General features: G+C 38.0%; 2 protein-coding genes and 1 non-coding gene across 8 annotated transcripts; 1 reads left to right on the top strand and 2 right to left on the bottom strand.

Annotated features, from left to right (window-relative positions):
* Window positions 1-27,847: 27,847 nt before the first annotated feature.
* Window positions 27,848-27,954, bottom strand: LOC114235723 (U6 spliceosomal RNA). The gene has a single exon (XR_003621832.2). It is a non-coding gene; the product is annotated as a U6 spliceosomal RNA (small nuclear RNA).
* Window positions 27,955-57,910: 29,956 nt separating this feature from the next.
* PEG10 (paternally expressed 10) lies at window positions 57,911-70,760 on the bottom strand. Of its 2 annotated transcripts, none has more exon segments than NM_001291374.1 (2): window positions 57,911-64,252; window positions 70,508-70,760. In NM_001291374.1, coding segments are annotated over 1 exon segment (2,232 nt in total). In that variant the 5' UTR covers window positions 64,132-64,252; window positions 70,508-70,760; the 3' UTR covers window positions 57,911-61,900.
* Window positions 70,761-70,929: 169 nt separating this feature from the next.
* SGCE (sarcoglycan epsilon) lies at window positions 70,930-139,473 on the top strand. 5 transcript variants are annotated; one of them, XM_007195748.2, is made up of 13 exons: window positions 70,931-71,115; window positions 87,652-87,759; window positions 97,503-97,625; window positions 99,261-99,418; window positions 105,763-105,835; window positions 110,183-110,381; window positions 121,705-121,867; window positions 124,260-124,471; window positions 125,419-125,445; window positions 126,184-126,372; window positions 136,325-136,368; window positions 137,246-137,280; window positions 139,179-139,473. In XM_007195748.2, exons 1-13 carry the CDS (start codon window positions 71,007-71,009, stop codon window positions 139,227-139,229), a joined length of 1,491 nt encoding a protein of 496 aa, XP_007195810.2. In that variant the 5' UTR covers window positions 70,931-71,006; the 3' UTR covers window positions 139,230-139,473. The 5 variants fall into 5 exon arrangements, with proteins under 5 accessions (XP_007195811.2, XP_007195810.2, XP_007195812.2 ...); XM_007195749.2 differs by lacking the exon at window positions 125,419-125,445 and having other exon boundaries at window positions 70,930-71,115; XM_007195750.2 differs by lacking the exon at window positions 137,246-137,280.
* The last annotated feature ends 4,706 nt before the right edge of the window (window positions 139,474-144,179 follow it).

The raw sequence follows: 144,179 nt of genomic DNA, 5'->3' as shown, positions 1-144,179 counted from the left end.
ACGAAAAGGAAAAATATGTGACATAAATCGATAATTTTTTAAAGCTTGGTAAAATTCATTAGCCTTTCCTAATTAAAACTCTAAGCAAAAAGGAACAGAAATTCCTTAAAGGCAGAAAAAACTTTTGTTAGAAACTACCATCAACAACAAAAATAATACAAAAACAAAAAATACTAAAGGCATTAACATTAAAACCAGAAAAAAAGATAGGAATATTGCCTATCACCACTATTATTCATTTTTTTCTGAAGATTCTAGCTAATACAAAAAGTACAAGAAATAAGTACAATTATTGAAAAAAGAAAATTATTATTTATAGTTATTATGAATCTATACCAAGAAAATCCAAGAGGCTCAACTTTGAAAACTATGACAGCTAGTTCAAAATTTAATAAACAGCTAATAATAAATGTATAAAAATTAATAATTTTTATATTAGAAATCACCAGATAGAAATCAAAATGGAAAAATTCCTGCATCCATAATAATGAAAAAATTACATGACATGTAGGAATGAATTTAACAAGAAAAATAAGATTTTGTGAAAAGAACTTTTGAAAATTATTAAGTACTGGAGACCTTCAAGATGGCAGAGGAGTAAGACCTGGAGATAAACTTCCTCCCCACAAATACATCAGAAATACATCTACATGTGGAACAACTCCTACAGAACACCTACTCAACGCTGGCAGAAGACCTCAGACTTCCCAAAAGGGTCTTGGTGCTCTGGCTGGGTGTCAGGCCTGTGCCTCTGAGATGGGAGAGCCGAGTTCAGGACACTGATCCACCAGAGACCTCCCAGCTCCACATTATATCAAACGGCGAAAACTCTCCCAGAGATCTCCATCTCAACACTAAGACCCAGCTCCACTCAACAACCAGCAAGCTACAGTGCTGGACACCCTATGCCAAACAACTAGCAAGACAGGAACACAACCCCACCCATTAGCAGAGAGGCTGCCTAAAATCATAATAAGATCACAAACACCACAAAACACACCACCGGACGCGGTCCTGCCCACCAGAAAGACAAGATCCAACCTCATCTACCAGGAAACAGGCACTAGTCCCCTCCACCAGCAAGCCTACACAACCCGATGAAACAACCATAGCCACTGGGGGCAGACACCAAAAACAACAGGAATTATGAACCGGCAGCCGGAGAAAAGGAGACCCCAAACGTAGTAAGTTAAGCAAAATGAGAAGACAGAGAAATACACAGCAGATGAAAGAGCAAGGTAAAAACCCACCAGACCAAACAAATGAAGAGGAAATAGGCAGTCGACCTGAAAAAGAATTCAGAGTAATGATAGTAAAGATGATCCCAAATTGTGGAAATAGAATGGAGAAAATACAAGAAACGTTTAACAAGAACCCAGAAGAACTAAACAGTAGGCAAACAATGATGAACAACACAATAAATGAAATTAAAAATTCTCTAGAAGGAATCAACAGCAGAATAACTGAGGCAGAAGAACGGATAAGTGACCTGGAAGATAAAATAGTGGAAATAACTACTGCAGAGCAGAATAAAGAAAAAAGAATGAAAAGAATTGAGGACAGTCTCAGAGACCTCTGGGACAACATTAAACACACCAACATTCGAATTATAGGGGTCCCAGAAGAAGAAGAGAAAAAGAAAGGGACTGAGAAAATATTTGAAGAGATTATAGTTGAAAACTTCCCTAATATGGGAAAGGAAATAGTCAATCAAGTCCAGGAAGTGCAGAGACTCCCATACAGGATAAGTACGAGGATAAACACGCCAAGACACGTATTAATCAAAGAATCAAAAATTAAACAAAAATTAAAAATATTAAAAGCAGCAAGGGAAAAGCAACAAATAACAGACATGGGAATCCCCATAAGGTTAACAGCTGATCATTCAGCGGAAACTCTGCAAGCCAGAAGGGAGTGGCAGGACATATTTAAAGTGATGAAAGGGAAAAACCTGCAACGACGATTACTCTACCCAGCAAGGATCTCATTCAGATTCGACAGAGAAATTAAAACCTTTACAGACAAGCAAAAGCTAAGAGAATTCAGCACCACCAAACCAGCTTCACAACAAATGCTATAGGGACTTCTCTAGGCAGGAAACACAAGAGACGGGAAAGACCTACAATAACAAACCCAAAACAATTAAGAAAATGGTAATAGGAACATACATATCAATAATTACCTTAAATATAAATGGATTAAATGCTCCCACCAAAAGACATAGATTGGCTGAATGGATACAAAAACAAGACCTGTATATATGCTGTCTACAAGAGACCCGCGTCAGACCTAGGGACACATACAGCCTGAAAGTGAGGGAATGGAAAAAGATATTCCATGCAAATGGAAATCAAAAGAAAGCTGGAGTAGCAATTCTCATATCAGACAAAATAGACTTTAAAATAAAGACTATTACAAGAGACAAAGAAGGACACTACATAATGATCAAGGGATCAATCCAAGAAGAAGATATAACAATTGTAAATATTTATGCCCCCAACATAGCAGCACCTCAATACATAAGGCAAATACTAACAGCCATAAAAGGGGAAACTGACAGTAACACAATCATAGTAGGGGACTTTAACACCCCACTTTCACCAATGGACTGATCATCCAAAATGAAAATAAATAAGGAAACAAAAGCTTTAAATGATACATTAAACAAGATGGACTTAATTGATATTTATAGGACATTCCATCCAAAAACAACAGAATGGACTTTCTTCTCAAGTGCTCATGGAACACTCTCCTCGATAGATCATATCTTGGGTCACAAATCAAGCCTTGGTAAATTTAAGAAAATTGAAATCATATCAAGTATCTTTTCTGACCACAACGCTATGAGACTAGATATCAATTACAGGAAAAAATCTGTAAAAAATACAAACACATGGAAGCTAAACAACACACTACTTAATAACCAAGAGATCACTGAGGAAATCAGAGGAAATCAAAAAATACCTAGAAACAAATGACAATGAAAACATGACGACCCAAAACCTATGGGATGCAGCAACAGCAGTTCTAACAGGGAAGTTTATAGCAGTATAATCCTACCTCAAGAAGCAAGAAACATCTCAAATAAACAACCTAACTTTACACCTAAAGCAATTAGAGAAAGAAGAAGAAAAAAGCCCAAAGTTAGCAGAAGGAAAGAAATCATAAAGATCAGATCAGAAATAAGCGAAAAAGAAATGAAGGAAACAATAGCAAAGATCAATTAAACTAAAAGCTAGTCCTTTGAGAAGATAAACAAAATTGATAAACCATTAGCCAGACTCATCAAGAAAAAAAAGGTGAAGCCTCAAATCAATAGAATTAGAAATGAAAAAGGAGAACTAACAACTGACACTGCAGAAATACAAAGGATCATGAGAGATTACTACAAGCAAGTATATGCCAAAAAAGTGGACAACCTGGAAGAAATGGACAAATTCTTAGAAAAGCACAACCTTCCGAGACTGAACCAGGAAGAAGCAGAAAATATACCAGAACAGTCACAAGCACTGAAATTGAAACTGTGGTTAAAAATCTTCTAACAAACAAAAGCCCAGGACCAGATGGCTTCACAGGTGAATTCTATCAAACATTTAGAGAAGAGCTAACACATATCCTTCTCAAACTCTTCCAAAATATAGCAGAGGGAGGAATACTCCCAAACTCGTTCTAGGAGGCCACCATCACCCTGATACCAAAACCAGACATAGATGTCACAAAGAAAGAAAACTACAGGCCAGTATCACTGATGAATGTAGATGCAAAAATCCTCAACAAAATACTAGCAAACAGAATCCAACAGCACATTAAAAGGATCATACACCATAATCAAGTGGGGTTTATCCCAGGAAGGCAAGGATTCCTCAATGTACACAAATCAGTCAGTGTCATGCACCATATTAAAAATTGACAGAGAAAAACCATATGATCATCTTAATAGATGCAGAAAAACCTTTCCACAAAATTCAACACCCATCTATGATAAAAACCCTGGAGAAAGTAGACGTAGAGGGAACTTACCTCAACATAATAAAGACCATATATGTCAAACCCACAGCCAACATCTTTCTCAATGGTGAAAAACTGAAACCATTTCCTCTAAGATCAGGAACATGACAAGGTTGCCCACTCTCACCACTGTTATTCAACATAGTTTTGGAAATTTTAGCCACAGCAATCAGAGAAGAAAAAGAAATAAAAGGAATCCAAATCAGAAAAGAAGAAGTAAAGCTGTCACTGTTTGCAGATGACATGATACTATACATAGAGAATCCTAAAGATGCTACCAGAAAACTACTAGAGCTAATCACTGAATTTGGTAAAGTAGCAGGATACAAAATTAATGCACAAAAATATCTTGCATTCCTATACACTAATGATGAAAAATTTGAAAGAGAAATTAAGGAAACACTCCCATTTACCATTGCAACATAAAGAATCAAATACCTAAGAATAAACCTATCTAAGGAGACAAAAGACCTGTATGCAGAAAACCATAAGACACTGAGGAAAGAAATTAAAGATGATACAAACAGATGAAGAGATATACCATGTTCTTGGATTGGAAGAATCAACATTGTGAAAATGACTGTACTACCCAAAGCAAGCTACAGATTCAGTGCAATCCTTATCAAACTACCAATGGCATTTTTCACAGAACTGGAACAAAAAATTTCACAATTTGTATGGAAACACAAAAGACCCCAAATAGCCAAAGCAATCTTGAGAAAGAAAAACGGAGCTGGAGGAATCAGACTCCCTGACTTCAGACTATAGTACAAAGCTACAGTAATCAAGACACTATGGTACTGTCAGAAAAACAGAAATATAGATCAGTGGAACAGGACAGAAAGCCCAGAGATAAACCCACGCACATATGGTCACCTTATATTTGATAAAGGAGACAAGAGTATACAATGGAGTAAAAACAGCCTCTTCAATAAGTGGAGCTGGGAAAACTGGACAGCTACATGTAAAAGAATGAAATTAGAACACTCCCTAACACCATACACAAAAATAAACTCCAAATGGATTAAAGACCTAAATGTAAGGCCAGACACTATAAAACTCTTAGAGGAAAACATAGGCAGAACACTCTATGACATACATCACAGCAAGATCCTTTTTGACCCACCTCCTAGAGAAATGGAAATAAAAACAAAAATAAAAAAATGGGACCTAATGAAACTTAAAATCTTTTGCACAGCAAAGAAACCGTAAACAAGATGAAAAGACAGCCCTCATAATGGGAGAAAATATTTGCAAATGAAGCAACTGACAAGGGATTAATCTCCAAAATTTACAAGCAGCTCATGCAGCTCAATATCAAAAACACAAACAACCCAATCCAAAAATGGGCAGAAGACCTAAATAGACATTTCTCCAAAGAAGATATACAGATTGCCAACAAACACATGAAAGAATGCTCAACATCACTAATCATTAGAGAAATGCAAATCAAAACTACAAGGAAGAGTCTTTCATGCAGAGTGAAGTAAGTCAGAAAGAGAAAAACAAATACTGTATGCTAACACATACATATGGAATCTAAAAAAAAAAAAATGGTTATGAAGAACCTAGGGGCAGGACATGAATAAAGATGCAGACATAGAGAATGGACTTGAGGACATGGGGAGGAGGCAGGGTAAGCTGGGACGAAGTGAGAGAGTGGCATGGACTTTTATATACTACCAAATGTAAAATACATAGCTAGTTGGAAGCAGCCTTATAGCACAGGGAGATCAGCTCAGTGCTTTATGTCCACCTAGAAGGGTTGGATAGGGAGGGTGGTAGGGAGAGACAAGAGGGAGGAGATATGGGGATATATGTATATGTATAGCTGATTCACTTTGTTATAAAGCAGAAACTAACACACCATTGTAAAGCAATTATCCTCCAATGAAGATGTTAAAAAAACAAAAATTACAAGGAAGTATCACCTCACACCAGTCAGAATGGCCATCATCAAAAAATCTACAAACAATAAATGCTGGAGAGTGTGTGGAGAAAAGGGAACCCTCTTGCTCTGTTGGTGGGAACGTAAATTGATACAGCCACTATTGAGAACAGTATGCAGGTTCCTTAAAAAACTAAAAATAGAACTACCATATGACCCAGCAATCCCACTACTGGTCATATACCCTGTGAAAACCATAATTCAGAAAGAGTCATGTACCACAAGCTCTATTTACAATAGCCAGGACATGGAAGCAACCTAAGTGTCCATTGACAGATGAATGGATAAAGAAGAGGTGGCACATGTATACAATGGAATATTACTCAGCGATAAAAAGAAATGAAATTGAGTTACTTGTAGTGAGGTGGATGGACCTAGAGACTGTCATACCGAGTGAAGTAAGTCAGAAAGAGAAAAACAAATACCGTATGCTAACACATATATATGGAATCTAAAAAAAAAAAGGTTATAAAGAACCTAGGGGCAGGACAGGAATAAAGATGCAGACATAGAGCATGGACTTGAGGACGTGGGGAGGAGGCAGGGTAAGCTGGGACGAAGTGAGAGAGTGGCATGGACAAATATACACTACCAAATGTAAAACAGATAGCTAATGTAAAACGCAGACATAGAGAATGGACTTGAGGACGTGGGGAGGGGGATGGGTAAGCTGGGTAGAAGTGAGAGAGTGGCATGGACAAATATACACTACCAAATGTAAAACAGATAGCTAGTGGGAAGCAGCTGCATAGCACAAGGAGATGAGCTCAGTGCTTTGTGACCACCTAGAGGGGTGAGATAGGGAGGGTGGGAGGGAGACACAAGAGGTAGGAGATATGGGGATATATGTGTATGTATAGCTGATTCACTTTGTTATAAAGCAGAAACTAACACACCATTGCAAAGAATTTATACTCCAATAAAGATGTTAAAAAGGAAAAAAAAGAAAATTATTAAGTACTATAAACCAAAATCTGATTAAATAGAAAGACATCATTTTCCAGGATGAGAAGAATTCATATCCATCCTTCCCAGAGTAATATATAAATCTAATTCCAATCAGAATTCCAAAGGTATTTAAACTTGATACAGTAAAATAATTCTCAAGTTCAAGTAAAAGAATAAGCACCTGAAACTTGCCAAGAAGTTTGTGAAAAAGAATAGTATTGAAGTGGTATTGAATAGTATTGAATAGTACTGAAGAGTAGTATTGTGCTATTAGATACGAAAATTTTCTTGAAGTTGCTTGATGAAAATGGTAGGATATTGGTATAGAAACAGGCAGATTAAAAGAGTCTATAGACTCTCCCATGTATATATTAAATCCTAAAGGGTAAGGGATAGAGTTATGCAGCATTAGAAGTTAGTCGGGTAAAAGAATATATTATTCAATAATTGTGTCAGTGCAAGTGGTTAAACATTTGGAAGAAAAGGTTTTAGGTCCCCCAGTCTCTCACATATAATATGTAAATTGCAGATGGAAGAAAGTTTTAAATGTTAAAAATTAAACTATAGAAATATTAGAAGCAAGTGTAACAGAATAATCATATAGTCTTGAAGTGGATGAAGTACTATTAAGCAATGCAGGAAACCCAGACTATAAGGAAACAAAAAGAACAGAACTGCTAATATAAAAATTAAATCATCTGTCAATAAGACAATATAAAGAAAGCCATAGACATGGATGAAATATATACAACATATTAGAAAAATGAGAAAATGAGAAAAAATGAACAGGTGGTTAACAGAAAACACAAGTGACTATTAAAACTATAAAAAGTTGTTCAGTCTCAGAGTATGTTGAGCTTCTTGAATGTATAGATTCGTGTTTTTTAAATTGGGAAATTTTTAGCCACTATTTCTTGACATATTGAGTAACCTTCAACTATACTTCTACCCCTTTCTCTCCTCTTCTGGGGTTTTCATTATGCAATTGTTAACATACTTGATGGTGTCCCACAATTCTCTTAAGCTCTGTTTATTTTTCTTCATCCTTTTTCTTTCTATTCCTCAGACTGCATAATTTCATTTGACATATCTTTAAATTCTCTGATTCTTTCTTTTGCCTCCTCAAATCTGCTAGTGAGTCCCTCCAGTGAATTTTTCATTTTGGCTATTGTATTTTTCAGCTCCAACTATCCTATTTGGTCCCTGTTTATAATTTTTTTAATCTCCTTGCTGTTATTGTCTAATTATTGAAATATCATTTTCCTGATTTCCTTTATTTCTTTGTCCATGGATTTCTTTAGCTCCTTGAGCACACGTAAGCCCATTTATTAAGACCTTCATCTTACCTAAGTACAATGTTTGTGTTTCCTCAGGGGCAGTCTGTGTTCATTTCTTTTTTTTTTTTTTTTTTCTGTGAAAGAGCCATATTTTTTTCTTTCTTTGTATACCTCATAATTTTTTTTGTTGTTTTTGAAAACTAGACCTTCTGAATATAATGATGTGGTAAGTTTGGAAATTAAAATTTCCCTCTCCAGGATTTGTTTTTGTTTGCTGTGGGTTGTAGTTGTTTGTTTTAGTGACTTGTCTATAGTATTTTTGTAAAGACTGTATTCTTTGTCACATGTGTCTTTGAAGTCTCTGTTCCATTAGTTTAGCTGTTTTAGTAAGTTTTAGTTAAAGATTTTCTTAAACTCCTGCAGAAGGAAGGAAGGGAGGGAGGGAGGGAGGGAGGGAGGGAGGAAGGAAGGAAGGAAGGAAGGAAGGAAGGAAGGAAGAGAAAGAAAAAAGAAAAGAAAAGAGGGGAGGGGGGAAGGGAAGGAAGGAAGAGAAGGAAAGAAAGAAGGGAAGGAAGGAGGGAGGGAGGGAGGGAGGAGAGGGGAGGGGACAATACCCCCCACGTCTTTGAAGACCAGCACTATGTTGAGGCACTCCTTCATTAATTAGCCAGTCTGTTTAACTCCCACTTAGACTTCACTTCCGGCTTTCACTGAACCTAAAGAATAGCCAGAAGTGAAAGGTTATGGTCGTCTCAGGTCTTTTCTGAGCAGGCATCCTGCTCTGGCCACGTATGTGGTTTTCTAGGTTCCCCATTACAGGCAAGAGCTTTTCAGAGCCCATATTCCCCAAAGAGTCTCACTCTCCAAATATTTATTCCTGGCTTTCTGTGTGTCTATCCTTTGTCCCAACTGATAAATATATTTTTTGCTCCACCTGGCAGAAGCCCATTCTTCTGACTTTCAATGTTTAGAGAAACATCCTTCATGTAGCTGCTTCTCACCTTGAGAGGGTTCCAAGTTAGGTGAAACAAAGGCAGGCCCCTAGCATCAGTCCTCAGGGAACCCAAGAACAGGCCAAAAGAAAAATAACACCATTTCCAGGAACAAAGTCTGCTTGGCTCACTCTGGAACCATGTTTCCACATCAGGAACACAGGTTACTATCCTCAAGACTGCGATTGTACTGCGGAGAGGGGCAATGCAAGGCTAAGTTAACTGTCACAAAATTCTCTTACCTTTTTCTGTGGCCTTTCCTCTGGTTGCTGCAAATCTTTTTCTATCTTCCGGTCTTCATAAAAGGCTAATTCTGAAAGTTTTTGCCAGATTTTTTTATGTTTCTTGGGAGAGCCAGGCACCTGGAGGTTCTTAGTCCACCATTTTCACTGATGTCCATGTGTCTTGAAATTCTTCTTTAATGCAAGGGTTGGAGAAACTTTTTTTTTCCCTTTACAATATCAAAATGCAATAAAATTGCAGAAAAAATGGTAACTTACAGACCAATTTTATCAATGATTATGTCAAAAAAATTTTTGTGTTTCCATGGAGACTGTGCATCATCTGTATCATACCCTTCCAGGTTATCAGATTCTAGCCTTGTTCATTGTCTTTGAGCTATCTTGCATTTCTGTTTATGTTTGGGTAGCTTATAAATATGTAAATAATGCCTTGTCTGGTAATGATTTTGATTTCCTCTCCTCTTTGGAAAAAACATTTTTGCCCCCATTTTGCAATTCCTCTCAACATTCCTTTACTCCATATAACTTTCTGTTTTAACTTTTCCTGTGAACTAGTGATAACATCTGTTTGGTTTCCTCATATGATAGGAATAACATAAATTATTTAATATGTGTTTACTTTTATATTTGTATAAATAATTTCCCCCTTTGCTCTAAATTATTAGTAATTATAAATGCTATTATTCTCAACAGAAATATATGCAATTAGAATTTGGCACCACAATATCATATACACTACATCCCAGGAATGCAAGGTTGATTCAATATTAGCAGAGCTATTAGTGCATATTATCATATTACAATATTTAAGGGGAAAAAAATTATATGATACTTAAAAGCTCAAATTTTTAATGGTTAAAGTATAATTTTCAAAAAGTAAAATCATGTCTCGCAGGAAAATATCAAATGAACACATGTCAAAGATTTTATTCAACTTATCAATCAATGAGGGAACTGATAAGATGTTAAAACTAGTCCAAAGAGCATTTGAGGATCCAGGAATCTAAATTTTAATCTAACAAAAGAATATTACTATTAGATTTCTGAGGTATATACTAAGCTGTTTCGTATCTTACAGGACAATAAATGATACAGCATAGAAGTTATCTATATCTCTACTGAACAAAAATTCTGCACGTTAACCTCTGTCCCTTCAGAGTTATAAAATAGTGCAGGCAGTAGGAGTTAAAGCTGCAAGCACAGCACTGTGCTGAACGAATACCCAATACTTGCTTTTGCCGATTTCTGGTTTTTGGATAATTTTTCGATCACATTGATGGTGATAATATGTTATCTTTCCTGCAGGGCTGGATGGTATTTCACTGACTGTGTCTTTGGTAGAGTGAGACAAAATGGCATTTTCACTCAGATGTGTTGACTCTGCAATTGGGGATCAAGTAACATCATCTTTACCTTGGCTCTGGGTGTGATTGATGGTACTCAGGAACTTTGATAGCTGGAAACCAAAATTTTTCAAATGGGAAAATTCTGAGTGCTGCAAGATGTGGAGATAAACAAAGACAACCCAAGTGAGAATAAACAGAGGTTATTTATTCAGAGTTTGCTACAGCAAGGCAGTCAGTCTCCATCCCTTGCATTTGGCAGGGACTCAGGCACACAGGGGAATGCAAAAGGTTTATAGAGGAAACAAGGGGCTAACTAGAAATGGGGCATCCTATGCAATTAGTTTGGTAGAGATTACTTAGCTTCCTCTGTTTCCTCCTGAGTTGGAAGCTAGGGCAAAAATTAGGAAAGCTGGCAGTCATTGGCCAATTTTTGATCCTTCTGGGCCGATGGCAGCAGAGATTGTGGGTCAGAGTGGGATTGCATATATGATCTGGCCATTGTCCACTTGTGTATTTAGTCTCTCAGTCCCTTCCTCCCCACACTTTGGTCATTCTATCACTTGTGAGAGGTTGACCGATTTAGGGAAGGCTGGAGATCCAGATCTTCACCAATTGGGGATTGTTCAGTTACCTCCATAGTCAACTGTACTGCAAGATCTTCAATTCATAAAGAAGTGTTACAAACTCAAAAAGATTTGGCACCCAATATCTGCAATACACAGTTAAATTAGGAACTCTCTCAATTGTCATTTTATAAGGAGAGTAGGATAAGTTTGGATGTCTTTAGTCTAATTAAGAGAGAGTGTTTTTCTCTTTTTATTAGGTCATGCCCTAAATAATGAGTGGTGTTTTGGAAAAATTGTAATATCTTTGGAAACTTGACGTCTTTTTTTCTGCTCTGACTGTAAATGGCATCTTTTTTACAGGCTTCCTTGTTCTCTGAACAAAGTATGACATCATCTATGTATTGTGTCAGAACTGAATCACAGGAGAAATTTAGCTCTTTTAAATCTTGATTGAGGAACTGTTCCTATAGTTTCATCTTTTTTTCTGTTTGTATAATTCAATTACGGTCCAAACAATTTTTATTGGAAATGTTTCAGATAATGGCTTTTAGGATACCTTGGTCCCCCTTTTGAGCTTCTTTCTGACCCTTGGGTTTACTTTCAGAAGAGAGATCTGGTAGGTTCCTTTCTGAGGTGGTTCAATCAACTTTTGCCATCTAAGATTTAGCATCTGAAGTTCTGAACACCATGTGTACAAGTTGATCGAGGCCAGGTAGCCCTGGGTCATATGCATCCAAAAGAATTCTAAATTCATCTATGAATAGTTGTTGGTCTTGTCTGGGTTTAGGGAAATCCTTAATTACATCTTTTAATTCACCTCTGTTCAAAGGCTTAAATTCTATAGTTGTCTGCATACCTGGCTCATGGGAGGCATGGATTTTAGAAGCAAGTGGTATTTCAGGGTCTTTGGAGAGTCATTGTTAGGAGGAAGAGGATCTGGACCAGGGAAGAAGAAGGAGGGAGATCAGAGGATGGGTGGTGGGGGCTGGGAAGGGATATAAGGAGGCAACTAGAGAACCTACTAGGGAAATGAGACTAGTTTGCTTTTGTTTGAGTTCTTTAAATTCTCATTGTTTTCGGCCAAAGACTCTTAGTGAAGCAGTTTTTGATTCAGGATTTCATTTAGAGGTCTCTGCGTGCCAGTCAAAAACTGCTGCCCATTAGGCCCGAGAAATCATATACCTTTTCTTTTGTAAGGCACCTCTCAAGTGAACAATCTCATTCAAGTTAACTATTCCCCAGAGTGCCACTGAAGGCCCAGATCATCCCTGGTGAAGTTATGCCATTTAGAGGGAGAGGCTCAAGAATAAGGATTGTAATGAGAGTACACAGAGGAAAGAGTCTTTCCTGAGGAGAGGATTTAGGCTTCAGTGATGCCATGAGAGCTGGCAATGGTCAGTAGTAATGTGAGCCTTGTGTTCCTCACGTTTTGGGCCCCTAACCTGAAGGCTGGCTGGCTACCTCCAAATGCAGACCCAGTAATCTTCATCCCCACCCGCAACTCTTCACCCCACAGGCAGAAACCCAGAGTGAACCGTCTATCTGGATCAACGCCAAGCTCTCAAGATAAAAAGTCAAGGTGGAAGGAAAAACTCATCAGGTTTTTGGTGACCCTCAGCAGAATTCATCCAAATGGACGCCTGAGTAAGAAGAGCAAATCCACGGGTCTGTGAGGTAAGCTGGAACAGGCTTTTTGGGCCCAGACCTGTGTTTTAACCTGCAATTCTCTTATAACAAACAACACTTTTAGACAGCACAACACAAAACAGAAAGCACACAACCTTGCAAAAAAAGATGAAAAGGAATGACCTGATTCCACCAAGGATGCCAAACAAATGGGAACCAGTAGCAAAGCCTGCCTAATAAACTTGAGGATAAATAGCGGAGGAATTCTGCAAAGATAACAGAGTTCAGACCCGGTGCTGACTCACCACACCAGCGTGCCCTCCACAGGCCACAAGTAGCAAGACACCTGGGCCTCCCTCCGGGGGTCCTGCGTCTGGTCAAAGGCTGGGGTCTGGGGCCACAGGCAGAGCAGACAGTATCTGTGTTGGGTCTCCAGCAGAAGTTTGGAAATAAATGAGGACTACCCAAATTAGAATTTTAGAAGGCGATGTATTCAGAGCTTGCTACAGCTCTGAATTGCAGTCAGCCCCAATCACTTGCTTTTAGCAGAGACTCCAAGACAGGCAAGGAAGCTTGATAGTGAAGAAAAAAAAAATGGATAGGCCTCCAGTGTGCTCTGATTGGAGGCTGTCAGCATGGGGAAGCCAGAGTGAGCTAATGAGAAGTGGGTCGTCCTACACAACTGATTTGGGAATCTTATACGGCTTTCTCTGGTTGGTCCTGAGCAACAAGCTGGGGCCCAAAATGAGAGAAAGCTAGTAGTCGTTGACCGTGTCCTGATCATTCGGGCTGACTGCTGCAGAGGCATGGGGCCAAGCTGTACGTGATACATGTTCTGGCGTTATCCGTCTGTATTTTCAGCCTCTCCATGAAGTCAGTGGTTTGTTTTTTGTTTTTAATCTAAAAAGTCTTTGTTGAACTGATAGTTGGACCAAGTCCTGTGGTTAGTAAGAGGTATAATTTTGGATGGGTTTCTCCAGTCCCTGCTTGACATGTTCCATTAGACCACTGGTCTGAGGATTTCTTTGGAGGCAATTTCATTTTTATAGCCTACTTGTCCTCATTTCCTTTCCTCTCATCCTGCTGTGTGACTCAGAGCCCTGAAGCGACATATGGCTGCAGCATGTCGCCCTGGGCTTGCCTGCCCAGAAGTGTTCCATATTCCAAAAAGGCTGTTAGGAACTCTTTGAAGTCCAAGGCTTTTTCTTTTGTTATTCTTTTAAATTGTCAATAATACTAACACAGTCATCTACACACAGAGGGTGATCAATAAGTGATTCTGACTCATTTAAAAATGTGCCTCAGATTCACCAAAGCCCAGAGCTTCCTTAGAGAGAAACTGGCTCATTAAAATGGTATCACACCAGGTCATCCTTATTACCTTCCCCCCAAATTATTAAATGTACATGTTACTGAGCAGGGTGCTTTGCAGACTACTTAAAAAGAAAAGAAAATCTATTTTTGATTGTGAAAAAATCTTTGAGAACCTGAGACAAACTGCCTTTGCACCTGAGCAGAATTGTAAGTTACTCAGTCCCAGAGAGGAAGAGAGAATTAAGCTGCTCATTATCAAGGCTCCTGGTAGTCTTGGCGCCCCACAGGTTCAGGCCGACCCTGGAACTCACAAACTGCCTGCTGGTGAGGCAATTAATGAATAAAGAACTGAGGAAAGGCTCTGAGGTTAAAAATTATCAAGAAGGGTTCGATATAATTTAAATAGGAAAACGAATACCCTGCATCTCCATTTTTAGCCATGGTTCTCTGCAGTCGTTGAGTTTAGTTCTGTTTCTGTTCTACAGAATACCTGACTTGCTCACACTGTCAGTGGCAGTTTACAACTACTCAGTAGCTGCTGCAACCCAGCTCTCATTCTCTTCTTTACGTTCGGTATTACTGCCTGTGTGAAAGTGAGGGGTTTTTTTTGATGCCCTCAAGGACAGCTTTTATGTGTAGAAAAGACCATTTAGAGGTTTACTTAGGTTTCTTTTTAAATGAATATTTTATTTACTTGATTCTTTCTTAAGCTTTTAATGTACCTTTATAGTCTTTGAATTCTTTTTAAAAGTGTAGCAAATTTTTACAATTGCTTTTAAGGGAGATTTCAGAACCTTATTAAATTCCCTTAAACATCTTAGTTTATTAAATTTCCTTTTACGTTTAACATTTTACATTAAAATGTTCAATTTTCTTTTCAGCAAAACCATTGTCTAACTTAAATACAGTCTTCCTGGCTACTTAACTCTTCTTAATCTCATAAATTAAACTTATAAATACCTCAAGTTATCTTGAATTTTTAAAGAATGTACATAAATTTAGTAAGAATTGAATTTAATACCACACACCTAAATCAATTACACAAGTACACTTTAGAAAATGGAATTACAAGGGTATTAAGACAAATAAATAAGAAAATATAGTGGCAAATATGCAAGATTCCTTAATGCAAAATATTGACACTATGGATTTTATTATCTGAAGATTTTTATACATACTCCTAATTCTCCCTGGGCGAAAAGATGCTTTATCACTAAAGAGACATTTATGTCATACCAAAAATGTTTAGAAGTGCCTTCTGCATAAGGTGAGCTTCTAGAATGATTCTTTTTTTCCCCCTCCTTTTTTCTTTTTTACTGGTGTAAAAAATGCATAACATAAAATTTACCATCTTTACCATTTGTACCACAAGTATACATTTCAGTAATGTTGAGTATATTAACATTGTTGGGCAACCAATCTCCAGAACTTTTTCACCTGGAAAAAGTTGAAACTCTATATCCATTAAAAAACAACTCCCCATTTCTCCCTTCCCCACAGACCCTGGCAACCACCCTTCTACTTTTTCTTTCCATGAATTTGGCCACCCAAGATACGTCATATAAAGAACATCATACAGTGTTTGTCTTTTTGTGCCTGACTTATCTCACTTAGCCTAATGCTCTCAGGGTTCATCCTTGTTGTAGTGTGTCAGAGTTTCCTTCCTATTTAAGGCAAAATTCTAGAATGATTCTTAATGACAACAGTGAGGGAGCTCAAACTAAGTCTTAGTTATAACCACTATACCTTTCAAAAGGGGATGGAGAAGAGTTTCACTTAGTTCATGTCCACAAATTGAAGCCTCAAATAAGTCACAGTTTTTCTAATATAGGCATAAACTGCTGATTCTCTCCACAGTTATGGTTTTCCCACTAGGATGCCTCTTGGATCTGAATACTCCTAACTTCATAAAACATTTATCTCTCAAAACAATATTTTAGGCTGGGGCTTATATGGGAACAAATGTATATTTATATCCCCAAAGCTCAATGCAATTTTTTTTTTTTTATCAAAATGATGAGAGGGAAAAGTTTTGAGTTGTGATCCAAATACAACTGACAGAATAACAGAATCAGTGTAGAAGTCTTGACAAGCATACCATAACGTCAATAAAAACTCTTTTTATTGTGACTCTTCTGATGTCCATAGGGTAAAGAGAAGTATGGAAGCACTACTGCACACAATACAATATTTAATTACAGTAATTTCACATCCTAATGTTAGAGTCTGTTACATGCAATTGTTTTCTGTATTTTAAGAAATTGGTTGGAGGCATTGAGTTGATGGTTAACTTATTAAAAGTGTTCCTATTTAAAATAATTGGACATAGGCTTCTGTTAACAATTTTCTGCATACCTGCTGATTGTCAGGAATAGTTTACTGACATTAATCAGGAAATGCCTGCATTTGTCTTCTAAAAGGACTGTGTGGCCCCCACTAAGATTGTTGCCACTTGCTTCATCATCTCATTTGGCTTTTCACTTCGTGTCCTAAAATGCTTAAGCAGCTTCCTATCTTGAAAAACCTTTGGACTTGACCATACTTTGTGTTCTTTTCATCTTTCTGTCTTCTAGGATTCTAATTATTATACATATTAGAAGATATCTAATTAAATTCCAGACATCCCCATAGCTTTGTGGGTTTTTTTGCACTCTTGACTTTTAAAATCTTTCAACACTTGGACACACAATGTGATCATGTTCTTTATGTATCTGTATTGCCTGTAGGTGTCTGCCTCTTAATCTGGCTTGTCAAATTAAAAAGCTCTTTTGGATGGGTTATAGAAATGTTTCTAATATTTAGCAAGTCCAATTTAGGTTTTAATTCTTTGTTTTAATAAATGAAAGCAGTAAATATGTATTTCAGGCTCCCATTCAAGCTGCTTCACTTCGTTAAATGGACAAAAACATTTTTGCTCTAATCCAAATAATGAAAACAGTCACATGACAAAGTGACCAGAGTGATTTTGTCATCTGTAATCTTATTTTTTATTTTACCGGTCATGTTAGAATGAAAATGTCCAACTTGTTTGCTTTACAAAAGGGTCATAAGATCAAACTGTTAATTTTTCTCCACCTAGATTTTTATGACAATAACTGTAAAATATTAAAGTCAGAAGAAATTGTTACTAGCGTTAGAAGTTTCATGAGTTTTTGCTATCTATGAATGGGAGCAGATTAAAGAAGGATAGACCAGTGTATCCAGGAAGCTGGAAAGAATCTGAGATCCAAACCCTGGCAAAACCTCTTTTAACTCTAATCTGTTAACAGATTTGCAAGAAAAAAGAAACATTTCCAGACCAAAGAAAGGATAATACCATTCTAAAGAAAGGGTATGTTCTGAGGAAACAGAAGAAAATTATTCCTCTGAAAGATATTTACTAATTTTTACATGGGAAATCATCTGAAAGTAATGATACTTTTCAGGTATACCACTGGGCAAGCCATAGTAGACGTCACAGAACGGAAAGGTTCTGAGACCTCAGACCACCTGCGCCATCATGACACAACTGTTTGTTCTAGAGAACTGTGGCCCAAGGAGATAAGACTATAAATCAGGAAATTTAACTATTTGTTCAGGGAATTTCTACAAACCAATTTTGTCCAGGTAAATAATTTGCTCATTTGGATAAACAGTTCTCCTATTGAGACACTACTTGCTAGCTGGCTTGGGCAAACAGCTTCCTAATCCTTCAGCAGTTTACTCATCAAAACACCTTGCTGTCTCCACCAATCCCAAATTATTGTGTCAAAACTATCACAATAATAAACTGCCACGAAAGACTTGCTCTAAACCTTGTAAGTCCAGCTCCTTAAACCCTACAAATACTACTTCCTGAAATCTCCCTTCTGATATACTACGAAGACTATCATGGGGGTGCTCCCCCTTGTGACAGTAACTCTAATAAACTTAGCTTTGCTTGATCAGTAGGTTTCTCTGATGTTCTTTTTTGGAATTGACACTGACAACCCTGAAGACACAAGAAGATCTGATTGAGACCCTCTGGCTGACACAGCCCAAAGCCCTCAGCTCTGAAGCCACATGGACCCTTGAGGCTTCCTGAACCTCATGTTCAGGGACCTCTCCCACTGCAGTGGTCAAATAGGTCCTGCATTGGTGTTCAGACCCAATAGATTTATGTGAAGCTCACTAAAACTGAGTTTATTTTGTGTCCTGGGAATGAGAGGATTCCTCCTGGGAATCTTTGTCTATCTGGTCAGATTTGAAAACTCACATTTGGAGGGAAACGTAGCTTGTTATTCATAACACAATGTTTGGGTTCTTTTTCTGTCCTTGTCACTTTTTGTTGTGAGGCTCTAAGAGAAAATTCAGAGGGGAAAGGATTAGCATAGGTTCAATAGTTTGTTTCTCAATCCATCCTTGAGTACTGACAAGTTCAGAATGCCTCATCAGACTCACATTCTTATAGGACCAATTTTGCCTTGGGCCACCTATCCAAACCTAATAAAACTGTTCCTTTGTCTGGCCTGTGTTTCTTTGATAATCACTTAATTTTGTTTCTTTTGCTTGGAGCTGGAAGTCTGAAGCCTGTGAGACTTGCTGATTGGCCAGATTCTCACCAAGTGTTGCAGTTCTCATGAGGTCTTCTTTGACACTCTGGGGCACACATGTGCTGCCTTCACGCTTTCATTCATGTGAATATTTCTCTCATCAGCTTATTTCACCAAGGAGGTTTTAGAATTACTGTGGCCATTTCAGGGAATTTCTGACATGAACAAGATGCAAGTGGGAAGAAAACCTTGGGAGGAGATTCTCTGACTTGTGTGTCCAAACAAGAGGTTACTTTTTTAAAAAATTGAATTATAATTGTTTTACAATATTATATTAGTTTCAAATGTACAACATAGTGATTTGATAGTTTTATAGTTTATACTCCATTTAAAGTTATAAAATATTGGCTATATTCCCCCATGTACATCCTTGTATCTTATTTATTTTATACCTAGTCATTTGTACCTCTTAATTTCCTTCCTCTATCTTGCCTCTCCCCCCAACCCCTTTCCCCACTGGGAAACACTAGTTTGTTCTCAGTATCTTTGAGTCTGTTTCTGTTTTATTATATTCATTTGTTTGTTTTATTTTTTAGATTCCACATATAAGTGAAATATCAATACCCATGATATTTTTCACAGAACTAGAACAAATAATACTACCACAAATACTAGAACAAATATTAGAACAAATAATGCAACCACAAAAGACCTCAAATAACCAAAGCAATCTTGAGGAAAAAGAACAAAACCAGAGGTATCAATCTCCCTGACTTCAGAATACACTACAAAGCCACACTAATCAAAACAGCATGGTATTGGCACAAAAACAGACAAATAGATCAATGGAATGGAATAGAGATTCCAGAAATAAACCCACACACATATGGTCAATTCGTCTGTGACAAAGGAGGCAAGAATATACGATGGATAAAAGACAGTCTCTAAGTGGTTTGGGGAAAACTGGACAGCTACATGTGAAAGAGGTTACTTTTTAACTTAAGAGATCCACCCCTCAAGTTTTCCTACTTTGGTGATTAATGAGTACCAGCTTTTTAATCATAAGTTTTGATGGAATGGTTAAAGGTCCTAGTTATTGTTTAAATAAACTATAATGCTTTTTTCTCTTGTGTGTATATCTGTAAAAGTAGGGTTTCTTTCATCTGACCCCTTTCCCTTGCTTGCAGAGGTTAGATAATTAGCCTTTTATTGATAATTTTATATCTATCGTAAGCTGGTTTCCTCTTATTTCTTCTTTCCCTTTCTTTTTCCCTTCTCTTTGGAATTTTGGAAGTTAATTTGTTCATGAACATTGCTCTGTAATGATGTATAAATTCTAGAATATCTAGTGTAGATATAAAGTTTAAACTTTCCAAAATAAAAAAAAGGGACAGAGGAAATATTAGATTGTTTGTGCTTCTTTTGTAAGTTTTTCCTTGCCAAGAGTGAAACTCAGCAGAAAAGTTAGCTGTGATTTTAAGTAATGGATGTGGCTCCCAGCTAGAAAGAAAAACTCAACACTGAGAATTTTTGGCCAAATTTCACAGTCTTTAAATTCTTTTTTTTTTTTTCCGGAATTAAAAAAAAAAAAATCTTTATTTCAAATACAACAAAATAGCATAATAGTTAAGAGCACAAACTATGGTTCCAGAATCCCTGAGTTCAGACTCTGGCTCTGCAACCCATGGGCTATATGACCTTGGTGTAAACCTGCATTCCTCGGTAAAATTCTTGATATTATTATGGAGACTTATTTATATATGAAAAATCAGGAAGATATTCTTCTTAAATAGACAATTCTTTGGACAAATTAGGGTAATTTAACTGTAGCTTTTAAATCAACATAATGTCTTACTAATTTTATCAACGTGTAAAAATGTTTAGCAAAATATTTTAGTATGAGCTTAATTTTTCATGATTTAAATGTTTAAGATTTCCTACATCATTTCCATGGATCCAGTAAATTATCTTTGTTTCCACAAGTTTTTTTAGGATTAAAAAAATAATAAAGTGTGTTTAAATGAAAATGTAATGAGAGATGTCTTTTCAAAGAGTTTAATCTTTTAAATTCTTGTTACGTGGCCTAAAATGTCAACAGCGCCAAAGTGAAGAAACCTTGTTTTAAACCAAAATTATGAATCCAGTCTGAATTGTCCAAGATTTCACCTTGATAATGTAGATTTGGATTCTTATATAAAAATACTTCTGAAGTAAGTTTCTTTAGAAATGGGGTTTTTAAAAGACTAACATATAAAATATTAAAATTTAGTTTATTTAATTCCTAGAATTCTGGGAATATTACATTTATGTAATAACTTATTAACTTGTATAAAACCGTCAGAACAGAGCTTTTTTCTTTTGTAAGATGTTACAATCTAATTTATTAATACCCTTGGGAGGTAGGAAAATATTTGAAATCACCCTAAAGGAGCTAAAGACTTTCCTCAATCACAAAAACCACAGAGAGAGTTTGCAGTTTTAGTTCTACAGCCTCAGCCTCGGGTAAAAGTAAACACAGAGCACAAAAACTCCACAATTCTTTTTCCTTTCCAGTGGACACAAAAATATTTTCTTAGTTGATATCAGTTCACAAATAGTCAAAAAGGAAAACAAACTAGATTCGCTGTTGTCTCTTACCTGACAAAGAACAGATCTCCATCACCCTTACAGAGAGTACTAAATGTCAAGACCGTACCAAGAGATTATCAGAAATTGTAGTAATCAATCAGGAAACATTTATTAGCCATACACAAATCAAATTCATGTACACATCAGATGCTCAACTGACTATGCAATCAAGACGACCTACTAGACCATTTGTCCCTGTACTTGGCTGTAAAAAGCAACTTAGCCCAAACACCCAGTGAGACAAAACATAGACCAACTAACAAGCTTGACCAAGAACCAAGAAAGAAAACAAAAGTCAGGAGGGAAAAAGAAAGAAAGGAAAAAACTGAAGAAATAGTGAGTCAGCAAAGGTAAGTTTCCACAGTTGATTGGAAATCACTGCAGGGGTCAAGGAAAAACATGCCTCAGCTTAGCAGCACATTAAGTTCACTTCTTGGAGAATGCTGTTCTACTGAATCCAGCAGGCAAGGCCACTCTGGTATCTCAGTTGATGACCTATCAACATGTTGATGTATATTTTTCAAATAATTGAAACACAGCTCTCATACAAATATAGAATGAACACAGGTTCATATTCTGCCCAATTTTTAAAATAATGAAGAACCTATCAAGAACTATGAGGGGGTCTGAGATTTTACCCTAGTTGCGAGCTAAAAGGTTGCCTGCCATGGATTCATGGGTGCTAGCAAAGACACAAGATGCCTGGGTAAGAGGCAGAAAGAAATTTATTACAGCACAGCAAGCTGCATGAGCACAAGCATATTTGGTACCAGTTTTTCAAACCACAATTTCCACACAGTGCTATGAAGAAGGCCAGGTGACACCTGCACATGCAGTGGGTTGCATTCTAGGAGAGAAACTCTGAGCTTAGGTAGTACACACTAAGCATGCCTGACCCCCGTCCCACTCAGGAGGGAGACCTATCTCTATCTTCCAAGGCTCTAAGCAAACCTGCACTTTCCTCTGGAAGCAAATACTGTATCTTCCAAGGCTGTTGCTATACAAACATTCTTGAAAAGATAATTCAGAACAAAGGCAGTTAGTACCTCTGCTCACAAGACACACAGAAATGTGAGAGACCCAAGGAGAATTATCTCCTAACATTAGCAAGTAAGATGGTAAAGCTAATTCAACAATATTTTGAGGAACTACTTAAAGGCACTTGAATAAAGTAATATTAGAATAAGATTGCAAGGTGTGATACAAAACTTGTTACTTCACAGGAAAAAAACAAACAGAAAAACCCCGACTTAATTCTGGGAGTTAACTTTTCTTTCACACAGAAATCTACAAGATAACATGAATTTTACATTGTCTGGGCTCCAATCAAATAGTAAAGAGAATGGTAAAATATAGGTAGATGTGCCAGTTTAATTTTCTTAAAGAAAAATAATCCTCAGATGTTTTCATTAAATAATGATCCAGCATGACATTGAAAATGTATATTGTACTCTCTTGGCTTTATTTCTAAGTTTTGGATGATTTTTCATGAACTGTGAACATGATATATTTGTTCATAATTTAATGTCTTTGCATGCATACTTACCCTACCTTCACTGTTCGTATGGTGAACAGCATCCTTCAAAATCTTACCTAAATTCTTTGCTAACACTAAGTTTGCTAAGACTAATACCATAGTTTTCTTGGTAATATTCAGGGTAAAGAAAAAGGTATTATCTAGAACACTGAGATAACCAGTTTTCTTTGATCAATTTGCTCATGTCCTAGAAGAAAACAAACAATGTGTCTCCTATCCAGGGATTTATCAATTGCATTAATATTTTCAAAGAACAAACTTTTTGTATGGTTAATTTTTTCCATTATTGGCCATTTTCAGTTTCATTGATTTTTGCTCTGATTTTATTGTTTCTTTTGACTTACTTTGGATTTAACTTTCGTTTTTAGGTTCCTAAGGTAGAAATGCAGATCAGAGTTGTTAAATATTTCTTCATGTCTAATATAAGCATTTAGAACTATAGATGCCTCTCTAAACATTGCTCTAGTTGCATTCTGCATATTTTGATATGAAGTCTTTCATTATTATTCAACTCAAAATATTTTAGATTTTCATTGTGATTTCTTCTTTGACCCCTGTTATTTTGACCCCTGTTACATTATTTTATTTATTTATTTATAAATTTATTTATTTATTTATTTTTGGCTGTGTTGGGTCTTTGTTGCTGCACACGGGCTTTCTCTAGTTGCAGTGAGCGGGGGCTACTCTTTGTTGTGGTGCGTGGGCTTCTCATTGCTTTGGCTTCTCTTGTTGTGGAGCATGGGCTCTAGGCGTGCGGGCTTCAGGAGTTGTGGCATGTGGGCTCAGTAGTTGTGGCTCACGGGCTCTAGAGCACAGGCTCGGTAGTTGTGGCTCACCAGCTTAGTTGCTCTGTGGCGTGTGGGATCTTCTCGGACCAGGACTAGAACCCATGTCCCCTGCCCTGGCAGGTGGATGCTTAACCACTGGGCCACCAGGGAAGTTCCGACCCCTGGTTTATTTAGAAGTATATTAATTTCCAAATAATTGGAGAGTTTCTAGATATTTTTTGTTACTATATTCTGTCTTTAATCAACCTTGTTCAGGTGTTATTTTTGTACCAAAAACTGCACTCAATTCAAGTATACAATTTGATAAGTTTTAACAGATATATAACTCTTAAGATATCACTGCCAGTCCATAGACTGAATATTTCCATCAACCCCTGAATGTCTTCATGCTCCTTTGCAATTCATTACTTTCTCTGCAATAGTAGGTTAAAATGATTTAAAAGATATACCATATAAAAAATAATCAGGGCTTCCCTGGTGGCGCAGTGGTTGAGAATCTGCCTGCTAATGCAGGGGACACGGGTTCGAGCCCTGGTCTGGGAAGATCGCACATGCCGCGGAGCAGCTGGGCCCGTGAGCCACAATTGCTGAGCCTGCGCGTCTGGAGCCTGTGCCCCGCGACGGGAGGGGCCGCGATAGAGAAAGGCCCGCGCACCGCGATGAAGAGCGGTCCCCGCACCGCGATGAAGAGTGGCCCCCGCTTGCCGCAACTGGAGAAAGCCCTCGCACGAACCGAAGACCCAACACAGCCAAAAATAAATAAATAAATAAATAAATAAGAAAATCCTTTAAAAAAAAAAATCAAAAACTTGGAGTGGCTATATTAATATCATATAATGTAGCTATCAAAGCAAGGAAATATTACCCAGGATAAAGAGAGATTTATGATGATCATTCAAATGAACATGGAACATTCTCCAAATAGACCATACTGTGGGTCCTATAACAAATCTCGGCAATTTTTTAAGAATTGACTCATATGAAATAAGAGAAATACAAACTTTGACAATCAGGAGAGGTAGCCTGGCATTTTTTTTTCAAGGAAAAACAGAATAAATTTGTTCAGAGTAAAGTTCTGTTTGTTCTAGAATATTAAAGAACATAGTGAAGGATAAAACTTGAGTGTGTATAGCAAATTGTAGAAGATTTCAGGTAAGTGAATTTTATTTGCAATACTTCAGAATATCTGAATCTGAAAGAAAATAGACAAAATATTTTAAAATTTTGGCAAAGTTTTGCTTAATTTTTTTTTTTTTAATAAATTTATTTATTTATTTATTTATTTTTGGCTGTGTTGGGTCTTTGTTTCTGTGCGAGGGCTTTCTCTAGTTGCTGCGAGCGGGGGCCATTCTTCATCGCGGTGCGCGTGCCTCTCACTGTCGCGGCCTCTCGTTGCGGAGCACAGGCTCCAGACGCGCAGGCTCAGTAGTTGTGGCTCACGGGCTTAGCTGCTCCGCGGTATGTGGGATCTTCCCAGACCAGGGCTCGAACCCGTGTCCCCTGCATTGGCAGGCAGATTCTCAACCACTTCGCCACCAGGGAAGCCCAGTTTTGCTTAATTTTGATGAGTTTGTTTGTAAAGGTATGTTAATATCCTTTACTGCCAAAGACTAAGTTAATGCAGTACTGGAATTCTATTTTCTCCCTGTGAAAATATAAATCAATCTTGAAATATCTAGTCTGCTTTTTTTTTTTTTTTTTTTTAAAGGATTTTCTTATTTATTTATTTATTTATTTATTTATTTATTTTTGGCTGTGTTGGGTCTTCGGTTCGTGCGAGGGCTTTCTCCAGTTGCGGCAAGCGGGGGCCACTCTTCATCGCGGTGCGGGGACCGCTCTTCATCGCGGTGCGCGGGCCTTTCTCTATCGCGGCCCCTCCCGTCGCGGGGCACAGGCTCCAGACGCGCAGGCTCAGCAATTGTGGCTCACGGGCCCAGCTGCTCCGTGGCATGTGGGATCTTCCCAGACCAGGACTCGAACCCGTGTCCCCTGCATTAGCAGGCAGATTCTCAACCACTGCGCCACCAGGGAAGCCCTAGTCTGCTTTTTTAACAAGGGAAATAAGATTATTCTTTACCTTCTGCCTAATCTGCAAGTTTAGCAGAAATTCTGTATACCACTAGAATAAGTTCTTGTAATTTGTGCTGACTTTATTATGTTCTTGATTATCAAAAAAAAAAAGTTTGTCTCTTCAGAACAGCTAAAGTTCCTTACAATTTTGTTACCTTCTTCTATTTTTATTGTAAAATATAATTTTCACTTTGATTTATGTATAGTTAGCCTCTTACTCATCTCTGCTCACAGGTAATTGTGCTCCTGGCTAATCACATAACCAAATCTTTTTTTTTTTTTGGCCACATGGAGCTGCATGTGGGATCTTAGTTCCCCAACCAGGTATGGAACCTGGGCCCTTGGCAGTGAGAGCTCAGAGTCCTAACCATTGGATAGCCAGGGAATTCCCCAAATCTTTTTTGATAATTCTTTATTTTGCTTCCTCAAGATTAGGTCCTAATTCAAAAAAATAAAAATTTTAGGATGTCTTTTTCATTTTTTTTTTATTGTGGTAAAATATATGTAACATAAAGTTTACCATCTTAACCATTTATAACTGTACAGTTCTATAGCATCAGGTACAAAAAGTTACTTCACATTATTGTGCACCCATCACCACCATCCATTGCCAGAACTTTTTCATCTTTCCCAACTGAAACTCCATACCCATTAAACAATGTCTCCCCATTCCTCCTTCCCTCCAGCCCCTGGCAACCATCATTCTACTTTCTGTCTCTATGAATTTGACTACCCTAAGTAGTTAATGGAATCATATAGTAGTTGTCCTACTGTGACTGGTTTATCTCACTTAGAATATCTTCAAGTTTCACTGTGTTGTGTCATGTGTCAGAATTTTCTTCCTTTTTAAGGCTCAATAATATTCCAATGTATGTATATAATTTTGTTTATTCACTCATCCTTCAATGGACACTTGGATTGCTTTCACCTTTTGGCTATTGTGAATAATACTGCTATGAACATGGGTGTACAAATATCTCTCTGAGATCCTGCTTTTAAGTCTGTGGGGTATATACCCAGAAATGGAATTGCTGGATTAAATGGTAATTTTATGTTTAATTTTTTTCTAGGAACTGTTATACCAATTTCCATAGTGGCCACACTATTTTATATTCACGCCAGCAATGCCAAGGGTTCTAGTTTCTCCACATGCTTGTCAACACTTATTTTCTGTTTTTTTGATAATAGCTATCCCAATGGTTATGAAATATGTCACTGTGGTTTTGATTTGCATTTCTCTAATGATTAGTGATCTGAATATTTTTTTCATGTGCTTATTGGCCATTCGTATATCTTCTTTGGAGAACTGTCTATTCAATTCCTTTGTCCATGTTTAAATCTAGTTGTTTATTTATTTTGTTATCAAATAGTAGGAGTTCTTTATATATTCTAGATGTTAACCCCTAATTAGATACATGATTTGCAAGTATTTTCTCCCATTCCATGGGTTTCCCTTTCACTCTCTTGATAGTGTTATTTGAATACACAAATGTTTTAAATTTTGATGTAGTCCAATTTATCTATTTTTTTCTTCTTTTGCCTTTGCTTTTGGTGTTATATCCAAGAAATCATTGCCAAATCCAAACTCATGAAGCTTTTCCCATATGTTTTCTCCCAAATTTTTTTTTTTTTTTGGCTGCGTAGGGTCTTCGTTGCTGCACATGGGCTTTCTCTAGTTGCGGCGAGCAGGGGCTACTGTTCATTGCTGTGTGTGGGCTTCTCATTGTGGTGACTTCTTTTGTTGCGGAGCACGGGCTCTAGGCGCACAGGCTTCAGTAGTTGTGCGTGAGCTTCCGTAGTTGTGGTGCACGGGCTTAGTTGCTCCGTGGCATGTGGGATCTTCCTGGACCAGGGATTGAACCTGTGTCCCCACCTGCACTGGCAGGTGGATTCTCAACCACTGTGCCACCAGGGAAGTCCAGTATTAGCTCTTATGTTTAGGTCTTTGATTCACTTTAAGTTAATCTTTTGTATATGGTGTAAGGTAAGAGTTCAACTTCATTCTTTTGCATGTGAATATTCAGTTTTCCTGGCACCGTTTGCTGAAAAAATATGTAACACTTTACAAATTTCCATGTCATACTTGTGCAGGGGCCATGCTAATCTTCTCTATATCATTCCAGTTTTAGTTTATGTGTTGCCAAAATGAGCATTAGATGTCTTTCAAAATTAAAATTATATTTGGGATTTCTCAAGGAGCCCCTGGAAAATCACAGTGATTTACACATTTATCTTATAAAAAGAGATGCCAGAAATATTTTAGGTTACTTTGATATACTTTATACTCTTGAACTAGCTCATTACTATATAAGGAGTTCATGAGAATTATCAAATGAAAAGATAATTTTGTACAGATTAAATGTTATTCATATAAAATATTATGAGATTGTACATTGTGCACAATAAATTGACAGGGTCAAGAGATTTGTTGATGCCTTCGTTGTCCATGATGTAATCTAATCCAAGGAAATATATTAATAAAATTCTTATCTATTATACCATAATGGAAAAGTTTACTCTTTTCAGTTTTGATACTGTTAGTCACTGTAATAAGTCAATCTCATCAATTTAGTTATACTATGAAGCAGGCAGTTCTGCTTCCTCAGTGGTTATAATACAAAACTATTCTTAACCAAATCCAGGAGCTATAGCACTCAAATAGTTCTTCAAGAGAAGGACTTCAAAAACTTATGTTAAAATGAGAAAACATAATGTGTAAGCCATGTGTTGTAAAATTACTATAAACTACTATACCCCGAAGGCAATTATTTTATTTTGGAAAGATCTTCAGAAATAGCCTGAAAACACTGCTTTGGCTTTGTCAATTAAAAAAAAAAAAATAACAAATCAATTGAGTTTTTGAAGAGTATGTTAAAACTGCAAAGTCATTTTTTGCTCTTTTTGATGTATAACATTTAGTTATACATTAATATATTTTAAAACATATATTCAGTCCCAAATAAAGCCTATTTCATTTTAAATATTATTTTTGGCATAGTAGGCTTTGTCTTACATAATTCAAGGAAATTAAGCACCTTTGTTTTTTACTCTTTCCAATAGGAAAGAGTCTAAATTTATGCTTATATATTTAAAAAATGACCAAATATTAAAATTTTAAATATTTTTAAATATTAAAATTATTACTTTAAATGAATATTGTATTGTGTTCTTTGTTGATGTGCAAAATAAAATATTTATATAAATTATTAAATTTACTTTTTTATTGTATACCATACAAAAATGGATAAAATGTTTTTTTTAAAACTTGGGGAGTTCATAAGTAAAACATTAGAAAATGTTAGGCTATCTACTTTATAGAAAATTTTCGTAATAAAAACTAATAATACATCTATGTTAGTGAAAAAAGTTAACCCACAATTTTATAAAAAAACTCAATGAAAAGGGAAATGTTTCTAATCGATAATATACATAAATCCTAATTGTGTCTAGGCATTCATAAGATTTATATCAGTGGAAAGTACCATTTAAAAAATGTTGTAGCTGCTTGTATAGTGAAGCCACTCAAGATGGCTGTTGTTTGTTTTTTTGGCCACGCCGAAGGGCTTGCAGGATCTCAGTTCCCAGACCAGGGATTGAACCCGGGGCCACACAGTGTAACCATTACACTGGACCTCCAGGGAACTCCCACGATGGCTGTTCTCTTGCTCTCTGTACATCCCCTGCTCGACCAAGTGCCTGCTTCACCTATACCCTACTCACATGACTGACCTTCCTACGAACTTGCCCCAGGCCCCAGCTACTGATTTCTAGCTTTAATTAGAACTCTCCACTATGCTTTTCAGAGGGAAGGTCAGGGGTGTACCCCTCTGCTTGTTTCCCTGGTAACCTGTGAGCCCACCTGATGTCAATTCCCTCTGTGATGGGTAACCTCCCCCTGCCTCTGGGAGCGAAGACTGCCAGCATGTTCTCCTGCCTCACACGGTGGGGTGTTGCTCCAGGACCTTGCTTCAGACATGTAAGATCCCCTTGTCCGGTAAGTCATTGATGTTTCTGTTACTCTGTTTCTGTCCCTGCTCTGGGCTTATTCTTTGGTCCTGAGGCTGGGCAAGGCGTTGTAGGCCTGCGCGGTGCAGCCCAACAATTGGCGGAGCCTCCAGGTGACCCAGGAAACTCCCCGTGAACACTGAGATGTCCGGAAATAAGGATGGGGGATGGGAGGTTTCAGGGGCCGTCCACTGGCACGTAGTTGCAGGTGTGATCCCGGGGTGTCCGCCCACTAGTATGTGGGGCGCTCTGGTGACTGTCCTTGATGAATGGGAGCCGCCAGGAGAGTACTGAGAACTCACAGACACCCCAAGGCTGTTGCGGAGAAATTAGCTGCCATTCTGGTGGGGAAAAAAGAAGTTAGAGCCAATAAGGCGGTGGCCGCAGCTGTGGGCTGGCAGTTGCTTTTTGTATTAAGAAAGGCCGCAGAGGCTGAGCTACCAATTGAGGCGAAGGTTAACTTGAAAGGTGATTCCTGTTCCTCTGAAAGTGAGGCATGTGAATGTGAGTGAATGATATTGATATGTATTATTGTTTATTACTGTTATTTCTTTCAACTGAATTGGCTTATTTAGAAACTGGAAAAAAAATCACTGAAACTGGCCAAGATGGGAATCTTTTGACATTCTAAAACTGGTTTTTGCATACGCCATTAGAGGAAGTTAGCTTTCTAGAAGGAATTGGTATTTCTGTTCTTGTGCTTTTGAGATGTAAATGATCTACTTGGGTTCTCAGGAACTTTAACCATATGTGATCTTTAAGAGTGCAGGAAAAAAAAAGAGGCCTTTTAAAACTGTTTAGAAACAATTATGTTTTGGGAATGTCTATGTAAAACAGTCTCTCCAGATTTTGGTAACTTGCAACTGAACTAAGTTAAATGAAGAGAATTCATTGATTATCTGGATAGTCATTTCAAATAGGGTAAAATACTGGAACAGTAATTGCTGGGCGGGTCTAAGTTTACCTACTTTTGCCTTAGGAGAGGAAGACTAAAGCCTAAGTTTTCCTGCTGGTATGACAAACAGTTCACAATTACTTGCTTGTTGCTTTTTGCCAGAGATTAAGGGTTTAGTTGTTGTTGCTGTTGTTTTTCCAGCTTTACTGAGATATAATTGATATATAGTATTGTATACATTTAAGGTGAACGTGTTTATTTGATACATTTATATATTGAAAATGATTACCACCATAGCTAACACCCCCATCTTGTCACATAATTACCAATTTCTTTTTGTGGTGTGTACATTTAAGATCTACTCTCTTCGCAACTTTAGGTATATAATACGGTATTATTAACTATAATCACTGTGCTGTACACTGGATCCCAGAACTTACTAGTCTTACAACCGAAAGTTTGTAACTTTTAGTGGCTATATATTTTTAAAATTTTATTTTATTGAAGTATAGTTAATTGACAAGGTTGTGCTAATTTCTGCTGCAGAGCAAAGTGATTCAGTAATGCATATATACATTCTTTTTCATATTCTTTTCCATTATAGTTTTTTACAGGATATTGAATATAGTTCACTATGCTATACAGTAGGACCTTGTTGTTTATCCCTTCTAGCTGTAAGAGTTTGCATCTGCTAATCCCAAACTCCCAATCCTTCCCTCCCTGGATCCCCTCCCCTTTGGCAACCACAAGTCTGTTCTCTGTATCCGTGAGTCTGTTTCTGTTTCATGGACAGGTTCATCTGTGTCATATTTTAGATTCCACATAGAAGTGATATCATACAGTATTTGTCTTTCTCTTTCTGATTTACTTCACTTAGTATGATAATCTCTAGGTCCATCTGTGTTGCTGCAAATGGAATTATTTCATTCTTTTTTATGGCTGAGTAGTATTCCATTGTATATATATACCACATCTTTATCCATTCATCTGTCGATGGACATTTAGGTTGTTTCTGTGTCCTGGCTATTGTAAATAGTGCTGCTTTGAACATAGGGGTGCATGTATCATTTCAAATTATAATTTTGTCCGGATATGTGCCCAGGAGTGGGATTGCTGGTTCATATGGCAACTCCTTTTAGTTTTGTGAGGAACCTGCATACTGTTCTCCTTAGTGGCTGCACCAATTTACATTCCTACCAACAGTGTAGGGGGGTTCCTTTTTCTCCACACCCTCTCCATTGTTTGTTATTTGTAGACTTCTCAATGATGGCCATTCTGACCAGTATGAGGTGTTACCTCATTGTAGTTTTGATGTGCATTTCTCTAATAATTACCTATGTTGAGCTTATTTTCATGTGCCTTTTGCCCATCTGTATGTCTTCTTTGGAGAAGAATTTAGGTATTCTGCCCATTTTTCGATTGGGTTGTTTTTTTTTTTTTGTTATTGAGTTATATCAGCTGTTTGTATATTTTGGAAATTAATCCCTTGTCAGTCACATTATTTGCAAATATTTTCTCCCAGTACATAGGTTGTCTTTTCATTTTGTTTATGGTTTCCTTTGCTGTGCAAAAGCTTATAAGTTTGATTAGGTTCCATTTGTTTATTTTTGCTTTTATTTCTGTTGCCTTGGGAAACTGACCTGACCTAAGAAGACGTTGGTGCAATTTATGTCAGAGGATGTTTTGCCTATGTTCTCTTCTAGGAGTTTTATGGTGTCATGTCTTGTTTTTAAGTCTTTAAGCTATTTTCAGTTTATTTTTTTATATGATGTGAGGGTGTGTTCTAACTTCATTGATTTACATGTGGCTGTTCAAATTTCCCAACACCACTTGCTGAAGAGACTGTCTTTTCCCCATTGTTTATTCTTGCATGCTTTGTCAAAGATTAATTGACCTTAGGTGTGTGGGTTTATTTCTGTGCTCTCTATGCTGTTCCATTGATCCATATGTCTGTTTTTGTGCCAATACCATGCTGTTTTGATTACTGTAGCTTTGTGCTATTGTCTGAAGTCTGGGAGGGTTATGCCTCCAGCTTTGTTCTTTTTCCTCAAGATTTCTTTGGCAATTCTGGGTCTTTTATGGTTCCATATAAATTTTAGGATTATTTGTTCCAGTTCTGTGAAAAATGTCATGAGTAGTTTAAAGGAATAGCATTAAATCTGTAGATTGCTTTGGGTAGTATGGCCATTTTAACAATATTAATTCTTCCAATCAAAAAACATGGGGGGGCTTCCCTGGTGGCGCAGTGGTTGAGAGTCTGCCTGCCAATGCAGGGGACACGGGTTCGAGCCCTGGTCCAGGAAGATCCCACATGCCGCGGAGCAACTAGGCCCGTGAGCCACAACTACTGAGTCTGTGCGTCTGGAGCCTGTGCTCCGCAACAAGAGAGGCCACGACAGTGAAAGGCCCACGCACCGCGATGAAGAGTGGCCCCCGCTTGCTGCAACTAGAGAAAGTGCTCGCACAGAAACGAAGACCCAACACAGTCAAAAATAAATAAATAAATAAATAAAAATAAATAAAAATAAAGGAATTCCTTTAAAAAGAAAATAAATAAAAAAAGAAAAAAGAAAAAACACCTTTCAATTCAATTTAAAAAACAAAAACAAAAAAAAACATGGGATATCTTTCCATTTCTTTAAATCATCTTCATTTTCTTTATTAAAGTCTTATAGTTCTCAGCATATGTCTTTCACCTCCTTGGTCAGGTTTATTCCTAAATATTTTATTTTATTTTTGATGTGATTTTAAAAGGTAATTTTTTTTTTACATTCCCTTTCTGATATTTCATTGTTAGTGTAGAAAAATGCAACTAATTTCTGTATGTTAATCTTGTATCCTTCTACCTTGCTGAATTCATTTATCAGTTGTAGTAGTTTTTGTGTGGAGTATTTAGGGTTTTCTATATATAATATGATGCTATCTGCATATAATGACAATTTTACCCCTTCCCTTCCAATTTAGATACCTTTTCTTTCTTTCTTTCTTTTTTTTTTTCTTTTTTGTCTGATTGCTGTGGCTAGGACTTCCAATACTATGTTGAATAGAAGCGGTGAGAATGGTCATCCTTGTCTTATTCCAGATTTTAGCAGGAAGGCTTTCAGCTTTTCACTGTTGAGTATTATATTGGCTCTGGGTTTGTGAAAACCAGGGATGACCTTACCTTCCTTATAACACTGCTGCCATTAACTCCCTCTCCATTGATCCAGTATGCGCTTGGCTCCAAAATTTGCCCACATCCTGGCGAATGACTGGTTTTAGCATACTAGGTATCTTACTCTTGATACTTTGGCTGCTGGTGTCTGTATTACATGTGTGGTATCTTGTTTCAGTGTGCCCTACATACCTGACCCCAGGGATGTCATAGAAGAGCGGCAGACCAAGATTATAAGGATTGGGCAGGGTATGTAGGGGTGGAGTGTATGGTCAGGCCACTCAAGATGGCTGTTTTCTTGCTCTCTGTAGATCCCCTGCTTGACCAGTGCCTGCCTCACCTATATCATACCTAGATACCTGCCCTGGGCCCCAGCTACTGATTTCTAGCTTTATTTTATTTTATTTTATTTATGGCCTCACTGTGTAGCATGCAGGATTCCCCAACCAGGGATCGAACCCGTGTCCCCTGTAGTGGAAGCACAGAGTCTTAACCACTGGACTGCCAGGGAAGTCCCATGGTATCTAGCTTTAGATCAGAGCTCTCCACTATGCTTATCAAATGGGAGGTAAAGGGTGTGCCCCTTTGCTTGTTTCCCTGTACTGATTTTCATAACTGATGAACCTATAACTAATAACCTACCTCTACCCCATGTTCTGCCCGCCTTTGGCCACACACCATGGGGTGTCACTCCAGGACCTTGCTGCAGACATATAAGATCTCCCTGTCCATTAAGCCAGTGATGTCTCTGTCGCTGACTCTGGGCTCTTTCTTTGGACTTGAAGCTGGGCGAGTACAGGCCTTGTTAGCCTGCAGGGTGCAGACCAAAACTGCTGAATTTTTAAGTTTTACTGAACTTTAGAATTCTTTGTTTTAGAAGAGTATTTTGACATCTTATCCATTTAATAAGGCATCTAGATTAAATAGGGCTTCTTAGCAATGTTTACATAGTTAAGAGTTTGGTAGCTGAGAATAGAAATATACATAGCCTTTGTAGTTTCAACTTAAGGATAAATCCCCTTTCTTTTTTCTCCAGCCTCTGGTCCTCATAAGTTCAAATATTTTGCTAATGGCAAATTCACTATGCCTGGGACTTTCAAGAATGTTAAAGCCTCCTACTCTTCATGACACATAGGCAAGTACTGGGATGGCTTCTGAGCCTTTCAAAGAGTATTATTTTTATCGTTTTGTGTGTGTAAAGAAACTACAGGAAACAGGGTTGTTTGAGGATACTTTCAGTATCATCTTAGGTAATTGTTGAGCATCCCTCCAGCTTCAGAACTTATTTGTGGAAACCTCTTTATCTACCTGCCCCTACGTGTGACTTCTAGATTCCCAACCGTGTTTTGAGGTGCCATCCTGAGGGTCAAGGATTTACACAGAGTATTTTTTTAGCCTTAAGTTAGTATATTCAGATTACATGTGTGAATTCTGGGCTACAGTTTATGCTGTTTATGTTGCCACAAGAATATGAAAGAATGGACATTGAAGCAGCAATCAGAAGCAATACTTGGGGAAAAACAAGAACAACAACAGAACAATTTTGGGCAAAGGATATTTTTGAGGAGTATTTTTTAGAGGAAGAGGAGCTTAAAACATTTAATATTCTGAATAGAAAAGGAAATTTTACAGGTTGATTATTGCCCCTTCTCCATCCCCTGTGACCAGCAGTCAAATCCTTTTCTATTATCAAGCCTAAAAAAATAGGAAACAGCTGAATGGATTACTGTCAACTTGAATATCCAATAGTACAAGCTCTAGGTGATAAAATATATTGCAATTAAAGCCTTCAGTAGCCTCAGCTATGTTAAAAATTACTTAAGAAAAAATACTGGAAGAACATAAATCAATTACTTACTTAAAATTGAGTCAGGAGAACGAGTTAATGGGTTTTTTCACCTTTGTAACATTTTACTTTACTCTCCAAATTTTGTGTAATAAATCAGTTCAGTGCTTAACTAAAAATAAAAGGAACTGAAACCTACAAAACCCTCCAGGATGCCCTTTTGAAGCTTTAGGCTGAAGAGAAGGGAAAGATGTAGACACAGAAGGTAATATAAATCAAGTTTTAATTTTTTTTTCACTAACCACTATACTGCTATGTCAAAATAACAAACATTTTCCTATGTCATTAATACAGAACATATTGTTCCTATATTGGGAATACACTTGTAGAAGAGTTATGGAGCACCTGGCAAAAAAAGTAGCCAACTTTATGATAGAAAGTTCTGTATTCCCCTGGTAAATGCATGTTTGTTATTCCAGCTTTGGCAATAGCAACTAAGCACTTCTGCTAAAGTTACCAAGTTACTTACTCCCCGGTTTCCATGGTAACCATTTTTTTTAGGGGGGGGTTTAATATGTGTAGAAATCACAAAATGAAGAATAGAGTTTCTTCCAGAAGTAAGTTCCACAGCACAAGGCTGAGAGGTGAGTGGTCTGTGTTGATGGACCTTAAAATGAATTGACACTTATGGTCCCTTTGTAATGATCATAATGTATTGTTCTTCAACCGAACTAAAGGAAGATGTGGAAATGAGAAGAAACAATCAATATCGGATTTAATTTCAAAAACAGGAAAAATACTGCTTAAAACTGAGCATGCTAATTGACTAGAGTTGAAGAGCTGTGAAAGTAATTCCCTCACAATGTTTCTTTTGTCTGCCCCTAGAAAGGAATGCATAGGTTACACACATAGAATCCCTTTACTATGGTAACAGCAACTTTCCCCAGGGCAACAGGAAATAGGAAGGGAAAGTTTTTCTACAGGTCTGTGGTGGAGTTAAATAGGTGAACTTTTTGGTAAACAATTAGTCTTCGCCAGGCTTTGACTCTCCCTTTGACAAGGACCCCTTCTCCTTCCTTTTCCTCCCTTCTTCTATCGAATAAGGTCATTATGTTATATATTATAGATCATTATGTTAGATATTTACTCACGATAAGGAATATGCTCATAACCACAAGGAATTATGCTCTAAGGGTGGCATTTAAAGCATAAAGAGAGGTTAGAGAAAAGAGAATCCTTTAGTGAGCTTTACACTCCTGTAGCTGCCTTCTTATAAGGCCATAAAGTTAGTCCTATTCAGAAAGATTTATATATTTTTTTCTATTTTTAATTGTGGTAAATAACATAAAAATTACCATATTAACTCTTTTTTAGTTGCACAACAATGTGTATATTTATATTGTTGTTCAACATACCTTCACAACTTTTTCATGCTGCAAAACAGGAACTGTATACCCATTAAATAACAATTCTCTTTTTCTCCCTCCACCCCAGCCCCTGGCAACAACTATTCTGTTCAATAAAAATTTGGCTACTTTAGGTAACTCATATAAGTGTTATAATACAGTGTCTGACTTTTTGTGACAGGCTTATTTCACTTAGCATAATGTCCTCAAGATTCATCTATGTTGTAGCATGTGACATGATTTCCTTCCTTTTTAAGGCTGAATCATATTCCAAAGTATGTATATACCACATACTTTTGGACTGATTCCAACTCTTGGTTACTGTCAGTAATGCTACTATAAACATGGGTGTGCAAATATTTCTTCAAGATTCTGCTTTCAATTCTTTTGGATATATACCCAGAAGTGGGTTTGCTAATTGTGTTTTTAATACTTTGAGGATTAAAGTACTGTTTTCCATAGCGTATATACCATTTTGCATTTCACCAACAGGGCACCAGATTTCCAATTTCTGCACATCCTTGCCAACGCTTGTTATTTTCTGTTTTTGGCTTTGGTTTTTGTTTTTTTTTTTTTGCTGGTCATTTTAACAAGTGTGAAATAATATCTCATGGTGGTTTTGAAGACATTTTTTGATACTACTTTTTTTCTGCACTAGACCATCCAATTTATAAATGTTACCTATAGCTTCTCTAAATTAATATATCATATAGCTGCAAATATTACAATACTTGGCATTGTATTGCCAACAGTGATACAAAAGGACTAAAAAGGTTAGGGATTTCCCAGGACTCACAGGAAATTAGTGATAAATTTGGAGTCTCAGAGGAAATTAGTGATAAATTGGGAGTTGAATTGGTAGCTATGGATCCCCCAGCTATTTACTTAATTCCTGGAAGCACACCTAAACTCCTAGCTTCCATGTTCTGTTACTATTTCTATGTGCAAAAAATATGTATTTTTTATTACCTAATATATTTATTTATTTATTTTTGGCTGCACTGGGTCCTCGTTGCTGCGTGCGGGCTTTCTCTAGTTGTGGCGAGTGGGGGCTGCTCTCCATTGCGGTGCTCAGGCCTCTCATTGCAGTGGCCTCTCCCGTTGCGGAACACAGGCTCTAGGAACGAGGCTTCAGTAGTTGCAGCACTTTGGGCTCAATAGTTGTGGCACGCGGGCTCCGGAGCACAGGCTCAGCAGTTGTGGTGCACTCAGTTAGTGGCTCCATAGCATGTGGGATCTTCCCGGACCAGGGCTCGAACCCACGTCCCCTGTATTGGCAGGCGGATTCTTAACCACTGCGCCACCAGGGAAGCCCCTATTACCTAATATAGATGCCACCAAATTTTTATGAAGAACCATGTTGTATATTTCCATGTTAACATAAAAAGGACTCTTTACAAGCTACTTAAGTGATAACGAGGAGGAAATTATTTCTGATTAATGATAATCATCATATAATACAAGTCAGTAAACAGTTAAGGGATACACAAAACAATTAGACGTAAACTAATTATATCAAAAACAGTAATCATGAGGGGAGGAGACTACAAATGCAGTATTTTTAAAATGCATTTGAAATTAAGAGATCAGCAACTTAAAGCAATCATATATATATATGACTGCTGTAAAAAAAACCTTATGGTAACCACAAACCAAAAATCTATAATAGATATACACACAAAAAAGAAAAAGGAATCCAAGCATAACACTAAAGATAGTCCTCATCAAATCACAAGAGAACAAAAGAAGAAGAAAGGAAAAAAAAGAACCTACAAAAAAACAAACCCAAAATAGTTTACAAAATGGCAATAAGAATATACATATTGATAATTAAATGGACTAAATGCTCCAACCAAAAGACACAGAGTGGCTGAATGGATACAAAAACAAGACCAGTATATATACTGCCTACAACAGACTCATTTCGGATCTAAAGACACACACAGACTGAAAGTGAGGGGATGGAAAAAGGTATTCAATGCAAAGGGAAATCAAAAGAAAGCTGTGGTAGCAAAACTTGATAAAGCTTAAGAAAATGTAAAAGCACATAAATCTGAGTCAAGAAAAGGAAGTCTGTTGAAATAACATAAGATATTAAAAAGTAGTTTAATATTTCACAAAATATGTAATTTTTAATTTAAAAGATGTTATCTTGATGGTTTGTGTACAAAACTTGATTAAAATTATATAATAAAGTCCAGAAGAGCACCAAAATTCATTTATTCATATCTATTAATGTATATAATTTTACAATAATATTTCGTGTTATCTTTTTCACTGTATAGAAATTATTTCCATCTTTATTCAACTGAAGTCTTGTTAAAAGATAAACTGAGGCATATTCAATTTTTTTTAAGTTTATTTGAGCAAAGTTCAATTCAAATTGGGCATTGTGAAACAGGAAGTGGTTAGAAGTGCTAAGCTGACAGGAGCCAAGAAAGGAATTTATTTGACTGACTATATCTTAAAGCCTAGTTGGCTGTTCGTGATTAGTTGTCCTTAGGATTCAATTTTGTAAGTACAAAGCATTTACAGGCTTAGGTTTGGTTTGCCTACACAGACTATCAGTGCATTAGAGCCACCTCAGTCTGATGGTCTCCTTGTTTAAGTAACAGTCTGTAAATTAATGACTGAAAACTTTAATTGATAGTGTACAGCAGGTCTAAGTAGGCACCTTCTTCTATGTTAGCAATTCTGTAATTGTAGTCCCTGGATCAGGAGCATCTGCATCACATGGGAACTTATTAGAAATGAAAATTCTCAGGCCCCCATGCCAGATCTAGAGAATCAGAAACTCTGGGTGGGGCACAACAATCTGTAATTTAATAAGTCCTTTGGATGATTCTGATGCACCCTGAAGTTTGGGAACCAGTTCCCTAGATAATCCTTGTGTAACTGTCAGCACAGTATGCCATGGCACATGGTACCCAACTTTTCACCTCACTTTCAACTTTTGCCTATTTTTTCATAACAAATAAAAATGTTAACACTTTATACTCTTAATTTTTCCCAGATTTTGAAAATGCCTCCCAAGGTCACTTCCACATTTAGAGCCAACTTCTGTCTCTCACTCCTCTGGCACTTGTATAGGATGAGTCCCAAATATTAAATAAAGAGAAATGCTAAAGTTATAATACTTAAATAATCTATGGGCATATAATTTCATGTAATCTGTAGAGAAATTTGAGAGATGTGGGTTAGCCAACTTATAATGGAGCCTACAAAGCTCTATATTTGCCAGGTTAGACCTTAGAAGAGATTTCATCTTCTAATGCTAGTAAGCATTATTTCTTCTGCATAATAAATGTTATTGTTAAATGAACAGTTAACATTGACTCTCTTGTTACACATTCCTAACAAAATTATAGTTCTTTTAAGGTGTGCTGACAGAATTAATTCCTAATCTCAGTTTTTATAACTTTGTTATTCCTTTATACAATACTGCCAAACAGTGCTAAGAAGTCTAAGGAGGAAAAAACTTCCAACAGTAACACATTCTATTTCACACTGATTCTCATGAGTCATTTCAATAATATGTTGTTTTGAAGGTCAGCAGCTGGCAGGAAAAAGTAGAGAAGAAATAATGCATGAAGTTTTAAACTTCATAGTACACAAAAAACTCTATGCAGTCAGAATATATAAAGCTGTTTATGCTTTTAGATTTTCCATAACTTAAATTTACTGCTCAAAAATGTAATTACTTTTTTATGTAGCTATGGGCATGATATAACAGTAATTTAGTGCAATAGTTGGGACAGTCCCAACTTGAAAGTTCTCTAGCTTACAGCTAAATCCAGTTAGAAGAGTTAAATAACGTGAAAGTTCTGACTCATGGAAAATGAAAATCCATCATGAGCTCCTGGGCTGGAGTAAGATAAAAATGTAAAATCTGACCCTCAAATGGACATGAATAGACATGAAGAAAACAGCGAAGGATATGTAGCTTCAGGTTGAAATTAATTGAACCATAGTGATCCTTTACTTATTTCACCATTTCAGGAAGGTTAGTAGGTTGTCTCTCTACCTTTTACCTCTGAGCCATTTAGAAAAGATGCCCTTTAGTCCCTGACAAGAAGCATTTTTAAGCTTTAAAGCTTTTCCTCATCACATTTATGGAAGTTACTGCTTCTTTTTTTGGGGGGTGGGGGGAGGGCAAGTTCTCAATAGGAAAGAAAACTTGAAAATGACTAAGGAACTGCATGACACCTAATCTGGTGAACCAAGTCCTTCATTTATAAATATGGATATGAAAAAAATAATTTGCCAGGCATTTTGAGGAAAACAAATAGCTAGAAAGAGAGACCCCATAATGAACACACAAAAATAGAGAAAAAAGTTAACCTTCTAAAAACTTATAATTCATACCTTCAAATAGATTTGAATGATTACTGCATCTAAAACATGAAATTATTAGAATAAGAGAATTCTTGGGAATTAAAAACATGATACTATGATATTTTTGAAGAAGAACTCAATTATAAGACTAAACAGCAACAAAATATATGTAGATGACCTAATGACTTGAAGATAAAATAGAAAGAAATTCACTGTTTTAGGCACTAAGCAAAGAGGTGGGATATATGAGAAAATATTGTTAAGAAAATATGTAGTAGACATTTGTCATCCTATCTACTCAGCAATTTAGAACATCTTTCCAATATTTGAGGAATTTCCCACCTATGAACATCACTAAGGTAGAGAAGCCAGACCCTTTCTTTCCCAGCCTCCCTTGTTAGTTGAAGGTAAAATTTGATTAGTTAAAAGTAAATATTGCAAAGTTCGGAACAATCTCTACTAAATTATTTTTTAGAAAGAAATATAATTTGCTAAAAGATGAGACAGATGGAATCACAAAATGCTCAACTGAACCACATAAAGCAGAAAAAGGGGAAGGAAAATGAACAAAAGAAAAAACCCAAGCATAATGAATAGAAACAGTTATAAACCAGGAAGATATTAATTAATTGATAATCATTTTAAATATGAATAGTCTAAATATGCCAATTAGAAGACAGATCATCAAAGTGAATAAAAAAAAATCAAATCCAACTATATGTTGTTTACAAAAAAACCACTTTAAATATAAAGACACAGATAGATTAAAAGTCAAGGGATGAAGAAAGATATACTATGCCAACATTAATAAAAAATGAAAGCAAAACTATATTAATTTCAGAAAAATCAGACTTAAGAAAAAATTATTAAGGATAAAGACGTGCATCACATTAAGGTAAAAGTGTCAGTTCTCCAGGAATACCCAACAATCAATGTATGTATACCTAACAACAGACCTTCAAAGTACATGAGGCAAAACAGATAAAACTGTAAGGAGAAATACTTCAACACTCCTCTGTAGGTAATGCATAGATCAAACAGGCAGAAAATCAATAAGTATAATCGATGGAAATAGCACTATCAGTCAACTTGATGTAATTGACATTTATAGAATATACAGTAACAGCTGAATACACATTTTTCTCAAGCCTACATGGAACATTCATGAAAGTAGATTACAATCTGGGACATAAAATACACCTTTAAAAATCTTAAAGAGTAGAAATCATACAAAGTATGCTCTAAGACCACAATGGAATTAAACTAGATCAATAAAATTCTAGATCTGAAAGAATTCCCAAGTATTTGGAAGTTAAAGAGCATACATCTAAATAACACATTGGTCAACAAAGAAACCTCAAAACTTATAAAAATTTTGAATTAAATAAAAATGAAAATACAACTTATCAGAATGTGTGGAATGCAGGAAAAACAGTGCTTAGTAGGAAATTTATAGCATTAAATGTCCATATTAGACATGAAGAAAATCTAAAATCAATAATCTAGGGACTTCCCTGGTGGTCCAGTGGTTAAGACTCTGCACTTTCAATGCAGTTTACTGTGCTCAGTAAAAAATATTGTTGAAGTAAGTGAAATTCAGGTGTTAACATTTTGGTAGTAGTCTGTAAACAATGGGTTAAACTTAAGAAAGTGATATTTAACAGGTATACATATAAAGTCTTGCAATTTGATTTAAAACAAAAACTTTCTACAGAGTTTTAGGGGAAAATCTGTAGGAAAAAAATCTAGGAAAAAAATAGGGAAAAAATCTGTCTTAATGGTAGTTTACATGACTGAGTGGTTTTTTTTATTGTAATTATATTTGATGTATGATATTATATAAAGTATATAATTATATTTATATTATATAAATTTTAGGTGTACAACAGAATGATTCATGCTTTTAAAGGTTATATTCCATTTATATTTATTATAAAATATTGGCTATATTCCCTGTATTGTACAATATCCTTGTAGCTTATTTATTTTATACATAGTAGTTTGTATCTCTTAATCCCCTACTCCTATCTTGACCCTTCCCCCTTCCCTCTCCCCACTGGTAACCACGAGTTTGTTCTTTATATCTGTGAGTTTTTTTCTTTTTTGTTGTATTCACTAGTTTGTTTTACTTTTTAGATTCCACATATAAGTGACATTATACAGTATTTGACTTTCTCTGTCTGACTTATTTCACTTAGCATTATACCCTGCAAGTCCATCCGTGTTGTTACAAATGGCAAAATTTCATTCTATTTAATAGCTGAGTAATATTCCATTGTGTATGTGTGTGTGTCTGTGTGTGTGTATGTGTGTGTATATATATATATATATATATATATATATATATGCCATATCTCCTTTATCCGTTCATCTGTTGACGGACACTTAGGCTACTTCCATATCTTGGCAATTGTAAATAATGCTCCTATGAACATTGGGGTGCATGTATCTTTTCAAATAAGTGTTTTTGTTTTTTTCAGATATATACCCAGGAGTGGAATTGCTGAGTCTATGGCAGCTCTATTTTGAGTTTTTTGAGAAACCTCCGTACTGTTTTCCACAGTGGCTTTACCAATTTACATTTGCACAATAGTGTACAAGGGTTCCCTTTTCTCCACATCCTTGCCAATATATGTTATTTGTGGAATGTACCTCAACATAATAAAGGCCATATGTGACAAGCCCACAGCTTACATCATACTCACAGCTGAAAGCTTTTTCTCCAAAATTGGGAACAAGACAAGGCTGCCCACTCTCACCACTTTTATTCAACATAGTATTGGAAGTTTTAGCTTGAGCAGTTAGGCAAGGAAAAGAAATAAAAGTCCTCCAAATAGCAAAGGAAGAAGTAAATCTGTCTTTATTTGAAGGTGACATGATATTATATATAGAAAACCCTAAATACTCCACACAAAAGCTGTTATACTAATAAATGAATTCAGCAAAGCTGCAGGGTACATAATCAATAAACAGATATCAGTTGCATTTCTATACACTAATAACAAACTATCAGAAAGAGAAATTAAGAAAACAATCCCATTTACAATTGCATCAAAAAGAATGATATACCTAGGAATATTTTAGCCAAGGAGGCCAAAGACCTGTCAACTGAAAGCTAAGATACTGATGAAAGTAATAGATCATATAAATAAATGGAAAGGTATTCCATACTCATGAATTGGAAGAATTACTGTTGTTAAAATGTCCATACTGCCCAAAGCAATCTATAGATTCAATACAATCTCTATCAAAATTCCAATGGCACTTTTCACAGAAATAGAATAAACAATCCAAAATTTGTATGGAACCACAAAAGATCATGAATAGCCAAAGCAACCTTGAGAAAGAAGAACAAAGCTAGAGGCATCTTGCTTCCTGATTTCAAACTATATTACTAAGCTATAGCAATCAAAACAGTATGGTATTGATGTGAAAACAGACACACAGATCAGTGAAACAGAATACAGAGCAAAGAAATAAACCCACATATGTATGGTCAATTAATATATGTCAAAGGAGCCAAGAATATACAATGAGGAAAGGATGGTTTCTTCAATAAATGGTACTGAGAAAACAGGACCACTATCTTACACTGTACCCAAAAATCAACTTAAATGGATTAAAGACTTGAACGTCAGACCTGAAACCATAAAACTCCTAGAAGAAAATATGTGGCAAGCTCCTTGATCTCCGTCTTGGCAATGATTTTTTGCATTTGACACCAAAAGCAAAGGCAACAAAGGCAAAAATAAATAAGTGGGACTAAATCAAACTAAAATACTTCTGCACAACAAAGGAAACCATGAAGAAAATGAATAGGCCCACAAATGTGAGAAAATATTTGCAAATCATATATCTGATAAGGGGTTAATATACAAAATATATAAAGAACTCATATAACTCAACAACAGAAAAACAATCTTATATAAAAACATGCAGAGGATCTGAATAGACATTTTTTCACAGAAAACATACAGGTAGCCATCAGGTACAAGAAAAGATGCTTAAAATCAGTAATCATCAGGGAAGTACAAATCAAAACCACAATGAGGTATCACCTCACACCTACTGAAATGGCTATCATCAAAAAGGCAAGAGGGGCTTCCCTGGTAGTGCAGTGGTTAAGAGTCCGCCTGCCAATGCAGGGGACACGGGTTCGATCCCTGGTCCGGGAAGATCCCACATGCAGCTGAGCAACTAAGCCCATGCACCACAACTACTGAGCCTGCACTCTAGAGCCTGCAAGCCACAACTACTGAGCCCATGTGCCACAACTACTGAAACCTGTGTGCCTAGAGCCTGTGCTGTGCAACAAGAGAAGCCACCGCAATGAGAAGCCCACACACTGCAACGAACAGTGACCCCTGCTCGCCGCAACTAGAGAAAGCCTGCGCACGGCAACGAAGACCCAACACAGCTAAAAATAAATAAATGAAATAAATAAATTTATTTTTTAAAAAAAGATGGCCTCTCAGTTTAAAAAAAAAGGGCAAGAAATAACAAGAATTGGAAAGATGTGGGTAAAAGGGAATCCTTGTGCACTGTTGGTAGGAATGTAAATTGGCGCAGCCACTGTGGAAACAGTATGGAGATTCTTCAGAAAGTTAAAACAGAACTACCACATGATCTACTTCTGGACATTTATGCAAAGTAAATGACAGCATTAACTCAAAAAGATATCTGCACCCCCAGGTTTATTGCAGCATTATTTACAGTAGCCAAGAAAGAAATACCCTTAGTGTCCATTGATAGATGAATGGATAATATATATATACACACACACACACACACAAACACACACACAATGGAATATTATTCAGTCATAAAAATATGAAATCTTGCCATTTATGACAACACAGATGGACCTTGAAGATATTATGCTAAGCAAAATAAGTCAGACAGAGAAAGACAAATACCATATGATCTCGCTAACTTGTGGAATCTAAAGAAAATCATAGATACAGATTGGTGGTTACTAGAGGTGGGGGATGGAGAATGTGTGAATGGGTGAGGGTTGTCAAAAGGTACTAACTTCCAGTTATTAAAAAATAGTCCTGTGGATATAATGATAGCATGGTGTCTATCGTTAATAATAGTGCATTACATATTTGAAAGTCGCTAAGGGAGTAATTTAAAAAATTCCTCACCACAAGAAAGAAAAAAATGTGTGGCAATGGACGTTAACTGAACTTATTGTGCTGGTCATTTCACAATCTATACATGTATTGAATCATTATGTTGTACACCTGCAATTAGTATAATGTGTCAATTAAATCTCCATAAAAATTAATCCAAAAATTTTTTAAAGACGCACTTTACTCCACATCTAACTTCCTGTGTTCATTCTCAAGCAGGGTCAAAAGAGGAGAGTGGTAATCAGTGAACACTCTCCCCAACCCCAGCTTTGATTTTGGTGAGTTTTAGCACCTAGTAACAAGGCTTAAACCTAGTTCTCAGAATTGGGCATTATTTCACTGTTGTACTGACACAAAATTGGTAATTTGATATACAGATTTTGTGGCCCTAAAGCTAATAAAATGCCATTACCTTACTTGCGATTAATCTTAAGAATTGCAGGCAGTGATGAAACTTGAGGTGGTACTCAGGTGTTCATTTCAAAGTTACAGAAATGAACAGTATATAGTCTTGAAGTCAATTTAGGATTAGAAGGTAGGATGATGTGTTTTTTATTAGGCTTGTTCTAACATGAGGTTCTTTCAATAATGTTGAAACCTCTTAGAATAGATTAAATGTTTTTTGTTATTTTTTAAAATTTAATCTGTAATGAATTTTCATGACTGGCTGTCTCTGGCTATAACTTGCACCTATTTCTTCCTTGGTTTATGACATGGACTGCTTGAAAAGAAGTAGCCAGTGATACAAAGTTATATAACTGATCATTTTAATTCAGCTACTTTCTTATGTTAGGACTATAAGGCTAGATATAAAACAGTAATTAATGATCTTTCAGAGTAATTAATAATCATTATTGCCCTGGATCAAAATGTTATTCTGTAAATTAACCTGAGTTTCCAGGAAGCAAGATTTCTGATGTACATGTGTCATCTATCTCTAGTGATTATCTGGAAATAGAATTAGGGAGGTTTAGTGTACGCTAAAAGGGTTTCTTTTATTTATTTATTTATTATGTATTTATTTATTTATTTATTTATTTATTTGGCTGCGTTAGGTCTTTGTTGCTGCACGTCTTTGTTGCTGCACGTGGGCTTTCTTTAGTTGCGGCGAGCAGGGGCTACTCTTCATTGTGGTGCGCAGGCTTCTCATTTTGTTGGCTTCTCTTGTTGGAGCACGGGCTCTAGGCGCAAGGGCTTCAGTAGTTGTGGCATGTGGGCTTCAGTAGCTGTGGCTCACGGGCTCTAGACCTCAGGCTCAGTAGTTGTAGCACACGAGCTTATTTGCTCTGCGGCATGTGAGATCTTCCCCGCCCAAGGCTCGAACCCATGTCCACTGCATGGGCAGGTGGACTATTAACCACTGCGCCACCAGGGAAGACCTAAAAGGGTTTCTTGGAAGGTTAATTTGGGAGGAGAGGGTCATCTAGCCTCCCTTTCTCTTGTTGATCCTTTCTAATTCTCATTTAAACACTAATAAAAACAAACACTTGAGAAATTTAGTGTATTCTAGAAAAAATATCAAATGCCAAACATTAAGAAAGATTCTTTGTCTGCACTAAATGATGATTAAATTGTGCCTGGTCACAAATAACTTGGGTAACAATGGTGCCTAAGAAAGTTGGGGTACCCTGGCAGGAGAATCCTTGGGTACTCATCCTTTAATTCCATTTGGTATCTCAGTGTAAGGTCTGTGCATTGTGTCCCCCAAACCTAGTCTAGTGTCTGGCACATTAAAAGAAATCAATAATTATTGAACACACACATTTATTTATTTAAATATTTATTATTTATCCCCCTAGATTCTTCTCTATATATATTCAAAGAAGCCAAAACACACACACGCACACACACACACACACACACACTTTTATTTTTTAACATTTTTATTGGAGTATAATTGCTTTACAATGGTGTGTCAGTTTCAGCTTTATAATAAAGTGAGTCAGTTATACATATACATATATCCCCATATCTCTTCCCTCTTGCGTCTCCCTCCCTCCCACCCTCCCTATCCCACCCTTCTAGCTGGTCACAGAGCACCAAGCTAATCTCCCTGTGTTATGCGACTGCTTCCCACTAGCTATCTATTTTACATTTGGTAGTGTATATATGTCCATATATACACTACCACTCTCTCACTTTGTCCCAGCTTACCCTTCCCCCTCCCCGTGTCCTCAAGTCCATTCTCTAGTAGGTCTGCGTCTTTATTCCTGTCTTGCCCCTAGGTTCTTCATGACCTTTTTTTTTTTTTTAAGATTCCATATATATGTGTTAGCATACGGTATTTGTTTTTCTCTTTCTGACTTACTTCACTCTGTATGACAGACTCTAGGTCCATCCACCTCACTACAAATAACTCCATTTCGTTTCTTTTTATGGCTGAGTAATATTCCATTGTATATATGTGCCATATCTTCTTTATCCATTCATCTGTCGATGGACACTTAGGTTGCTTCCATGTCCTGGCTGTTGTAAATAGAGCTTGTGGTACATGACTCTTTCTGAATTATGGTTTTCTCAGGGTATATGGCCAGTAGTGGGATTGCTGGGTCATATGGTAGTTCTATTTTTAGTTTTTTAAGGCACCTCCATACTGTCCTCCATAGTGGCTGTATCAATTTACGTTCCCACCAACAGTGTATAAGGGTTCCCTTTTCTCCACACCCTCTCCAGCATTTACTGTTTGTAGATTTTTTGATGATGGCCATTCTGACTGGTGTGAGATGATATCACATTGTAGTTTTGATTTGCATTTCTCTAATGGCTAATGATGTTGAGCATTCTTTCATGTGTTTGTTGGCAATATGTATATCTTCTTTGGAGAAATGTCTATTTAGGTCTTCTGCCCATTTTTGGATTGGGTTGTTTGTTTTTTTGATATTGAGCTGCATGAGCTGCTTGTAAATTTTGGAGATTAATCCTTTGTCAGTTGCTTCATTTGCAAATACTTTCTCCCATTCTGAGGGTTGTCTTTTCATCTTCTTTATGGTTTCCTTTGCTATGCAAAAGCTTTTAAGTTTCATTAGGTCCCATTTCTTTATTTTCGTTTTTATTTCCATTTCTCTAGGAGCTGGGCCAAAAAGGATCTTGCTGTGATTTATGTCATAGAGTACTCTGCCTGTGCTTTCCTCTAAGAGTTTGATAGTGTCTGGCCTTACATTTAGGTGTTTAATCCATTTTGAGTTTATTTTTGTGTATGGTGTTAGAAAGTGTTCTAATTTCGTTCTTTTACATGTAGCTGTCCTGTTTTCCCAGCACCACTTATTGAAGAGGCTGTCTTTTCTCCATTGTATATTCTTGCCTCCTTTATCAAAGATAAGGTGACCATATGTGGGCGGGTTTATCTCTGGGCTTTCTATCCTGTTCCATTGATCGATATTTCTGTTTTTGTGCCAGTACCATACTGTCTTGATTACTATAGCCTTGTTGTATAGTCTGAGGTCAGGGAGCCTGATTCCTCCAGCTCCATTTTTCTTTCTCAAGATTGCTTTGGCTATTCAGGGTCTTTTGTGTTTCCATACAAATTGTGAAATTTTTTGTTCTAGTTCTGTGAAAACGCCAGTGGTAGTTTGATAGGGATTGCAGTGAATCTGTAGATTGCTTTGGGTAGTATAGTCATTTTCAAATTGTTGATTCTTCCAATCCAAGAACATGGTATATCTCTCCATCTATTTGTATCATCTTTAATTTCTTTCATCAGTGTCTTATAATTTTCTGCATAAAGGTCTTTTGTCTCCTTAGGTAGGTTTATTCCTAGGTATTTTATTCTTTTTGTTGCAATGGTAAACGGGAGTGTTTTCTTAATTTCACTTTCAGGTTTTTCATCATTAGTGTATAGGAATGCAAGAGATTTCTTTGCATTAATTTTGTATCCTGCTACTTTACCAAATTCATTGATTAGCTCCAGTAGTTTTCTGGTCGCATCCTTAGGATTCTCTATGTGTAGTATCATGTCATCTGCAAACAGTGACAGCTTTACTTCTTCTTTTCCGATTTGGATTCCTTTTATTTATTTTTCTTCTCTGATTGCTGTGGCTAACACTTCTAAAACTATGTTGAACAATAATGGTGAGAGTGGGCAACCTTGTCCTGTTCCTGATCTTAGTGGAAATGATTTCAGTTTTTCACCATTGAGGACAATGTTGGCTGTGGATTTGTCATATATGGCCTTCATTATGTTGAGGAAAGTTCCCTCTATGCCTACTTTCTGGAGGGTTTTTATCATGAATGGGTGTTGAATTTTGTCGAAAGCTTTCTCTGCATCTATTGAGATGATCATGTGGTTTTTCTCCTTCAATTTGTTAATATGGTGTATCACATTGATTGATTTGCGTATATCGAAGAATCCTTGCGTTCCTGGGATAAACCCCACTTCATCATGGTGTATGATCCTTTTAATGTGCTGTTGGATTCTGTTTGCTAGTATTTTGTTGGGGATTTTTGCATCTATGTTCATCAGTGATATTGGCCTGTAGTTTTCTTTCTTTGTGACATCTTTGTGTGGTTTTGGTATCAGGGTGATGGTGGCCTCGTAGAATGAGTTTGGGAGTGTTCCTCCCTCTGCTATATTTTGGAAGAGTTTGAGAAGGATAGGTGTTAACTCTTCTCTAAATGTTTGATAGAATTCGCCTGTGAAGCCATCTGGTCCTGGGCTTTTGTTTGTTGGAAGATTTTTAATCACAGTTTCAATATCAGTGCTTGTGATTGGTCTGAATCCTGGTTCAGTTTCGGAAGGTTGTGCATTTCTAAGAATTTGTTGATTTCTTCCAGGTTGTCCATTTTATTGGCATATAGTTGCTTGTAGTAATCTCTCATGATCCTTTGTATTTCTGTAGTGTTATTTGTTACTTCTCCTTTTTCATTTCTAATTCTATTGATTTGAGTCTTCTCCCTTTTTTTCTTGATGACTCTGGCCAATGGTTTATCAATTTTCTTTATCTTCTCAAAGAACCAGCTTTTAGTTTTATTGATATTTGCTATCATTTCCTTCATTTCTTTTTCATTTATTTCTGATCTGATCTTTATGATTTCTTTCCTTCTGCTAACTTTGGGGGTTTTTTGTTCTTCTTTCTCTAATTGCTTTAGGTGTAAGGTTAGGTTGTTTATTTGAGGTGTTTCTTATTTCTAAAGGTAGGACTGTATTGCTATAAACTTCCCTCTTAGAACTGCTTTTGCTGCATCCCATAGGTTTTGGGTCGTCATGTTTTCATTGTCATTTGTTTCTAGGTATTTTTTGATTTCCTCTGATTTCCTCAGTGATCTCTTGGTTATTAAGTAGTGTGTTGTTTAGCTTCCATGTGTTTGTATTTTTTACAGATTTTTTCCTGTAATTGATATCTAGTCTCATAGCGTTGTGGTCAGAAAAGATACTTGATATGATTTCAATTTTCTTAAATTTACCAAGGCTTGATTTGTGACCCAAGATATGATCTATTGTGGAGAGTGTTCCATGAGCACTTGAGAAGAAAGTCCATTCTGTTCTTTTTGGATGGAATGTCCTATAAATATCAATTAAGTCCATCTTGTTTAATGTATCATTTAAAGCTTTTGTTTCCTTATTTATTTTCATTTTGGATGATCAGTCCATTGGTGAAAGTGGGGTGTTAAAGTCCCCTACTATGATTGTGTTACTGTCGGTTTCCCCTTTTATGGCTGTTAGTATTTGCCTTATGTATTGAGGTGCTGCTATGTTGGATGCATAAATATTTACAATTGTTATATCTTCTTCTTGGATTGATCCCTTGATCATTATGTAGTGTCCTTCTTTGTCTCTTGTAATAGTCTTTATTTTAAAGTCTATTTTGTCTGATAGGAGAATTGCTACTCCAGCTTTCTTTTGATTTCCATTTGCATGGAATATCTTTTTCCATCCCCTCACTTTCAGTCTGTATGTGTCTCTAGGTCTGAAGTGGGTCTCTTGTAGACAGCATATATACGGGTCTTGTTTTTGTATCCATTCAGCCAGTCTCCGTGTTTTGGTTGGAGCTTTTAATCCATTTACATTTAAGGTAATTATCGATATGTATGTTCCTATTACTATTTTCTTAATTGTTTTGGGTTTGTTATTGTAGGTGTTTTCCTTCTCTTATGTTTCCTGCCTAGAGAAGTTCCTTTAGCATTTGTTGTAAAGTTGGTTTGGTGGTGCTGAATTCTCTTAGCTTTTGCTTGTCTGTAAAGGTTTTAATTTCTCTGTCGAATGTGAATGAGATCCTTGCTGGGTAGAGTAATCTTTGTTGTAGGTTTTTCCCTTTCATCACTTTAAATATGTCCTGCCACTCCCTCTGGCTTGCAGAGTTTCTGCTGAAAGATCAGCTGTTAACCTTATGGGGATTCCCTTGTATGCTATTTGTTGTTTTTCCCTTGCTGCTTTTAATATTTTTTCTTTGTATTTAATTTTTGATAGTTTGATTAATATGTGTCTTGGCCTGTTTCTCCTTGGATTTATCTTGTATGGGACTCTCTGTGCTTCCTGGACTTGATTAACTATTTCCTTTCCCTTATTAGGGAAGTTTTCAACTATAATCTCTTCAAATAGTTTATCAGTCCCTTTCTTTTTCTCTTCTTCTTCTGGGACCTCTATTATTCGAATGTTGGTGCATTGAATATTGTCCCAGATGTGTCTGAGCCTGTTCTGAATTCCTTTCATTCTTTTTTCTTTATTCTGCTCTGCAGTAGTTACTTCCACTATTTTATCTTCCAGGTCACTTATCCGTTCTTCTGCCTCAGTTATTCTGCTGTTGATTCCTTCTAGAGAATTTTTAATTTCACTTATTGTGTTGTTCATGATTGTTTGTCTGCTCTTTAGTTCTTCTAGGTCCTTGTTAAATGATTCTTGTGTTTCCTCCATTCTATTTCCAAGATTTTGGATCATCTTTACTCTCATTATTCTGAATTCTTTTTCAGGTAGACTGCCTATTTCCTCTTCATTTGTTAGGTCTGGTGCGTTTTTGCCTTGCTCCGTCATCTGCTGTGTGTTCCTCTGTCTTCTCATTTTGCTCAACTTACTGTGTTTGGGGTCTGCTTTTCGCTGGCTGCAGGTTCATAGTTCCCGTTGTTTTTGGTGTCTGTCCCCAGTGGCTAAGGTTGGTTCAGTGGGTTGTGTAGGCTTGCTGGTGGAGGGGACTAGTGCCTGTGTTTTGGTGGATGAGGCTGGGTCTTGTCTTTCTGGTGGGCAAGTCCACGTCTGGTGGTGTGTTTTGGGGTGTCTGTGACCTTATGATTTTGTGTAGCCTCTCTGCTAATGGGTGGGGTTGTGTTCCTGTCTTGCTAGTTGTTTGGCATAGGGTGTCCAGCATTGTAGCTTGCTGGTCGTTGAGTGGAGCTGGATCTTGGCATGGAGATGGAGAGCTCTGGGAGATTTTTGCCGTTTGATAGTACGTGGAGCTGGGAGGTCTCTGGTGGACCAGTGTCCTGAACTTGGCTCTCCCACCTCAGAGGCACAGCCCTGATGCCTGGCTGGAGCACCAAGAGCTTGTCATCCACATGGCTCAGAATAAAAGGGAGAAGAAAATAAATAAAGAAAGAAAAAGATAAAATAAAATAAAAGTTATTAAAATAAAAACCAAGAAATAATTATTAAAAAAATTTTTTTAAGTAATTAAAGAAAAGAAAGAACAACCAAACCAGAAAACAAATCCACCAGTGATAACAAGTGCTGAAAACTATACTTAAAAACAAAACAAACAAACAAAAAAACGGGCAGAGAGAACCCTAGGACAAATGGTAAAAGCAAAGCTATACAGAGAAAATCACACACAGAAGCATACACATATACACTCACAAAAAGAGAAAAAGGGAAATATATATATATATCATTGCTTCCAAGTCCACCTCCTTAATTTGGGATGATTCGTTGTCTATTCAGGTATTCCACAGATGCAGGTTACATCAAGTTGACTGTGGAGATTTAATCTGCTGCTCCTGAGGCTGCTAGGAGAGATTTCCCTTTCTCTTCTTTGTTCACACAGCTCCTGGGGTTCAGCTTTGGATTTGGCCCAGCCTCTGTGTGTAGGTCGCCTGAGGGCATCTCTTCTTCCCTCAGACAGGAGGGGGTTAAAGGAGCAGCTGATTAGGGGGCTCTGGCTCCCTCAGGCCCGGGGAGGGAGGGGTATGGATTCGGGGTGAGCCTGCGGTGGCAGAGGCTGGCAGGTCGTTGCACCAGCCTGAGACGTGCCGTGTATTCTCCTGGGGAAGTTGTCCCTGGGTCACGGGACCCTGGCAGTGGCGGGCTGCACAGGCTCCTGGGAGGGGCGGTGTGGATAGTGACCTGTGCTTGCACACAGGCTTCTTGGTGGCGGCAGCAGCAGCCTTAGCATCTCATGCCCGTCTCTGGGGTCCGCGCTGATAGCTGCAGCTCGTGCCCGTCTCTGGAGCTCCTTTAAGCAGCGCTCTTAATCCCCTTTCCTCATGCACCAAGAAACAAAGAGACACAAAAAAGTCTCTTGCCTCTTCTGCAGCTCCAGACTTTTTCCCAGACTCCCCACCGGCTAGCCGTGGCGCACTAGCACCCTTCAGGCTGTGTTCACACAGCCAACCCCAGTCCTCTCCCTGGGGTCCGACCTCCGAAGCCCAAGCCTCAGCTCCCAGCCCCCGCCCGCCCCGTCGGGTGAGCAGACAAGCCTCTCGGGCTGGTGAATGCTGCTCGGTGCCGATCCTCTGTGCAGGAATCTCTCCCCTTTGCCCTCCGCACCCCGTGGCTGCGCTCTCCTCCATGGCTCCAGAGCTTCTGCCTGCCACCCCCCATCTCCACCAGTGAAGGGGCTTCCTAGTGTGTGGAAACCTTTCCTCCTTCACGGCTCCCTCCCACAGGTGCAGGTCCCGTCCCTATTGTTTTGTCTCTGTTTTTTCTTTTTTCTTTTACCCTACCCAGGTACGTGGGGAGTTTCTTGCCTTTTGGGAGGTCTGAGGTCTTCTGCCAGCGTTCAGTAGGTGTTCTGTAGGAGTTGTTCCACATGTAGATGTATTTCTGATGTATTTGTGGGGAGGAAGGTGATCTCCACGTCTTACTCCTCTGCCATTTTGAAGCTCCTCTCCACACTTATTTATTATTTACTATTTATCCATCTAGATTCTTCTCTATATATATTCAAGAAAGCCAGGACACACACACACGTATTTATTTATTTACTTATTTATTTATTATTTATCCATGTAGATTGTTCTCTACATATATTCAAGGAAGCCAGAACATACACACACACCCCTTTATTTATTATTTATTTATTTATCTATCTAGATTCTTTATATATTTTTTAAAAAGCCAGAAAATGAGTAAAGGGTGGGGTTTGGGTATTTAATTTCTCCAGGAAAATATTAGATGCTTGGGTAATAAGTTAGTTATCACATATTTTATAGGCGTGTTCCATATATTTTTTCATTATGTTGTGCAGTTCTTTATAAATTCAAAATAAGTTAGTTATCACATATTTTATAGGCGTGTTCCATATATTTTTTCATTATGTTGTGCAGTTCTTTATAAATTCAAAACCACTGGTCTTAGTTTTGATTGCCATTATGATTCCATGAATAATTTTGTTTACCCTCTTCTGCCATTAACTTCTTACTTTTTGTAGTTCTTGATTTATCTGGAATTCATTAGTGTATTTTTTTTTTTTTTTAATTAATTTATTTATTTTTATTTATGGCTGTGTTGGGTCTTCGTTTCTGTGCGAGGGCTTTCTCTAGTTGTGGCAATCAGGAGCCATTCTTCATCGCGGTGCGCGGGCCTCTCACTGTCTTGGCCTCTCTTGTTGTGGAGCACAGGCTCCAGACGCGCAGGCTCAGTAATTGTGGCTCACGGGCCCAGTTGCTCTGTGGCATGTGGGATCTTCCCAGACCAGGGCTCGAACCCGTGTCCCCTGCATTGGCAGGCAGATTCTCAACCACTGCGCCACCAGGGAAGCCCTCATTAGTGTATTTTTTGAGGTATGGATCAAAAGCAGTTTTTCTCTGCATAATATTTAATTGCTTTTATTTGTTTTTATAATCTGTGTGTTTTCCCTTAAGTTTTGTTTAATCATGTGGTTTAGGAAGAGAGGTGGGGGTCAGAAGGGAGAGGAGTCTAGGTGTAACAAAACAGGGATGTATAGGGTACTTCAGTTTCCTTTCAAAGGGGTTTGGTTAACAGCTCTAACACCATATTGTCTACGTTATAAGTAACCCCCACCCCCCAAAGCAAGCATTTGTGTCCCACTACCAATTGTGCCAGTTCCACCCACCACCCAGCGCACCTTGGAGGCCTTGTGAACTCTGGGCTGGATGTGTAACTATTCAGGATAGTGTGCTTCCAAGGTGAGAGTTTTTAGGTTGTGTGTCCATCATTACCCCAGATCATTCCATTTAGTCATCGTCTCCCGTTTGTAATTCCCAATAAACGACTGTGTTTATGTCATCACCGTGTCACATGAACCCAGTAACTCTTCAAAACTGGTACATCATTAAGAGTCCCTTTTTCAGGTTTTCTTTTTCTAAGGAGGGGGGAAGCTGGCAATCTCTTGGTGTTTTTCTTCCAGTTTTATTGAGATATAACTGACATACATAAGTTTCAGGTATGCAGTATAATGGTTTGACTTACATATATTGTGAAATGATTACCAGTATACATTTAGTTCAGGTTTTCTATATGCAGCCTATTATTCTACGACTCCAATGTTACTATGTTTTGAAATTTGATGGGTTGAGTGCCTCATGAACCTCATTTGTCACTTTTCCTTAGATAACTTTCATCACTCTGATACTGTTTTAGTGTTACTTGGCATTAAAAACATCTGTATCCTAATTTCTCTGCACGTCATACCTGACTATATTTGGTAATTTTTTGTCCTCACTAAAGTTTTAATAATTTTCTATTAATAAACCTCAAATATTCCAAGTAAAATTTATATAAAAACGTTTTATATGTCAGTAGAATCTCTATTAATTGTGTGGATTTAATTTATATGTTAAAGTTTTGCAGTTTAAAAAGTTTTTTTATTATGTCCATAGAGTCGCTATTAATTGTGTGGCTTTATTTTATACATTAACGTTTGCAGCAGGAATGATTTAATTGATTTCCTGGAGTATTCTGGGTAAATAATGGATACTGGGTTGCTTGATTGATGTATTCATTATACTACCCCCACCACTTCCCCACTTCCCCCCCATTCCCACCCCCCCTTCCCATCCCCAACCCCATCCTCTAGATCCCCTACCCTCCTAACTCCTCCTTCTTCCTTCACCCTCCCTTCTCTCCACCCCTCCTTCCCCCTCTCCTCCCTTCCTCACCCCTCCCTCCTTTCCTCTTTCCCCCTCCTTCCCTCCTTTCCTCCTTCCCCCTCTCCCTCTCCCCTTTCCTGTCCTCCCCCCCCCACCCTGTTCACTTTATGCCAGTGTATGCTGAAATGATCGAGACACAGTTTGCACTTAACCACTAAATCTTTATTGAATTTTTACTCTAACATCAATACAATATTAGTAAATAGAAACACAGAGTAAAGAGAAAACAGCAATAAAATGGGGAAGGGCAGGGAGGTGGGGCAGGAATAGGTAGGAGGTGTAGAGTTAGGGAAAAGGGGCAGGGGTAAGGAGGAGGGCTACTGACAGGGGCATAAGCAATGGTTCTTATTCATCACTTCCCTGTAAGTTCCATGAATCTTTACCATCCATCATTATCAATTTCACTCCAGCAACAACTTCTCAAAGGGCATCTATCTATCCTAACTCTCTAAACGCTTTGCTTACAATCTCAATCCCTGGAGTGAATACCCAGGGCAGAGAAGCTCTATTAAATTATTTATCCAATCATCTTTGAACTTTCTCCCACTAGGTTTTTATCCGTGTTCAATAGCCCTAAAAAGATTGATCTCCCTGCAGTTCCCTCCGAATTTATTTGAAATCTTTAGGGGTAGCAATCATAGGGTAAGGGATCACAAGTAAGTACACATGTCCACTTACAGAGATATCTAATACATTATATCATGCTTTTTAACTAATCCCACCCACTTAAGATTACTTAATAGTCCCTCCCACTCTAAAATACTTATGATTATATATATCCCCAATTACTTATACTGATTACACAAAGATACAAAAACAATGCAATTTTCCACAGACCAATTTGATAGCATTCTACAGCCTGAAACAACAAAGAACTTTCAGTCCCAACAGATGTGCATTCTTTCTTTAAGATGAAAACGCAGCATGGTTCCCATCAGGCTCTTCATCTCTGCAGGTGGTCCTTTATCTCTGCCCAGGTCTTTCTAGCAGAGTGTTCTCTGTTGCCAATCTTGGAATTCTATCTGATGTTAGACATCTGTGGTGGATGATGACTGGATCAATTCAGGAGTCCAAGAGGTACCTGCAAACTTAAACAGAAATCCAGACTGCACTATGTAGATGTGCCCCTCTTATTTTGTGCACCTGCAAGTTCACTGTGCTAGCTCACATGATTTATTCCAACTAATTCTCCATTTTCCAGTATCTAATACAAATACCTCATTGCTCAAACTAAATTGACCCTTCAGAAATGTATGTAAACTTCCTCCGTTTCAAACAACCTAGCATGGTGACCTTAGCTAGTTCTCTCCACGTCCGCCTAACAATGGGAGCTTATACCTTCTTCCTTGATTTTTTTTAATTAACACTGAAAATTTGGGCCAAAAGTCAATCAATTTTGCCAATTTGTTTCAAAAGGTAGACTGTTGGCTTTGCTTACATAATTTTGATGTTTTAATTTACTTATCTCCTTTGTTTCTATTTTGCTCCCTTTCCACCTTCTTTAGAGATTTAATTCTTTGCTTTCCCCTTTCTGATGAATAAGGCATTTTGTTGGGAAATGCCAAAAAAATTGTATTCAATTGAAGTCGATCAACAGCAATGAAATAAATCACATGAGCGAAAGGAAACTTAATAAAATTCTGATTCTACAGAATAAATTTGAGATTACTTATTCTTAACACCTACACTTCTAGATAGCATATATAGCTGTAGAGCATAGTACACACTGCCAAACAGGTTTTCACAAGCTTTACAAAACAGCCGAAAGCGTGTCAGGGACTTCGTCCATGAGTTGTTCACCCACACCACCATGCTCTCCCTGACCGTTGTTGTTGCCACATTTCCAGACTTCTGCTTGTAGTGATGGCAAATGTCCATGTGCATATGCCGGGGCTGCAGACAACAGCCCATTTCTAGGCCCTCTGCAGTTTGAAGATCAATTGACAACTGTAAATCTGACACAGAACAACTTAAATTCAAATGTATGGAGGATGGATTGGTATCTGAGGTAAACTGAAGTGACGCTTCAAAAAGTCCAGAAGCACAAATGCACCATTTAAAAAGTAATTACTCTAAAACACGAGTGACTGACAAGCTTTCTGCTTCCATTGGAAAAAAAAAAAGGAAAAGTTGTTTTGAATTAAATAGCCAATTAGGTATCTTCCTTGAATTTGTATATCATTTTGTGTGAGTTTTTAAAGGCCCAATCAAAAATAATTGAAATTATGGATAATGTTAAAACAGAAGTTTGAAGATGAACATGATGAACTATTATACAGGTACTCCAGTTCTGAGGAGCCTCTCATTCACAGTGTTGTAAGAGTTCACAGTAAAGAAATATTTTACACTACCTTACTTATCAATTTTAATTAATTTAACAATAAGACTTGGATAGTACTTTGTAATTCAATGGAAATAACTTTTGAAAGCAGAGTCACCACTTTAAAACACTGTTAAAAGGACACTATCAACCTACAGCTAAAACTTTTAAGTATCTAAACATGCAAGGATAAGGGTGGGTGATAATGAATATGTGAAAGATGATGTTGATGAAAAGTGAAACTTCACCATTAGACTCCTCTTCATGACAGGCAATTTGAAATATACACCATGTTGTTTTTCTACTGCTCAAACTGTTGGAGACTGTGTGTTGAAACACATGCTCCGAGAAGCCTGCCAAGAAGCCAGCAAAATAAGAGTCTCGGCAGCCAGGCAGGAAGGATGACACAAATCCTGCAGCAGGGTTAGTGGCAGTAGTAAACAGAAAGAGAGAGGTTAGACAAACAGTTCAAGGTAGTAGCAAGGGACCAGGCTGAAGGAAGTCAGGCAGTCCCAGGTTAGCACAAAGCGTCCAGGAGACACCAGCTGATGTCACTGGATTGAAGACAACTCTTGTGTTGTCTGTTGCTTTGAGTTGCTTTTGGAGGCCTTTCATTCCTTGGCAGCTTATCGGCTCCATCCCCTAGAGGGTGCTAAAATCATTCCCCCTCCCTAAGCATCCTAGTGCTACAGTCTAGTGAGGGGACTGATGATGAAATGCCCAGATGTATATGGAGGCAGAGACATGGATAGATGCTCCCAAGACTTCAGGTGATGCTCTTCCAGCCAGTTAACAACGCTCTTAAAAATTCTTTCTGAAGTTCCAGGTCAAGGTGGTAACATTAACTTTGAGTCTCCCCTTTAAGAGCTGGGTACGGGGATTTAGGAGTCCTTTTGATTTGCTACTCGTTAGCCCTCATACGTGACTGAGACGTGATCACATTTCACAAACATCTAACACACCTGGAGCCACCAATAGTCTCTGGTTACCAGGTTTAAGGTTTTGTGGAAGCCATTGCTGGCATGGTGATGGTAAGGTGTTGTGACAAAGCCAGAGTTATTGGGTACATGTGATTTGCACCAGGATGTGAAGGCACACTCAAACATGCCAACGTCCATCTGAGCGTACTTCCTTCCGAGGCCTGAGGTGTTTCTGTTGCAGGGGTTTTGCCTGCTCCTGGGGGAACCAGTCGAGTTGCTGCTCCTTGCGTCATGAAAGTGGAGTTTGAAGATGGTGAAGTTTCAAAGGGTGCAGCAAAAGAATCAGGGAAGCCGTTTCACACTGCACCAATAATTGTGGCTTCCTTAATAAGGCCTCGGTCCTCCAAAGATGTAAAGAGGGTACCGAAACTGCAAGAAAAGTCATGTCCTCCTCCTCCTTGTCTCCCCCTCCATAAAGAAAACAGCATTTCCTGTGTTTGCATCAGCTTCTCAGTAACTATTAAATGAGGAACCTGGCAGCCAATAATTAATATGGTGACAGAGGTTTCAGCAGGTAAAACCCAGGCTTCCAGGGTTCGCTGGGAAGTAAACTTATTACGAATTTTAATTAGATTGGCAGTTAAGGTGGAAAACAGAGATAATTTGTTGGTAAATATTTTGTCACTCCCACCAAACAGTGGAGGTCTGTTGGTGCTTTAGGATGTGCCCCAGTCCAGGGTGGCCCTGACCTTCTGTAGCTGTTTCAGAGAAAACCTGTGCCTCAGGTTGGTCTGAAGGTGCAATAGCCCAATTTAGCACGCAGTCACTGATTGAGAAGCTGAACAGGAGTTCATTTCGAGGGCAGAGATCCTGAAGGACATGATGCGTATTTACATGGTGCTGTAAGACGGCGGTGGCGGCGGCGGTGGGGGTGGCGGCGGCGGCTGCGGCGGTGGGTACTGGGGCACCGGTGGCTGGCGGTACCAATGCGGATTCCAGGTGATCATCACAGGGACATAGAGCGATCGCCCCTGTCCATCACGCCCCACGGGGTACCAGGCAAATCCTACCGGGTAGGTCGGGTACGTGGCATATGCAGGGTAGGTCGGATATCCTGGTATTTGAGGTACGTATTCAGTGTACGTCGCCAGGTGAGCTTGGTCTTCTAAATTTGGAATAGAGAGTCGAGGATACTGATTCTGGATGGTGAAATTGTTGGGAGCTCGGCAGTCGTAAGAAACTTGCAGTTTCCACCCCCTTTTCACTTGGAGAACTTGGGCTCCGTTGGGTGCGACGGTGGGAGTAATGAGCCCATCTTTCACGTTTCGGGCCACAAAATCTCGCAGAGCTGCCATTTCGGGTTCCGACAGTGAGTACACGTGTCCGCTGGGAATACTGTGTGCTCCAGGGATCATTTCTATGCTGGGGTCAACCAGACGGTGGTCTGGGTAGACGTTTTCATCTACTGGAGTGTACACATTCTGGACGTAGTAATACCTCACGGGTTGGTAAACTCTGTATCCTTCCACCGGGTAATAGAATGATGGTTGTGCTGGTGGTGGGAGCGGGGGTGGTATCGGAGAGTACATCCGGCAATGGTATCGGCAATATTCGGAATCGAAGACGATCGATCGGGTGCTCCACGTGATGTTGGGATCGTGTGTGCTCAGCCAGCGCACCCCTAGGACGATGGGGAAGAACGGAGACTGAGTCACATCGAATGACAGCACCTCACGGTGATCTCCCAAGTCGACAATCAGGTCGTGCGTTTCGTGGACAACTGGGCCCGATGCTATGGGACGTCCATCAATCGCTTCTACAAGTATTGGCCAGTCCTTGACTCTCAGAGGAATGCCATTCTGGGCAACGTATTCGTGATCAATGAAGTTGCCGGAAGCACCAGAATCGATCATGGCTCGGACAAACAGGGTGTGTCTGCCCGGAAGATGAATCTGGAGCATCACTTGCAAGTGTGGCGATGAAGCAGCATCATCTTGTGGGGACCTTATTAATTCCGGCCCGGTCGCTGAAGGTCCCTCTACAGCGGGGCCGGGGAGTTTCCCGCCGGCGAAGCCTTGGAGGCCTTGGCAGGACAGTTGTCGGCGTAGTGACCTCCATTCCCACAGTAGAGGCACAGGTTCAGCTTTCGGCGTCTTTCTTTTTCTTCCTGGGTCAGGCGCATGCGGGCACCTCCCACGGGCTCGGTCGGATCTACCTGGTGGTGGCTGTTGACGTGAGGCATCACCAGCGCACGTGGCGGGGAGCGCGGTTTGCGGGCGGCAGCTGCCCGGGCCAGCCTTCTCTCGATGTGGATGCACTGGCCGATCAGTGCGGACAGCGACTTGGCGACTTCGAGGCGCGACAGCTCCGCCTGAATGTGGTCGCTGAGGCCCTCGTGGTACTGGTCAATCAGGGCAGGCTCATTCCAATCCAGGTCCTGTGCGATCATCTGGAAAGCGTTGGAATAGTCGATGACTGACCCCATGCCTTGGCGCAGACGTCTGATCTTGCGTTTGGCAGCCTCGCGCCGCTGAGGGTCTTCAAAGACGTGCTTCATTTCGGTCATGAAGGCTGGGTAGTTGTGCATCAGGTAGTGGGATCGCTCGAGCTTGGCGGAGGCCCAGCGGGCAGCACGGCCGGTCATCATGCTTGTCACGAAGCAGACGCGCACGCGATCAACGGAGAAATCTCTGGTGCTCTTTTCCATGAAGAGCTGGCACTGGGCCATGAAAGGCACCAGCATGTCTGGGTTGCCGTCGAACTTCTCGGGAAGGTCTTCTGGGCTCTCCTCCTCGATCGGAGTGGCTGGGGCGGCAGCGGCTGCAGCTCCGCAGAGCTCAATGTCATCTTCCTCCTCCTCAGGGGCGGGCTCCACCTGCTCGCGGAGGGAGGTGTTCTCCTCTGTGAGTTTCTGTACCTGGTTCTGCAGGTTGTTGTTCTCCTCAGACTGCTTCATGACCTTCTCTCTGAGGTTGTTGATCTCTTCAGAGAGATCCTCCCGCCTTCGTTCGGCCAGGTTGGGGTTGTACTGGCCCCTCTGGCCGCTGCAGGGGGAGCTGGAGGGGGAGGCAGGATCGTTGGGGGGAGGAGGAGGAGGAGGAGGTGGGCAGTCGGGCCCCAGGGTGAGAGGTGGGGTGGGAGGAGACCTCCCAGGTGTAGCTTCACTCCGGTGGGGATGGAGGCCTGGGTCCTGGCCTCCTCTTCCACCCTTTCGCCTTTTGGTTTTCAGAAGCTTTTTGTTTCTGTAAGTGAAGACAGAAGCATAAATTCAACATATACATTTAAAGCACCACAGTACAAAGAAGATTTTATCATTTAAAGTATCTACTAAAGTACTCTAAATACATGCGCATTTAAAGCATCTCTTTGTTCTACCTGCTCACATCAATAGTTAATAAACAGACAAAAGCCCTGCAAAAAAGATATTAATCAATAGGACAGTAGATAATGAAAAGCAGCCTACTTTTTGATGTCCAAATGACTTTTTCCTCCTCAAGAATCATCTGTTCATCATGATTCAACAATACACAACTGTATCAACAGCACTGTTACCTTTACTGACAAATAAAGAATGAGGAGACACTCCAAACAAGAAGTTTTATAAGGAGAGAGCAGAGCAAGAAACTTTCAAGCAAAGATTGATAGTGGAAAAGTTACACAAAATAAGTCAAAATTATAACTGTTTATTATTAGAAAAGTTACCTGAAAAGTTGCTACTATTCCAGCCAATAGAAAACCAAGAAAAAGAAGGGGGGAGGTGAGTTAAAAATCACAATGCCTGTATTCATCAACCTTGGGGGAGAGGGCCACTCTGGCCCACTGTCACGACCCTGATCCACCTCTACAGAGAAGGTAACTAGTCATCAAAACAAACAACAACTGCCACCAAACCAGTGGGATTGTCTAAATTACTTTTCGGACCGTAATTTGATTTCCCAAAGAGAATTCCCTTTGGGACAGAAATGGCAATGAGTAGCAACCTGTGTATATCAGTTTCCCTCCTTATTATGAAGTCAATCAACAAATATCAATTGACATCTCCTAGGAGTAGCTGGGCTGTAAAATGGGACATTCAAAGAAGCCCAATAATAGTATACCTCAAACTTATAATAAGGATTTAATTAAATAATGCAGGTAAAGCACATAGTGAGTATTCAATAACTGTTAGCTGATATTAATAAAGTTATTAATAAAGAACAGAAACTTTAAATTTCTGTGTGATGAGGCTGCGATTAAAACAGGGAGGGGCTGCAACTATGGCAACCTGGGTATGCAGATCCCACTAAAGATACTAATTTTTTTTTTTTTTTTTTTAAATACTGAGTTGGTCAGACAAATCCAGGGCCTCATTAGACTTTCAGGTCACCAGTGTGCAATCCCAGGTTTTTAAACAAGGTTTGTCAGTACAGCCCCACCCAAAAGTTTGTAATTTAGAGTGGGATAGGTCACTCCTAGCGGGGTGAGTGACTGTGTGTGTGGGGGGGGAGGGGATGGGGGGGTTAAATATCCTAATTATGGGTAGGGTGACAATAAATCACACATATAATAAATCAGCACACAGGGCCTGTGTACTTCCTGGAAATAGGGTTAAAGTCATTTAGAGTAATTATTTTAACACTTTGATGATTTTTTTAATGGGCATCAAATTCTCATATTTGGAAAACTCTAGGAAAGTGCTCAAAAGTTTAAAAATATAATATGTAAAGCAGGCAGACTGCCTATTCACTACATTTTAACTTGGCAGTCCTGGTCACCTGCTCCTCTCTGACCCATCAAGACAAAAAATGGACACCAAATTAATTATGTAAAATAAAGCCACAAAGATAAACGTGTTATTCAGAGAAGTTAGGTGAAAAATAGCTAATGTTTCAACCAATAGTGTACAAGGGGGAAAAAAAAAAGGTGATGGTAATCAAACATGATGCCTGGTTGTAGAGAAATACCCCTTCCTCCTTCCTTCCTAAGACCCCTCCTCATTCTTTAGGCCCCTCCCCTGCCCCAGCCCTGCCATCCACAGCCATTTTCCCTTATGCCCTGGGCTGTTGGTATGGCCTCTTCAAGGAGTGGCTATACAGCAAGTAGAGTCCTTAAGGGACAGAATTACTGTGCCATTTTAATACTTCTAAATGCTACTTAATTACTTTAATAGCTTAGGCTATGGAAACAACTAATAGTTGACATGCAAGATAAAATCTTCAAGTTTAGAAAAAAAATCAGAAGATGTAATTAACACATCATAGCCTGTGACATTGTTTCATTTCCAGCTGCTTAAAGACAGTTATATTGGTGACACTCAGAATATGAGGTCACAAAATAATGCAATTTTTATTAATTAAACTTAAGAGTTTTAATGTCCCATTAAAAAGCAACTAATAAGCGCAGGTCAGGTGACTCAGGTGTCACTTCTGTCATCAAGACACTAATACTTTAAAAACTTAGAGACAAGACTTCTGAAAAGGCATTCACAGCATGGCCTGGAGCAGCGTGACCCAGGTCAGGAAGGTTAACAACCTATATGTCAATCACAGTCACTGGGGTGGGCTTTAATGAGGCCCAGGTCTGATGGTTTTCACATCTGCAAAACACAATAATAGGAGAGAAATAACAATACATTAGGAAATCAGCAAACAATCACTGTATTGTTTATGGAAACAGAAGATCAATAAGAGTTTAAAATTCAAATGCTTTTGGTGACAGGAAGGTAATATAAAGGTGAGAAGAGACTGGAGATAGGAAAACAGGAAGGGGCTGCAACTATTTAACTTGGGGATGCATACACACACACACACCCCCCCCTGCCGCCCCGCAATCTTTTAATTCTTGTAAAATTTTTAAATACAGTGCTGGTCAAAGAAATTCAGGGCCTTTTTTGACCTACGAGATCACCAGTTTGAGGCCCTTAACTTTTACCAATATCAGGCCTAAGGCCTCCACCCCCGGGGTTTGTAATTTTGGGGTGGGAGCCTAAGTCCTAAAAGAGTTAACTGCCCAGAACAGAGTCGTTTAACCATTAAAAGTGATAGGGCAGTGGGCAGGCAAGTCAACAGTGTAAGTAAAGTTTACAAATGTTTAAACAGCAATTGGAGCACCAGTTAACATGGGAACAGGAGAACGGTAACTTGATTTGAATATAGGACTACGGCTCCTTAAACACCCCCTTAGTAGGAGCTGGACTGGGGAGGTGGGTCAAGGGGCCCAGTGCCTAAAAGCTGGAAGGACACACAGCATAAAGCTAAGCTCCCTGGGACAGATGCCACCTTTACACATGAAAAAGAGTTCAGTATTACTCTATTTAAGAAGTAAAGACATATTGCTTCATCTTGGACTCTTCACAATGACTTTGAAACTTTCTATCCCCCGCAACCCCCCTACAAACACACCAAAGTGCAACAAAACCCACCATACATTAAACATCACACTAGTAAATGACACTTCATTAAACAGTGCTTAATTGTTTTACATTTGCAAATGTCCATATTTCTTTTTGAGAGCTATGAGTACTATTTGTGAAATGCAAATTCTAATAATATGCACATTTTTCAAACCATTGTTTTTGAACCTCTTTAAAATGCAGACACAAATTCCAAAGAGAAGAGGGGTCAGGGTGGCAAGGTGGGTAAAAGGGGCCTGGGGACTTACTGAAAGGTGTAATTATGATTAGCACATGTTATCCATAGATTGTATACTTGTTGGGGGCTGGGGGGAGGGGTGATTGGTGGGGTGTGATAGGTTTTCGGGAGCCAGTGCTTCTAAATGCCCCTGTAACAGTCCTGGCTTATGGTTTCTAATATATGGAACCAGGTTTTAAAATTTCTTCATTTAGTTAGAAACATAAATAGCGGATTGGCAGTTAGCTATAAATCTGTTTTATATAGACATTTTTAAATGCCAGCTAAAACCTTCAATCTATATTTTCTCATGTAACCACTCTGTTACGTTACACAAATTTTAAATGACAATTACGTACCATTAAATAATCCACTTGCCCCAAATTTAAATAATTAGCTTTTGCTTTTTAGTTTATAAAAAAGCTAATTATTTTGAGTGTTTTGAATTAATTTAGCTGCTTTGAATTATAATTACTGCTTACATTATTGGAGCTTAAAAATGCTCTTTTTTTTTTTTTTCTTCAAGATTCTGTTAAATGAGAGAGGGATAAGGCAAGCAATGTCTTGGACAACCCAGGACAGCAAAACACCATAGGAAATAGCCAGGAGCAAAAAACCAGAAAACAACTGCAGACACCAAGGAAGACACTGAATAAACCAGTTTACTCTGGTCATTTAACACATTTAATGAACAGGTGTTCATTAAATTGTGCCTACAATGTGTCAGGCACAATTATGTAGGCAAGTTAGCCAGGGCTAATCCCCTAAAATTCCAAGAAAAAAATCCAGATAAACACCTCATCCTCGCTCAGAAGCCAAGCCAGTAGCACCAACAAAGTCACTTAAAACTCCTGTGAAACAAAGTTCAAGTTGTTCTTTATTTTGTAGCCACCAAAGCATCTGATTCCAGTAGGTCCCACCAAAAAGGTCCACTAGTGTGTCAAAAAAAACTTGAGTTCTTTAGTTTTAAAAAATTAAACTTTTAATTTTTTAAGATTTAAAAAATCTTAAAATTTAATGATGTTAAAAGTATTTAAAATGTTTTATTTTTCATTTGCAGCAAAAACATTTAGCTAGATTGCCTTTAGAGGCGCCAGCCACGTCAGCTTGGAAGCACCCTTCATAAGCCACTATCAGGAATTTAATTGTGGGATTATGTTATTTAACATATGCAAAGTGCTTATTAATGCCATGTATAATTACTATTGTTGTTAATTGTTCTTATTATTCTTATATTTATTAGACACTGGTGGATAAAAAGCAAAACGGGCGCAGAAGAGAAACCGCAGCAGCGAAACCGCAGGAGAGCTGGGCTGTGCAGCCAGGCGCAGGCAGCGAAGACGCAGGCGCAAAGGAGGGGTACCTGATGGGAGGGGGGGGGGGCTCACACTGCGCAGGCGCAGGTGGGCCCTGGAGAGGTGGGGCCATAGGCCAGCCCAGAAGAGGCTGGTTCAGGGCGGGGCCAAGTTTCGAGAGGTGTGGTCTGGAGAAGCCACTCCAGAGAAGGGGGGGCTCAGAGGGAGGAGGGGTCTAGGGGAACCGCCTCAGAGGAGGCGGGCTCGGGGAGACGCGGGGTCTGGGGAGGCAAGGTCTAGAAGGCGCGCTCCGGGAAGGCGCGCCGCAGAGGAGGCGCGCTCTGAGTAGGTGCTGGGAGGTGCTAAGCCTGTTCTGAGGAGATACTGCAGAGAAGGCGCGCTAGGATGGGCGGGGCAGGTCTGAGACTGGCTGCATGCCTCTCCCAGGATTCCCCCCTCCCCAAGCCCCTCCCACCAGCCTCCAACAGGCAGATTCATTTCATGCAACAAGAGCAATCACCCCCAGATCCAATCCCCCCCCCCCCACCACCCCGCGCCTTCCAAGACTAAGCAAACCAACAGTTTCCACAAACTGTTGCTGGACGCCAATTCGCGCCACCACTACAACTATACCGCCACTTCAATCAAGCGCAACTAGGCAAGGCAGCCCGTTCTGCCACCACCAAAAGATTTTTTACGCTCAAGTCAGCGCCCTTCCACTCCACTGCCATAGCAGGAATGGTGTGGGCAGAATGTTAAACACTAATTTTTGCCCAGGGCTCCATTTTGTCTAACAGCACCATCATGCAGAGAACCGTCCTGTAGAAAAACATAGTGGGAGCCATTCCAAAAGGTGTGTAAGAGACAAAGGGTGGGGTTCCTCCAAGAAGACAGAGTAATCTTACTCTTCAGTTCATGTGTGCTTCAGCTGGTTTCTTTGTAGCGCAAAACAGTGCAGCTTGTGTACCTCTGCAGCTATTATTACTTTGTAGCGCATTTTAGGTGTAAATTGTTCCGCAGCTCATGTACCTCTGCGGTTCCTGTGTCTTATAGCGCAATGAAGCGCTGTTGTGCTAATCGTTATCATTTTTGTAGCGCTGACCTTTCTACAGCTCAGATTTTGTAGCGCATTTAGAGCGCAAACCAGTCATCACTCTGCGGCTCATATATCGTTGCAGTTCATACTGGTTTTAGCGCAAAGAAGCATCCATCAGTCTGTAGCGCACTGAAGCGCCCATCCGTCCGTAGCGCATTTGAAGCGCTCATCAGTTTGTAGCGCATTTGAAGCGCCAATTAGTTTGTAGTGCACATCACTTTGCAGCGCATTCGCAAATTGGTCTGTGGTTCATGTCCGTCTGCAGCTCATGTTTGTCCACAGCTCATATGTGTCTATAGTCCGTATCTGGACTTAGGTTCTGGAAATCCAAGCCCTGAAGGCTAGGTTTCTCCATGCAGTTTTGGGGCACAGCCAGTGAAGGCGTGACAAGGTGTGCGTGGAGACATTCCGGGCGCTACTCCATCTCCCGCAGCTCCCGATTAGAAGGGGGAATGAATGTGATCTTAAAAAAAAGAAACATCCTCACCGCATACTCACCACGCGAGGACTCCTCTGCGAAGACACTAAGGACGGGGTGCCACACCTGTGCCAGGCGTGGGCTCCGCTGGGTGCTCGGCAGCCCGGAGTGGCTCCGGACGCGAGCCCGCTCAGCGGACCTTTCGCGAGGCTCGGTGGTCCCTCTTCGCTGGTCTCAGGTCGTAGTCAGGTTTCTTCGACACACACCAACCGAAGTTGAAGCGCGTGTATCGAGAGCGCCGACTGGGAGCCTTATATAGGCTGAACCGAGGAGGGGGGCGCCAAATCCCAGCGTGCTCCGCGGGTTAGGGGGGCGGAGGGGGGAGCGGGGGCGGAGGGGATGGGGGATGGGGGAGATGGGGGGTGGGGGCGATGGCCATGCTACACTGGCCCGCCGCTAGAGGGAGCACGGGATTAAGGAGGGGGTGCAGGATGCTGATGCTGAACTGGCCAAGCTGGGAGGAAAGAAGAAAGGGAGGGGAGGGGAGAATCGAGGACGGCCGGCCTAGGCAGGCCAAGAATGCAATTGCCCTGGTGGTGGGAGCTAGGAGACCCTTGTGCTTGGACGGGACAGTGTCGGGGGACACGCAGGATGAGCCCCGCGACCACTGGCACCTTCTTGCTGACAGGTTAGTGGCCCGCGCGCGACGGGAGGTCCTGGGGCCAACAGGCCGCCGCCTCCCCATCCCCCGCCCGGGTTTTGGGTACCCGGGTGCATTTTCTGGGCATCAGCCCCTCTTGCTGCGGAATCCCCGGTGCACCCCTCCTCCAGGACGCCCCGCACCCCACTTCCCGGGCCCTGTGCGCCCCCTACCAGGCTTGACCCCTGGCCTTTTTTCTCCGCGCCCCCCGCGGGCCCCTCCCTGCCCAGAGGCGCCGAAATTCCATCTCCAATTTCCATTCCCGTTGCTCCCCACCCACCCCCAGCAGTCCTGGTGGTGAACCTCTCCCGATCCCTGCCTCAAAGAGCTGGGGGTCGTTGACCACTTGTGGGGGGGGGTGGTGGCTTACCCCGCGAATGGGGCTCTGCAGCCCAGAGGCGAGCCGTAGGAAATGGGTGTCAAGCTGCGCCCCCCTCTACACAAACGCATCTTTTTTTCCTTTTCTTGAATCCGATCTGGAGAGAACACAGAAATGTGCATTTGAAACGCCTAATTCTCCCCTCTTTGTAAGCGAATTTCTCGGCGATGGAAATCTCGTTTTTCTTATGTTTTTTCCCTGCGGAGCAGGGAAACGGAATCATGAAACGCTAGGAGCCAAACAGGGTGTTGAGGTCAGGGTTAACCTCGGCTGGGGGCCAGAGATGCTGCAAACAGAACGGTTTGCCCCACCAAGTGCACTATTTCGAGAAAGCAAAAACAATTAGAAACAGCTGTGGATGCCTCCAGTGTAGTTGGCGGGCTTCGGAGGCTCCCAGCTACGGCCTTGTGGTGGTGATTACGAGGTTTACGCAGAGACCTAGATCTCTCTGCAACATTACATTTTTCTAAATCTTGTAGGGTGAATGAATACATTTAGTCAGGGTTACCGCACGTTTAATCCTTTGAAGCGTGTTGCCGAGATTCGGCCGCAAATATTTGTGTATATTTATACGTATAAACATTTATTTTACGTTAGAGAAAATTGCAATGAGTTACAAGACTTTAAAATACTGATGAGGAAGGATGCTGGAAAAAAAGCCTTAACGTGGGTTTCCATTTAAGTGCCTCAAAGTGTTAGGCACTGAGAAAAGGGACAATCTGTTGATAATCTTAGTAAAAGAAGTTTAAAATGAAAAACCAATTGCGTACAACTGAGTGAGGTTCCTGAAACACAGATGAGACACATTTGTATATAAAGGCTAAAACTGAGCATATTTCAGTAACATTGCTACAGATTATTTATACATTAGAGGATAGATAAGAATTTGACCCATTGTAGGAGGATAGATAAGAATTTGACCCATTGTAGATGATACGATGGCAGAGATCTCAGTTAAAGCGAGCCTTTCTAGGAGTAAACAAAACTGTAGCACATTTATTGAGATTCTACTTTTTAATCAGAAATAAAATGTTGACTATCAGATATGTGAATGAATGAAGTGCAGATTTCCAACACTGAAAGATATTTTTCTAGGAAGTTGGGTGAACATAATTATACTGTTTAGAAGTGCCTAGTGCCTTTCAATGTTTAGGATGTTCACTCTTTTCTGCAATGTAGAATAATTTCAGGATTTCTTATGTATGCTAGAGTACTGTTCTGGTGACCACCGGATTGTCAAATTCTTAGCATTTTTTAATCCAGGAAAGTTACTTCATCTACTTGTTTGTTAACTGATAGACATTCTTTTTTCTAAAAAATGAAATTAAAAAATAGTATAGGTGATAGAGAAAATTCAGGTTTAAAAATCTATCCCAAGACTTTAAAAGTTTGAACAAGTTTGAACCTATTTGAATTTTTATTTCAAAATGTTAGCCAGGATATTTTTGGCGGGGGGGGGGTGAAAAAAACCCCAGCTTTAGTATTATCCTTATCATAATAAAAGTAATTCCTATTCATTGTACAAAAATTAGGGAAGAAAAACTCCAGAAAACTGGGGAAAAAAAAATCAAGAAGAAAATCAAGATCACCTGTAATCTCTTCATCCTGTGATAACCCCAGTAAACATTATGGGCTCTACTTTATCTATGCATATATATGTGCCTAAATAATATACATTTTTCACAGAGTTGCACATGTATAATTTCTAAAAATTGAAAATGGGATCAAATTAATTTCCTCCATTTTTTCTCTTCAAGGAGCCTTAACTATCTAAAAAACATTAAATTTGCAGAGTTTTTTAAAAGGAAATAGTATTAATTACTTTTTCTAATTAAAATTTTAAATGAACAACATTAGTACGCAAATATTTAAAACCAAAGAATAGAGTTTTCTCTGATCTCACTATTCTAACATATACATAGTAATCATTTGGTATATTTCCTTGTGTTTTTTATTCTTCTACATATGAAATAATTTTTGCTCAGAAATAGATTTTTCTAAGGAAAAAACAACATCAGTAGATAAGTAGTTTTGATAAAACTTTTTAATCTAAAGCAACAAAACAATGTTAAACATTAAGACAAAAATACAATGTTAATAGATAAATACTTGAGATAACATGTTACCTAAAACAACAAAACTGCATTTAAAACCACCCCCCCCCAACTTAATAGACAGGAATTTAAAACACTTTCTTGACATTTGTTATCATAAGTGAATTTTGGATTTTCTCAGATATTTGTTCCCATTGTTGTTTGTTTCTTACCCGTTTTGCACAAGATTACACACAAAGCAAAAAGAGGTGCTAATGTGCATTATATACTTTATCAAATAATAACTGGGCATTGTATCTGAACATTTTAATCCATTTTTATGAGAATTTCCTGTGGATCTATGAAGCTGTTGATTTACCACCTGTATTTTAACTTCTAGTGTAGTAGGAAAATTGTATTTCAAAACAAAGTGGGATTTTCACTTGTCAAATAATAGCTAGAGTTTCTAATTGGACATTTTACTTATTTAAGACAATTTGCCATGTATCTGTGAAGCTGTTGATTTGCTTTATATGTTTAGCTGAATTTCTTGGGTGGTGGGAAAATGGTATTCCAAGAAAAAAAAGTTGAATTTTCACTTGTCAAATAATAACTGGACTTTCTAGTCGGACATTTTATCTATTTTAGATGACAGTTTGCTGTGGCTCTATGAATCTGCTGGTTTACCACATGCATTTGGCTTACCTTTTAGTATATTAGGAAAAATTTATTTCTAAGCAAAGTAAAATTTTCAGCTGTCAAATATTACCCGGACTTAGTACTTGATCATTTTATCCATTTATTATAAGAGTTTGCCATAAATCCAAAAACTGTTGATTTACCTCATATATTTAGTTTAAATTCTAGTATGGTGGACAAATTGTTTTTCTAAGCAAAGCGGAATTTTCACTTGTCTCTCAGACATTGAAAATTAGCAAGGGACAGTGAGAAAACCGATGAGAGAGAAAAGTAACACGTATCCAGTTTCTAGCACTGGTTTTCACTGATAAAAACCATGCTCCAAACAAAGTGTTGAAGCATTGAAGAAACCCTGACATGTTAAAAAATTCTCAATCAGATATTCAGATTGGTTGGGATTGTAATAAGTGCAATATTTATGGATCACATTTTCTCCAAAATAACCAGCTACTTTGTTTCTTTTTCTTTTTTACTAACTGTCCACACTTACTCTATCTGATCCCTTTTCTTAGAACTTACCATTAGGTCAGTTCTAAACACCCAAGTGTAAATTCTATTGTTGGTCTTATTTCCTACTCTTAGTATAAAAAAGGACTCTAAGTGAATAGATGGGTTTATGTGTCCGTTAGAGATTCTTGGTCTGGAGCTCTGTTTAAGTCCAGAGCTTCACAGAAATATTAACATTGTGATTTTTTTCTTTCTATCCTTTCCAGTCTCTCCATCAGAGACAGAGAGACAGGCACGATAGAAAGACAGATAGACATGGGTAGGCAGATAGACAGACGGACAAACATGGACAGATAGACACTTGGGCACACACACATGCATGACATCCAGGCTTTTTCTAAACTTTAGGATCCAGTTCTCCAGTTTGCTATCTCCCGGATTTCTAAAAATATTAAGCCAAAAGTATCAGTGCATAATTCAGAAAAAGAAGCTGGTGTTTCTAAAGATCAACAAGTATTTTTCAGGTTGGTAGAATCAGATAGAGTCTCAGTGCTCTTAAAGTTGTTCCACATGAACTGCTTCCGAACTGCTTCCAAGCAAAATTCTGTCTAAGCAAAATTCAGTTTTTTTAAACAATGTAACTATAGTAAAGACAGTATTGAATAAAAAACAATCTCCACCGTCTGACACTAGAAGAAACATTTCCATTGATGTTCCTTCCGTTCTAGTCTTTGTTCCATGTGCATATATATTTTTACATGACTATAATTTTAATATGTGTAGATTTTTTATACTTTGCTTTGAAAGATAAGGGAATCTTGCTTTCAGCTGAGCGTTTGTCAAGGCTTTAGGATGCTCTTGTGTGTGAGATGCTGTGTTAGACTAGCGGATTGCTTTGTGAGCATGAGGCAGGCTGAACCAGTACCCACCAGGTGTGGGGTTTACTGGGTTTGGGTCTGGGAGTGGTCCCTAGTGAAGGATCACAAGCCTTTGCCCTGGGTCTTCTCTTTTTCAACATTTTTATGGATAACTGTGATGAAGATCTAAGATGCTTGCTTTAAAATCCATGGTTGACTTGAAAAAAGGTTAACTGTTACAAATAGATAACAGAATTTAGAGTTAACAAGGTTTAAGTAGGCTGTAGTGCTATTCAAAAATATATTTTATAGCAGTAAATGCATCATAATTCATTGGTGTGTAAGGAAGGAGGTGACTTTACGTGGTGGCGGTTTTTGAGGAAAAGGACAGTATGAACCGGTGGCATAACGTGGCTACAAAAATATCAAATTTAGATTCCAATAATAGTGTAGTGTCCATATGTCACAAAAATTAACAGTACCCTGCTCTAATTAACCACAGCTGTAGTATTGTGTCCATTTCTGGCTGTCACGTTTAAAGAGAGACATTGACAAAGTAGACAACTTCCAGAACAGTCCGTGGGGATGGTGAGGGGTCTGGCAATCCTGTCATAGGAGGTATCCTCCAAGGGTCTGGAAATGTTTAGCTTGAAGACTAAAAGTAGACAAACTCTCTTCTGTGCTTCAGAAAGCAGATCTAGCTGCAGTGGGTGAAAGGTAGAGATGGATTTCAACTTGAGACCTTTCTAACAGTGCAGCTCAGGAAGGGAATCAACTTAACACCTTTACTTGGTCTCTTATTTTAAAGTATCAGAAATATTTACCTTTCTTGTAATGAATATTTAATTTGAAGACCGTGATAACATTTTAGTGTAGGATAGCAAAGATACTTGTGATGGAAACATTTTATATTTTCTGATCAACTATCTAAAAAGAATAGTCCTATGTGTTGCAGGTTGATTTCTTACAACTTGAAAATAGCTGCAACAGGACATTTTAACACATTCTTTCCTCCCTTCTCATTTCATTTCAAACATGAAAATCTGAGAACTAAAGTTTTATCCCCCCTTGCAAATTATCCTGGCTTTAACTTGCTTCCTAGAGTTGTTCCTTTCCTGGTGTTTCTTGCTTGCTGAGAACGGGCTTCTCTGGCAGAGTGGCTGCAGATGCCTGGGGGGGCGCCCTGGGTTAAGGGGGAGTGGACCGCTGCTGGGCAGCTGAGACCTCAGCTGCTTTAGCCTCTTACTCAGGGGAAATGTGCAGCCATTCTCCCTTCTGCAGTCCCCGCCCCACCCCCACCCCCCCTTTATATGTCCTTGCAATACTTAACAGTTACAATTTTTAGCTTTTCAACAGAAAATAAAACCTTTCAATCAAAAATAGCTGCTGCCCCTGTGCTCTTTTAACTTCTCTTCCTTTCAAGTTAGCCGCGTTTCTGACCGCCACTCTTAGTGTTTCAAACACGTCTCGGGACAGATTTTTCTTTCCTCTCCATCTGCCTATTGATTGTTTATTTTGATTATCATCTCTAACTTTGAAACTGTGATTGCTCAAAATTAATTTGTAGGGCTTCCCTGGTGGCGCAGTGGTTGAGAATCTGCCTGCTAATGCAGGGGACACGGGTTCGAGCCCTGGTCTGGGAAGATCCCACATGCCACGGAGCAACTAGGCCCGTGAGCCACAACTACTGAGCCTGCGCGTCTGGAGCCTGTGCCCCGCAACGGGAGGGGCCGCGATAGTGAAAGGCCAGCGCACCGCGATGAAGAGCAGTCCCCGCACCGCGATGAAGAGTGGCCCACACTTGCCGCAACTAGAGAAAGCCCTCGCACGAACCGAAGACCCAACACAGCCAAAAATAAATAAATAAATAAATAAAAGTAGCTATAAAAAAAAATTAATTTGTAGAGTATGCACACAGGACCCCACTTCTAAGAAGTGATAACCTGTAACACATCTGACTCCATAGCAACGATTTTTTTGTGCCCCTCCCCTGACCCTTGAAAACTAAGACTCTGATGAGAAATGTGAAGAAAGAAGAGAACGTTCTTCAGTCATCTTTTTAAACCAACTTTTTCCTGCCTCTTTTACTCCTGCCACTTCTCGCCACACCCAAAACTTTCTCCTCCACTCAAATTGTTAGGTCAGATATATGATCAAGCTAACCCTGACTATGTGAAGTGTATTTTTAATGTTGAACAAGTTTCTCCTCTTCTTATTTTCTCTATCTTTTATAAATGTGTCGTGCACTTTTGTGGGATAGTAGTAATACACCGGGCAACTTGTGATGGCTGGGTTCCCAGTTGTTGAAGATGCCACAGGCGTTCCTGAGCTAAGCTCATGTTTCCGAGAGAGAAATGCTCAACGATGAGCGTCTGGCTTGTCAGCGCTCACGCACCTGATCTGCAGGCGGCTACTTGCAATTCCTTGAATGCAATACTTGCTCCTGCTCCTGGGTTTGGGAAGCAAATGACCTCCAACGTTTAAAATTTAAAACTTCAAGAAGTTATCTTAGTAAGTAAATAGGTAGCCTCGAAACATGAGTTGCTGTGCTTAGTAATGTTATATTCTTGCACAAATCAACATATTAGTAAAGCTGAAGTGCTGTTTTCTTCTTGGGTCACTTTGGTAAAATTCTTATTTTTTGTGTCTTCGTCTAAGAATTTCTATGCACTATTTATGCAATCGCGGTTTAAATGTGTCTTATCACTTAAAAAGCGCTCGTCTTTAGCACATCTCATTTTCTACTTAATTGCCTTGGACTAATCAGATTTTTTAGACTAGCTCTTTGGCATTCTGTACCACGGGAATCGCCACGGCATCTGTTGTGACACGGAAGGCAGACTTTTTCTCTTCTGACAAATGAAGCCGCTCATTTCAAAAATGTTTAGGAGTTAGGCAGCTCCAGTGTAAATTCTTTCCCATTCTTTAGCTTTTCCCTCATTCATCTGGTCACCACTTTGATTATTATGGAGATTTGGGGTTCACTGTGAATTTGAAAGAAGAGATCACAGTTAATTTTCCTATAGCAGTTAAAGTGAAATATTTTAGTTCCTGATTTCTTCAGCAATAGACGTAGAAGTAAAGTTGATTTTTTTACCTTGGAATGCAGAAGAAGAAAAAATTAGCCCCATGGTTTTTCTTTTTTTTTTTTTTCTCCTTAGCAAATTGGTGTTTCTCACTGTGCGGTAAAATGTCAGTGGCTCTTCTGTCCTATGAAAGAGTTAATCAGTGTAGCACCTTTAACCTCTTTCATTTTTTTGTAGTTATAGAATTGATTCTAATCAAAGGCCAGTACTGCAGAAGTGGAAGCAGAACAGGTTGCTACATGTGTTTATCAAAATTTGAAATGTATGTTATTTTTTGTCTAGCTGTTTAAATTCTAGTTTAGTTTACAAATGTACTCCTTTAAGTGATGAAAAATAAAAATATAAGGACGTTTATTGTAGGATCGATAGTAATAATGAAAAACTAGAAAAAAAAATTGGGTCATCTTACTAACTAATACTTTTTTTATTCATTTATTTTTTGAGTATTGACTGGTTTTGAGACTGTGTTAGGTGCTGGGGAATACACTTTCCCAGCCGTTAGGGAAGTTTTACATTAGCGGGGTTGACAAAGATTAATCAATTAATCACATATAAATGTGCCCTCAGAACTATGATAAGTGCTACAAACACTAGTAGAATTTCTAAGCAGGGGATTTGGCCAGACATGGGGATTAAGGAAGGCTTCTCTGAGAAGGTACTCAGATCTGAAGGTTGAGTAAACGTTACGTGAGGTGAAGAGGAAAGGTATATTTGAGGTCAAAGGAAGAGCTCTGTAGAGGCCCTGGGGCAGGTTGCCCTGGCAAATAGAAGGTGTTGGAAAAAGTCCAGTGATGTTGGAGCCGGGAGGGAAGGGGAACTACAATATGAAAGGAGGCTAGATAGGGGGTCAGGGAGCAAATTTTGCCGGGTCTGTTAGACTACCTTAAAGAGTGTAATCTTCATCCTAAAACCAACGGGAAGTCTTTGGAGGGGTTTAAGCAGGACTTGATCAAATTTGCATTTCAAAAAGAGCACTTTGGCGGCATTGTGATGAAAGGATTGGAGGGCTCAGGATAGAAGCGGTAGTTCGAAGGCTACTTTAGTAACCCAGAATAGAGATGATGACCTCCCAGGCTAGGGTGGTGATGGGGAAATGAAGATAGGAGGGACATCTTGAGGGGTAAACAGCAATCGGAGTGGGTTGTGGATTGAATTTGGGGTGGAGAGTGACAGGAAATATCAAGGATGATTTCCAGATTTCTGTTGTATTCATGGGAATGAATGGTGATACCATTCTCCTGATGAAGAATGCCGAAAGAGGACCAAACTTTAAGGGAAAAATCAGGAGTCCTAGTTTGGACAGGCTGAGTTTGAGGTGATGATAAATAAATTATGATTGAGCCACACAGCATAAAGCTATGCAGTCTTAAAATGTGATATCATGTAAACACGTTCAAGATATATGCTAAGGGGAAAAGTGTGATCACATTATGTAAAGAAAAGCATGGTGTATGTGTGTGTTTATATGTGTATGTGTATAAACATACGTTTGCATATGCATAGAATATGGAAAGATGCAGGGACTACTAAGAGTGGGTACCCTCGGCAGTGGCATTAGGAGGATGGCATTGGAGGGAACTTTTATATTTTATACCCTCCTGGTTATACTATTTGAATGTATTACAATGAAAATGTGTGGCTTCTATAATAAAGAAAAATAATGACTGTTTCAAGTAAACACCCATTAGTATATTATTGTTATATTTTTTATTTTGAGCAGAATTTTTTCCTACAGTTTTGCTTCCTTAACCCAGTAGCTCTTAACCGCTTTGCCTTTTAATCCTTTCCCACTAGATTGCACTATTAGGCTAGATTTCACCGTCTGCGTAGTATTTTGTATTCTACCTTTCGCTAATTTTATTAATTTCAAAACAGTCCAACATTTTGCAGATGAGGACATTAAATTGTAATGGTGCATGTAACTAGTGCATATATTATGTATCCCATTTTCAAGGGTCCCACTGGTGCTCCTTATGCATCTAGTGTTTCTGAGATAGAATATAGATAGTGCCATTTCCGGGCAGTGAAAACCCAGTACGTGCCTTGGTTGGGCTATTTGAGCAAAGGTGTAAAACTCCAAAGAGAAGTGGATAACCCTCCCTTCTCCATGAACTATTCTATCAAACCAACACTTCTTCTTTTATCAGACATTTAATTTTTCATCCAGTTTTGATATATGTAATGTGAAGTCGGATCTTGTGCCCATGCAGTTTTTGCTTTTGTTGTGTTATTTCCTCAGAATAAATACCTAAGAGTCTGTGAGAGTCAGAGAGTACAGATATCAATATAACTTTGCTTCTTTTTATTTTATTTTATTTTTATTTTTATTTTTTTAACATCTCTATTGGAGTATACCTGCTTTACAATGGTTTGTTAGTTTCTGCTTTATAACAAAGTGAATCAGTTATACATATACATATATCCCCATATCTCTTCCCTCTTGCCTCTCCCTCCCTCCCACCCTCCCTATCCCACCCCTCTAGGTGGTCACAGAGCACCAAGCTGATCTCCCTGTGCTATGCGGCTGCTTCCCACTAGCTATCTATTTTACATTTGGTAGTGTATATATGTCCATGCCACTCTCTCACTTTGTCCCATCTTACCCTTCCCCCTCCCCGTATCCTCAATTATAACTTGCTTCTTATCACACCTGGCTTTTGCAGCTCTCAACCAGTCTGCCTTGGCCGGTACTGGGAATGAAGACGTGCTAAGATGCCGTCTTCTTAGCCCTGTGAAGTTTGGGGTGGTTGGAGCCCCTGGGCTTCTCCTTTCGCTGATGAGCAGCCTCTAGCGTTTACTCCACTCTGCCATACAAATATCATTTTTTCATGTGTCTCATGACCGTGAAGAAAAAAAAAAAGAGTGCTATATTCTATAATGCCAACTGTAGTGACAATAGTTTTTTCATTTGAACATCTATTTTTTAAAAAAAACACATTTAAAGAAATCTAAAATTTCCTTCATATTAAGTGAAGAGTAAATGTAATAATAGCTTATATTTTTTGAGAACATCATTGTGTGCTAAACACTCTTCTAAGGGTTTTAAGTGTATTATCTCATTTAATACTCACAATGCCTCTATGAAGTGGGCACTGTTCTGGCCCTACCAGATGAGGAAACTGAGGTACAGAGACATTGAATAACTTGCCCAGTGGACAAAAACTGGGATTTTGAACCCAGGCACTCTGTCTCCAGAGATGCTGATTTAGACACTACCTTTCTGTGCTCCCGATTTTTATTTCACTCTAAAGTCTAAAATCTTACCTAGCTTGTGCTAAAATTATAAAACTCTAATAACTTTAAATTATATTAATTACTTACGTTCTGCCCTGCCAGGCTCTTCTGTTTTAACAAGGTTTAGAGGCTTCTCCTTCTGGCATTTTCGGTTTGAAGTCTTGCTATTATACTTCTCTTAGAAATATTTTTTTCTGACTCCCTTTGAGGTTGGGGTGGACAGTTCTCCTCAGCAAAGCCATTTTTTTCTCCATAGGTTCCAACTAACCTTTTAGCTTTCCTCTTTTAATGAAGTGTGTGTGTGTGTGTGTGTGTGTGTGTGTGTGTGTGTGTATACATACGTACATAACACATAGGATTAATTCCCATGGGTGTTGCCTCCTTGCTAGCTGTTTCTAATTCAGCACTCAGGGAAAACTTATCTTTTTCTAGAAAGAAAAGTAAGTTGAAGAGGACCTACTAGTAATAATAATAATATCTCAAATTACATAAGAAATATATAGTTTACAGAGTGCTTTCCCATTTAACCATTTGGGGATCGTATTAATGAGTAGATAACGGGGACTTTTAAGTCAATCAAGAAATGGGTTCAAAATCCAACTCTGCTACTTACTAAACATAATGACCTGGGATAAGCTACATAATTTCCTAAGACTTCTTATCCTTATTGTAAAATGGAAGTAATCATACCTGTTTCACGTAGTGATGATGTAAGGATTGGAATAGTTATGTATAAAACCTTTAGTGCCTTGTACTTAGCACTCAAAACTTGGTAGCTAATGATAATGGCAGCTAACATTTTTCAGAGAGAAAAATATAAAAACAAGATTTCAGTATAAGAGACAATTTTAAAAGTATTAAGGAGAGTTGCCTAAAAAGGGGAAGAGAAAACGTAGAGGGCAAGGGAGAGACATAATGACACGGGGAATGATGAGAGAAGGGAAGAGATGTAGGCGACATGAGCTGTCTATCCTATTTATGAAAACAAAGTCTGTGTCCCCTTTGAGTGAAACAGGAAAAGAGACAGATGAACCAGTGGACAGAGAAAGACTTGACAGTTTGGTTCTAAGGTGAGTGTTAATCAGATTATATTTCATCTGGCAGATTCTGCTATTTACTTGGACAGTGATGTCAGACTAAATTATTATTTATTATTTCTATCCCTTGACATTTTGATTAGCTCATCAGCAATCAGTCACTATTCACAGCTCTTCAATTGCTTTTATTAAATAGCAAACCCTTCCTCACTAAGTCAGCAAATTATTCAGGTTTGGGAAAGAGTCATGTCTCTTCAGAGAGTGTTTGCCCCAGGCCAGATGAGATGCAGTCATGCTGCTACAAGACTCCAGATGAATCATGGAACCTTAAGACAAACTTTAAGTATTGAATGGTTTCTAGGGATTTTAAGGACATGCCAGTCACCACTGGATTAATTCAGGCTTTGATGAGTTTTGAGAGGGAGCCTTGAGGAATTGGTTAACTTGTATACCATGCTATGCTAGCTAATTGTGTGAATGTCTTCTTAGTCTGGGCTCTGTAAACACAAGATTCATATTATTCTTTGCTTTTGTGTTTATGAATTAGAGCAAAACTCATATCCAGGTACAACTGTAGCATAGATTATCATGAATCCAATGAGCACAGTGGAGTTCTTTCAGGATTTCTGAGGATGGTCCATTCTCTTTGGAAGGAGTCCAAGAATCAGTCTATACAGGCTGACTTTTTTTCTTTACACACTAGATTTAATCTTGAAAAGTAATATATAGAATAAATAGTTTCAAAAATTGAGTCATGTTTTCCCATCCTAAGGAAATTTATTCTCATAGAAAAAAAATGGTGTGCTCCTTTTCTAATGAAAATCAAACTTATTAAAATACTACCTTTTTTTTCCCCAATGAGTATTCTGCATTTGTCAATGTACAGATTACAATAATTTTCTTTGCAAGAAGTTAGCTAAGTGGATCCATGATCTTGGACACACAGTGAAAAATAGATATTTCAGTGTTACTGAGATTTCTCCCTCAAGGTGTGGGACTTGAATGTTTAAGCAGACACATTATCTGTGGTGTTGTGTCTTGCCTTTATTGACATTGTCTGGTGAGTAGAGCAGTAAAAAGTTGTCTTTTTATTTAGATTTATTGGACTGTGGTCTTCTGTGGTCAAAGTAGGACTTTAGATGGATCAATATAAACTTTAAAAAAATGAATATCCTCAAAGCAATGCCAGCCTTAAAATAGAGCTATATCTGTGAGATGTGTTTAAACTATTTTACCCTGCCTCTATTTTTTAACAACTGAGGCACCAATCAAATTTGTCTTTTGAATTTTGAAATTCTTGTCTGTAAAAGCCAAGTAGGCTGCACTTACACAGGACCTGGAAAGCTTGAGCAATGATATGTTGGTTCACCCGGCAAGGATGTGCAGTGACATTAAATCTTATGGGTTAGTGAGGTTCTAAAAGCCAGAGTATAAGGAAAAAAATTCCATAGACTTAAGTTACCCTAGTAAATCCTTTAAATTACCGATGAAGTACATTATGTGTAGTTTTGTGTGTATAACTGAACAATAATTCTTATGCACAGCATGGTCTGAGAACCACTGGGCTAGAATAAAGGAAGGAACAAAAGGGGTGCTGTCTGGACACCCAAACCCTTCTTTCTCTATGGTAACTCCCCAATCCATGGAAAAGTGGAGAATTCTGAAGCGTGCCTGCTTGCCTGCAGGGTTTACTCCATTCTGCTGTAGGATCTAGCCTCTATAACCTTCAGACATGTTAACAGATTCTCTTGGTTTTGTATGGATTGAACTAGACAATCTACATGAAAGCACCTTGCTCAGGACCAGGTGATGTGATGGATTTAAATGTAAATGTTGCTTGTCAGGTCCACATATATACATTGTTTTTTGAAGAGTTGTAGAGAAGAATTTGGCCGCTTGCTTCCTGTCTTTCTAGGTTGAGATTTCCCACTGTCCAGCAGTGACTTTCATGTTCTTGCAAATTGGCTGCATCTGTGGGCCAGTTGGGGATAAGAGAGAGTAAAGTTTTCAGTTATAAGGTTAGCCCTACATTTGTCACATTTGATGTGACTTGGTTGAATATCCTATATACCCTTGGGTTCTGTAGGTCTTCTGTTGGTCTTCTAGAGTTCGTATTTGTGTGTGAGAATCACCTGATGAAACTGTGTAACCCACCTACCTAGATTCTCCATGGTGGAGTCATGAATATGTGTTTTAAATTTTTTTATTTTGTAGTTTTTGGGGTGTGTGAGAATATGTATTTTTAGAGAGCTGCCCAGGTGATTCTTATGTAACTAGCATGTTGCCTTTGGAACCCAGCAATTAGGAAAACCCTTGGAGGTGGGATATTTTCCACAAGAGGCCATGAACATTTCTGATCCTATTTTAGCTTAAATTATTTAGGAAATGACTACTGTATTCTTCATCTAGATTTAAAAGGACATAACTTCAGTTCTTAGGTGAATCAACCATTTATTAGGTGAATCAGCCATAAGATTGGTCTTTTAATAGATATAAAATTAGTGTACTTAGGTTTACATAATTTAAAAATTCAATACCAACCAAGTCATTTATTCACTTGGGGTGGTGAGGCCTTTGATTTCCACTCCCAGGTATCACTGAAATGATCACCTGAGGTTTTGTTTGATTGTTTATTTTTAATAACTTGGGTTTTGAATTGTATTCTTTTTTTCATTTTGGAAGGGGACTTGGTATTTCTCATAATTTAGTTTAAGTTCAGAATTTTACTCAAAATTCAGTTTGAGAAGGAAATAACCATTTCATCTCTGATTTACTAGGGTGAGGAGCCCTTTCAACATTAAGTGTCCTGTACCCCAACAAATGTTTCTCTCTTCACTTGTCCTTACTCTCTGATTCATGAATTATTTTCTTTATACGCTTGTATAAAGCATATATGCTTTGTATATGCTGTACAATATACAAGTATATGTATATTGTATGTTTCTGCTTGGTCCCACCCATTCTAGTTTTTCTGGGATTGTGTCTCATCATTTATGTTCCTTTTTGTTACACCTAGTCTCTCTCTCTCTCCTTATGTCTTTTCCTCAGCTTATAAACAAAATTTGTTTCCCTACACTAAAATAACCAACCTTTTTCTCTACGTTGCTGCTCCTCAGTCTGCCATATCATTTTATCTCTTTGCTTCCCTATTCTGGCCAGTGTTCTTAAAAGATTAACTCTGTTTGTTGCATCTACGTCTTGGCCTTTTGCTGTCTGGCTTCTACTCTTACCACTTTATTGGAACTCCACTTTCAAGGAGTCACCAATAACTTCTCCCCTTTCACATCTAGCAATCTTTTCTAAGCTCTCATCCTCTTTGACCTTTTTGCAGTAAGTGAGGATGTTGATCACACTCTCCTTTTTGACAACTCTTCCTTTGACATATGTATATGACACTTCAGGCTCAGTTGTCCAACCTGTCTGACCGCCTTGTCTCTTATTTCTTTGCTGAATTATCCTCTGTTTTTTGCTATGTAAATGAATTTATTAACATGTTCTTCTGCCTTTGTTGTCCCTCCCACTTTTCGTGCATTCCTTCTTGCTATATATTTCAACTCCAGAAGCTAGGACAAAACTAGGGGTACACCCTGGGGGATTTGGGAACTGAGCTGAACTCAAAGGGAACATATCTGAGATGGCTAGAGGAAGGGAGAATGAGATGTTGACCCAGTGTTGTAGTTAGGAAAATGGTACCTAAATATCAAGTCTGGAAGATAAGGATGAAAAATGGGAGAGTAAGCAGTAAGATTGGTAGTTTGGATGATTGGAAATAGTATAGGCAAATAGGCCAAGAACGTGAATGTGTATCTTCTCCAGATCATTTTGTACCTGACAGTCTAATGCGTGTTACCTGAGAGCATGATCTCTCTAAGGAATTGCATTGGGACTTTGGCTTCAACAGTCATTTCTCTGGTGATGAACTTCAAATCTGCATCCTTGCCTTAGATTCTCCTGTGAACCAGAGTTCTATTTCCATCTTCTTCTTAGGTGGTTTCACCTGGATATCCAACTGGTACCCCACATTTAACATATCCCCAAATAAATTTGTCATCTTTCTCCTGAAATGGACTCCTTTTTGGCATTCCTAATATATCACTGTTCTGTGTCATCCTCGATCAAAACTTCAAAGCCATTATTGATTCTTTTTTTTAGCCCACATCCAGCAATTTGAGAAATACTGTCAGTATCTCTCCCATGATGTCTTGTAACTGGCCCCACCTTTACTCTTCCTTTCTTCAACCCCTGATTATGGGCTGACTGCTACTCTACACTCCAGAGATATCCCCCTATTTAGTATCCACTAACCCTGATTCTGTTCATTGCTGCCAGTGTAATGTTTCCAAAACTCAACTGTAAATTTAAAAGACGTTTTAAACTTATCACAACATTCCTAGCCAGGGAAAATTGCTTCCCCTCTCAGTGTTATTGTAGCAGCTATGCTTTCTACCACTGTGTGTATATGTGTAATTGCTATACATATACACTATATTATATATTACATGTATATTTTGGTACATGAATTATCGATCCCTATAGATTGTAAGCTCCTTGGAGGGCAGGAACTGTGTCTTTACTTTGTATCCCCATATATTCCTTGTACTGACATGCAACAAATATTTATTGAATGGAATTAAACAGCTCGCTGGGGCTGGAAGGAATCTGATACCAGTTAATATGTAGTAGGTGATTTGTGATAGTCATTTTAATTTGACATTAATTTCATTTTTTGTGCATTTGTTTTATTCTGAAAAGCTTTTTTATTAAGCTGTGCTGATGGCATAAATGGAACAGTTAACTGGAAGACCAAACAGGCCAACAGTTTTATTATCAGCAGAAAAATGACTGCTGGGAAGAAAGATGGTGAGTTTAGGTTGTAAATCTAAATCCCTTTTGGGGAGTCAATTAAATGTCCGCTTCCAATAGTCCTTTTGCTTTTTCAGTCATGTGTGGATTTTTTTTTTTTTGATAAGTCAATCTGAAAAAAATCAAATTTTGTTTTCCTAATCTTCTAAAACTTCTGATCCTCTGTGTTCGTAATCCATTATTTTCCAAGTTTTTTTCCTTTGCTGTAGTTTTCCCTTTTTTTAACCAAAAATAATTCTTGTTTTTAACCTAATGTTGCCCCTTATCCAGTCACTAGCTTGCCACTTATGAAAATTGTCCCAGTGTGGTTATTATAACAATTTACTTATAACATTGAAAAACATTAAGAAGTACATTTAACGTAAATCGTTTAAAAACAGTATTTACATAACCTTAGAAAAATGGTCATAAAATATTTTGGCTAGTTTTGGGTGATTTTTTGAATGATTTTTGTTGCAAAACCAAATTGGTATGTTTGCTATTAACTAATTAGATGGCATTTGTTTTCTATTGAAAAGATGGCCTGACCCTTGAAAGATTGATTGTCCTTCTGAATTTTTCTTCCCTATCTTTAATGTGTTCATTAGCAATATGTCAGGACCTTTGAAATAATGCATTTCATCAGGGAGAAAAAGACTTACTTAATAACCAAAAGATTAGTTGTTTTAAAAATATCAATTATCAATATGAGCTTTCACTTAATATTTCTGGATTATTTGTCTTTATAATCCCTCTTAACTGTACCCTCACCCCTCCCCCACCCCACACACAATTTTGGCTATATTTGGTCATGAACAGAACATTAGCAGAACAGTAGCCTAGTTTCCATAACTTTGGGGTAACCAGAATATCTATTAAAAAAAACAACAATTTTAAAATATTTTGAAAAGAGCAGTAATTTTATGTGATAAAATGGCCTTACTGCCATATAAAACTTTCTAGGTATCTTGTAGGAGTGATTCCTGGCTTACCTCATTTTCTTCTTACATTTCTGAGTTGCGGGTCACTGACTTTTTTCCAGCTAGCATCAAATTATTCCTCAGCTAGCATCAAATTATTCCTCAGCTAGAATCTTCTACTCCCAGATCTGTTTCACAGTAGGACCAAGGCTCCCAGCATCTCTTCTTCTCTGCTGTCTTTGAAACAAACCCACAAACACCTTTGCATTTTTAAGGAATTTTCATCTCTAATATCTAAAAGAAAACAGAGTTTTATAACAGTAAACTCTCATGAAAAGTTAACAAATAGTTGTTTTCAAAAGCACTAGACTCACTTGTTCTAGGATCTAAGCACATCGTCCCACAGTCCTTTCCCCACACCCTCCTTAGATATTCTCAAAGGATTTTCTCTGTTTCCTTCAAGGGAATCACCCCCGACTACCTTATCTGGGCTGCTCCTTAATCAGGCTGAGGGTCTTTGGCTTCTTCGGCACATCCACTATTCCTGTTTTCTTTTTATTTTATTTTATTTATTTTTGGTTGCGTTGGGTCTTCGTTGCTGCGCACGGTCTCTCTCTAGTTGCAGCGAGCGGGGGCTACTCTTCATTGCGGTGCGCGGGCTTCTCATTGTGGTGGCTGCTCTTGTTGCTGAGCCCTGGCTCTAGGCACATGGGCTTCAGTAGCTGTGGCACGCAGCCTCAGTAGTTGTGGCTCGCGGGCTCTAGAGCGCAGGCTCAGTAGTTGCGGCGCACGGGCTTAGTTGCTCCGTGGCATGTGGTATCTTCCCGGACCAGGGATCGAACCCGTGTCCCCTGCATTGGCAGGCGTATTCTTAACCTCTGCGCCACCAGGGAAGCCCCTTCCTGTTTTCTAATCTTACCAGTTATGGCCCCAGATGGCCCTCAGTATTGCCATCTGCAATTTACTTCTGTCATCTCCCAGGGATTTGGGACCTGCCCTGATTCCTGCTGCCTCACACGAGATCACTAAAGACCCTTCCTCTGGACTTCACACTATTTTGCACTAAATTGCAGTCTTTCCCTTTTCTTCAGTTTCTTCTTTTTAACGTTGATCCCTAGAATTTCTGTCCTCTTTAAGCGTGTCCCTCCATTCCTATTTGATTTTACATAAAGGTACTCTCTCTAACCGGCTGTCAAGCTCAGCTGAGTCATTTACTATGGTGCTCTTCTTAGTGAAATGTACTATTCCAAGGCCTTTACCATAGCATTCTCTAGAATCTCCATCTCTTCCTTTTTCAAACTTCATGCTCCCTCTGGACCTCAAACTGATTTTCTCCTTGGAACCTGAGCCATAACTGTAGTTCTCAAAATCAAAATGATCAATACATCTTGAGGTAACCAGTTCAGATTATCGCAGTCTCTTATTTCCTCAGTTTCTCTTGAACTCATTCTTTAGCTTCTCCCTTCCTGGTCTCCTCCTCTAATTTAAATCCTATCATTATAGTTCTGCATTATTAAAATATCTTACACAGAGAGTAATGAGTTTACTTAAGTGGGTTGTAATAATGTAATGGACAGCCACCAAATGTATTAGCTCATGTTAGCAAATCAACAAAATACGTTAACTACCCTGGGTTCAAGTCCTGGCTCTTCCTCTTACTAGTCCTGTAAGCTTGAACCTGTCATTCAGCCTCTCTGGGTTCAATTTTGTTAACTATAAAATGAAGGACTGAACTTGGTTCTTTGCATGCAAACTCCGATTGATGTTATCTGTCAGGAATCCTGGACTGAGTAGAATGCTGAGGCCATATCCAAGCAGGAAGTAATGCAATGATTTGTCTCTTAGTAGAGAAGGTTATTTGGCACGCCCTGACAGGATGACATCTAAAGCCCCTTTCAATTGCAGTGTTCTATGAGACCAAGTTTATTGATTACCAATTAAAAATGGTTTGCAACCACTTTCCAGCCGACATTTAAGAAAAAAACAACAAAACAAAACAAACACATGATCATTCTATGGAAAAATCAAGATATTTAACTCTAGTATAGAAAAATGGTTTTAGTAAGTGGCTTTGGTTGGGGGGAGGGGAATCTCACAAAGTAACCTTTCTGCTTCTCGTAGAAAAAGATCCAAGTAGTGGTTTCTTTTCTACCTCATGTAGAGAAAAGTGGTCCTATCTCTTAGAGGAGTGAAGTTTTAAAAGGCAATTTAATGCCTTCCCCATGATGAGCTCTACAGCCCAGGTGTGGACTATCTGTGACTGAAATAAAACAATAGCTGACCACTGCCCAATGAATGGCCTTCAGTACTTTGATGTTGAGTAAACTTAAGGGGTGAAGGGCAGACTGCCGAGAAAAGCTTTTGATTCTAAGCCAAGATTTATAAAGCTGGATTGATAAAACACAAGGTAAATTTTAAAGAGGAAAAAAAAAAACCAAAACCAAAACAGGTCGTGTACCTGGCTGCATATTGATGCCTTTCAAACTATTTTTCTACAGACGTTATCTGGTTTAGTAATTAAATTTCAATTAGACTATAGAAATAACACATTGAAAAATAAATTAGGAAGGAAACCATAAATATATCAAGCTCTGAAAACGCTGAAATGAGTTCTCTTGGTGCAGAGATATCAAATGGAATTCATCTCTTATAATCAATTCCCATTAATTGGTAGCAGCTTCTTGGAGTGCTGTGTATACAGGGGCTCTGAGCCTCATAAAGAGCTTTTAGCTATTAAAACTATAAAAGAGAAGGCAAGTCTTATTTTTTTCTGTCTGTACTTACAGTTTCTAATCATCAGAGATGATCATATAGTAAAATAAGTTTTCAGCAATTGTATTTTTTGTGTAACTTTCTTTTTAATAATATTCCAGTTCTTTAGCAGGGACGTGGTGTCTCTTCTGTAAATAGGATTTTGAGGAATTGGGATACCTAGTTGCTTAGGCAAAAGTTTATCTTAAAAGCTGTACCAGATAAGTGGCTATTCAGTATTATCTTTGTATTTTAAACATATTTAAAAGTCTTCTTCATCATTCTTATCCAAATTATTTTTCAAATAATACTTATATTAAGGCAATACTATGAACAGTTGGAAGATACGCACTGTCTTATTTAACTAATTTGCACTCAGTTAAAGCACCCTTGTCACGTTTCCCAATGAGTAGCTTACGTCTTAAAACTCTGAACACGAGAGGCAAATTAACAAAATTGAAATGCTTTTGGAAATAGGCTTCAGTTTCTTATTAATAAATTACTTATTTTAGTGTGTTATGTTCTTAGGCTGATTTAGCTATTGCTAAGGGTAATAGATCACTTAATCAATAGATCTCTTTGTTTAAATTATGCAGTATATTTCCCACACATCGAATATGTAAGAAATTATTTTATACAGCACATTAAATCCTCTCCTTTTGATTTGACAGTTTGTTTACGTAACATATGGGTTGAATTAAGACTTTCTGTGGTACACTTATTTATTTCTGAATACATTTAATACATAGAGTTTATGTTGCCACCTCCTCAAGTAATGGCTGTCTCCCAATTATAGTAAGATCATCTTTTCAGAAGTATACTGTGTCAACTAAGAGTCAGGAAATACACCACAAAAGGGTCTCTGGGTAGCCAAAATAGATGCAGCAAACGCAGGCTCCTGTTTTTCACACCTAGCAGAGCCCTGCGTGCGTTAAAACAGTATAAATTTGCTCTTACTTTAATACGCAATCCCACCTCACTTGGTAGCCTGGTTTCTAAACCTGCAGCAGATTAATAGCAGCAAATTAGAAGGGATAGAGGAGCTGTTACAGGAAACATATGGATAGCAATGAGAAGTGACAGCTGACAACATGTCTACAGATGAGAAAACAGAAAATCCATAAAACACACAGCCTTAAAAAGCATTAGCAGGCGGTGACCCGCTAGTGTACTGGGATGACAAGGCAACCAAACAGTCCATAAGGGCATGATTGTATTATAGAGGGGAGTGCAATAATTGATGGGCCAAATGACGATCTTATGCCATAGTGAAGAAGGATCGACCGCCGAGTACTTTAGAAAACTCAGCTCTCTAAAATGTTTCCTTCGCTGGGGTTCCTGCTAAACTGAGATTTTACTGTATTCTCTCAAACCGCAAAAGTTAGAAAATGATGATGTAAGTGGACCTTTTAAAGTGATTAATTTGTTGATAAAGCATCTATGAGAGAGAGAGAGAGATCACCTTGACGTGAATACTGACAATCCTTTATGACTTCAGAGGAGAGGAGACTCTAAGACTTAAATCTAGCTGAGACTTGTAGGGTGTCACACTCAGCAGCCAGTTTATCTTTATAGTCATGTCCCTGTTCTTGATGCAGAAAAAGGGCTGGGAGGTGTTCTCCGGACTTTTTTGTAGAGAGTGGACTTTGTATGTGCCTGTGCACATGCATATGCTGTTAAAAAAATCATTGTGATAATTGTGGAGTGTTATGCTCTAGATTCGTTAGCAGTGCACCACCACAACCCTTTCAAAATTTGATGTTTACTAAACACATCCAGATTTGCTTTTGTTTTTAAGTAATTGTAAATAAGCACACAAATGTGCACCCTCATATTTTCATCTGTGTTGCTCCCATAGGGAGAGAATTTCACATGGACTATTAATAAAGGAAGACAGGGGCTTCCCTGGTGGCGCAGTGGTTGAGAGTCTGCCTGCTAATGCAGGGGACACGGGTTCGAGCCCTGGTCTGGGAAGATCCCACATGCCACGGAGCAGCTGGGCCCGTGAGCCACAACTACTGAGCCTGCGCGTCTGGAGCCTGTGCCCCGCAACGGGAGGGGCCGCGATAGTGAGAGGCCCGCGCACCGCGATGAAGAGCGGTCCCCGCACCGCGATGAAGAGTGGCCCCCGCTTGCCGCAACTAGAGAAAGCCCTAGCACGAACCGAAGAACCAACACAGCCAAAAATAAATAATAAATAAATAAATAAAGTAGCTATAAAAAATAAAAAAAAAAAAAAAAAGGAAGACAGGATGCTATTTAGCTAGCATGAGGTCCCCCACTTTATTGCTACCGCCATCACCTTCTGTTACTTGGTTCTTGGCTCTCTGCTGTCCCATAAGATACATTGTCGAAAATGGTTTGTAGTTTCTATGCCTTATGACTAAAACATACAGGGAACAGTTTTATAGAAAGATTTTGGTAGCATGTTAACAAGGAATATTGGACCTGCATTTAGGGAGGGTGAAATATAACCCCGGCCACTTGCCCACATATCCTTTTGTTCTTCTCAACTCAGATATGTAATTTTTCCTTTAAAAAATTCTGTTATTTATGACTACCTGTCTTCAGTTTTTAATCTTTGCAAATCTAGCTACCCTTGAGGTTTGAAGGTGATGTTTTTGACCCCCTGTGGGTTGGACTTTTGGTTTAATTGTTTTGCCCATTAATGGTGATGGATTTGCACGGATTTAGCCACAGACTAGTTTCCAGTTTCATTTGTATCCGGTGGCATGTGTTTGCAGAGGTAATGGATTTGCAGCCCTAGAGGACTGGAGAGCCATGCAATACACAGAGCAGCCAGACCTTGTGACCTCAGCTTGATTAGCATGGCGCTGTTTGCTTGTATATTTCAGAGAATGTTCAGAGATTTTTTTTTTTAGCGATGTGTATTTCAGAGATTCTTCAAGTGTTTCAATTTCGTTTTCAAGACTCTTTTAGGGAAAACAATATGCTTCAAGCTTACTGTTTGTGAGTACTACCTAGACATATGGGAGTGCTACATGTGTCCACTGTTAAGTAACAGCCTTTTTTGGTGTTAGTGCAAACCCTATCAGTATTGTTTATTTATATCGCTCATGTTTAGAACAAGAGCCCATGACTCTGAATTCTCTGTGTCACTTGTTGCTTTTGAAAGGAAGCTAGGTGTAAATACTGCCCAAATAGCCTCTGTTGAAGAGCTATTTGTTTGGCAAGTAACAAATGGGAAAGGTAAGGTAAAGGGCACTTCTCTAAAATGTTGTATGGGTCCCCATAATTTAAACTGATGCTACAGAAAGGAAGTATTATTTTCACAAACAAAACATAGTGGCTTAGTCATTTTCCATTTCTAGATGATGACTGTGTCATACATCTGTATCATGTTTTTCTCAAAGTGAATGGCATACTATACTTACAGTGAAGCAGGCTTTACTGCAGAGTTGCCAAGGTAACTGACCAGCAAGTATGCAGTTCAGCAGATTGGAGAAAGGCAGTTGTACACATGAATAAAGAAATGTGCATGTCATCTTAAAACCCAGGAGGGCCATGGTAGATTGTGGTTTGGCTCTGTAGATTGTAGAAATGTTTTGTTTGTTTGTTTGTTTTTTTATGAAAGCAGAAAGTGAGATGTTCTACGCTAGTCCTTGAAGTGAGGTAATAAGCAGTGACAAGTACCCTCTTACGGTTCTATTTTAGGCCCTACCATGGGCCATATAGAAAATAGAATCATTTCAATATTATTAATATGAACAACCTTTCTTTTTGATTTATAAGCTAGCTTTTACCACCTTATGGCAGCAAAAGCTACGGGAGACTGTTAGTAGTTTATAATGTAAATGGAGGATGGTAACCCATAAACTGCTACACACGTATGAGAATTAATTTAAGTCACAAAACTGAAAATGAAGTAAGTATTATATATATTTAGTCCACAAACATAAGAACTGTGTTTCCCTCTACAGTGCTTTGTATCAGAATGTATTCATCCATTTATAAAATTATTCACATATGCCAGACACCTTCTAGGTGCCGAGAAAATAACAAAGGTAAATAAAGTTCAGTGCTGGACTTAAAGGTGTTTTTAATCTCTAGAAAGAATAAATTGGATAAGCTCCGAAGAGAGTCCTTTGAATTAATGCAAAACATTCCTGTGCCTTGGATGTAGGATTGTGATCTAGAATTTAAACACCTTTCCGTATAGAATGAAATAACTACTCACCAGGAGTTCACAGTTCTCCATAATTTGACTCATCTTCCCAGTTTTCCTCCCCCCTACCAGGATCTAGCATTACTGGCTTAATTCCCTTTCTTGAAAGGGCCCTGCAGTATCCCACTTTTGTATCTTGCACATTTCACCACTGCAGTTGCCCATCTCTGAGTTTCAGAATCTTGCTAGTACTTTAAAAGCCATACTGAATTCAACTTCTTATATAAACCTTTCCCAGGTCTTTCCAGCTTCCATTGCTCTTCACCATCTTTCCAGGTCTTGCCAGAGCAGTTTGTCTCTCTGGGGTCATACCTAGTTAGGGGGGTGTTGGTCTCCCAAACCAGATGGTGAGCTCATGAAAGGCAGGGACTGGGTCTCCTTCATCTTCACATTCTCCACAGCACCTAGCATTCAGCGGATGCCATGGAATCCAGCTGGTGAAAAATCTCTAATTCTCATCCTCGCTATTTTTCTGTGATTCACATATTCTTGTTTTTTTGGAACGGGACCATTTTCACAGGTGAGTAAATTCCTCTTGGGTAGAGAATGGGTACTCTAAATGCCATGGGAATGCTTACCAGTGCCTAGTACAAAACAAGTCAGGAAAGAACGAGTCTCCCTATGTACCTAGTTTAAACCTAACTTGCCGCTTCCTTCCCTCCGTTACCACAGCCTTTGAAGTTGTGTTTTTAGTAGTAAAGCTATGGATACATGAAGCTACAAGCCAAATATTTTAGTTCAGTTCCCCATTTTTGGCAGCCATCCACAGAACTGTAGGGGCAAGTTTTCACAGATAAAGAAACATTTTTGTGGGAGTTCCTATTTTTATGCTGAAAAATTCACTGTCAGTGATTTTGCCATCCAAGGGCTTTTAGTTAGTTGTGAGCCCGGGAGTGAGCGGCCTTGGGTTCTTAAGGTTAATTACTACATTTACAAATACATCAGTGACTAAGAGAAAGAACTTGCCTGATAGGGTTTATCTGTTTAAAAATTGCAGCCAGTAGCCAAACAGGAAGATAGAAAACCAAAAGAGATTGTAGAGGTGACAAGGGTAATGGCAGTAATGTGTTGGTGGAGATGATGATATCAGAGGAAAAGACGATAAGTTGAAACTAATCAAACCAATTTGGTCATTTTAATGTACTCACATCATGTATCGTAAGTAACCAGTAAATCATGAAATCTGCCCCATTTCACTTAAAGAAATGATTTGCACTGAATTTTATTATGTAATTGTTATTGCTTATTTAGGAGGTAGCATAATAGACTAGATTGTATGTGTGAATTATTAAATGTCGAGATCAGGTAAAGTGGAATAAATCACTTCCAGGAAAGATGGGGGGGAATAACACTCAAAGAAAGAGTATCCAATGCATTTTTATAAGTATCAATATATATGAAAGTCCCCTTACATATATCAATGGTATCATGTAGTCCGATATGCCCTGTCTGGCAAACAGTTAATACGGTGGAGATTGTTACCATTTAAAAATACCTCTTTATACTTTGCTTTGAAAAAAAGGAAAAAGAAAAAATATACCATAGCAATTATATAGCTGGTCAGTTCTCATGATGTATTTTGTTGGTAATAATCTCCATAAAAATTACAAAAGAGATTTCATGGATGTCTTTATTATTTAATAATAATTTAAAATATTAAATGTGCCTAATTCTGCTTACATAATATTTGAAAAGTCTATAAACACAGCAAGTTGAGAGTTGTTCCATGTTTTGTCCTAAAACCACTCCCCTTTAAAACAAACTTCTTAACAATCTTGCATGTTGCTTCAGTTTTCTCAGAAATTTTTACATAGTGAAACCCTTCTTTACAGTGTTAAGTGAATTTTCAAAAGCAGAGCTCATTATTTGTCTTTCTGTCTCTTATCTTCCCTCTTTGTTTTCAGTGTACACTATTTTCTCCAAGGTGCACTCTGATCGGAATGTCTACCCATCTGCAGGTGTCCTCTTTGTTCATGTTTTGGAAAGAGAGTATTTTAAGGGGGAATTTCCACCTTACCCAAAACCTGGTATGTTCTGGTGGGAAAAAAAGTGGTTAATTTACTAAATTTTTATTTTTGTTCGATGTGCATAATCTAGATGATACATGATCAGATATTACTGACATTATTTGACATGGTCTGGATATGTGATAAATTGATTGTTATAGAATATTTCCCATATTAAGATTAGAAATTTAATTACCGAAGGAAATAATTCATTTTTGAAATTTAAAGAAAGCGTATTTCTGATTTCCTAGTCTTGAGTTTTGTGCTTCTGACAAATGATCTACCTCTATTCTCAGAGAAATAATTATAGATGTACAATTACAATTTTCCACATTAAGACTTAGAGTCTTACATAGTACATTGATTTTTGGAAAACTATACGTATGTTGTAGAAGAGAATGAAATATGGTATTAAGAAAGAGTTCTCAAAAAAACTTTTACAATATGAGATAATTTTGTATAACTTCATAATCATATAATGGAGATTAATTTTTCTTCAAAGTAGTACCAGTTACGAAGTCCTATTTAATTCACTATTGGTTTAAATTACGTTATGTTGGATTGTCACAAATGCCATCAAATGAACGAAGATACAGAAAAAATAGCAAGAGAAAATACATTGTTATTATGACTCTTACTTAAGTAACAAATAAAAATGAATTTCTGAAAATTACAGCATTAGAATTAATATAAATATTATTTTTGTGGATTATATGATGAATAGCATACCTGAAAACACTCATAAAATATAGTTAAGCATGTTCTCACCAGCATTCAAGAAACAAGGCAGTCTTTTCATCAATTACTTAAAAAATGTTTTCTCATGAGGGGCATTCTATTTTTGCAAAACTATATAGCTAAACCTTGTGAGCAGCAGCTTCAACATTGGAGAAGAAAACGTAGTTAAGAGCATAGTTTCTGGAGTCAGCCAGGATTAAATTCTAGTTTCACCACTTAGTGTGGCCATGAAGAATTAACATGGAAAATTACATATTTCATCAATAAAATTAGGGCTAATAAGAGTACTACTTTCATTGGTATGTTTGAAAATCAGATGAAATAGTGCCTGTAGAGGCCAGGCACATGCTAATAAAATGACACCATGATTATTGTTTATTATTAATAAATGTCATGTTATTGCAGTTCTTTTGGATTTGGATTTGGATTTTTTCAACTCATCCTCCATTGTTTTTAAATTACATAATTTTTGTTTTGATGACGCTTTTATAATTTTGAGATATCCCTTAAGATGAGTTTGATAGTGCTCAGAGTTTCATGAAAGGAAGGTTTCTCAGAAGAATGAATACATCAACATGATTAGGGGATTTTCCTGAAAGATAGTTGTCTCATTGGTAGAACTTTTCCACTGCTATGTGACCTCCTCCCCCCAAAAAAGAAAAGGAAATTAACCCCCAAATTGTATGAATATGCTTTCTTTGTTGAATCAGATTTCTAGACTAACTAAACAACCAAAAGGATTTTTTTCTTACACGAGGCCCTAATCCAAATTCCCAGATGGATTTTTTTTTTGGTGTGTATTTAATTTGCTACAAATGTTAAGAAAAAAAATTTTAGACAGACACATTTTTATTGAAACAATCAAAGCAACATGTGAAAATAACTGTCTTATATCTTACTTCTGTGTTTCTTACCTAGGCGAGATTAGTAATGATCCCATAACATTTAACACAAATTTAATGGGTTACCCAGACCGGCCTGGATGGCTTCGATATATCCAAAGGACACCATATAGTGATGGAGTCCTATATGGGTCTCCAACGGCTGAAAATGTGGGGAAACCAACAGTCATTGAGGTAATTTACTTAGAAAGAGCAAAATTATATTCTTGGTTTTTTGTAATTTGAGTTTCAAATGTTGTAATTAAAATTACATGGCAGTGGTTTTCAGTATTTTATGCATGAAAACACACTAGATAACATTTGGAAATGTACCATTCCTTTCTGTTCATCTACAGAGTTTTTTGTTTCAGCTTTTATGTAAAAAAAGTGCCATCTAAATTAGTGAAAAAAATTAAAAGGTATTTAAAAGAAATAAATTACTGTGAATTCTATTTAAGAAAATGAACAAAAACTTAAAACACTTATTTTCTCCAAATTTTAATTTCAGATTTCATGTTCATTCAGTCATTAAGGAGACGTCTTTTGAGCCCCTACCATGTGCTGAACATTATGATAGGTGTCGGTGGTAGAAAGATGAGGAGTAGCTGTGCCCTGCCGTGTCTTACAGTTCAGGGGTTGAAGCACTGGAATGGAAACTCAGACTTAGCCAGCACTGACATAACTGTTATAATAAGAAGGTGCTGTTTGATGCAGAGTTACAAGAGGGTAAATAGAAATTCACTAAGTAGAAGGAAGGCTATTTTAGGCAGAAGATGCAGCACATCAAAATCTTGGAGGCATAACCATAACCACATAGTCTTAAAGAACTGCAAGTGTGGCTAGAGAACAGGATGCACTCCAGAGGGCAAATGATGGGAACGGAGGTGTTGATGTTGGTAGGAGCAGATCTTTGAGGGCTCTGTAAGCCATGCGGATATGTTTGACCTTTACTTTGGGAGTGATGATGGTGCTATAATTAATCAGATTTTTACCAGTACCTAATATCATACCTGGAAGATATTAGAAATTGAAACAATAACAAAAACAATGATGACATCGAACCTTTAATGGGAATTAATTTTTTTTTAATGAATGGATATAAAAGCTAAAAGTGTTTCACTCTTTACTATACCTAACAAAATCAGAATTATAATGGCAATTAATGGCAGGAGAGGCCTACTATAGTTTTATGCCTATATGCCTCTAGGATCTTAAATTGGAATTTAACTCTTCAATTCCATAAAAGCTTACTGGTAGTGACCAGGGCACCAGCCTAGGAACTGCTAGTGGAATTGCCAGGAGTTTGTATATGTCCTGCGTGGCATGTGTTCTACCACCAAAAATTTGCAGAATTTCTGCAGATTCTCAGGAGATTACATGCTTTGAGTTTTTCTCCAAAGTTTTAGTCAGCCGTGGACTCTGGATATGAGCTTCCAGGCTGGCTGAGAGAAGGTGTTTCTTCATTTGAACTGAGGTTTGTATTAACATGACATTTCAGTGATTTCTATCTATAAATCTGCTTTCTTAAGGCAATGTTGATATAAGATAGAAATATATGTAGATATAAGAAAGAAAGTTATTTGGAGTTATTGTCAGAATAATTTTTAAAATATTCAGTAAAGTTATAAAAGAAATATATAAATGTAAGTCACCACCTTGCTAGATTAAAAAAGAAAAACACAATCACCTTGAAGATTCAGAGAAAGCATTTAATAAAATTCAACACCTATTCTTTTTTTAAATTTTATTTATTTATTTATTTATTTTTGGCTGTGTTGGGTCTTCGTTTCTGTGCGAGGGCTTTCTCTAGTTGCGGCAAGTGGGGGCCACTCTTCATTGCGGTGCACGGGCCTTTCCCTATCGCGGCCTCTCTTGTTGCGGAGCACAGGCTCCAGATGCACAGGCTCAGTAATTGTGGCCTAGTTGCTCCACGGCATGTGGGATCTTCCCAGACCAGGGCTTGAACCCGTGTCCCCTGCATTGGCAGGCAGATTCTCAACCACTGCTCCACCAGGGAAGCCCCAACACCTATTCTTGATAAGAAAAAAATAACTCTTAGCAAACTAGGAATATAAGTGAACTTTCTTAACCTAATAGGTTATTTATCAAAAATAATAGCAAACATCATTTTTTAATGGGAAAACACTAGAGGAATTCCATTTAAATTCAGGAACAAAACAAGAATGACCCCCTGTATCACATCTATTACAGAATATATTAGAAGTCCTATCCAGTGCAGTAAAGAAAGAAAAAGAAATTTATAACTATTCGAAAGGAAGAAATGGAATAATCAATGATATAAAGAGTCTATAGGCTATTAAAATCTTCAGAAAGCCTAGCAGTAAGCTATGGGATCAATATAAAAGATTTAGTTATATTTATTCATTAAATAACAAGTACTGAGAAAAATACATGATTTTAAGAGATACCATTTTTTTAGTAGCAACAAAATTATAATGTACTTGGAATAAATCTAACAGAAGGTATGCAAGTTCTGTATGGGAAAAATTATAAAACTTTGTTGATATTAAAGAATGCCTATATAAATGAAAAGATAGTTCATTCAGGGATAGGAGGACTGAAAATCATGAAAGCATCACTTTCCCCCTAATTGATCTATAGATTCAATGCAGTTCCAATAAAAAAATCTCAGTAGGTTATTTCATGGAACTTGGCAACTAATTCTAAAATTTATAAAGAAGATAATAAAGCAAAATCAAGACATGCTTAAAGAAGAATAAAAAGGGGAAAGATTTCTTTCCTTTCCAGATAGCAAGATTTATTGTAAATATGTAGTAATCAATCATAAGTTTGTACTGATACAGGGATAGACAAATTAACCAATGAATAAAATAGGAAGCCCAGAGACAGATCCATCTACATAAAGAACAATGATCTATGTCTAAAGAGGTGGTGCCAGAGATCACAGATTAGGGAAAAGGAGGTCAATTTATTGACTGGTGCTCAGCCATATGGCAAACATAAAATTAGATTCTTACTTCACAGGAAATACAAAACTCATGTCTAGGTAGATTAAGGATTTCGCAAAAATTTAAACTATTATATAAAACTGTAGAGGAGTATCTTTCTGAGTTTTGGGGAGGGAAAGATACCTTAACACCTAAATTTTTTTATTTAAGAGAAAAGATTGATAAATTTTACCATATTAAACTTGTGAACTTCTGTTCATCAAAAGAAACCATTAAAGAAAAGACAACCCACAAGCTGGAAGATGATATTTTAAATATATATAGCTGACTAATGATAAGTATGTAGTATATAAAAAAGGACTTCTACAATTTCAATAAGAAAAAGACATGAACAGACATTTCACCAAAGAGGAGACATCAATGCCATTTAAGTAAAGAAAATTACTCTCATCAGTAAGGAGGAATATTCAAATTAAAACCACAGTGAGAATTTTATCCTCAGTAAAGGTCATTGCAGTGGATGTGGGTTGGAAAACGGAATATTTCACATAGCTGAGTATCACCGTACCCTATGATCTAATAGTCCCACTTCCAGATATGCACTTAAACAATTGCAGGGAATTCCCTTACGGTCCAGTGGTTTAAGACTTGGTGCTTTCACTGCTGTGGCCCGGGTTCAATCCCTGGTCGGGGAACTAGGATCCTGCAAGCCACGCAGCGTGGCCAAAAAAAGAAAAAGAAAAAGAAACACTTGCAAATGTCCACCCAAAGGCATGCACAATCATGTTCATTGAGCAATGTTTGTATAGGAAAACATTGGAAACCCACAAACCAATTGAGATCCAGAAGTCCAGCAGCAAGAGAATAGATAAATTGTGGAGTATTCACACAGTGAACATTTATAGCAGCAATGAACTTAAGCTTGCCTGGCAACATGAATGAATGTTTTTAATGTAATGTTGAAAAAAACCAAACAAACCCCAGAAGACTGCATACAGTTTACTATTTTTATAGGCGCTCAAAAAACAGAAAAATGGACAATATATTTTAAGCATATATGCATGGATAATAAAACTATATTTAAAATGGATGGGATGATAAACACAAAATCCAAAATGGTTACTCTGGTTGGAGAGAGGCAAGAGGCTAGGATAGGAGAGAAACACATGTGTTGAGCCAGGATTCACAGGGGTGCATTATACCTTACTACCAACATACAATGTTATGAATATGTATCAGATACTATCTAAAAAGATGATGAGGGCTTCCCTGATGGCGCAGTGGTTGAGAATCTGCCTGCCAGTGCAGGGGACACGGGTTCAAGCCCTGGTCCAGGAAGATCCCACATGCCGTGGAGCAACTAAGCCCGTGCACCACAACTACTGAGCCTGAGCTCTAGAGCCCACGTGCCACACCTACTGAAGCCTGTGCACCTAGAGCCCGTGCTCCACAACAAGAGAAGCCACCACAATGAGAAGCCCGCGCACTGCAACGAAGAGTAGCGCCCCCTCGCCACAACTAGAGAAAGCCCAAGTGCAGCAGCAAAGACCCAATGCAGCCAATAAATAAATTAATAAATTAATTAATTAAAATTTAAAAAAAGATTATGAAAACTTAGCATCTCTTTCATCTAACACAAGTATTGATTTATCTGTAAATAACTCATTTCTACATCCATATATAATAACATAACATTTTCAGTGTTTAAAAATATTCTATTAATAATATAGTCAAAAGATTTTGCATATCTTAAACTAATATTTAATCATATGTATCCACTAATTAATTTATTCAGTAGCTACTTATTAAGCATCTAAAATAGATCAGCCACTATTTTAGAAATAAGGGATCAGAAAGTGCACAAACATGCATACCTCTTTGCTATGAAGGGCTTCACATCATCATGATAAGTAGAATTCTATTGAGGATATTACAGTATTTAAATATCTCATTAGAAGTCATAGAAGAATTGCATTCTGTTATAGCTGTTAAAATTAAGCATTAAATATAAATTCAGATAATAAAATTCTTCCTCCTGATTCATGAAAGGTTCTTCACTCTCTTGTGTAGCCTCTGATTTAAAAAAACTTATTAGAATTTATGAAATTTACAATAATGAAATTTATGATAATTATGGGAAGGCTAGCCAGAAAAATATTGCCATTAATTTGAAAATGTTTAACCTTTTTTTCTGAGCATTAGCTTTGAGATATTATAACAAATAGTATCTAGTATTTTTTTTCCACTGAGAATATTACTAAATTTTTTGCAGGGTAAACTTTTAAAATCATGCGGATTCCCAAATGTTTTTGCATTTCTTCATTTGCTTGTGAACAATAATGCCTCGTTAATTTTAATGACTAGTCTTAATTTTAGTGTTCATTGTGAACCTAATTGACCATGTGTCCCAACAGAGAGCAGCAAAGAAGTCATTAAATCCAAAAGAAATTTGACAAATTGTGGAGAGATAAGTGCTTTTATCTTTGTGGAATAATACACGTTTCAGAATATGTACTTTGAAATATTGTTAAAGGTTTGGAATTTTTTATTCCAAAATTCTGATTTTCACTGTTCTCTCAAATAATATTTCTGATGAGTGTAATGTATTTTATTTAAAGCTCATATGTGATGCTATTAAAATCTTTGATACTTGTTTTTAAATATGGAAGATATTTCTTTTCAGTTTGCGTCAGTTTTGTCTTTTTTGTCTCAGTGTCAACTACAGCTGCAGTTACTGCCAGAAGGCTAGTGCTGGGATGCTAAGACTTTTACACAATCATTTGGGGTTTTTTTGAGGTACTGCAGGCCTGTCTGAGTGATTTAATATCTGTTATAAAGTTAATTATTCCTTGATTTTTGAAGCCATATCCTGTTGTTGGCCTTTGCTTTGTTTGTTGTTTGCAGTGGCTGTTTCTGAATTGACTTTGATGTAAGTTCATTGGCTCTGCAAACATTTACTAATATTTGACTCTGCGAAGGGATTGATTTGTGTTTTTGAGCATTTGCCATCAGCTTCTTAGACTGTGATCCTCACTGCTGTACTCCCATTGTGAGATATGATTTCCAAAGGGTTCGTGACATTTCTTGACTGGTTGGTGTGCAGTTTAGTACTGAATGCAAACAACACAGAGACGTGCTTGTTTTAAAGTGTACTTTCTGGTATGATGCTTAAGCTCCATTTAAAAGTACACAAATATATGGTTTTGGCTTTTTTGAAATTTTAGAACAGGTCTGGTAAGTAATTCGTAATGGTTAATCCATTTACTAATGATGCATCTGCATTGCTACTGGCACTTAACGGTCTTCTATAAAAGGGTTTTTCTGATTTTAACTTGTTGTTTTAGCATGTTAAATAGACCTAATTATCTATTTTCCCACAATATTGCTAAAAGCTCTGAGTTCTTGTCCAGAGAAGGAATATTTTGTAAGTATATAAACAAATAATGAAAATGGAAAGAACGACAATTTGTTTTCATTTTGTCCTTAATGAATTTCGTTTTCCAAATAACATTTTACTTCTTTTTTTTTTGTAACAAGATGAGTTTAATAGTTATTTCGTATCAAAAAATAGAATTTTACTTCTTTAATATGACTTTCTTTTTCTAATAGATAACTGCCTACAATAGGCGTACCTTTGAGACTGCAAGGCATAATTTGATAATTAATATAATGTCAGCAGAAGGTAGGTATGGAAAAATATGTTGCTGATTGTTTCCTTATTTGCAAGAAGTATTTCATTATATTTTATATGTATGTAAAACATAGTTAAGGATTTTAAAGCACCACGTACCTACTATAACTAATGAAATAGTAAAATGTAGAAAACTAAGCAATATTTAACTCATTATAAAATATCATGACGTGTTTTGGTGCTGAAAACCTGAGGATAGGGAGCCAAATATAGAGGCCACTTATTTTCTCCAGGCCTTGGTTAAATCATCTGTAAAGTGAGACTAAGAATACTATTTCTCTCATAAGTCTGAGGTAAGGATGCCATCATTTAAATCTCAAAATGTGCTTGACATAGGGCTGATCATAGAATGCATGATTGGTATTATTTTACCTTAAAACCTATCATCGGTGGTAGTCTAGTTGTATATGATGATAAAGAGTTGTTGATGGACAGAAATAAACCATAATTTGGGTCACAGTCTCCTTTCTAAATAGCTAATCATGCATCTGTAATTGCTGGAGTCCAACAACAATTTATCATTACACATGCTTGAATTGTAAGTGATGCCTAAGGGTTTAGAAGGTTAGGGACACAGGAGAGATTCCAAGAATTACACTCTCAAATATTCTGATCCTGTTTTGGCATTCAATGGGAAAAATACATACCACTAAACACTTTGTGGTTAAAGTTTATAAATCATGGGATACTATACCAGATATCATTTATGAGGGTGACAGGAGAAGAACTGATATAGCATTTTTCCCCCCAAAACAGTAAAACAGTTGTGCATCCTGGATAGGAAAATTCTTACTTCTATTTACTGGTACGATTGGAAACAAATAAGCAAACACAACACATTTTATCAGAGCCTACTAATTTGGAATTCGTAATAATTCAGTAAAGGCTGAGTTAAAAATTACCTTTACACTATATGAAAGAAAGCAATTTCGATAGAATTGATAATGCAGTACATAATTGGGGAGAAGATTGCTGGAAGGTTTTGAAACCCTTAACATGAGTTTTTTTCCCAGGCATTTTAGCTGCAATAATTGCAGACAACAAATGTGCTAGTTGAAAATTTAAAATGGTCTTCATATATGAAAAGAAAGTCCAAGTACCAGTTCCTTTGGCCTGGACAGAAGACTCTCTACCCACTTTTCCACTTCGCAAGGGCTTTTGGAAGGTATTCATGTTTGGATCAAGGAGATTTTTATTCTTGACTCCAATTGTAATTGGATACTTGCATCCAGTCCAAGCTGTCCTTGTAGAATTTGGAATACCTTTAATGAGCAGAATGGTTGCGAAGTTCCCTTTCTCCTTGGGAATCCATCAGTTTAGTTATATACTTCCATTGCAGTGGGCTCGGACCACTAACCTCACTGTTATGCTCTCAGAGGGACTCAAAACCCTTTGTCAGGTATGGGAGCCCCTACAAACTGAAAGATAGCCTGGTCTACAGTTTTGAACCTCTTCCTTCTCAAGTCTGGTCTCAGTCCTGTCAATACAGAGTACACAGGCATCTGTCAGTACAGAGTACATGGGTCCACACACGTGTACTCAATAGGTAGTACACATGTGGGGACCCATGTTCAAGCAGATACTAATGTAAGACTTAAATGACTGAAGGATTGAAAGTTGGCATTAGGGACTATTTATTTAAATCAGGGTTGAGGGAGCACGAGTACGTGGGTTTTGAAAGCCTCCTTTTACATCAGGGTCAGTGGCCCAAACTCTGAAAATCAGTGCACCAAATGGCAGGCATGTTTCCTTGCTTGTCTCGATGGAATGCATGTGGATACTAGGACGTACATCTTTGAGCATGGCCTGTACACATGCCATTTCTCCCAGATAAGGTTAGGAAAGAAGTAACAAGGGTTGAATATCCGGATAACCGTGCTCAGTGCAACTCCCTGCCCAGCAGTCTCCCTCTCTGGGAGACCTAATGGGAAATCTGTCATGTAGAATCGTACAACATGGAGCTCAAGGAGAGTACATAGAGTGATTCTCTAAATTGGGTTTAGTGCCTCAGAGGCCTGCCACCAATCTGTTGGCCTACTGTTCCCTTGGCCTCTGTGATATCCAAATATAGCAGGCACGGGATTTCCCCAAAGTTAGAAAGCTACTGTGACTCATCTCTGGGAGGCCTGGCAGCAGCACTTGGCCGGGTAGACGGCAGGCAGCTGCACAGCCCGGAGCCTCGGAGGGCGTGGCAGCCGCAAGTCTCAGAAAGGAGCCACGGAGGGTCACATGGATTAGGGAAAGCCAAGTCACAGTTCTCCAAGGTGTGGCACTGATAATAAGGAAAAAGTTTTGCACGCTTTTTTTAGAAAAATTTCACTGAATGAAATTAATAGATGATAGACTTCTAGCATACCCAAAAACTATACTTGGTATTATTTATAAATATTATTTATTGCCAAGAAACTGTTCTTCATGACATTTTTCTGCATGACTGTTTCTCAGTATGGGGAAAAAATGTAGCATGATTAAGCTCCTGTTTATCTGTATAAAACAGGAAATGTATCAGTATAAAACAGGAAACTTATCTACATAAAAGAGAATAAACATAGCATATTTTAGAAGATTGCAGATGGGCTATACATCAAACAAATCTAACAAAATCATAAGCAGAATAAATTACAGGGTAGGGGATGAGTAAAGAGCCTTCTGTGATTAGGGCTTTGAAAAACTTAGTCTTTAGGGAGAGACACCACACTCCAGAAAACGCTCCTGAAAACTCGAAAGCCAGAATATCTCCTTGACTTCATCTCTGGCATCACATGTCCTTTAATATTAAAGAGGCTTGATAATAAATGAAGTCATCAAGGTTTCAGTTATTTATCATATAATTTTAGTTTTTTGTTTATTAAATAAGAATGGAATAGTATATGAGATAAAAATAGTATAAGAAATAAGAACATATAGTACATGAGTTTTAATGAAATAAGTCAGAGGATATACATAATATAATTATTGTTGGGGACTTTAAATCTGTGTATAGTCCAGACATATTTTTTTTCCTTTTAAGTAAAGGGCAGAATCCAAGTAATTGTGCATATTATTGTAAGAATTGCTAAAGTTTACCATTTTCTCAGTTCTTACTCTATATTGGGAGCTCCACTGAGCACTTTATATATACAGTCTCTTTTAGCTTAGATAAAAATCATATGAGGTAAATTCAAATGATCGAAAGATCAGCTTCCCTTTCTGAAAGTATGGAGAAAAATACAAGTCCCTGCTTACCTTCTGGTTGTGAGTGTTAAATATGGTAATTCACCTCTTTCCCTTAGGTTGGCCTGCCTCATAGTAAGTATTCAAAAAAAGTAGCCTTTATTCTGACAGAAGTATTACTAAACAAAAAGAAAGCTATCCTCTGTCTTAACAGAACAACCAGAATACAGGAAATGATAGTTTGTAATTGAAGAGTAACATTTGAGAAGCTGAAATAAATTATATTTATTTAAAGTTTCTTATATTGAGAGTCTGAATGGGACATTGGGTTGGTTTAAAATATTCATTATGGCATCTTTAGAGGGAAATTACTGATGAGACATTGGGGAGGGAAAAAGCTAACTAGATCTCTAACAATGTGAGATATGGAATTTCATGAGAAATTTAAAATATTATTTCTCTAGAATATTTAATTATGGAGTGATCCAAAGAATGAAATAGCTATGATTTCAGAGTTCTTATTGAAAATGCAATCAATATTTATTTTAGTAAAATGTGACATTTTAGCATGCTCCAAAAAGATCAGTAATACTGCAAATTAAAAATACGGTTTTCCATATCATATATAAGCAACCCACAAGCAAGTATAGATATTTTGCCGTGTCTTCTCTATTTAGAAAGGATGGTGCTGTGTTCTTCAGCTTCCTCCTTTGTTCAAATGGGAAATAGCACTACCTAGGATTGTAATGATTAAATTAAACAATGTATTTGAAGATCTGTCAGCTTTAAAACACTACAAGTACAAAATACTTTTCTAAGTTCTGGAAATGCTCCTTCTACCTGGGTACATTGACAGGACAAGGAGCCTGGCAGGTCACTGGCAAGTTAGCGACAGATTTGAGATTTGACATTTTTTTCTTTTCCTTTTTATTTTTTTTTCTCTAATTGTGAATTGCCCTGCTGTCCCTTAGATTTGATTGCATTGTAGATAAAATTCTGGGTCTAATGTACATCGTGTTTTTAGATACAGTCTCTGTTATATAGAAAGCCTTTAAAGTCAGTAATAATATTGTTCCCCAAAGCCAGGATTGTGACAGAAATCAACAAATCTCAAATTGTTCTTTTGTTTCCCTTTCAAAAGACTACTTTATTAAAGATATGCATACCCTTTTTCACCAAAATTAGACTTCCCGTTACCATATCAAGCAGAATTCTTCATTAAAAATATGAACGTAGAAGAAATGTTGGCCAGCGAGGTTCTCGGAGACTTTCTTGGGGCCGTGAAAAATGTGTGGCAGCCAGAGCGTCTGAACGCCATAAACATCACATCAGCTCTAGACAGGGGCGGCAGGGTTCCGCTTCCCATCAATGACATGAAGGAGGGGTAAGCAGACTTGCCTTAAGTATGGATTTTTAAATATGGTGATCTTATCAAACTTATTATAGATGGAAGATGGCCTATTGCATTTTTCTTTTTAATAAGAAATAGTTATTGTAAAGATATGAAAAAACTAACAATTTTCTGTATTGACAAAGAGATTGCATTAATGGTTCTTTATATCTGATGTTCCAGGTCCTGTGAAATCTAATTGTAGATCAGGATCCACATCATAAATTACAGCACTAAGTCTTTTGTACCTTCCATAGAGAAGCTGTTTACTTAGGGTCCTGAATTTCAAAGGAAATTGATGCCCCAGTTATCAGCTGCAGAAGGACGCACAGACTGCTGTAACTTTATTCTAGGAAACTATTTCTTCGCCTTTAACATTCTTTCCACCATGTGGCGGTGATTGATGGCTGGGGTGGATTTGAAACCCATTCCTAAAGCCTGGCCTTGTCACTCACAAGCTGGGTGACACTGGGCAAACTGCTGCACTCCTCTGGGCTTCAACTTCCTCATCTGCTCCAATGGGAACTATACTCTCTCCCTCAGGGTTGTTGTAATGATTAAACGAGACAATGCATTTGAAAGGGACTTGTCTATTCTCAAGCCTTACAGATACAGAGTATGACTTACATTCTTGTAGAGGTTATGAAACACTCCTCATGCCTGGGTACATTGACAGATCGAATGTCAATGTCAAATGAAATTTTGCTGTTTAATTTCTGTTCTGTAAGTTGAGGCAGATCTGCCTTTTTTCAAAACCAATCCTATAAAAGTGCGAGATATGGAATAAATCACATTTTATGTAGCACGTCCTTTTCCAACTCTTATCCATATTCTTGGTAACATTTATACAGATGATATCTGGAATTAACTGGAATATCTGGGTTAATAAGAATCAAATTTAAGGGAAACTTTAAAGGAGAACTTTTTTGGAGATAAGGGAAAAGATCACAAATAGACATAGATGAGGTATGAGCGAGTAGTCCGAAGGGGGATAAAGGATAAGCAGTGAGCTGCCAAGTCCAAGTTACAAATTTCAGAATTAAATTGTACCTTGTATGGTACAATAATGGATTTTTTTAAAATTTATTTTTATTTATTTATTTTTGGCTGTGTTGTGTCTTCGTTGGTGTGCGCGGGCTTTCTCTAGTTGCAGCGAGCAGGGGCTACTCTTCGTTGCAGTGCGTGGGCTTCTCATTGCAGTGGCTTCTCTCGTTGTGGAGCATGGGCTCTAGGCACGTGGGCTTCAGTAGTTGCGGCACGTGGGCTCAGTAGTTGTGGCTCACAGGCTCTAGAGCACAGGCTCAGTAGTTGTGGCGCACGGGCTTAGTTGCTCTGTGGCATGTAGGATCTTCCCGGACCAGGGATCAAACCCGTGTCCCCTGCATTGGCAGGCGGATTCTCATCCACTGCGCCACCAGGGAAGCCCCAATAATGGATTTTGAAGTCAGTCAAGCACATATAGAAGTGCTTGGAGGAAAATAGTTGCTTTATCGCTTGCCTATCTGCTGGTTGGCTTTCTCTATGAAAACATAATTCTGGAGCTTAAAATTTTACTTGAGAGGTACGACATGGATCTCTTTCCCAATGAGTAATTAAAGGAGGACCATAGAAGGAGATGAACAGGGGTATCTCCCCTGAAGACATTCTCCAAATGTGGAATCTTTTCAACAGTTTTTTAAGGTAATGTGTTCCACAGTGATTGTTAAAACAATGACCAAAAGATGTTGGAGGAAACAACATGAAAACCAGGTATTGGTAGAGTTTGCCATAGTTGTGCTTTCTTCTGGGCTCACCGCTTCTCTAACCAGTAGTGTAGACCCCACCTGTAGAGGCACTTTAAGAAACAACTAGACTAAATTGAACTAACAACTCTCTAAACCAAATTCTGACCTAAAACAGTGCTGCACAACTATGTGTAGCCTGAGAATTGCCAGTAGAGCTTTATGAAAAATATACCTAGGTTCCTGGCCTCTGATTCCCCCTAGAGATTCTGGATCTTTGAGTCTAGGGCTGGGCCTGAGCATGTGACTCTAAATTAAGAACAGAATTTTTTGTCCTACAAGTACTTGTTGGAGAATTCAGTCATTAGCTGACTGACCCCCAACACCTGCTAGCGGGAGGCATGTGCTGTCAGTCCCATGGCATTTATTTGGACCCTGTTGTCTCAGATCCTTTCCCAACTTGAAATGCTTTCCATGAGTTTTAATTTAATGTTAAGCCACAACCTTTACAGAGTATTCATATGATAAGTCTTTTAAAATAGAATTTCTGGGCTTCCCTGGTGGCGCAGTGGTTGAGAGTCTGCCTGCTAATGCGGGGGACGCGGGTTCGAGCCCTGGTCTGGGAGGATCCCGCGTGCCGCGGAGCGGCTGGGCCCGTGAGCCACGGCTGCTGAGCCTGCGCGTCTGGAGCCTGTGCCCCGCAACGGGAGGGGCCGCGATAGTGAAAGGCCCGCGCACCGCGATGAAGAGCGGTCCCCGCACCGCGATGAAGAGTGGCCCCCGCTTGCCGCAACTGGAGAAAGCCCTCGCACGAACCGAAGACCCAACACAGCCAAAAATAAATAAATAAATAAATAAAGTAGGGGAAAAAAAAAAATTAAAAAAAAAAAAAAAAAAAAAAAAATAGAATTTCTATAAATTGTACCCAGTGCCAACTCTGTTACTCCAGTGTCCCTATATGTGCACCAATGAAATAAGATCCTACTTGAGTATGATTGCAGGAGAAAAATTTGTCCCTGGGAATGATTTTGCATATTTTCTTTGGTTGTTACATAATGTCAAGGTAACAAAAATAGGGTTTTTTTTTAAACCCTGTTGCCTTAAATTTAGAAATAATTCCAGTGCTTAACTCATCTCTTGTGCCTTCCTTTCTTTTTAATGGTGTATATCATGATTCTTAATTCACTTACAAAACTTTTTGCCTCTGTACTTTCTTTTGAAAATAACATGGACTGTAAATCTCTTTAAAAATGAAATATTGAAAAGATTGAGGGTGGGATCAGAGATGCAAAGGAACTGCATCCCTTTATTTTCGAAAATTTTATTTAAAAATATATTTATACCTTCAGAAGTATTAATTAAACACCTAATAACCGTGTTCTGCTTAATATTTTGCATCAGTCTCAGTCTCTGATTAAAAAAAAAAAAAAAACTCCTTGAAAGTATTTCCTGTTACACACGGCAGCCACAATTTACTAACTGCAAACTTTGCCATGTTACCCAAACCGACAGCAGAAGACAAAGAGGAGCTCTCAGTAGTAGACCCTCAGAGTAAACCAACAGCCCTTCCACGGCCCAAAGTGCCATTAAATGTCAGTCGTCAAGCACCCCCTCTACAGCCTCCCAGCTCCTCATCCTTCTTTTTTTTTTTAAAAAAAAAAGCAAGATATTTTTTTAATACTCTTTTATTTATTTATTTATTTATATTTGGCTGTGTTGGGTCTTCGTTTCTGTGCGAGGGCTTTCTCCAGTTGCGGCAAGCGGGGGCCACTCTTCATCGCTGTGCGCGGGCCTCTCACTGTTGCGGCCTCTCGTTGTGGAGCACAGGCTCCAGACGCGTAGGCTCAGTAGTTGTGGTGCACGGGCTTAGTTGCTCCGTGGCATGTGGGATCTTCCCGGACCAGGGCTCGAACCCGTGTCCCCTGAATCGGCAGGCAGACTCTCAACCACTGCGCCACTAGGGAAGCCCCTCCTCATCCTTCTTGATGTGCATTTTTTTCATCTCTGCCGACCTCACTGACAGCCTTTAAACTTCTTCTAAATCTAACAGAAAACAATTATAAAGATTTCCTTCAAAGTGAGTAAGCTCCTGCAAAGGAACCCTAAACCTCCTGAAAAGATTCCCTTTCACTTTCCAGACCCATAACCTCAGGGCGACTGTGCTCTCTCTGGGTGTGGTCTTAGGGCTGCTTTGCTCTTGACACTGAGCCAGAGGCTAAGGACTCATGGATGCATTTAGCCTGGGATAAAGCTGGTGGAAAGAGGGGCAGGTTCATGTTTCATTCTGGGCATGGCGTAGCTGCCAGCTCAGGGTGAGTGATGCAGTGTAAATGGTAGTTATGAAGGGAATGATGGGGTGTGAGGATTAAAGAATATACTCACTTTTCATAAGAGATTGTCAAACCTACCACCGTTTCCTCTGGTTACCAAAGCCTGTGGATCTATCCTCAGTCAACAACAGAGGATCCTAGTTTATTCTCTAGACAATCTCACAAAGTACTCCCTCTAATTAATTGTCTGCTTTTTGCCCTGTAAAGGGCTCAGGGAGAAGTTACACTTGAAGAAGAGAATGTAAGTCAAAGGCTGCCAAAGACTGCCCTGATGCAAGGTCATGGTCCTAGGCCAGTCCGTAGTGCTCTGCTGAATCTGTCCCCATGTTTGGTGATTTACAAGATAGTCTTTAATTCTTAAATAACGTGCCTCCTATATTTTTGATGCAGCTATTCTTTCTTTTAGGGAATGATGGTGATATGAGATTGGAATTTTTGGAAAAAAGTCTTAATAAAGTAAAAATTGGAAGCCAATATTAGTCCATTTTTATAAGTATAAAAATAAATAAATTTTAAAAATCAATGCAACTCTATGTCTAAACTATATGTCTATAACTATATTTCTTTTTTTTTATAACTATATTTCTTTAATATCTATTCTTCTAAGTTCTAGGCATAGATTCATTTTTTTTTCTTTCATAGTTTAACATTTATTAAGTATTTTTTATGGGGGAATAATGTGTTAGTCTCTAGGGTAGAGTGATTTTAAAGAATGCAGTCTATGCTCACATCTGTTAGGGACCAGGCAAGTAATCAGATAGTTAGAAAGCAGTGTTATACCTATCACAGTTGAGGTATTCACGGAGATGGCTCCTCTCCCACTTCTGGTCCATGTCAAAGCATTCATAGAGGAGATGAAGCCTGATCTGAGTTTAAAATACGAGTACAAATTAGCCAGCTCAGAAAATGAGACAGCGAGAGTCTAGGCAGAGGAACAGCTTGGGCAAAATCCATTAGGTAGGAGGAAGCCTGCTCAATTTGGAAACCTACTTTGTGTGGAAATGGGGGACAGGGATCCAGAAATGATAACGACCAAAGAGGCAAAGACCAGACCATGTAAGGCCTTGTACACCTGGAAGAATTGTTTGGATTTTTATCTTGAAGCACTAGGGACCTTTGAAGAAAATGGTTTATATTAAAATTTTCATTTTAGCAAGTAGGCCTGCTAAGCCCTACCACATGGCTGAAAGAATAGACCAAACCTAAATGCCTCCTTTCTGCAAGCAGGAAAATCCTCCCACAAAAAACTCCAGAAAGGTCTGAGCCTTGTGTGCCAGTTCCCTCTTCTGTTAAGATAATTCATCCCTTCTCCAGTAAAGATGAGTAGCAAGCAGTAGAACTAGAGTCCAGAAGTGACCTTATTCTTTGTTTTATTTCTTATTCTGAATTAGATTCTTTAGTTTTATTTCTTGTTTATTTTTCATCTTATTTTTTGATGGACTGATATGCACAGAACAAAGAAACGGGGTGGAACAGAGAGGCAGGAATCATGAGGCATTTTCTTTTAAGAGCTCAAGAGTTCCCAGGCAGCATGTAGCATATGTGGACACTTTCTTCTCTAAACTGTCCCTTGTCTTCTATATACATAAAATAAGGAATAAAATACATTCATGACTTGGACAATTAGGTAAAAAAATGCAATCATTGGATCTGTTTATCTGGCTGTTGCTGGAAAAAACCAGAGTTTTGACTTAAATTTTTTTTTTTTTATAAATTTATTTTATTTTATTTATTTTTATTTTTGGCTGCGTTGGGTCTTCGTTGCTGTGCGCGGGCTTTCTCTAGTTGCGGCAAGCGGGGGGCTACTCTTCGTTGCGGTGCGCGGGCTTCTCATTGTGGTGGCTTCTCTTGTTGGGAGCACGGGCTCTAGGCACGCGGGCTTTAGTAGTTGTGGCACACAGGCTCAGCAGTTGTGGCTCGCGGGCTCTAGAGCGCAGGCTCACTAGCTGTGATGCACGGGCTTAGTTGCTCTGCGGCATGTGGGATCTTCCCGGACCAGGACTCAAACCCGTGTCTCCTGCATTGGCAGGCGGATGCTTAACCACTGCGCCACCAGGGAAGCCCCTGACTTAAATTTTTTACCTGTAACGCGGTTCTCCACCTTGAATGTGTAAAGGACTCTGTAAATGCGTTTTACCTCAAGAGAAATTGAGTTGTTCAAATTGGAAGAAAAAATCCTTCGTAAGGAACAAATTTTATTCAGAGTACCCAGTGCCTAAGATTGTGAGTCACCATGTTTTGTTAACATTGCTTGAGAGCCTTGAACTTGATAATATGCTCCCATCCCATCTGTTTACATATATTTGAAAGTTTGAAAACATGTGGCTATGGTCATAAAGGTAAAGATCATCCTTCTTTCACTTCATAAAAATTTTAAATTTCTGCCTATCAAAAAGCTAGCCTATCAAAAAAGCTGCAAATCAAAAAAAGCTGCATGTCAAAGATCTGGGAAAACAGCAGATTATGAAAAATGTATTTTAGCATGTATAGCATAGAATTATAATTGTTATACATGGCCTCGTGCAAAATTATTTTTTTAAAAAGCCAACATGTTGAAACTTACTGGCCCTATAAAAGAAACAATAAATACACGTTTTTTTGACTTACAAGGCAAATCCAATATCTACTTCTCTTGAGTAGTGTGTTTGCATTTTATTTATTAACTTATTTATTTTTCCAGTTTTATTGTGATATAATTGACGATATAACGTTGGATAAGTTTAAGGTGTACAGCATCAAGATTTGATATAAGTATATACTGCAAAATGATCACCACAATAACTTTAGTTAACATCCATCACCCCACATAGATACAATTTTTTTTTCTTGTGATGAGAACTTTTAAGAACTACTCTGTTAGCAACTTTCAAACATACTTCTGTTTTTAAACTTCTGTTTAAAACTTCTGTTTTAAGCTTCTGTTTTTAAACTGGTATCATTCATTCTGTAGATAGGCTCCCTGAGAACAGTGAGAGAGACTGGGTTCAAGGAGAACAATCAAGGGGCTGTTGCTTCACTCCCTGTGGAAAGTGACAGTGACTAGAGCTGGGGTGGTAGCAGTGGGATGGAACAAAGTGGACAGGTGTGTATGAGAGTTCTTTCAGGGTAAATGTCAGAGACTGATGATAGATTGAATATGTAGGGAAAAGGACAGGAGTCAAAGATGATGGTGCTTGAGCATCTGGCCATGCCAATCACCAAGAGAGAAGATGATGGAAGGAGCAACAGGTGGAGGTGGGGTGGGGTGATGATGAGCTCAGTTCGGAACATATTAAGTTTGTGAAGCTTCTGGATCATCCAAGTAGAGAAGAAAGTAGTTTGGCAGTATGTGTCAACTGTCATAAAAATGTTTCCAGTTCTAGGCATCTCTTTTAAGATAGTAACATTAAAGAATATGCACAGAGATAGTCTTTACAGTATTATTTATAACATCAAATAATGAGAAGCCACTTACGTGTCCAACTCTGAAATAATTACTGAATAAATCATGTGCACTTAAAAATTATACTTCTATAAAAATATAATTACAAAGACTGTACAATATGGTAAACGCTTATGACGCATTAAGTGAAAAAGCAGGATACAAAATTATATTTTAGAGGTTGATTGCAATTAGGCTAAAATATATGCACTTGAAAAGTATTCTGCAAGGTACATTGGAAAATGAAAATCGTGATCTTGGTAATAGAAATTAATTGTTTTTATATCCCACGTTTTATGTAATGTTTTTATATTGCTTTTATAATTTGAGGAAAAAAATAAAACATTTCAAAGCACCCAAAACGTATGCTTATGCCTATTTATGTTACCTTGAAGTGAATTAATTTAAAATCTTACTAATTATAAATGCAAATCAATGTTATGTAAAAGCAAGAGAACTTCTAACAGTTTTTTTTTTCTTCTAACAGTTTTTAAAATATTTATTTTATTTCTGTATTTACAAATATATTTCACAGTTATCAAGGAAAAATATGGTCTTTGCTAAGCAGTTAATAAGGGGATAGAAATTGGCCTTATATGAAGCTTAAAAGTTAACAAATTGTTGTAAATGGAATATATTTCTTTTTTTAAAATTTTTATTGTAGTGTAGTGGATTTACAATGTTGTGTTAGTTTCTGCTGCACAACAAAGTGAATCAGTTATACATATACATATATCCACTCTTTTTTAGATTCGTTTCCCACATAGGTCATTACAGAGTACTGAGAAGAGTTCCCTGTGCTATACAGTTGGCCCTTATTAGTTATCTATTTTTTATATACTAGTGTATATATGTCAATCCCAATCTCCCAGTTTATCCCTTCCCCCCACCCCATCCCTTTTCCCCCTTGGTAACCATAAGCTTGTTTTCTACATCTGTGACTCTTTTTCCTTTTTGTAAATAAATTCATTTGTACCATTTTTTTAGATTCCACATATAAATGATATCATATGATATTTGTCTTTCTCTGTATGACTTACTTCACTCAGTATGACAATCTCTAGGTCCATCCATGTTGCTGCAAATGGCATTATTTTGTTCTTTTTTATGGCTGAGTAATATTCCTGTAAATGGAATGTGTTTCTATTCACTAATCATCAAAATTCTTTACCAGTGGTTTCTTATATCTCCTTTTTCTGAACTTATAAATGTTTAACTTGATTTTAAATTTCAATCCATTATATTCTACTTGTCTCCCAAAGACACCATAATTTTTAAAAAATCTTTCAAATTAAGTCCAAATATAAAATTGACATAAAGAGCAACCAAATGAATCTGTGTAATGGTACTCTGGGACACAGTTGTCAATTAAGGGTGTGACTTCATACTTACATACCTTTGAATTTTTGTGCCATACTTTTATTTCATCTCATATTTTTTAAAAAAACAGCTTTATTGAGATATACTTTACATACCATACAATTCACCTATTTAAAGTATATATAACTCAATGGATTTAGTTTATTGACAAAGTTGTACAGTCATTACCACAGTCAATTTTAGAGCATTTTTATCCTCCCAACACTCCCCTCTCACACCCATTAACAGTCACCACCACCACAATCCCCAGCCCTAGGCAACCACAATTTATTTACTTGCTATCTATAAATTTGCATATTCTGGACATTTCATATCAATGGAGTCATACAATATGTGGTCTTTTGTGACCAACTTCTGTCACTTAGCATATTGTTTTCAAGGTTCATCCATGTTGTAGCATGTACAGTACTTCATTCCATTTTATGGCTGAGTAAAGTATGGATATTTTACTTTTTATCCATTCATTAGTTGATGAGCATTTGGATTGTTTCCACTTTTTGACTATTAAGAAGAATGTTGCTGTGAACATTTATGTACAAGCTTTTTGATAGGCATATATTTAAGTTTCTCTTAGGGTATATACTTAGGAGTGGAATTGCTGAGATATATGGTAACTCTGTATTTAACCTCTTGAACTGCCAGGCTGTCTTCCAAGCAGTTGCACCATTTTCCATTCCCACCAGCAGAGTAGGAGAGTTCCAGTTTCTCCCCATCCTTGCTAGCACTTCTATTGTCTGTCTTTTTCACTGTAGCCATTCTAATGGGTGTGAAGTGGTATCTCATTGTGGTTTTGATTTCTATTTTGCTGATGGCTAATGATGTTGAGCATCTTTTCATGCACTTATTGGACATTTGTATATCTTCTTTGGAGAAATATCAGTTCAGATCCTTTGTCATTCTGAAATTGGATTATTTGTCTCTTTGTTATGGAATTGTTAGAGTCTTTTATATGTTATAGGTATAAGTCCCTTATTAGACATATGACTTGTAAAGATTTTCTTTTGTTCTTTGGGTTGCCTTTTCAACTTTCTTGATGATGTCCTTTGAAGCACAAAATTTTAAAATTTAATAGAATCCAATGTATCTATGTTTTCCTGTTATTGCTGGAACTTTTGGTGTCATATCTAAGAAACTGTTGCCTAATTCAAGGTCATTAAAATTTGTGTCTGCTTTCTTCTCAGAGTTTAATAGTTTTAGCTCTTACATTTAAGTCTTTGATTTTTTTTGAGTAAATTTTTATATGGTGTGAGATGGGGGTCCACCTTCTTTTTTTTTGCCTGTGGATATCCAGTTTTTCTGGTACCATTTGTTGTAAAGACTATTCTTTCCCCCATTGAATTGTCTTGGCACCTGTGACAAAACCAATTTACTAAAGATTTTATTTTTGGACTCTGAATCCTATTCCACTGATCTACATGCCAAGCCTTACGGTAGTACCACACTGTCTTCATTACTATTGCTTTATAGTAAGTTTTGAAATTGGTAATTGTGAGTCTTCCAACTTTGTTTTTCTTTTTCAAGAATTTTGTGTGTGCGTGGGTCCCTTGAATTTCCATATGAATTTTAAGATCAGTTTGTCAATTTCTGCAAAGAAGACAGCTGGAATTTTGATGGGTTTATTCCATTTTGTAAGTAGTTATAGCATTGTCATTAGGAAAAGAAATAATATTTATTTAGAGTAATTTCCTGGTTTTCCCTTTTCTTTTGAAAAAACCTATGAAATTCCTACCTTCTTAAGCTGCTCCAAGATTATTTCAATGCTATTATCACTGTCTTCACTTTTACTGTGAAACTCTTACTGGCAAATTGAATAGAGTTCTTTTCCCCTAGTTGCCAAGATACACATCAAGAAAATACATTTTGTTTGCCTAATTTGTATTTACCAAACAATAGTTTTTCTTTTATATTAGCTTCTTAAAGATTGAGGGACCTTATAATGAGGAACCTAACAGTAGGGGTCTCTGCAGTAGGAAAGCTGATGGACAAAACTCTTAGGTAGAATAGAGAAGTCTGCCTACAGCTCCACACCTCCAGGATGTAATATCACAATCTTATTAAAATGAAATCAGATGAAGATTTATTACTGATAATTATTTTAGTGATAATGTTATTTTCTAAACAGTTTACTTTAAGAATATTTTTGAATGTAGTCTACCAAATATTGTAATTGAAATATGATACACGATTATTTTGAATTAAATAGGGTGAAAAAATTTTTAGAAATTAACAGAGAATCAAGAGAGTGTCTCGTACACCAAAGCACCCAGTAAATATTGGTTGAATAAAGGAAAGAATGAAAAGAAGCCCCTACATGAATCACTGCTTTTAAAGCCCAGGCCACTACCTTAGGGATGATTGTAGATAATCCCTCAATTCAAAAGGATAAATCCTGCTTTCAGGGTAGATTGTTTTTCAGTGTTTCCAATTTTCTTAAAGGATAACCTGAGTGTTTCACATATTTGCAGCGTTTATGTCATGGTTGGTGCCGATGTCCCATTTTCTTCTTGTTTACGAGAAGTTGAAAATCCGCAGAATCAATTGAGATGCAGTCAAGAAATGGAGCCTGTAATAACATGTGATAAAAAATTTCGTACTCAGTTTCACATCGACTGGTGCAAAATTTCGTTGGTGAGTTTTTATTTTGTTTTTGCAAATGTAATTAGAAGTGATGTGGCTGGAGAGATAGCATTTGACTAAAACCTGAATTGCTTTTAGGAACAAATCCTGGGTTTACTTTGTTAACTGCCGTTGACTTCCCTTGACTTTAAGGATTTGGCAAGTCCGTTGAAAGTGCATCCATTTAAGAAATAGTACCTCCACTTTTGTACTCAGTCTACTCTTGATTAGTTGTGGGGGCCAGATTAGCTTGGCTGGTGGTCCAAGTGTTCCCCCTGGACATCCAGGTGGCTGCTAAGTCAAGATAGATTTTGGAGTCAGTGTGACATGTGCAGGAAGCCTCAGATATGCTGCCACTGTCCCACTTGGGAAGGGGAGACCGGAGTGCAATCACAAATCTGAAATAAAGCAATATTGTGCTATGATTCAATGTCCTAGAAACGCAGATTGGAGGGAGAGACCAAGGAATAAAAGGAAAAGCAGAGGAAAGTTAGACTCTTACCCCCAGCCCCATAAATATTAAATATTTCTTTCAAATCACTTTTTTAATAGCATGCTCAAAGACTTAGGAACATATGGGTAAGATTTCCTATATATGAAAGGTATATATGATATTTTATATATAATTTATATTAATTTTTTTGATCCTCCTTTCTGGAAGATAGGGAAGTTGTTTCACTTCTTTAGCGACCTTTAGATTTAACTTCTGTCAACTCTTGATGATTGGTGGTGAGTGAATTAGGTCTAAGTTTAAAGTTGACATTTGAACAAATATCAACACATAAACACAACTGTCACTTCATGTCTTAGAGAACCAGCGGCAGGACTTTTCCCAGGTCCAGGACGGGAGAACATACCGCTTTCACTGCGGCACTTAGCACCTGTGGCCCTTGGCCCCAGGCTCCTCTTTCCATGTCGCTCGTGTCTTAGGGAAATAATGCTCTTTCCCTGTCTTCTCAAATCAAGTAAAATTATTCAGATTGCTGTGGTTTATGTGTACTATCGATGAATATTGAATTTACAAAGCTCAATATTTCAGTCATCGTGCTAACCATACAAGGGTGTAAAAGACTGAGTGGCTGCAATCATAACTTAAATAGATGCCTCTCACCAGAGCCAGTAGACAGCGGGCCCTGACAACACCATTTTATTTGTGCTTGTGCTGTACAGTGTTCATGTTTAGGAAAATTATCTAATTTCTAAAGGTTTAAAAATGACTCTGCTTTGAAGATTTTAATTTCTGTGGTAAGACTCCATAAAGAGAAAGGTTGGGAATTTTCGTTTTTTTCTTTTACTTGTATTTATTTATAGGTCACATCTTACCAAGAAGATTTCAGGAGGTTTAAATTAAAGGGTCAGACAATAAACATACTATATAAAATATAAAAGAACTGGAAAATCAGGACCTAAACTTTACCAAAACATAAGCCTAAGGGCAAGTTTGACAATAAGCCTCCTAATGTCCTGGATTAAATGAGGAAATTCATCTGTTATTTGGTTCTCATTCTTAAAGGAGGCAGAGCATCAATTCCTTGGCAGAAGATAGAGTTTTTACTAGCACTGTATCATTAACAAAATTCTTCAAGTGGAGGTGTATGGGAGAGGATACTGAGAAATGCCACAGATAATTCTCCCCAACATTTTTTTAAGGGGCGAGCAAATGTAGTAACAAGTTTCACATGGCTATTTTTTTAGTGGCCTTCAGTAAAAACCTTAGCATAATTAAATGCAACATAGTGAAAGCAGTTCAATTACTGTGGAGGTAAATTAATATAGTCCAAGTGTTGTACATTTTTTGAGCCTGGAATAGAATTTATTGAAACTGTAGCATTGGATGGGTTACCTGTTCCTTAAACTATCTTTCCTAAAAACTACTTCTGTCAGCTGGATGGCAGAAAGATCAAGGTTGTAGTCACTTAGAAATTGTCTCTCTCTCTCTCTTTTTTTTTTCTCTTTTACTAACCTTAGAAACCATACTCACATACTGGTTGTCAGCCAGTTCACAGTTTGTAACATCTGCACTAGAGGTTTGTCACTAGGAAACAAGGAATATAGAGTGGTGTGAAGGACTTCTGCTTTGGAGGAAGTAAACTGAAAAAGAACAACTGTACACACACACACCTACACATGCACACATATTTGTTATATTTGTATACATTTATGTATGTATATATGTTGTGGGAAGGACCTAGAAAGTAGGCCAATATACACCCTTTGATTTATTACTTTTATGCATTACTTCTTCCTAGTTTCCATAAATAATTGCAAGTTCAAGGTGATAAAGTAATTGGAAAAGGTTGCTTTTTAGAAATTAGTCAAAGACTGTCTTGATATGTCTAGATCTTAAACTCTCATAATGTTTGCAACTATTAATTTGATGTGTAATTGTCTTCTTTTGTGTCAGGTTGATAAAACAAAGCAAGTGTCCACCTATCAGGAAGTGATTCGTGGAGAAGGGATTTTACCTGATGGTGGAGAATACAAACCCCCTTCCGATTCTTTGAAAAGCAGAGACTATTACACGGATTTCCTAATTACACTGGCTGTGCCCTCGGCAGTAGCATTGGTCCTTTTTCTAATACTTGCTTATATCATGTGCTGCCGACGGGAAGGAGTGTGAGTACTTTAAAGCACTAATAAAAAAATTATAGAGCTACTAAGATAACATATAAGATTCCATTAAATGCCAAGTTTCATTTAGTGCATAAAACACTTTATAAATGAATTGAAATTGTGTTCAAGTCAAACTACAGTACTTTATTCCTTTAAAATGAAGTAAAATAGTTTTGAGTCTAGTAAATTAAATTAGAGGTTATAATTACTTTATTCAAAAATTATTAAGGCTAGATGTAAATTCTTGCAGGCAAAACAGTCCCAAGAATAACTGAGGCTAGATATTTTGGTTATACAAGCCATCCTGTGTAAGCAGAGACTGCGGAATCTATTGACATGGTAATTGCACTTTAAATAAATAAATTGTCTCAGTCAGTTTGATCAGAAATGATGGTCAGAATTTTTCTTGAAATCGTTCTGCTATCAAACAGGGCGATACCACCTAAATGTTTAAAGGTATATATAGATATATAAAAACTTAGGAGTAAATTAATGAAAATAAGATGATAATTTGAGTAATGAGTCTTCACTTCATGAATAGTTAGTACTTTCTGGACATCTATGTCAATTAAAATAATCTCCTGAGATTATCTGAAAGTCAGGGTAACAAAACAAAGGATAAAAAATTAATAAAGCAGCAAGTAACAAATTCTTCCATTTTTACATGTAGCCTGATTTCATTATGTCATAGAACTTATTTCCAAGAGCTTGATTCTTAATCTCCATTTTTTTTTTTTTTCATTTTTTTCTGTGCATTTCTCACCAGTATTCCATCTCTGTATGTGTACTCATCCAAGTAATGTCATAAACCTGGTGGCAAATGCTGCCTGGTTGCGTTTAATAGTAACAGTGTCAGCATTTCCACCTCATGCAAGATCCATGAGCATATAGTCTTAATGTTCCAAATATCAATGCTATTATTTAATTCATAAATTTTGTTTTGTTTCTAGGGAAAAGAGAAACATGCAAACACCAGAGTAAGTGTCTTCTTTCCTGTTATTTTCTTTATCATTTCTTTTTCATTTCTCAGTTGCTCGTCATGCCCCATACATGTGTGTCATGCTTTTTTTTTTCCATTCATCATCTTTCATAGTTTATTTCATAAACGTGAAAGCTGCTTTCTAAATAGAGATATTTAGGAGGGGTGAGACTAAAAATAAAAAGCGTGTGAAAACTAAGATTATATAGATAAAAATTTAAACTAAAATATTTCAGATTCAGAATATTAACTTGCCATTTATATTATGTGATTTCCCAATCTGCATTTCGATAAACCAGAGAACAGATGAAAAGACCTTTCATACACGTTTTCCTGAATCTACAGTAATAACCTACCATAAAATGAAACTTATGTGAGTATTTATAAATGCCCCATCAGAAGCAACAATATAAAAGCCATGGTAGTTTTATCTTAATCGTAGAAATTAAATAGAATAGTAGTTTGCTGCCTAGGTCTGTAATAGTAACACAATGCTTTATAGCTTAGTTTAATGAGAGATGCATTTATTTAAAAATTAGTTTCTAATTTTCAGTTTTGTTATGTTAAAAGTATATGAAATGTGTCTTTTTCTGAAATAACTTGTAGAATGCCCAAAGTTAAATAATGTCTTCTTATTTTAAAAAGAAAAAAAGATTTCGTAACTTTTTCAAACTGATGACCTGTGGGGCTAATATGTGATCTTAAATATATGTGGTTTTATTTCTTTTTGACCTAGCATCCAACTGGTCCATCATAGTGCTATTCAGAAATCTACCAAAGAACTTCGTGACATGTCCAAGAATAGAGAGATAGCGTGGCCCCTGTCAACACTTCCTGTGTTTCACCCTGTGACTGGGGAAATCATACCTCCTCTACACGCAGACAGTTATGAGAGCACTAATATGCCGTTGATGCAAACACAGCAGTAAGTATCCACTTGGAACCGTAATTATTATTATCATTATTATTTTTAAAATTTTAATTTATTTTTGGCTGCGTTGGGTCTTCGTTGCTGCGCGTGGCATTTCTCTAGTTGTGGCGAGCTGGGGCTGCTCTTCATTGTGGTGTGCGGGCTTATTGCGGTGGCTTCTCTTGTTGCAGAGCACGGGCTCTAGGCATGTGGGCTTCAGTAGTTGTGGCACGTGGGCTCAGTAGTTGTGGCTCGTGGGTTCTAGAGCACAGGCTCAGTAGTTGTGGCGCATGGGCTTAGTTGCTCCGCGGCATGTGGGATCTTCCTGGACCAGGGCTCGAACCCGTGTCCCCTGCATTGGCAGGCAGATTCTTGACCACTGCGCCATCAGGGAAGCCCCTGGAACCGTAATTATTAATGCATGATTATATCGACTTAATGTCTTTCAAGACCAGACGTCTTCATTGTTGTTGCATTTGTTTATTTGTTTATAACTGGAGGAGAAAATAGCAAAATACTGGTAGTGTAGATCCCAACCCCATGGTGCTAATCCAAATAAATAGAATTACTTTCAGGAAATGCTTTTTTTCCTTCACTAATCCAAACAAGATGACATTCACCTTATCATTTAAGAACTTGGCACTGCTAATAAACTAACATATGCTTGCTCAAAGATGAGTTAATTGTGAAAAGAGAGGCATGTCCTAAAGCATAACAAATGGATTATTTTTTAGAACTATTAGAATTGTTTGGTTCTGTTAACCTATTGTTTTTAATGTTATTACCACAGATCTATTTAATCTAAATTTTTTGCCTCAGGGTTTTCAGCATTTTTTTGGTTTGTTTGTTTGTTTTTTGTCATTTGCTTATATATCAAAATGAGTAGTTCCAATTTTGGCTAGAAACACAGTTTATTAGTACAGACCTTCTCTGTAGTGCTAGAAGGACTATGGTTAGAAAGCCTGGAAGAGGCCTTTGTAAGGGGTAGGTGTGGAGGAGATTGGTTGAGGAGATTGGCCAGTTGCTCTTGAGAACCCATGTTATATGTCTAGAAGCTCGGTTTTGGTATAAGGGAACTGTAGGTAAAAGTGTCATTTATTTCTAAGAACATGGCTGTTCTTTTCTTTTTTAACCATATGTTAAAATGGGTTAAATTCAGTTTCCCCAAGAAAGTCACAGTTTGCTTTTGAGACCCTCCTCCTTTTCAGTTTACTTTTGTAAATACAATGGATATACAAAAAAATCTGGCCCTCTCACCCCAACACATACACACACACACACACACACTCACACACACACACACACAAACGTTAGGATATGATATAAAAGTAACCTCTTCCTGATTAAAGATTTATTTGGGAGCCATATTGGGTACATTTTCCCATTGCAAATGCTTATTTTGCAACTGTGTAAAGTGCATGTGGTAATTTGAAGATTAAACAGTAATTAATATGAGTAGTATATAGACAGACTATAAGTTTGTCCAGAATACTTTGGCAATCTAAAAATATTGTGAAGGCGCGCCCAGCTAGCTCGGTAGAGCATGAGACTCTTAAAAGTATTATGAATATTTTCCTGAAGTCCTCTAACAACACGTACTTACTGTTGGACAGACCAAGGTATGTGTTTGTGTGCATGTATGTGTGTGTGTGTGTTTGTGTGTAATTGATTCAAGTTCCATTAGCAGTAGGGAAAATTGCATACATTTAAAATTTTGAGTTTTCGAAACAATATTCTATCAGGGATGTAAATATTAAAGTCTCACAAAATTGAGTTGTACTGAATGGAACTGATGGATTTCTATGTCCTCTGATGGTTAGAGGGTCATCATGAAACCTACTTTACCAGGATTATTAGATACTGATGAGAAAAATTAGGAAAATTTCAAGAATATTGTAATAGTTCACAATTTAGCAATCTCTCCTGTCTTTTTTTAGATGAAAATTATGAACAGCCTTATCATTCATTTTCAAAATGAAAATAATTAAAGAATTCTTTAAGGCTTCCATTTCTTATATTCTTTACCCAAGAATGCTAGTGAAATGTCGATATTTATTCTTCAAAGGTTGATATGTATTTTCAAAAATGAAATGGTCAAATACATTTGAGAAACAGGATATTTTGGTTTTTGTGTTTAAACTACAAGAGTTCTCAGAGCCTTTAGTGTGTTGATATGCTCTGTGAAAAGCATGGAAAAGGTTAGAAGAGGTAACTCTATTTAAAGAACACAGTTTAGGAAATCTTCTATTGACAAAATAACAATGCTATCAAATTTTAGAGGAGAGGAATATTCATTATAATGAATAGGGGAACTTGAATATGTTTTTAAGTCAATAAAACTTTAAGGGAGGAAAAAAAGCCTGGGTCACTTTTTAGATACGCTTTCTAACCAGATTTGTTGGGAATAAGGATAACTCTTTAAATTTTATTTTGATTCTATGTTACTGGGACTTTGCAGTTTTGCTACTAATATACAAGCAAAATAAAATTTCCTATCTAGTTTATAACTAAATGCATCTTCCTGGTCCTTCCATAACCCCATCAAGACTGTCCTTATGTTGATCAGATCTCTCTGTTTGCAAATGCAATAGGTTATTTTATTGAACTTACAACAATTTGACCATACATGTATTTTTAAGTCCAGAAAACCTTTATATTATTCAGATTTCTGCTAATGGAAAAAGTCCATTAGCTAGCACTTCTATATAAATAGGGTACATAGATAATTGACGATGTTCACAATGATTATTCTGAGGCACTGCAAGATCATCAAGTGCGTCTGACTCATCAGAGGAAAATTAAATTACATTCAATGTAGTTTCAGTGTTGAGTGTATATTATCTTTCTTTTATTCTTGGAAATGGATAATATGTGCACGGTCTCTATGGTAACTCCCTATAAGCCAGAATATGTGATTAACCTCATTTTCCAACCATGCCAGATAATAGAGAATTTATTGTTTCAGGTTCATTCACAAATGTCCTTTACGCAAATTCAGCTTTTACTCCTTCCCTGTTTTTGAAGGTTTATTTCAGCCCAAGTACACACATACATAAATATTTTGGTCATTTGGATCGAACTGAATTCTCAATGTTAAAATGAGATATTCGATGAGGTATCACAGTACTTGATAACCAGGTATATCCTTGGATAATGCTGCCTGTTATTTATTAAATAACCCTTTCTAAAAGGGCATGCATCTTCACATATTCATACTAACTGTACTGAATTTATCATTCATAAATAATGTGGCTAGCTACATTATTTTGTGTTTATTCTTCAGACTTGACATCAGAAATATTCAGGCATAATAGGGCTGAAAGTTTATGTTGGCTTCTAAGTAAGACTCAAGAACATTTAAAGCTTTCCTTCAAAGCTGCATAGAAATTTGTTTGGGTCTTTAAACAAGTCAGTCCACGAGGTATAGTGAACCTCGTAACAGCGAGGTCTAGAGAACTCGTAGCAGTTGTGTAACGGGAGGCTGCCACAGTTATTTATCAATTACACAGTAATCTTTTCTTTTTGGTAGAATGCTTCATAGGACTCCAGACTGGCACCTTAAATTAGACAGTAAAAAAATGTTTAATCATTTGCAGATGATAAAATCGAGATATGGATAAGAGACCTAAATTAGGTCAAAACTGAGATTAGGTTATTTACCAATCTTGATATCAAGTCAGGGATAGATAATGTGGTCATTGACCTCGAAGGAGTTCTGGTTCAGGTTATGGGCAAGGTGATTGAACAGATAGTGGAAAGGGAAACTGGAGCAGGCCCAGGAGACGGGACACCTGCTTGAACAGATAGTGGAAAAGTAAACTGGAGCAGGCCCAGGAGACGGGACACCTGCTAGAAAGGGGGATTTCATTTTGTACAGTGTTCCTTCTACTTTTCAGATTAGAGAGACAATATAGACAGACTTTTAAAATTATCACATAATATAAAAATATAAAGCAAATTTAGTTTGATCTTTGCTAACGTATTTATTGTTTCATAAACTTTTTAATTTTGGAATGATTTTCAAGCTACAGAAAAGTTACAAAGATAATACAGAGTTCCCAGAGATTCCCCCACCCATTTCTCCCATTGTTAACATCGTACAGTCCCGGAGTACGTTTGTCACAACTAAGAAACCAACATTGGTGCTTTACTATCAACCAGACTTCAGATTTTTTTTTTTTTTTTCAGATTTCACTAGTTTTCCCCCCAATGTCCTTCTTCTGCTCCAAGATTCTGTCTAGGACACAATAATTGGCATATCTCTTTAGTCTCTTCTGCTCTAGGCAGTTTCTTAGACCGTCCTGCTTCCCATGACCTTGACAGTCTTGAGGAACACTAGCCATGTCTTCTGTAGAGTGTCCCCCATCCCATAGTATAGTCAGGCTGTCTGCGTCTGTACTTAATCTGTTATCTTTGTAGCTCAGTGAATACGTGTTACCATTAATAGGAAGAAGAATTTTTGCCTCTATAGGCAGTCCCCTGACTTATTGCAATTCATTGCTAGAAATCACATTCTAAAGTAACTCTTAAAAGTAAATTTGCTTTGCCCGAAGAATCACTGTTGTGATTAGAGGTTACATTTTTGACCAAAGATGTAACATCAAAAATATAATACAGATTTGACTGATGTACTTCAAAGATAAGCTTTTGTAATGATTTAAATTAAGAAAGTCAAATTTCAAGGCATAGAAGTTTAGGTCCTAAAAGGAATGTTGAGAGATAGTAGTCTAGCCTGGTTATTCCCAAACCAAGTTGCACGTTACACTCCCCTGTGAGGCTTTTGCAATACAGATCCCAGGGCCCTACTTCTGGAGTTTGGAAGCTGGTGGACATATGTATTATGGTGGAGCAGGAAAAAAACATTGGGAATCCCAGCTTTAAATACTTAAAGAACCTACGTTTTAGGATTCAGTATTTCTAGTATTTCTGTTGTGGAGGGAGTGGGGGGAGTTTTAAAGGGGGAACAGTTTCTCCTAATTCCCCCTGAGGGGTCTGTGCAAAAGAAAACGTGAAAGGGGACAGTCCAGAGTGTTGGGCTTTGTGCCTCTAGACTTTCACACTTCCTTAAACTGCCGAGGAGGATGGTGTGGAGAAGTGAGAGATTTATGCTGATTAGAAAATGATATCTGAATGGGACAGAGAAACGGTAAACCTTGAAAAGATAAAAACCACCTGGAAACTGCTCATTTTGCGATTTCATGTGAAGCATTGACTGGAGGATCCCAAATATTCAATTTTCTAAAAAATAATTTATTCTTTAATTTGTAGTGTATTATGTGGTCTTTTAGGGGGTAGATCTGCCTCTTCATTATTCTTTTTTTTTAATCCCAACATCAGTATCAATTGATTTTTCCCGAGTGGGAGGCATCTTCAGTGAGGAATTTATATAAGGAATAATAGGGGAAAGTACCCAAACATTTTCTAGGAAGATTTTAATTGGCTATACAAAAATTTTCCTTGTTCATTATACTAAACATAACACTTAATCCAGGGTGATTGGGTCTCCCTCAAGACAGGAAGTAGGTTGTGTTTAATCTTTTGCAAATTAACAAGTATAAAAGTAGAGTTAAGTCTTCTAATTATAGATATTTAGTAACTAATCATTTTAGCTTTTATCTAAAGTATTTTTCCATTTGTCTTCCCTTGGGTAATAGTGAGAACCAGCTTCATGGTAAAATTCCATAAATAAAAAATTAGGTTTCAATGAAAGTTAGTATCAGTTGAAGAGACTGTTTTGGGAGATCAAGATAATGATTTCCTGTTGACAAGAAGGGTCGGTGGAGCAGCCAAAGATATTTCAGAGCCATTGACTTTTTAAAAAAATTCAGCAAGTATACACTAAAAGTGATAGATACAGTATCTCTCTGATGGATTTTGGTTCTAGAGATTTGGACTCCTTCAGTTTAAAGCTGTGGTAGGCTTGCTTTCAGCTCTATAAAAGTAGGGAAAAAAACCTAAAATAAATTAATTTCTCCTTTCTTCTTTATATTCCATGTATATTCTACATTGATTTTAATTAAAATTAGATCTTGAAATTTAAAATTGGGGTGATGTTTCCAATTTCTTTGTGTCCTTCCTTCCTTCTTTGAGCAAAATAATGGCCTGGTTCCTTAGTAAAAGTAGTCATAGGGTCCAAATCAGCATTTTTGTAGAAAAAATTCTGTAGAAAATTCAAGGTTTGGGTAATGTCAATTTTGCTGATAATTGAGAAGTTCCAAAAAGATATTACTATTTCTTATTGTTAAATGAATCCATACTAATTCAAAAGAAGTGTTTTGTGTTCCACATAACTAAACTAATGTCATTTGTTTTCAACTCTGGCACGGATTCTGTGGCCTTATACAAATCACTTAACCTTTCTTTGATTTTGAGTCTTCAAGCAAGTAGGAATATAATGAGTTGATAATCATCAACCTTACTCATAGAATTACTCTACAGGATATCCAAGAATGTCAAATTACTTTAAAATGGTTGCACAAATAATAAATAATTGTGTACTCCCCCAAATCACTTATTTATTAATTTGCAAGTTATTACCTTTGCTTTCTTAAAGGATAGAGTTTGTGCAATAGCTAATTAACATAATTTTCTATTTAAATGCCTGTAGTTAATGGTAGTAAAAATAGAAAAAAATTAATGCTAATAATTTAGAGGATTACAGTTTTTGTAAATCTTTTTTCTACATAATTCAGTTTACGCATAATAATCTTTCCACCAGTCCACTAATAAGTTAATTATTCTAAATAGTTTGATGACTTTATAAAGGTCCTTTCTTTGAAGGATTATAGGACTTCTGTTTGAAGTCACCCCCGACTCTCCTGTCTAATTGCCTTTAGCAGCCTGCCTTCACCAAAGATAGAAGCGTTTCCATTTTCTTACTGCAGTCTCTGCTCAACTATAGCAAAGTCAGATGTGGGCATTTTTCCAGTATGCCTGAAGCAGCGCTCTTATGAGGTACCTCCCTTCAACCTCTAAATGGAATACATGCTTCAAATATGCCCATCATAGGTACATTAACACTCACAGGCTCACTTGTAGCCACAAGTTTGGTCAACCGCAAAATCAGTCATGTGTGCGCACCTTGGAGACCCTGGGGATGTTGAATCTCCACATATTTTTTTGCTGAGCACCTTGTTGCGCACATTGTACTTGTATGTAACTCATCTGAGTTTCAGTTGAAGTTGTGAGGAGCACATGTACATTGTTCAAACTTAACAAACTTAATTGGGACACTCACTGCAGGTACTTGTAAATCCCTAAACCAGTGTAATACACACAATTGCTCATACTTCTCCAAATTTCTTGCTCATTTGTGTGTGGCACTTTCTCAACTAACCATTTCTCTTCAAACCTAACCAAGGCCATTGCTGTTTAGAAAGTTGTAGCAAAAGAGGGAAAAGAAACAACGAAGGCTAGAGAAGAAATGACAGGGTGTAGATTGACCTTGATCCGTGGTTTTAAAACTGTGTTCCACAGAAGGGTCAGGTGGGCTGGCCAGTGAGAGAGGGGGGTCCAGCTACTTCATTCACAGATTGATTTTGAATTTGGTTATCCTGATCTAGGGCTTGTGAAAGGCTTTCTTTGTCCTCTTTGGTATCTTTATTTTGTCAAAATGTATTGATTTAATCCATTAATAGGCCAGGTAGAGCTAGAGATGATAGGAAATGAGGACGTGTGTGTGCCTGTGTGCGTGCATGTGTGCAAACGCAAGGTGTGCTGTATTCGTTTCTAATGTAGAATAGACCCAAAGTAGTTGTACCTGAGAAGTTAAAAGAAAACTCATATCTCCCTCCCAAATGTCCATGAAATTGCATTTTGACTTTGGTAGTAAAGATGTTTGTTCACCCGTCTTTAAATCTGTAACTTAATTTCCTTTCTGTGGTTTGTAAATTAATCTTTTTACTTTCGTGATCAAAAGCACTATAAATACATTGTGTGAAATACTGAAAGAATAAACCAAGGAAAATACTCTCGGAGACCACACAAGGATAAGTAGGGCTGATAGGGAATAGCAAAAAAAGAATGTAATTATTGAGATGAATTATTAAGTAACTTCCTCAAATTGAATTAGAATTGATTTTATTTCCTTAACCATATATTTTAAAAGGAACTCAAAAAAAAAAAATCACTTGAAGTCATTAACATTCCTATGGATTAGTTTAAGAGTTTGAACAGTATTTAGTATGTACTGTTTTCCAGTTTAGATCATTGTATTTGGAGCATAATATTTGCCTGGCTGAAATGATTCAGATCAACGGTTTTCAAACTTTGTTTCTTGGAGGTTTCTTACCAATGCCTTAGGGGCCAGCATGTGAGGCAAAGGAAACAAAGCAGGCGGGATTCCTGGCTCCCTTGTTTCAACCCGGGCAACCTCACATTTATCTCTTTTGTACATCAAGAGTTCTGCTTAGGATTTCAGTTAAAAGGAATTCCACTGCTGAAGAGAAACAAAAAACCTTGAAAATCCCTGGCTTGGATCAAGCCCTACTCTGTTGCAAGGGGCTGACTCCTAGAATTTCTTCCACACAGAATCTAAATTGTATATTTTTGTAAACTAATTTTCATATCAAAATCTGAAAATGAATGGGTGAATATGAGTGTTAATAAACATGTGTATTATGTGAATCTTTGTAAGTATCTTCATTTTTGCATGTATTCATCCAAACATAATTTATTGCTTGCTTACTGCTAGGGATACTAAACAAAATAGGAAGGTTCTTACTGTTAAGGCCCTTTGGGGCAATTAAACATTATGTGAGGAGAAATACAATGACAGTCAGCTTGTGTATGAAAGCCTGCTCAGTGGTAACCTAATTGGGGAAGAGGTGCTTAGAGAGTGAGGAGGCATAGAAGAGGTGGTTCTTGAGATGTTACTTTTTTAATTAAAAATAATAAGTTAAATATTTTAATTAACGTTCCTTGTGGGATATTTTTAAATTATGGGAGTAATATGAGTCCACTGTAACAAATTTTGGGTTGAGTTTGCAAGGATAAATGGGAGCTGGTTGGGGGCAAGAGATGATAGTGGCCATGGTGGTGGTGATTCTGTTTCAAGAAGTTCAGGGAGGGCTCCACATAGGAACCAGATACATTGATGGCCTTCCAGATCACACTAAGAAACTTGAAACTTAATTTGCAGTAGGTATAAGGAAATAATGAAATGTGTTCATTTGAATGACATAATCAGATTTGTGTCTCAGAAGATCATCTGACAGCAATGTGCACAGTGGATTATAAGGGAGCAAGAATGGGAATGAGGAAATAATTCAGATCAGTTGCAGAGATCCAAATGAGAAATGATGATGGCTTCAACCAAGGTAGCAGTGGAGATGGGGAAGACTCAACAGATTCAAAGGAGATTGAGGAGAATCATGAAGGATTCCCAAGTGATTCATTGTAGAAACTGAACGAGAGGGAAGAGTCAATGATGACTTCCATATTTTGACTGGTGCAGTTGGGTGGATAGCCAGTGTCATTCCCTGGGATTTGGATGGAGGAGCACAGGTTTGGCACAGTGAATGAAGATGGTAATATATTTTGTTCTATGAGTGTATATATGTGTTCTAGACCTGGATCTGAAAGTGTACAGGTTACAGACACAAGCCCTGGAGTCCTATGTTCTCATCTTTATCCACCACTTCCTGGCTACGTACCCTTGGACTTCCAAGCCTATTTCCTCATCTGTCAATTGAGAAAAATAATACCTACCTCCTATGTTGTTGTGAGGTAGAGCATAACATGTAGTAGAAACTCCATGAATATTATCAAATATTGTTATTATTCATCTTCCTCAGACCTCAGTTTCCTCATCCATAAACTTATGAGAGGTGGGGGGCTGTGTTTGTGCTGGATCAGATGATTTCTGGGGTCTTTCCGGCTATAAAGTTTTTCATTCTAATGTGTCTGCTCTCTGTTAACATGTGTGTGGACAAATACAGTTTTACTAAAGGATGTTAATCATTTCTAGGAACTTGCCACATCAGACTCAGATTCCCCAACAGCAGACTACAGGTGAGTACGAAAAGTAATAAGTTCATGTTTATGAACGGAGCTAATAGATCAAAAGATAATTATACTACTAGATAATTTATGAAGCTTTAGCTTCACCAAGTAAGGCAAAACAGTTGTGTCATTCCTTAATCAGAGTTAGACCCTCAGAATAATAGCTTAGATCATTCTGTAGATTGGCATAAGAGTGATAAACACAGGGTAAATGATCTTACAGCAAAAGCATCCATGGAGGTCCTGGCTAATTAAGGAAGACTGAATAAAATCCCCTTCCTTCAGTGAAGCTCCCTATTCTTCCCCTTGGTATGAAAGATTCTTAGCTTGGATGCTTCCAGGATTTGTCTCAGTAAGTGAGCAGCTTGAAACTGACTCTTACAAAAGGAAACCATTGTGACTAATCACTGAGGCTTCAGGGGGATAAATGAGAAATGGTTGGTCTGGTTTTAATGCCGTTTAAAAAGCTCTTATAACATGACCGCTGACAACAAGATGGCGGGCAATTCTCCCTGGACTATTCTGTTTCCCTAAGACTTGCTTTCTTTAAGTTTATTTCTTTCAAGTGTCCCTAAAAAATTTCCACAGCCAATTATTTCATTCATCTCTGTACCAAGTAGATAACTTATTCATGATTGTTTTCTAATTAGTGGTTGATTCCTAGTTCTAATTGCCGAGCAACCAGTAATGCCTTTGTAGCTCTTTTGGAAAAGCCAGAGAAGTTTTAAAAATGTAAGTTGGATGTGGAATTCTGAGTATGAATAGTGGTATTGTGGTAGGGAAGCTATTAAGTAAGTCTCATAAAAACTTTAGGCACATATAGAAAATTACTGCATGTTTTCATTCAAAAAATTATCTTCTCTATTACTGCTTTCGGGAATTTAAGGAGATTTTCGTTTGACAACTTTTCAAAGATTTGAGGCAAGTATAATGAAGTTGTTCATCAGATTTTAATTATGAAAAAACGTTTATAAGAATTTCCCCCACAATTTTGATTGCTTGTTTTAATTAAATGCTAACATGTTTCAACAAGACTGTTCAGTATATTAATGCAGTGGTGCTACTGTGTGAGCATTCAGGAGATTAATGAAGGAACAAACTGCTGTAAATATGTGTTGTCTAAAGAGCAAAGAAATAAATGAATCCCTACTACCACTAATTTCATGACTTTTTTTAAAGAGGTAAAATTTTAAAAGAATATTTCTTCAATGGAAATGCTAGAACTTCTTCCTCATTAACCTCATAGACTTCCATCTCTCCTAAGATGTCTTACCTCTGATTCTTAATTATTTCAGACAAGGAGTGAAGGAAGACAATATCTAGAAAAATAGTAAATAGTTCTTTCGAATACTTAAAAAATCTAGATTTTACTTCCCCCCCCTCCCATTGGGAGAAATAAGGAAACCTAAGTAGATGATGTTAGGGAGATTTACCTAATAGTTGTATAAATTTTTAGCAAGTAGACTTGTTAGCTTGCTACAGTTTAGTAATAGGCACCGTTTCCAAATACAAAGACAATTTCTGCCTGAGCAAATGTTATACGAGCCAAAGAATTTCCCTAGGGGGATTTTAGGTTGTTCAACATAATTTTCTAAGTTATTTTTCTAAGACAGGTTTTGGGGAACAAGCATTTTGCTTGAGTCAGGAAAGCTTTCATCTCCTTTTTAGTTAACACTTATAGCCTATTACCTTCTTGTTTTCTTATATTTTTCTGTAATTTTCTGTATTATTGACTAAAGTACACCGTATCTTCTTGGTTGTTTTCTTCTTGTTCTTGTTTTCGATGAGTCCCCAAAGTACCTAAGTGCTAAAGGGAGAGAGACCAGCCTGGCATCTTTTATAATTATGATATTAGATTTTTGTGTTTCTGCCTCTGATAAATGTAACACCAAATAGTCGTACCTCCTGAAGAGAAGAGCTAAATGGACAGGTTACATTCCTTATTCCCATTCTGTTCATGTGAATGAAAAAATGAAGTTTGTTTCTCAATGTGTAAGTTGTTCCATTCTGTCTGCACATGCATGGATTCAGTGCTATGTATGTATTTTCATGGGCACAACAGCTTTGCTGTCCCTCTATCCTGGTTATCCTAGTATCGCAAAGAGGCAACAACATTTGTGCAGGATTTTCATAATTTGTTTTTTCCAAGTACCTCAAAGCACTATGCTAATGTCACAGTTTTCTTTATGAAGGTAATTTAAGCACAGGATTTGTCCCATGGATATCAAGTCATTTTGTTTGCAGCTTGCTATATGGAATTTGTCAAGGGAGGGTATATTTTGAAGTTTGTTTTCTTTAGTTAGTTGTTTTCTTTTAAAAGATGATCAGAAGTTTAAGAAATGAACTAGCTGCTGGGCTTGTAATCCTGGACTTAAGCACTAGCTGAGATAATAGAGCAGTTAAGAGCTGACAATAGCACTACCGTTTGGACCGGGCCCAAGCCATTAGTTTTGATGCCCCTTCAGGTTTTCTCATTTTCTCTGCCCTTCCAAACCACATGATATTTTCTAAAGAGCCACGATTAAAAGGTACAGTCATACGTCCTGCAGTCAAACTCATTCTTTTTGTTTATTGTGGGAGGAATTTTCAGGCCGTGCCTTTTGAGAAATACAAAACATTGTAGCTTTGACCCAAGAAGGAGAGGACTAACTTAGAATTTCCTTTTTTTTTGAAAACCAAATGCAGAGAAATAATGCAACATAATTATTTTAAATTATGTTAAGAAGATAGAAAATTACGCCTTGCAGTAATTCGTTTTGCTCCAAATCTAAAAGTGTCCATGCTTAACTCATGCCCATATTCATTCTTACACATTGCAGGTAAATGGTATCCCTGAAGAACGAAAACTAACCGAAGCAATGAATTTGTAATCAGACAATATAGCACTTATATCTTATTTTTTCTCTCTTCCAATAATGCATGAGCTTTTCTGACATATGGTATGCATGTTGACAGTGTCAAGTATATACCAAATAATACAATATAACATTCATTTTACTAATGTATTTTTTTTGGTACTTAAGGCATTTTTGACAATTTGTAAAACATTGATGACTTTATATTTGTTACAATAAAAAGTGATCTTTAAAATAAATATTATTAATGAAGCCTGAAGTCTGGCAAAATTTACTTCAGAAAGTATTTGATTGCCTCCTGTGTAGTAGGAATCTTTCATTGCTAGGAACAGGTTCGCATGTTTATTCTTTATTTAATGAGATTTTTATTAGGCACTTCCTGTAATGTATAAAATGTCTATGCTTCTGTGTTCCAAGTGAGCTACCCATTTACTTAATACTTTTATCCTTGTGACCTGTAAAGCTTGTTCTTTTATATACCACTTGTTGGAGTGTTTTAGAGTAAACGTGGCCCTTTGGATTGTGGATCTGATGATCCCCAGTTCATGAAGGGCAGCCCAGACTGCATACTTAACCTGACTCTATAATCAGATATTTGGTTTTAGAAGCACGCCAGGAGTTGTTACTCAAAAAGGGAATAGTTACCTGCTGATGGTGACATGAATTAGCTCCAAAACCCCAGGCTTCCCTGTGGTAACACTACTTTCAAGGCTTAGCAGAGTTTCCTTATACCATGTTGGTATACATACTTCATGCGTCTTGGACGCTACGGGATCAATGTGGTCATCAGGCCAAGTAGCAGGCCGCTTTTGTTGCAGACTAGAAAACCTTCTCTTAATCTGCTCTGGGCAGATTTCTGTGTTACCTATTAATTGGTCAGAGGATACACAAATGCTATCCAGATCTGATTCCAGAATCCAAGAAGGTTCCCTGTTAGTGTTGTGTACAACTTGTCTTCCACTTCGGGGAAATAGTCTACCATGTCCTTGACATTGAAGCTCCCCCTCCCAGCCACACCTTCCTGGGACTTAACAGAGGATGTGGGATCTTCGATATTTTAAAGATTTACCTCATATTCCTTTCCAAGACAGCTAGGGTATTGCCACTTGCTGTTCTCCTGGATTGATCAGCTTGAGGTTGTAAAAGTATTGGGTCAGGGCCACGTGCTAGGAGAAAGGAAATGTTGCCACAACTCCCGGCGACTAGACGGTGGCACAGGGCGGAGAGTTAACAAACTGTTGCTCCTGCCAGGTGAAATCGAACTATTCCTGGTAGTCCAAATGAGCAGGAACAAAGTCATACAGGATCCACAAATCAGGAACTGCAGATCAGGAGTCAGGAACGTTATTCATCTGTTCTAGGAAAGAGTCTACTGTGGGGATTGGAAAATGCATTTGGAGTTAGCATCAGTTTTCACACTGACCATATTGAGGAATTGAATGGGGATAAGAATCATTGGCCAGCATCTCACAAATCTTTGATAATTGCCTTAATCTCTGCAGTTCCCTCTAAACAAGTGATTTTGCCTCTGACTTAATATTTCAATAGGGAAGAAGGTCCAAATAGCTTGCTCAGTGGTTGTTGCTACCTTAATAGCCCTTACTTTATGGGTAAAAAAATGTGGGGATTCTGCCCCATGCTGAGGATTTCTGTCCCAACTAAGCACCCTCATAGAGGGCAAATGAGTACATGGTGAGTTTGGGGTCCCAATGGTGAACTTAAATTAGAACACCTTTTTTCAGTAAGCTGTTGCCCTAAAAAACCAGTTGCAGTGTTTGTCTGCACTTTCAGGAACTCATGAAAACTCAGCTCTAGATTCCAAATATCCCCTAAAAGTTTGTGACTTTTCTTTTTTCCATGGCCCCTCAATAAATGATGACCTCTCTTTGGGGAAGTTCACATCTGTAGGTCTACACCAATGATAGAAGAGAGCATTAGGTAAAAATGTTAAAGCTAAATTTGAGGCTAAGAGAGTACTTAGAGAATAATTAAGTAGAAAACAACATCAAGGCTGGAGCCTCCGAGTACAGATACAGCATGTAGGTGGGGTGTGTGACCTCTGGGATCAGTGGTCCAAGATTTGAGCTCTTGCTTCCCATGTCCTGACTATACCCAATTGAGGGCATGGGTCAAAACTTTCAAGCAAACCATTCTAAGATGAAGCAGCCTCACAAATTTGCATTTTGGCATTTCTTATGGAACACTCTTCTAGCTGCTTATCTATTGTACACCCAATATGTTAGTATGAGTCGTCATGTTCTGAGGACATTGTGGTGGACCAAACGAAACACAGGCTCTGCCTTCATGCAGTTTACATTCTAGTAGGAAAGACAGACATTCATCGAGTTGTCATACAAATAAATGTCAAATTGCAACTGTGATAAATACTATGAGGGAAAGTCATTGGTGCTATAAAAGCTTATCACAGGGGGATGTGACCTGGTCATCAGGGTCACAAAAGATTTCCTAAGGAAGTTTGCTCTGCTAGCAAAAGGATGAGTAGAAATTGATAAGATGAAGTGGAGTAAAAAAGAGTATTTGAGGCAGAGAGAAGAGCATTGCTAAGTCCTTTTGGGAGAAGAGTTCCTGATGAGTGTAGGAGTTTACTGGAAAATTCAGTGCAGCCAGAGTATGGCGTATAGGGAGGAGGTGTTGGGAAAGTGAGACCCAAGATAACGGGTAGGACCAAACCATGCTTGACTTTAAAGGCAAAAGCATTTTAAGAACGAAGGATGGTGATGTGGTCATACTTTGCATTTTTGTACAATCAATCCAGCTGTAATATAGAGAAGAGATAGAGGAGGTGGGCAGAGTGTGAGTGGATAGACCAGCTAGGAGGCTATTGTAGATATAACTGGAGAAATAACTTTGGTGGTAGAAGAGATGGAGAGAAATGGAGAGATTCAAGAGCTATTCAGAAACATAGGCAGAACACTCCATGACATAAATCACAGCAAGATCCTTTTTGACCCACCTCCTAGAGAAATGGAAATAAAAACAAACATACAAAAGAGCTATTTAGGAGGTGAAAAACAGCAGTTTTTGGTACATTGGATACTTTGGAAATGGTGTTAAGGAAAAGAAAGGGGCTAATTCTGATGGGAGGGTGTCAAATGGTAGTGCTGCCCATTGTCATAAGAGATACTGGATAAGAACCAGGATTGAGGAAAACAGTATGAGTTCAGTTGTACATAAGGTGAACTTGAAGTGCCCTTGAGAAAACCGAGAGACATAGGCTGTTGGATACATGAATTTGAAGCTCAGAGTAGAGGTCTGGGCTGGTGATATGATTGGTAAGTCATCTGGGTATACATAGTCATTGATGCCTTGAAAGTTGATGAGAAATCTGGTCCTTGGTATGTCACCTGAACACTCGTGAATCAGCTACATTTTGTGTTACAGTTATTCCTCCAATGGCTAGCAAAAGAGTAGGGTACGTAAAGTTGAGTGTTTGCCAGAATCTAATGGACAGAGAAAGGCAGGGATGGTATTTTATTCACATTTCACAAAATTAAAATGTAATATTACTTACGTTTTTATTGAAATCTTACTATGTTATTAATAAATCTGAAGTTTTACAAGGTTGTTCATGGGCTGCAAGGGTTTCTGTGGTTAGAACATCTCACTTTACATTCCATTAATAGGCTGCAGTTCATCTTAGGTAATTTATCATGTAGTTTTCATATTGGTGTTTATATTTTTTTAAACTGTGACGGCCATAGCAGCGTGCTGCTTAGATCTTCCTTCAGGAAAGAATTTGCCATTCAGCTGCAAGGAGAGCAGTTAACTGACAGCTTCTAGTCTTAGCACCTTCAGGATCTGCCTTTGGCCTCTGAACAGAGAAACTTCCTGGGCAGGCACCCTTCAGCCATGACTGAGCATGGTCTGAGTCCTAGGGTCTGGGACTCCTCTGATGGGAAATCTTTTCTCTGGACCTTTCTATTGGGTTGGCTGTGACTTTGTCAGATGTGCACTGTGGTCGGATGACCTCTTTGCTCAATCCAGCTTCCCCTCCACCCCCTTTCCTTTCGGAGGTGTCAGATCGCCATCATGGGTTGAAGATTTTCCTTGCTCAATTATGCTTCCTTCCCCTCTTATCTTTCACAGCTTTGGCCCCAATAAACCTTTGCACTTGCAATTCCATTTCAGCATCTACTTTCCAGAGGCTCCAATGGATCTCTATAGTATTGCTTTACATTCCCAATCACAGATGTGGATCAATGGTTCAAAAATGGTTCACTGAAGAAGAAAACTGACAACAATAAGCACACTATACCAATAGGTACATGTACTATAATTCAAAATAATGCCATGAACATAAGGAATGATTAGGGCTCCGACTGCAAATATAGAATATATGCCTCTATGTACGAGAATACATGATTTTGGGTGAGGATTTTACATAAAAGAAGCCCAAACAGAAAAGTGCTCATCTTAAAAAAGTGGATTTTATTGGATCAGATATCTGTTCCCTAGTACCTCAGTAACTAGTTTGCTGTCTGTTTTTGCATCATTTTCAAACAATATGTAATTCCTTTTTAATAAAACAATTGGGAATGAAATTGATTGCTTTTATAGATAAATTCATGAAAGGTAGCAGTACCACAGAAGTATTGAATTAGTTTGGGTCCCGCCAGAATAGCTCGTTCATTTGGGAGGTAACCCCAGGAAGCCAGAGTATAGAAGCAGAAAGAGTGAGGAGGTCAGAAGGAAAGACAGTGAATGTTATATCATGGATCTGGCTATTATTCTGGAAAGCAGAACTTGGTCCTACTGCGGATTCTGTAATGAACTATGTAGCATAAACCTCAGAATTTTCCCTCCACGCGACAGAAGGTTTAGTCTTTCATTCACTGACTCACATACTTGTGGGCTCTGGCTGTGAGTAGGCTGGGTGAGATCTTGGTGCTCTGGAGAAAAACCTGGGGCAGAGAAGCTCAGAGATGCTATGGACACTTGAGATGA

Source organism: Balaenoptera acutorostrata, chromosome 7 (genome assembly GCF_949987535.1).
Source record: "Balaenoptera acutorostrata chromosome 7, mBalAcu1.1, whole genome shotgun sequence".
Classification (NCBI taxonomy): domain Eukaryota; kingdom Metazoa; phylum Chordata; class Mammalia; order Artiodactyla; family Balaenopteridae; genus Balaenoptera; species Balaenoptera acutorostrata.
Note: the sequence above shows the minus strand (reverse complement) of the source record. Positions and strands in the feature narration are given on the sequence as shown.

Bases quoted from the DNA above. Each gene is read 5' to 3' on its own strand.
- SGCE (XM_007195748.2), top strand. From the start codon at position 71,007: ATGCAATTGCCCTGGTGGTGGGAGCTAGGAGACCCTTGTGCTTGGACG. The intron at 97,626-99,260 runs GTATGTTCTGGT...TTTCTTACCTAG, and splicing joins TCCACCTTACCCAAAACCTG to GCGAGATTAGTAATGATCCC. The intron at 110,382-121,704 runs GTAAGCAGACTT...ACATATTTGCAG, and splicing joins ATCAATGACATGAAGGAGGG to CGTTTATGTCATGGTTGGTG.